This window comes from Schistocerca cancellata, chromosome 4, assembly GCF_023864275.1.
Source record: "Schistocerca cancellata isolate TAMUIC-IGC-003103 chromosome 4, iqSchCanc2.1, whole genome shotgun sequence".
NCBI lineage: Eukaryota > Metazoa > Arthropoda > Insecta > Orthoptera > Acrididae > Schistocerca > Schistocerca cancellata.
Genome location: NC_064629.1, coordinates 617,819,464 through 617,963,642, shown reverse-complemented (window position 1 = coordinate 617,963,642; position 144,179 = coordinate 617,819,464). Strand labels below are relative to the sequence as shown.

Here is a 144,179-nt window from a genome sequence, read left to right as displayed (position 1 = left end):
CTTTCCCGGCGCCCTCTTCTTCCCATCAACCGGTCTGCAGCCGAGACGTGCACACTTCCCTCTTATTTTGTTTCTTTGTATTTCCAACATCGAATGTATCTCTCTACCGAAGAGAAACTCGACTAAAACCGCAAGTCCATTACTGCATTTAAAGCTGGGAATTGGTGCCAGCTCACTAGTTTTCCCCCTCATTAACTGACTGCGCTTCTGTTATTAGTAACAGGTAGTTCTTTTTGCTATTTCAGCTTTGAGTGATCTGCATATTTCGAAGGAAGTTATCTTGTTGTTTAATATTCTTTTATTGTGGAGATCATTATGGACTTCTTGCTTTCTCTTGATCTAAAAGGAAGAGAGCCTAATTTATGAAATGATTACGTAAATAAACATAGCATCACTTACTTTCTGAGTGCAGGAAGCATACATACGCTACAAAATTGTGAAACCATGAAGAAAAAGTGACCAAATATAGTCACACAATAAAGAATCCCGGAACATTTGCATCATTTACTTACAGTCATAGACATAAGTTATTAAGTGACTTGACGTTCCTGTACTTTCATAAATTTATTCAATATGAATCCGATCACTGAACAGTAAAATCTTTTCACCTGAAATATCTAGCTGGTAGTCGACTACACCGGAGACCACTAGACAAACAGAAATTAGAGCCTCATCGTGGACTGTCGTCCATAGACAAACAAGTAGTCGGCCGGTGTGGCCGTGCGGTTCTAGGCGCTTCAGTCTGGAACCGCGTGACCGCTACGGTCGCAGGTTCGAATCCTGCCTCGGGCATGGATGTGTGTGATGTCCTTAGGTTAGTTAGGTTTAATTAGTTCTAAGTTCTAGGCGACTGATGACCTCAGAAGTTAAGTCGCATAGTGTTCAGAGCCATTTGAACCATTTGAAAAACAAGTACTTATGAAGGGGAAGGAAGATTAGAGCTTCAAGCCCTGTCGACGTCGATGCATTACATGTGATATATTCAATCAGTTGTAGAAGGATGGTTGACAGCAGCGGCTTATGTGTTTCCTGGGAATTAGTCATCAAAACTTAGATAAAGCAGGTAACAGCCTAATTCTGATTCTGCTGATGATAATGATATTTAGGGCACTCCGTCTTCAGGCTACAAGTGACCCATCAGGACCATCCGACCGCCGTGTCATCCTAAGCTGAGGATGCGGGTAGGAGGGGCTCGTGGTCAGCACACCACTCTCCCGGTAGTTATGATGGTTTCCTAAGACCGGAGCCGCTACTATTCGATCGAGTAGCTCCTCTATTGGCATCACGAGGCTGAGTGCACCCCGAAAAATGGCAACAGAGCATGGCGGCTCGGATGGTCACCCATCCAAGAGCAGGCCACGCCTGACAGCCCTTATCTTCGGTGATCTGTCGGGAACCGGTGTATCCACTTTGGGAAGACCGTTGCTAATATTTAGGGCGCTCAGTTTTAAATCACTATGAATATAAAGGGATGAGAATACTCCCGAATACGGCTCTGCGGCATTAGAAGAATCGTCACCTTGCTCGATAAAAGCCAAAGAAAGAGATAAAGAGTGACTGATGTGGACAATATATTATTAATGAGTTACAGGATAAGTTACTTGCATTCTCAGACTCTCCAGAATGAATGTTTCACTCCGGAGCGCAGATTGAGCTTATCTGAATTTTGTGGCCGGTGACAACTGTTTACCTATAGTGCTGAACTTCTTCTTCGTTTCTAAGAGAGAAAGGGCGCTACACGCCATTGCTGGTAATTCATCTGCCATCTGCGAACGTTAAATCTCACATCAGCCTCGGCGCTCTTTGACACGGTCGTGCCATCTGTTGATACCAAATTGAAGCCTCTCTCAACCTGTCATTCTTCACTCACCCATGATAATATCAGAATGACAAATGCTCGTCTCATAGCAAAAGAAATGAGAATATGTCCTGGGCAAAATTAGGGACATAAAAAAAGGGAACTAGCTTTTCGACTTATCTGGCATCTTCGAAGATATGTAAATCAAGACATCTTGATATATTTGTGCTTTTTTACTTATTAGTATTAGTACCCATGTCATGTAATAAAATGTATCGTGCCAAGTAAGGTAACATGATACATGATACATGTTCTACTACATGACTTCATGTATCATGTTACTTTACTTGACACTGTGCATTATATTTTTGATTTACCTGGCAGCTTCAAAGACGTTTAAATCAAAACATCTTGACCTATTCGCGCTTTTTTACTTCTTATTATTAGTACCCATGTCATGTAATTTAATGCATCGAGTCAAGTAAAGTAACATGGTACATATCATGTCGTATATCATGACACATGTTATCGTGGTGTGCAACATAGGATTTGGGATGCTATGTAATATGTTTGACACAACGTGTCACTTAAGTTCAGAATGCATGCATCCACACCCTGGGATACTTCCTATTATAGATGCAACCCCCCTCTCGGGTACCTCCTATTGTAGAAGCATAACACTCTCTAGACGCACATAAATTTGTGTCCATTTGTGCTTCACCATGCATATAACTTGAGGTGGGTCTAAGAGAGTTCGCCGGCCGGGGTGGCCGAGCGGTTCTAGTCGCTACAGTCTGGAACCGCGCGACTGCTAAGGTCGCAGGTTCGAATCCTGCCTCAGGCATGGGTGTGTGTGATGTCCTTAGGTTAGTTAGGTTTAAGTAGTTCTAAGTTCTCGGGGACTGATGACCTCAGAAGTTAAGTCCCATAGTCCTCAGAGCCATTTGAAACATTTTTTTAAAGAGAATTCACTACGCTGGAAGTAGGGATAACTAGTAAACTGCCCAAATATGTCAAGATGTTTTGATTCGAATATCTTTGAAGCTGTGGAATGGGTTGAAAAGCTAGTTCTCTTCTTTTACATCCCAAACTCAGCCCAGGACATATTCGCCTTCTTTTTGTGGCGAGGTAGGAGCGTTTTTCATTCTGGTTCCCAACTTTTATTCTTCCATAATTTAGACATTATACCGCTATGTCTTGGCAACCAATGTAGATTTTTGTTGATTCGGGTGACGACTGATCAGATATAGATCTTTTCATTGTCTTTCGAAACATTTGGCTCATATCTTGGCAACGGATAAAGCTTTCAAATGGTTCAAATGGCTCTGAGCACTATGGGACTCAACATCTGAGGTCATCAGTCCCCTAGAACTCAGAACTACTTAAACCTAACTGACCTAAGGACATCACACACATCCATGCCCGAGGCAGGATTCGAACCTGCGATCGTAGCAGTCACGCGGTTCCGCACTGAAGTGCCTAGAACCGCACGGCCATCGCGGCCGGCATAAAGCTTTCACGAAAGCTCTCACGAAACATCAGGACCACTATTATTAGTTATACATGCAGTCCAAAGGAACATTGCATCGTAATTTGGATTAAGACAGGCCGTGCAATATTGTATTTATCCGCCGACAGCAGGCAAACGACTTTCAAGTAAACTGTCTCCTCTGTACGAGAATATACATACTGGATGTACGAGTACAGGTTGTAGACACATGGTTGACGACATATGGAGGTTTGGGTCTGGCCCTGAGCTGTGATCGGATAGCCTAATGATAAGGCGACCGCTCGCGATAAGCGGGAAATCCGGGTTCGAGTCCCGGTCCGGGACAAATTTTCATTGTCGTCAATCCATTACACGGTTGATGGTTGTCCATATTCGCAGTGTGAACACATTTCTTATATTCCACTGTCTGAACGTCCTCATCAATGGAAAACCTCCCTCCCCCCAGGTGTTCTTCAGCTTGTTGAAAATATGGGAACCGTGTGGGGCTATATCTGGACTTCCCAATCAGTATCACCGACGTCTGTGCGGCCTTAGTCGAATTGTTGCCCCCATTTCATTACGGCTCAACACGATATTGCATTTGGTTCATATACCACCAGAATTTCATGGTGAACCTGTGTGCAATTTAGACGTTTTGCTCACAGGAATCGTACTGTCCCGCATAATTCTACTTAGGAATACGTTTCCATTTGTCGCGCCATTTCATCGCACGCTGTGATGCACGTATCACCCGTGTCGCAGCAGAAATTTTTCTGCAGGAAACGCGGAATATTTACTCTCTTTGAGAATGTGCCTGTCCTGTTGCGCAATGGTCTTTGCGTGGGACAAGTACCTTCGTTTAAGGCAGCGCGGAATTACTGACTTTTTCCTTTAAACTAATGACTAGAGAATTTAGCAATATATGTTGCTACATGTGTACAATTGTGTTTTATAGTAAAGAAAATAAATGATAATTGCGCATTGACTATGGCATACATATTGGGGTACTTGTACAAAAGGAATAGCATTACTTTCATAGTAAGAAGTCAGTGTTAGCTACACATAAATAGTTCTTCAACAGTAATATTTGGAAGAACTGTAAAGCTGATGAGATTATTGTTTTGAGGTAAATTTCATAGTATTTCAAATGATACAAAGTCGCGATCTTCTTACGTCCAGATGCCTCAGTGATAGTTAAGAATGAAACAGCTGGATCAACCACCATCCATCAACAACTTTGGCGTCAAAGGTAGTCTCCCGTGTTACAAGCGTTCCTTTGCCGCAGGAAAGCTGCTTGCTCGGATGTGCAGGTTTGTGCCAGCAGCATGACGGTGCAAGAAACTCGCTTAGTAGACCGGTGATCGGCGACCTGCGGACTGGCTAACGCTAACGTCATCGGGAATCTGACGGCAATGGAAATGCGGGATGTCGCACTCCACTGTACTCTCAACAGCTTCCCAGAAATCGAAAGTCTCAACTCGGCACGAATTTCCTTGCGTCAAATCATCGAGACTGCGAAAAATTTCCCTCACGTTTTGCTGTCTCTGTATACGCTAGAACGCGATCAAATAATCAAAAACTATTCCGTGCCGCCTTCCTCCAACATACACATTTCTTCACCTTCGTCATAAATTAGATTTCGAACCTGTAACTAATGCGATTATATCAATATTTCATCTCAAGCCAGAGACAGGCGTGCTTACTAATGCATCAGATTATCAAAAATGTACGTTGCATCTCACAACACAACGCGTAGGTGTTATTTGACTGTGATGATCGATTTTAAATATCTCTGGTATAGATTAGCGACGAAAACAATAATTGAATGAAAGTCTCCAAATAATGATCGAAGATGAACGGAATATTACAAATCAGACGGAGAACTAAGTAATACAGATCAATAATGAAGACCAGAAAAAGTTGGAAATAGTAGTAATGATGACAATACGTGTTTAATTATCGGAGTACAGGATTTTAAATACTGCAGGGCAACGCTGTCTGCAACCATACTCAGCAAGAGATCAAAGGTTTTTGTTATTTGAAGTCGTTAATAAAAACACAAAAACCAAAACTTAAATATTAATTTCGTCATGTGGGGTGAAACGCTTGTTCTTTCAAACTGAAAACTTCTGCGAGTATAATAGATATGCATTGTAGTGGCACAAATTCAATATCCAACCCAGTACAGTCATTAAATAAACTGTTGGCTGTAAGAAACGTATTCTTTCGTGAGTAAAATGAAAATAAAAACAAGTTACACATTTTGATAAGAAATTTATCCAGAATTTGTTCTCAAAATTGTTGTTGTTGTGGTCTTCAGTCCTGAGACTGATTTGATGCAGCTCTCCATGCTACTCTATCCAGTGCAAGCTTCTTCATCTCCCAGTACCTACTGCAACCTACATCCTTCTGAATCGGCTTGGTGTATTCATCTCTTGGTCTCCCTCTACGATTTTTACCCTCCACGCTGCCCTCCAATACTAAATTGGTGATCCCTTGATGCCTCAGAACATGTCCTACCAACCGACCCATTCTTCCAGCCAAGTTGTGCCACAAACTTCACTTCTCCCCAATTCTATTCAATACCTCCTCATTAGTTATGTCATCTAGTCTTCAGCATTCTTCTGTAGCACCACATTTCGAAAGCTTCTGTTCTCTTCTTGTCTAAACTATTTATCGTCCATGTTTCACTTCCATACAAAGCTACACTCCATACAAATACTTTCAGAAACGACTTCCTGACACTTAAATCTATACTCGATGTTAACCGATTTCTCTTCTTCATAAACGCTTTCCTTCCCATTGCCAGTCTACATTTTACATCCTCTCTACTTCGACCATCATCAGTTATTTTGCTCCCCAAATAGCAAAACTCCTTTACTACTTTAAGTGTCTCATTTCCTAATCTAATGCCCTCAACATCACCCGACTTAATTCGACAACATTCAATTATCCTTGTTTTGCTTTTGTTGATGTTCATCTTATATCCTCCTTTCAAGACAGTATCCATTCCGTTCAACTGCTCTTCCAAGTCCTTTTCTGTCTCTGACAGAATTACAATGTCATCGGCGAACCTCAAAGTTTTTATTTCTTCTCCATGGATTTTAACACCTACTCCGAATTTTTCTTTTGTTTTCTTCACTGCTTGCTCAATATACAGATTGAATAACATCGGGGAGAGGCTACAACTCTGTCTCACTCCCTTCCCAACCACTGCTTCCCTTTCATGCCCCTCAACTCTTATAACTGCCATTTGGTTTCTATACAAATTGTAAATAGCCTTTCGCTCCATATATTTTACCCCTGCCACCTTCAGAATTTGAAAGAGAGTATTCCAGTCAACATTGTCAAAAGCTTTCTCTATGTCTACAAAAGCTAGAAACGTAGGTTTGCCTTTCCTTAATCTAGCTTCTAAGATAAGCCGTTGGGTCAGTATTGCCTCACGTGTTCCAATATTTCTACGGAATCCAAACAGATCTTGCCCAAGGTCGGCTTCTACTAGTTTTTCCATTCGTCTGTAAAGAATTCGCGTTAGTATTTTCCAGCCGTGACTTATTAATCTGATAGTTCGGTAATTTTCACATCTGTCAACACCTGCATTCTTCGGGATTGGAATTATTATATTCTTCTTGAAGTCTGAGGGTATTTCGCCTGTCTTATACATCTTGCTCACCAGATGGTAGAGTTTTGTCAGGACTGGCTCTCCCAAGGCCGTCAGTAGTTCTAATGGAATGTTGTATACTCCCGGGGCCTTGTTTCGACTCAGGTCTTTCAGTGCTCTGTCAAACTCTTCACGTAGTATCATATCTCCCATTTCATCTTCATCTACATCCTCTTCCATTTCCATAATATTGTCTTGTATAGACGACCCTCTATATACTCATTCCACCTTTCTGCTTTCCCTTCTTTGCTTAGAACTGGGTTTCCATCAGAGTTCTTGATATTCATACAAGTGGTTCTCTTTTCTCCAAAGGTCTCTTTAATTTTCCTGTAGGCAGTATCTGTCTTACCCTAGTGAGATAAGCCTCTACATCCTTACATTTATCCTCTAGCCATCCCTGCTTAGCCATTTTGCACTTCCTGTCGATCTCATTTTTGAGACGTTTGTATTCCTTTTTGCCTGCTTCATTTACTGCATTTTTATATTTTCTCCTTTCATCAATTAAACTCAATATTTCTTCTGTTACCCAAGGATTTCTACTAGCCCTCGTCTTTTTACCTACTTGATCCTCTGCTGCCTTCACTACTTCATCCCTCAAAGCTACCCATGCTTCTTCTACTGTACTTCTTTCCCCCGTTCCTGCCATTTGTTCCCTTACGCTCTCCCTGAAACTCTGTACACCCTCTGGTTTAGTCAGTTTATACAGGTCCCATCTCCTTAAATTCCCAACTTTTTGCAGTTTCTTCAGTTTTAATCTACAGTTCATAACCAATAGATTGTGGTGAGGGTCCACATCTGCCCCTGGAAATGTCTTAGAATTTAAAACCTGGTTCCTAAATCTCTGTCTTACCATTATATAATCTATCTGAAATCTGTCAGTATCTCTAGGCTTCTTCCATGTATACAACCTTCTTTTATGATTCTTGAACTAAGTGTTAGCTATGATTAAGCTGTGCTCTGTGCAAAATTCTACCAGGCGGCATCCTCTTTCATTTCTTATCCCCAATCCATATTCACCTACTACGTTTCCTTCTCTCCGTTTTCCAACTACCGAATTACAGTCACCCATGACTATTAAATTTTCGTCTCCCTCCACTATCTGAATAATTTATTTTATTTCATCATACATTTCTTCAATTTCTTCGTCATCTGCAGAGCTAGTTGGCATATAAACTTGTACTACTGTAGTAGGCGTGGGCTTCGTGTCTATCTTGGTCACAATAATGCGTTCACTATGCTGTTTGTAGTAGCTTACTCGCATTCCTATTTTTTATTCATTATTAAACCTACTCCTGCATTACCCCTATTTGACTTTGTATTTATAACCCTGTATGCGCCTGACCAAAAGTCTTGTTCCTCCTGCCACCGAACTTCACTAATTCCCGCTATATCTAACTTTAACCTATCCATTTCCCTTTTTAAATTTTCTAACTTAACTGCCCGATTGAGGGATCTGACATTCCACGCTCCGATCCGTAGAACGCCAGTTTTCTTTCTCCTGATAACGACGTCCTCTTGAGTAGCCCCCGTCCGGAAATCCGAATGGGGGACTATTTTACCTCCGGAATGTTTTACCCAAGAGGACGCCATCATCATTAACCATACAGTAAAGCTGCATGCCCTCGGGAAAAATTACGGCTGTAGTTTCCCCTTGCTTTCAACCGTTCGCAGTACCAGCACAGCAAGGCCGTTTTGGTTAGTGTTACAAGGCCAGATCAGTCAATCATCCAGACTGTTGCCCCTTCAACGACTGAAAAGGCTGCTGCCCCTCTTCAGGAACCACGCGTTTGTCTGGCCTCTCAACAGATACCCCACCGTTGTGGTTGCACCTACGGTACGGCTATCTGTATCGCTGAGGCAAAATATTAATACCAAAATGAAGACAATTAGTTAATTATCAACTATGTGTCTCTCATCACTCGGTGAAAGAATTACATTCCTGGCCACTAAAATTGCTACACCACGAAGATGACGTGCTACAGACGCGAAATTTAACCGACAGGAAGAAGATGCTGTGATATGCAAATGATTAGATTTTCAGAGCATTCACACAAGGCTGGCGCCGGTGGTGACACCGACGACGTGCTGACATGACGAAAGTTTCCAACCGATTTCTCATACACAAACAGCAGTTGACCGGCGTTGCCTGGTGAAACGTTGTTGTGATGCCTCTTGTAAGGAGGAGAAATGCGTACCATCACGCCGGGAATCGAACCCGGGAACCCGGGCGTGGGAAGCGAGAACGCTACTGCACGACCACGAGATGTGGGGTGAGTCAACAGATGGAGACGTTTGCATGACAACAATCATCTACACGAATAGTTCGACGACGTTTGTGGCAGCATGGACTATCAGCTCGGAGGCCATGGCTGCGGTTACCCTTGACGCTGCATCACAGACAGGAACGCCTGCGATGGTGTACTCGACGACGAACCTGGGTGCACGAATGGCAAAACGTCATTTTTTCGGATGAATCCAGGTTTTTTTACAGCATCATATATGTCGCATCCGTGTTTGGCGATATCGCGGTGAACGCACATTGGAAGCGTGTATTCGTCATCGCCATACTGGCATATCACCCGTCGTGATGGTATGGTCTGCCATTGGTTACACGTCTCGGTCACCTCTTGTTCGCACTGACGGCACTTTGAACAATGGAAGTTACATTTCAGATGTGTTACGATCCGTGGCTCTACCCTTCATTCGATCCCTGCTTTTTGCAGGTCCTGTACAGGCCTTTCTGGATACAGAAAATGCCCAGGCGTATCAAGGCCGTTATTAAGGCCAGAGGTGGTTGTTCTTGGTACTGATTTCTCAGGATCTGTGTACCCAAAATGCGTGAAAATGTAAGCACATGTCAATTCCAGTATAATATATTTGTCCAATGAATACCCGTTTATCATCTGCATTTCTTCTTGGTGCAGCATTTTTAATTTCCAGTAGTGTATTATCGACACCTCACTGCTGCTTTTGGGAAAATTACACAGAACACAGGAACCTGAAATATGTAAATTATGACGCATTAACTAGTGTCTGTGAAAAGCTGAGTAGCAACAAATATAATCGATGAGGAGTGAGGTGCAAACATGAAATTACGTGTAATTTCATAAGTCCTTTTTATAAACAATTACTCTCTTTCTACAGACTAAATGAGAAAAGATCCAGCCCCGAGACTGAAAGAAATTTATGAACTACATAAATGCTGCTTGTACGGCTTTTAAGATAAATTCAACTCCTGAAGTAAGTTGAAACTTGCATAATATGATCAATAGAGCTAAAGCTTGAGTTCTACACAACCTTCTATAATGACGAAGATGACGTTACAGTGCTAAGACTGAGATTTTTTTTCATGTGGCTTACTGAAATGATTTGATAGATGCTTGAGCAACAGTCTAAACTGTGCTGTCAATGGAACTGAAAAGCCGTTATGGAGCACTTTGGTTTAGAAATGAGGTAGATTGGAAGATTTGGTCTAACGTCCCGTCGACAATGTGATCAACAACGATAGAGAACCTGCTCGGATTAGGGAACAATGTGGAAGGAAATAGGCCATCTTCTTTTCAGAGAAATCATCGCGGCATGTACCTTAAGCGATATAGGGGAACCACTAAAAACCGAAATCTTGATGGGCATTTAGCAGCCGTCTTTCCGAATGAGAATCCACTGTTTTCACTACTGCATTGTTAGCCCCCGGTAGCTGAGTGATCAGCGCGACGGACTGTCATACCTAACGACCCGGGTTCGATTCCCAGCTGGGTCGGAGAGTTTCTCCGCTGAGGGTCTGGGTGTTGTCCTTATCATCATCATTTCATCCCCATCGACACGCAAGTCGCCGAAGTGGCGTCAACTCGAGAGACTTGCACCAGGCGAACAGTCTACCCGACGGGAGGCCCAAGTCAAACGGCATTTACTCACTACTGCATTACTTCCCCTTAGATGTCCAGTATGACTTGTCTTTCATTTCCAGCTATATACAGTGCGAATCATTATTAGTAGCGAAAATTGGTGCTGGTGAAAATATAGGTTGACGGAAGCAATAACATTACAGTAAGTATGGATCCACTACCGAGGCGTTTGCGAGGTAATCGGCGAGCCGCCACTGTCTTCAGTATGCCGTTTTACTCACTGCCCAAGGTTGGGCATGATGTCTGTCATGTTGCTGGTGATGTAAGACATCTAACGCGCCAGTATGATCCAAGATGAAGAGGTTGAGCAGACCTTTTATCTTGGTTTCCAAGATCACATGACATCAATCCTCTGGACTTTCCTGTCTGAGATCATATCATAAGTGAAGGGCACAGCAGTGCCTATGATAGGGTTGAATAACTGGAGCAGCGTACAGTACAATCTTATCAAGCTTTACTGGATGATCCAGGGGTGCCTGGAAGAATTCGTAGGCATAAAACATTCGCCCAACGTTAAATGCGGTGAAATCTTAGGTTATTTTAATACCGGGTGATCAAAAAGTCAGTATAAATCTGAAAACGTAATAAACCACGGAATAATGTAGATAGAGAGGTAAAAATTTACACACATGCTTGGAATGACATGAGGTTTTATTAGAACCAAAAAAAACAAAGGTCACAAAATGTCCGACAGATGGTGCTGGACAGCAAAACTGCTACCGTGACGGGTGAGAGGTACGCCGATACGTTACAGAGTCCAATCATCCTCAGCCTGGCTGATAATCACCTGCTGGAACGTACAATGTTTATGCACGATGGCGTTCCACCCCGTATTGCTAGACGCGTGAAAGATCTCTTGCGCGCGTCATTTGGTGATGATCGTGTGCTCAGCCGCCACTTTCGTCATGCTTGGCCTCCCAGGTCCCCAGACCTCGGTCCGTGCGATTATTGGCTTTGGGGTTACCTGAAGTCGCAAGTGTATCGTGATCGACCGACATCTCTAGGGATGCTGAAAGACAACATCCGACGCCAATGTCTCACCATAACTCCGGTCATGCTTTACAGTGCTGTTCACAACATTATTCCTCGACTACAGTTATTTTTGAGGAATGATGGTGGACATATTGAGTATTTCCTGTAAATAACATCATCTTTGGTTTGTCTTACTTTGTTATGCTAATTATTGTTATTCTGAATGAGATTTTCACTCTGCAGCGGAGTGTGCGCTGATATGAAACTTCCTGGCAGATTAAAACTGTGTGCCCGACCGAGACTCGAACTCGGGACCTTTGCCTTTCGCGGGCAAGTGCTCTACCAACTGAGCTACCGAAGCACGACTCACGCCCGGTACTCACAGCTTTACTTCTGCCAGTACCTCGTCTCCTCCCTTCCAAACTTTACAGAAGCTCTCCTGCGAACCTTGCAGAACTAGCACTCCTGAAAGAAAGGATATTGCGGAGACATGGCTTAGCCACAGCCTGGGGGATGTTTCCAGAATGAGATTTTCACTCTGCCAGGAAGTTTCATATCAGCGCACACTCCGCTGCAGAGTGAAAATCTCATTCTGGAAACATCCCCCAGGCTGTGGCTAAGCCATGTCTCCGCAATATCCTTTCTTTCAGGAGTGCTAGTTCTGCAAGGTTCGCAGGAGAGCTTCTGTAAAGTTTGGAAGGGAGGAGACGAGGTACTGGCAGAAGTAAAGCTGTGAGTACCGGGCGTGAGTCGTGCTTCGGTAGCTCAGTTGGTAGAGCACTTGCCCGCGAAAGGCAAAGGTCCCGAGTTCGAGTCTCGGTCGGGCACACAGTTTTAATCTGCCAGGAAGTTTCATTGTTATTCTGATCAGATGAAGCTCCATCTGTCGGACATTTTTTGATCTTTTGTATTTTTTTGGTTCTAATAAAACCCCATGTCATTTCAAGCATGTGTGTCAATTTGTACCTCTCTATCTACATTATTCCTTGATTTATTCAGTTTTCAAATTTATACTGACTTTTTGATCACCCGGTATATTGCTCAGGAGATAGCATGCCTCTCGTCCTTCTGGCGATACTTCACTGCTTTGGAAAATAAAAGAGTCGCTGTAATCATAGCTCTAAACCGCAATTAGGAAGAAATTACTCTCACCACATGCAGATAAACATTTTCCTGTGTCTATAATCTACCAATATTTCGAAACATGTGTCTGTCAGCAGAGAGACTCGTAGAATCATTGGCTCTGTCGCATCATCGTCACCTGTATCACGTAGCCCAACGCGACATAAGCAGTGGCAACCTTCGACGACTCGTGCTGTCCATGAATGCTTGGCCTTGACATTCACATAATTGACGACATAAGTACCACATGGTAGGCTTAATTGTTATCGCCAGAGATATCATACTGCTCTCTGACAACGAATAAGTCTTTTATCCTGTCACAGTTCCAGATAGGTATGTCATAAAATAGTATTTTATGTAACAGGCTGGCTTCTGCACCATTAGGAAAGGTAGAAGTTTACTATTCCTCTAATAAAACTGATAAGTATCACGTGTTCCACGCTGACGTCACGACAGAAGCTGTAATTAAAGCATGATGAAGTTCTTGAGATTTTTTCCTTTTATTTTTTTTTATTAAATTCAGACGTACAGACAGACAAACTGATGACTATGGCGAGTTTCAGTGTCACACTGTCGGGCATGGGGGTCCAGTGCTATCCTAAAAGTCGCGGGCTCGAATCCCCAAGAATGTATGTTGCATCTTACTATATAACGTGTAAGTGTTACTTGACTGTGGTGATCGATTTTAAATTTCTCTCGTTGCGATTACTGACGTGAACGAAAATTTAATAAAAGTCTCCAAATAATGATTAAAGATGAACAGAATATTACAAATTAGACGGAGAAATAAGTAATACAAATCAATAATGAAGAACAGAAAAAGTTGGAAATAACAGTAATGATTCCAGTAGGTGTTTAATTATTGGAATACAGGATTTTAAATACTGCAAGGCAGCGCAGGTTGCACCATTCTCAGCAAGAGATCCAGATTTTTTGTTATTTAAAGTCGTTAATAGAACCATAAAAACCTAAATTTAATTATTAATTTCTTCATGGCGGGAGGTAAATTGATTCTTTCAAATTGAAAACTTGTGCGAGTGTAACAGGTATGCATTGCAGTGACAGAAAATTCAGCATCTAATTCAACGCAGTCATTGAATAAACTGTTGGTTATAAGAAACAAGTTCTTTGGTGAATAAAATGAAAATAAAAACAAGTTTCACATTTTGATAAGAAATTTATCCAGAATTTTTTCTCAAAATATTAACACCAAAATTAAGTGAGTTAGTTACTTATCAACTGTGTGCCTCTCATCACTCGGCAAAAGAATTATTATCGACATCTTATTGCTGCTTTTGGAAAAAATTACACAGAATACCGTACAGGGATCTGAAATATGTAAATTATGATGCATTAGCTAATGGCTGTGAGAATCTGAGTAGAAACAAATATAATCAATGAGGAGTGAGGTGCAAGCATGAGGCCACGTGTAATTTCATAACTCCCTGTTATGAACAATTACTCCATTTTACAAAGTGAGAAAAGGTCCAGCCCAGAGGCTCAAAGCAATTTATGAACTACATAAATGCTGCTCAAAGGGCTTTTAAGATAAATTCAACACCTGAAGTATGTTGAAACTTGCATAATATGGTCAACATGGCTAAAGCTTGAGTTAAACTCAACCTTCGATACCGCCAAATTTGACGTTATAGTGCTAAGAGCGAGAGTTTTTTTCATGTGACTTACTGAAATGATTTGATAGCAAACTTACGTAGGTATTGGGCTATGGCAACTCCAACAGTAGGGTTGATAGTTTAAAAACGCTGTCTCGTGAAGCTAATAGGCATTTTATGTTGAAATTGTATAGTACTTAGTATTAGACATTCTCTGTTTTGGCCTCTTCTTGTGAGTCTGAAGTTGTCAGGAATTTTCCATCTTTGTCAAGACCATGGTATCTCAAGACAAAATAAACGAGAGGGTACGCAATGCTAGAGAACTATTTGTATTGACATTATTGTGCGAATGATTTTCGAAATAAAACTCTGTCCTTAGGCTGTAATAAGTTTCTTAAAGACCGACAAATTCAGTGACATTGGATGAATAGTTTAGTGATGACGGCGCTAGGTAGAGAGAGGTCGTAAGTAAGGACTAACGCGAAAGAACGAGACCGAACTGTAAATTTTTGTTCTGAGAAAACATATGGCCGCCATCAAAGTAAGATCCAAAATTCATTTTTTTCACTGCTCAAAAATTTCCACATTTTGTTTACCGTATAACTGCGTAGGGGCTCCACGATTTTTGCCTTTCGACGGTGTACAAGAATACTTCTGCAATAGTCTGCTCGTCCAGGGCCGTTCAGATGCTCAATGTAAATGAAACTTGTCACAGATTAAGAACATGGTACGAGTCGAAAAATAGTCATGTAGTAATATGCTAGGAGTAATAGTTTGCCGTGCAAGATGGCCCAGTGCTTAGCACACTGGACTCGCGTTTGGGAGGACGACGGTTCAAACTCTCGTCCGGCCATCCTGATTTAGGTTTTTCGTGAATTCCCTAAATCGTTTCATGCAAATGCCGGGATGGTTCCTTTGAAAGGACACGGACGACTTCCTTCCCCACATTCCCTAACCCGATGGGACCGATGACCTCGCTGTTTGGTCCTCTCCGCCAAACCAACCAATCAATAATAGTTCGTTAGTAATGCACCAAACTCCATTCTACTGTCTTGCAGTGCTACAATTAACACTTAGATATATCGCAGGATTGACGTTAAGGAAAGTGGCTTACTGGAAAATCCTGACTTACGCTTCTTTGATCTACAGTAGTACGTACTGTATACAACGTGAAAAAAGTATGTGAGAGTACGTACATTTTTAATTATTTACCATACCTTCCATGAATGGAGCATAGGAGGGCTGATTGGTTTTTGCAAGTCGTTACACTGTGCAACACTATTTTTGACGTTTGCGTAATCTTCCCTGTTCCTGAACTACTTTACTACGCTAACGTCAGATCTGTTATTAGTTTTTTTTGTCACGTACAGTTTTTTAGCAAGTCAAGTAAACTCATTTTTCCTTTAACCCAAGTGGCAGAGAAAAAACTTTTAGTGCAAGTAAGAGGAATTTTATTTGAGTAAGATCGAGTAGTTGGCCACATTTGCGACACCCAACTGTCTGTTGGGGGGATCTTTAGGTCATTGTTGATATGAGTTAAGTATAGTTTTGCAGCTTCTTAGAAATGAGTTCCCGCAAGTGTTTGAATATCTCAAACGTATTGTGTTATGTTTGCGATAGCTACGTAATTGCTATGCAAAGACAGGGCATACGTTGGTATAAGACTTGGTCATCAAGACGAAAGTTGGCACAGCACAAGACATGCCATGCCTGTGTTGAAGAAATGACATTGTGGAAAAATGGAAAGAGAAAACTAACGCGTTTTCAATTCCCGTGGTTTGGAGGAAGCCGCAAAACCGTGCATGTTACTGTTATTTTTATATAGATAACGCTGAAGGTCATAAGACAAAAAATAAGTAGAATATAATATATCTTAGCATTCCTTCGGCCTTACGACCATTTACCTATTCCAATTCCACCTACCATTCTTGAAGATTTCAAGCAAGGGAGAAGCTCAGAAAACGATTGCGATAATGATGATGATGATTACAAGCCGGAACCAAATTCTGCAGCAGAATTATGTAGTCAAAACGAGCTAAGTGATTTAACTCATAACTTGAATCGGACAAAGGATACCGCATGGGTTAAGACTGCTACTCAGAGTATAATTCTCTTGGTACAGGAACTGAGAAAAGGAATTCATAAAATTATTTAAAGAGGAAGACCACATTGTTTATTGAATTTCACTTACAATCGAAGTCGGTGGAAGTTTTTCATAGACTCTTCATAATCTAGCCTGAAAGGTGTACTTTTATATATTGTAAATTTGTTTGGTTCAATAACCGTTGCCCATTCAGTACACCATAACGACATATATGATAACCTCTAATCCGTTTTGAAATACGTGAACTATAAAAAAATTCTTGGACAGTATGTGGTGATTTGAAAGTAATTGGCGTTTCACGTGGTCAACAAACCCGGCTATACAAAAATGCCGTGTTTCATTCTTCAGTGAGACAGCCGAACCAAAGACAAACATTGAAAGGAAACCAACTGGCAAGAAAGAAAAACCCTCAATCCCAGTTTACAGAATATAGTAAATGAGCCAATCGTTCAACCAAGCAAGATATCGTACTATTACTTCCTCTTCACATCAATCTTGGAGTAATGAAACAGTCCACTAAAGCACTTCCTAAACATGCTGACTGCTTCTTGTGCTTGGTAACAAGACTCACAAAAATATTATCTGAGAAACTTAAAGAAGGAATCTTTCTGGGACCGCAGATCAGAAATTTAATGAAACACAATTTGTTTGAATGAAAAATGACTCCAGTGGAAAAAATGGTTCAGGTTTCGCTTAAAGGCGTAGCGGCCAATTTTTTGGGCAACAACAAACATTCAATTTATAAAAAATGGCGAAAACAGTGTTGAAAAATTCCATGAAATTAGGATGGAACGTGAGTGTGAAGCTGAGATGTCAGTGAATAAGAAGGAGAACAGTTCCACTACGGCGGCAAGGAGATGGAAAAGAGATACGACGGAAGGAGAAATGTAAACACGGTGGCTGGCTACCGTTTTATGCAGAAGAGAGATGGCGCTGCTGAAAAGAAACTATCGTGGAAGAGAAGTTTCGTTCAGTGTCAGAGAGAACTTGAAATCAGCGAAGAGTAGTTAAGTTGGCGTACATGTGTTGTATTTATCTAGTAATTATTAGCAGTTTTAAGTGAAAATATGCCGTTGTCTACTTTAATGCAGTGTGTAGTGATTCTACACAAGGTTGAAAAATAATTAATTTTTAATGCAATTAAAAATTTCCGTGTTCCAAAAAAATGTGATTTGTACAAGAAACTGACGTGATACGAGAAAACCAAGATCTGATTTGAAATCACGTCGTTCAAAATGTTTTAAAATGCAACACATTGTTATTAGTTCAATTTTGTCTTCACCATCTGTACGGAATAAGTACATCGTAGGCTACAGAATATTCATAGTTTTTGTACTGAAAACTACACCACGCAATTAGATTCTGCATTTACATCTACATAATTACTCTGCAACACATTTAAGTGCTTGGCAGAGGGTTCATCGAACCACAATCATACTATCTCTCTACCATTCCACTCCCGAACAGCGCGCGGGAAAAACGAACACCTAAACCTTTCTGTTCGAGCTCTGATTTCTCTTATTTTAGTTTGATGATAATTCCTACCTATATAGGTTGGGCTCAACAAAATATTTTCGCATTCGGAAGAGAAAGTTGGTGACTGAAATTTCGTAAATAGGTCTCGCCGCGACGAAAAACGTCTTTGCTTTAATGACTTCCATCCCAACTCGCGTATCATATCTGCCACACTCTCTCCCCTATTACGTGATAATACAAAACGAGCTGCCCTTTTTTGCACCCTTTCGATGTCCTCCGTCAATCCCACCTGGTAAGGATCCCACACCGCGCAGCAATATTCTAACAGAGGACGAACGAGTGTAGTGTAAGCTGTCTCTTTAGTGGACTTGTTGCATCTTCTAAGTGTCCTGCCAATGAAACGCAACATTTGGCTCGCCTTCCCCACAATATTATCTATGTGGTCTTTCCAACTGAAGTTGTTCGTAATTTTTACACCCAGGTACTTAGTTCAATTGACAGCCTTGAGAATTGTACTATTTATCGAGTAATCGAATTCCAACGGACTTCTCTTGGAACTCATGTGGTTCACCTCACACGTTTCGTTATTTAGCGTCAACTGCCACCTGCCACACCATACAGCAATCTTTTCTAAATCGCTTTTCAACTGATACTGGTCTTCGGATGACCTTACTAGACAGTAAATTACAGCATCATCTGCGAATAACCTAAGAGAACTGCTCAGATTATCACCCAGGTCATTTATATAGATCAGGAACAGCAGAGGTCCCAGGACGCTTCCCTGGGGAACACCTGATATCACTTCAGTTTTACTCCATGATTTGCCGTGTGTTACTACGAACTGCGACCTTCCTGACAGGAAATCACGAATCCAGTCGCACAACTGAGACGATACCCCATAGGCCCGCAGCTTGATTAGAAGTCGCTTGTGAGGAACGGTGTCAAAAGCCCTCCGGAAATCCAGAAACACGGAATCAACTTGAGATCCCCTGTCGATAGCGGCCATTACTTCGTGCGAATAAAGAGCTAGCTGCGTTGCACAAGGACGATGTTTTCTGAAACCATGCTGATTACGTATCAATAGATCGTTCCCTTCGAGGTGATTCATAATGTTTGAATACAGTATATGCTCCAAAACCCTACTACAAACCGACGTAAATGATATAGGTCTGTAGTTCGATGGATTACTCCTACTACCCTTCCTAAACACTGGTGCGACCCGCGCAATTTTCCAATCTGTAGGTACAGATCTATCGGTGAGCGAGCGGTTGTATATGATTGCTAAGTAGGGAGCTATTGTATCAGCGTAATCTGAAAGGAACCTAATCGGTATACAATCTGGACCCGAAGACTTGCCCGTATCAAGCGATTTGCGTTGCTTCGCAACCCCTAAGGTATCTACTTCTAAGAAACTCATGCTAGCAGCTGTTCGTGTTTCAAATTCTTGAATATTCCATTCGTCTTCCCTGGTGAAGGAATTTCGGAAAACTGCGTTCAATAACTCCGCTTTAGCGGCGCAGTCGTCGGTAACAGTACCATCGGCACTGCGCAGCGAAGGTGTTGACTGCGTCTTGCCGCTTGTGTACTTTACATAAGACCAGAATTTTTTCGGATTTTCTACCAAATTTCGAGACAATGTTTCGTTGTGGAACCTATTAAAGGCATCTCGCATTGAAGTCCGTGCCAAATTTCGCGCGTCTGTAAATTTTAGCCAATCTTCGGGATTTCGCGTTCTTCTGAACTTCGCATGTTTTCTCCGTTGCCTCTGCAACAGCGTTCGGACCTGTTTTGTGTACCACGGGGGATCAGTTCCATCTCTTACCAATTTATGAGGTATGAATCTCTCAATTGCTGTTGCTACTATATCTTTGAATTTGAGCCATATCTTGTCTACATTTGGATACTCAGTTCGGAAGGAATGGAGATTGTCTCTTAGGAAGGCCTCTAGTGACACTTTATCCGCTTTTTTAAATAAAATTAGTTTGCGTTTGTTTCTGATGGATTTGGAAGAAACGGTATTGAGCCTAGCTACAACGACCTTGTGATCACTAATCCCTGTATCAGTCATGATGCTCTCTATCAGCCCAGGATTTTTTGTGGCTAAGAGGTCAAGTGTGTTTTCGCAACCATTTGCAATTCGCGTGGGTTCGTGGACTAACTGCTAGAAACAATTTTCGGAGAAAGCATTTAGGACAATCTCGGAAGATGTTTTCTGCTTATCACCGGTTTTGAACAAGTATTTTTGCCAACATATCGAGGGAAGGTTGAAGTCCCCACCAACTATAACCGTATGAGTGGGGTATTTATTTGTTACGAGACTCAAATTTTCTCTGAACTGTTCAGCAACTATATCATCGGAGGCTGGGGGTCGGTAGAAGGAGCCAATTATTAACTTAAAGGATACTTTTTCGAAACCTCGTAATTGTTTACCATTTCGAGGCATAAGTTCGAAATTCAGGCGCTAGAGCAGCCCCGAGTGTGAATGTGTGTCGAAGTGTTGGACATAAATTTTTAACGTTCTCAACAAAGGTGTGTGGGTGGCACTGAGGGTGTTGCCAAACGGGGGTCTTGGAGGGACTCTTTACAGTCTTATTCACCCACAGCCTAATGTTGAACCCCCGCGTGATCACACCAAAGGAGGGCGCGAAAAAGGAAGGATGGAAAAGTATAAAAACTCTTCTCTGCTTTGGACTACGTTCAGATTTCGTCGAATAGTTTTGAACTGTCAATAGCGGTTCTACCCTTTATCCAGGAACAAAAATATCGGCTGCACTGCAATCCAAAGGGGTCAGATCACGCTTAATGTGACTGCAACCCCACGATGTCCTTAGAGTAGGGCTGAAACACCCCTAGGTTGGTAGAAGTGTCGAATGTTATCAAGAACGTCGTCCTGTTAGTCGTCGCACTGCGAGCTGTAGTTCCACATCGCTTAATGAATGGATATCAACGCAACAAGGGAAGGTGGTCTCATTGACGTCCTTCATGTCGCTGCCTGAAGCCTTTTCATGTCGATTCTGAGAGATGATGTGTCTAAAATATTGTCCTCGATCACCCATAAGGAAACCGTGTGATTTCACCCTTAGTGTCGCGGTTCTGACCTCAATCATTGAGGCGTCAAAAGACGCATGCACTGTGGCGGTGGGCAGAATTGTAAAATTTGGTGTTAATGTGACATCATTAACCCACCTTACAGCTCACATGAACTTTTGAGCTGTGGATTTCTTTGCGCATGTGTCGACTTTCAGTCGCCGAGCCACTGAGTGACGTCGCAGGGCGCCACGCTTTCCCACCGTTACAGAGGAAGGTTGTTGTCACCTTTATGACAAATTTCAAACTTATGCGTCTTAATGGGAGACAATTACGGTATTTCGGTAAAGTGATTCTTAATTTTTTTGTGCATTGTAGTTTTCAGTATTTTCTAATTAGACTCTTGTGCGGTATGAAATGTCTTTCTTTACATATTTGCCGACTGAAACTTCCAGTTCTTTCCTTACACTTTCACTCCAGTTAGACAAGGCTGTTACCATTCGCGCTGTCCGTTTTTGAATATGTTCGACATTCCCAATTAGCCAATTTAGTAGGGATGTTGAGCAGTTTTCCAGTGCGGACCATGGAGGTCTTTTAAAAGATGGCTCAAATGGCTCTGAGCACTATGGGACTCAACTGCTGTGGTCATCAGTCCCCTAGAACGTAGAACTACTTAAACCTAACTAACCTAAGGATATCACATACACCCATGCCCGAGGCAGGATTCGAACCTGCGACCGTAGCAGCAGCGCGGCTCCGGACTGGAGTGCCTAGAACCGCACGGCCACCGCGGCCGGCCCTTTTAAAAGATCCTTTTTCTCAGACTATATTTTTCAAGAAACTTACCAAATTTTCTAAAACTGAAACTGCTTTACGTACGCTCGAACTTTGCAACTGTTCCTCTTCACATATCTACGTATTTTGCTTGTTCAAATGTGTGTGAAATCTTATGGGACTTAACTGCTAAGGTCATCAGTCCCTAAGCTTACACACTACTTAAACTAAATTACCCTAAGGACAAACACACACACACCCATGCCCGAGGGAGGACTCGAACCTCCGCCGGGACCAGCCGCACAGTCCATGACTGCAGCGCCTTAGACCGCTCGGCTAATCCTGCGCGGCACGTATTTTGCCTTCTACAACGTTGCATGACGAAAGTAACACAGTTAATGAGAGTTAGCTTGTGTTAAGTTAATTTCTTTACGTTGGTAGCACGTTGCCAGTCTTTGAAAGAAACATAAAAGAGACTAGGGTTTAACCTAGCGTCAACCATGAGGTCATCAGACACAGATCACAGCCTCTAGTTGGAGAGGTATGGAAATATCGGCAGCGTCGTCTTCAAAGGAATCACGCCGGCATTTGCCTTAAGCGATTTAAGGAAACCAGGAGAAAACTAGATCTGGATAACTAAACGAATATTTGAAGCGCCATCCATCCGCATATGAGCTCTCCTCGCTCGGTGCTAGTCCTTGCATCAATCTCACATATTGCCGAGATGTGACGGTATTAGCTTTTTTTAAATGTTACATATACGAAGAGTCTGACGTTTTAAGTAATACTAGCTGCAGGGTCTTAAGCATGTAACATGAACAGTACTGGTGGTGTGAGGCATTCCCGTGACGAATCAGCTTCCAGTTGTTCAAGCGCCCTTCATGCAGAATAACGTGTTGCGTACAGCATATCGAGAAGTATTTAGTCAGTTGCAAACTTTGCTAGATATGCCATACTCACATATTTTCACCCAAAGCCTTAACTGTAGTTATATTAGTTTAAGAACACGTTTACGGAAATGAGCATTCATTACGTTTGTTCAACGAACATTTCCTTTACCACTAGTTAATCAAATTGTATGGACAAAAACTCATGATAAAAGGGAAAAATAAATTTGCCTGCATCATTACACTAACACAAAAGAAATGGAGCATCTAAATCTTTTAAGTTTCAACCATGTTTACACAGTGTCTGGATTTCTCATTGAAGAAGACCTTCCGTCTTGTTAGGTCGCCGGATCCAAACAGAGCGCAAATTATTGTTGTGAGCTGCTAAGAAACATGTCTTTTGATAAAACTAAGTCCCGTTCCTTAGAAAGTCTGAACTCTGTGACATAAGTGTGTCCGTGTCCAGCTTTAGACTTGATTTCGAAAAACAGTCAAGTGTAGAAAGAGCGTTTTGTTCGAAATACATGTACTGTGAGGCAGAGCTCGATTACGATATCCTGACTGTTCCGAAAAAACAGTCGCCATTTTGATCCAGCAGCCATTATGAATTAAGACACAAAGGAATTGCAGACATTGGCTGCGAGCGGGCATCGATTGAAATCAAAGCTGAAAATTTGTGCATATATACACTCCTGGAAATTGAAATAAGAACACCGTGAATTCATTGTCCCAGGAAGGGGAAACTTTATTGACACATTCCTGGGGTCAGATACATCACATGATCACACTGACAGAACCACAGGCACATAGACACAGGCAACAGAGCATGCACAATGTCGGCACTAGTACAGTGTATATCCACCTTTCGCAGCAATGCAGGCTGCTATTCTCCCATGGAGACGATCGTAGAGATGCTGGATGTATTCCTGTGGAACGGCTTGCCATGCCATTTCCACCTGGCGCCTCAGTTGGACCAGCGTTCGTGCTGGACGTGCAGACCGCGTGAGACGACGCTTCATCCAGTCCCAAACATGCTCAATGGGGGACAGATCCGGAGATCTTGCTGGCCAGGGTAGTTGACTTACACCTTCTAGAGCACGTTGGGTGGCACGGGATACATGCGGACGTGCATTGTCCTGTTGGAACAGCAAGTTCCCTTGCCGGTCTAGGAATGGTAGAACGATGGGTTCGATGACGGTTTGGATGTACCGTGCACTATTCAGTGTCCCCTCGACGATCACCAGTGGTGTACGGCCAGTGTAGGAGATCGCTCCCCACACCATGATGCCGGGTGTTGGCCCTGTGTGCCTCGGTCGTATGCAGTCCTGATTGTGGCGCTCACCTGCACGGCGCCAAACACGCATACGACCATCATTGGCACCAAGGCAGAAGCGACTCTCATCGCTGAAGACGACACGTCTCCATTCGTCCCTCCATTCACGCCTGTCGCGACACCACTGGAGGCGGGCTGCACGATGTTGGGGCGTGAGCGGAAGACGGCCTAACGGTGTGCGGGACCGTAGCCCAGCTTCATGGAGACGGTTGCGAATGGTCCTCGCCGATACCCCAGGAGCAACAGTGTCCCTAATTTGCTGGGAAGTGGCGGTGTGGTCCCCTACGGCACTGCGTAGGACCCTACGGTCACGTCCACGCTGTCGCGGCATGCTACCAGTGTTAAAGACTGCGATGGAGCTCCGTATGCCACGGCAAACTGGCTGACACTGACGGCGGCGGTGCACAAATGCTGCGCAGCTAGCGCCATTCGACGGCCAACACCGCGGTTCCTGGTGTGTCCGCTGTGCCGTGCGTGTGATCATTGCTTGTACAGCCCTCTCGCAGTGTCCGGAGCAAGTATGGTGGGTCTGACACACCGGTGTCAATGTGTTCTTTTTTCCATTTCCAGGAGTGTAGTTGCAATGACCACTCTGTCCGATTAGCTGAGTGGTCTGCCGGCACGGTAACTCATTGTGTTTATTCAGAGCGCTGGTCTGCTGGCACGGTAACTCATTGTGTTCGTTCAGAGGGCTGGTGGCTCTGTAATGAAAAAATTGAGTACAAGAATCAATGATGAACTTGAAAGGTTGTCATGTGACGTCCGTCCAGACCGAACGCAACAAACAACGAACAAAATGGGAAAAAAGTGGAATGGTCAGAGCATCTGCCTAGTAAACGAAAGACCATAGTTCTAATACCGTTCCGGGACAAATATTCAACTTTCGTCATTGATCTCAGTCAATGCCCCCTCCTTGGTGTTTTAGTTGATTTGTACTGGTGTGCGTAGGACTCGAAACAACACTGCATTCAGGTATGGATTTTGTGTCCTGGAGAGTTTACCATTGTGAATAAATGTGAAGTGACAGAACGTTATTTTCTAAATAGAGTTAAGTCAGTTATTCCGAAAAGCAAGATACGATACATCTCCATAATTAAAACGGAAGAAAACAACGGAAAAATACCACTGAAGCTATTGGCGTTTATGCAGCTGTTGAATCACTCAGTGCATATTTTAGAGATACCGAGTATACGATTTCTCCTAGTAGCAGACCGATATAGTACATTTGTACACTTAGTAATGTAAATTTTACGATGTATAATTGCAGTGATACAAAATACCCCAATTGCAGAGTCGGAAGTACGTTTGTAAAAAGTGATTTCCTTTCGAAACCGTAAATCGTTTCATCAGGAGTTATCTTGTGGCTAGTAGATGGAAATGTAAACGAAACTGCAAATATTTATGTAACATTTTCTTTCCCTCTTTACCTCATTACGTTTCATTGGTTTATTTATATGTTCTTATTCACAGGATGAGATATTCTCCCTTAAAAACGACAAATATGGAGGCTCGCATGTGAGTTCAGTGCTCTGAAAACGTTTGGGTGTGTTGTTTCTGAGTTAGTGGTGTTCGATCCTTGTTTCTACGGTATACGCTACTGTGTTCTCCATTTTCTTAGATGTACTCCATACAAAGTGTTTGAAGAAGAAACTGGCACACATGAAGAGATGATGAGATGGACTATTCTAAAGTGAAAACATAGCACAAACAATACCCTGTTTCTATGGATCCCGAGATACGTCTATTTGAAACTTACGGAAATGCTGTTGATAATTCACGTTGAGAAAGTTACTTTGTTTTAAAGACACTATTTCTTTTAAGTTCAAATTCTAAAATATCACTTCCGATTCAACTTATTTTGCGCCTTGTGTTGAGCGACAATGTGTTACTAATGGGAAATGGGACCGACAGCTCCCATCAGCAACACAGCAGCTATCTACACATTACATTTGCGACATTGTGCCTTTCATCTTTATTAATGAACGAACAAATGTGTGTGTGTGTGTAATCTTATGGGACTTAACTGCTAAGGTCATCAGTCCCTAGAACGAACAAATATTTGTTCTTTGCCACATGGATGTAAAAAAATTATAGAAATATTTACCGCAAATATAGGCAACTGTTATGGCTTTGTTGGTTGAATTCTCACCTCTTCATTTTGACCACTAATACGTAATGTCCCAGATATAATAGTGCTTTATCAAAAGAAAAAGTTTTCAGTCTCCACATAAATCTCGTAACGAAATCAAACTACCTAATATACCAGGCAGATAGATTCTTATATAAACTCCCACTCCAGATACAATGAAAGTGAATTTTAGTTTGGTTGCTTGTAACGTTATTAACTACCGTGAAACAAGAACAAAAACGAAAACGAACTGCTCAGCACAACAACCACCGAGTTTACAGTACCTGATAATCACAGATATTTCCTTACAAGAGAGCTAGCTTGTACAAATTACTAAAATTTACATTACGCAGACTACAATAAAATGATGTCCCCACCCTGTTGCAAATCAAATGAAGAAAAAGGATCGTAAATTCCCTGCCTTCATTGGCGAAACGCTCTAAGGTTACAAGTCTTCGTCCGTTTTACATTAAAGGTACCGAGTCACTTTTTGAACGTGAGTTATAAAGAGAAATAGGCATCAAAACACGAATATTAACGTCTATTAATTTACAATCAGCTATTGCTTTTCATTTCTTATAGTATCTAATAACTGCATCTTAGAAACAACTAAGATTTGAGGATGTATGTGTCCGATTTTTCCTTTTAAGATGATCAATAATATTCCTCTCGCGTCCGTACTAAAACTCTTAAATAAAATATGGAAAGTAATAAAATTGTCAAGGTGATAGTATGCATATGGCATATTTTACCTCAAACCTTTCTTTAGGACATTCGTTATTCATGCATTTGACCGCAATGACACATGTTATTTTGCTTTTGATTGAAAAGTACTTTAAAAGACGCTTAGATGGTTTGAACTAACGTCTATAAAACTTGATGCGCTTAGAACGAAAAAGTCACAGAGAAAGTGTAAGATGAGCTTTTTTTCCTTCAGATTTCTCTTATCGGTAATCGTCTGCTAGCGAGTAGGAATTCCCTTGCCCTGCAAATCAAGTGTAGCGCGGCCTGCGGCTCTGCAGAGGCAACTGACCGAGATTCCGTGTAAAAGGTGTGCTGGCCACTGGGAAGAACTGGTGTGACGTCAGCAGCAACGGCGCACGCTATATGTGCGGGCACAAGGACCGCTGCTGTCAGTTGGCGTTGCGAAGCTGCAGATGATGGTGAGTACCTCAGCGCTGCCTACAAATTCACTGTCACCGCACTCACCTCGCAGTCCTTTTCCGCACGTGCTCAAGAACATTCGCCGCAATGTTCTATACACACCAGCTTTTGGACGATAGAGTTGACCTTCTTGTTAGTTATTTAAATATATGTCTCACATGTGGTCCACACTAAAAAACAGCGCACACCTGAGAGGAGAAACATGGACAGGTTGTGTTCTTAGCAAAATTTCGTTGTACCGCCTTCATTTACTAAACGTAATATATCGAACCAAACAAAACTTCTACGATTCCATTCAACGACGTAACTTAGCACCGATATTTCAGAATAGGCTGCGAAACTACTCGTAGTTCGGCTGTTGAATAAGATCTCCGTTGTGAACGTGTATTAGACTGTCAAAATCTCGATGAAAAATATTTATTTTCATACAGAAGTTACGTTATTCTTTAGCCGAATTAAGTTTCGAATTATTTAGAACAAAGAGGAAAAAATGTAACAGACGTGAACTCAAAACCAGAATGAAAAATATCTGACCCATTCATTTCTTCATTTTTCCATCTTACACGTATTACTCCAGTGTACATCCTATGGAATAACGGATTGTAAACATTGTTCTAATAACAGATTGTTGTGTGCGTGTTGAAGAATGAAATACATATCACGTCTTTGACGTCAACGTATTGATCAAAGGACACAAATACACAGCTTCACGAGTTTTCATTGTCACGAGAGATAAAAATAGGGTCCCGAACTCATAATTTCTTTATACAGATTGTGACATGCGGAACCAATGTCAGTACATCTCATTTGACTTCGCAGGACGTACGTGATCTAATTGTCGTTGTAGCCGATCTTTCTCATCGATATAATTACATAAGTAAAAATGACAATAAAGTCTAGTCTGCAATCCGTCTTTGTACACTGATGCTTAACATTAGTGGTGGATAGGCTAGCATGACCTTACAGGACGAAAGCTACCAGTCACAGTTGTCAAAGCGAAGTGTTTGATGTTGGGCGAAAGCCTTGTAGGAGAATAGCGCCTACTTTGATAGTTAGATTTCTGAGGATAAGCAACCCAACACCACTAGAGCCGGCCACTGGGGCGAAGGAAACGCGGAAGTAGACTGGAGGCCGCGTATGACGCACAACCAGCCAAGGCACAGCGCTATTTTGTACACTGTCACACAAAACACGAAGCTTATGAAATCAATATCAGCTCTCGCTCACTGTACGTAAATCAATATGACATGCAACTATATTTCTCATGCTCATTGGTTTCCGATGATGTGTGGTTTTCTCTTTTTTTTAATTTTATGAATCTTAACTTCTTAAACTCATTGAGAAGCTGTAACAGTGTGCTGAACCAGGAACAACACCCGGATTTTTGTTTTTGTCCGCGCAAGACAAAGAATCGGATTTAGCTCCTGGTTACACAGTTAGAATGTCCAAGGCCGTTTCATAACGGTGCACACTCCAATGCCGAATGAAATATTTATTGTGAGATGTATATAGTTGTCCCACACTGTAAACATACCCATGTTATTTTTGTAACTAGCATACAGAATGGTAATTCTGAATATTAGTGTCTGGTGGTTCTTTTAATGGTGGTCCCAGAACAATGAAGGTTACAAACTGACGCTGGATCATTTGGAGATCTGGTAATAAACACGTATAGTAAAAAAGTGGCTCATTAATCCGTATTAATTTGTAACTTCATAGTTTTTGGGATATCATATTGCCTTTTAGTGCAACGGAAATAGGAAGCAACCTTAATGTTAGGTTATTATTTATTGCTGTCAGATAAGCAATCCCTTACATGCGTCCACCTCGGGAAACAAAACTGAAAGAATAGCATTCGCACAATATTATTTTTCTAGAAAACTGATTTTCAACTTCTTATACAAAAAGTCTTGTTTTAGTGGTTTCAAGTGAATATTGAGACTGACTTAGGTTAAAAGTGCAGATATTTGGGAAATATGAACATATATTTCACATGGAATGAATAATGAATATTTGAAGCATTAGGTCCGCAAGAAGCTCATTTTACTCTCGTCTGATAACTCTGTTCTACAATAAAGTTTCTGGAAATAATATGGCACATGAGTTAAACACTCGAAGCTGTGACGGCATCTTTTTCACATAAAAAACGCTGAACTGTTTCTGGCGTCGTATCGTGATCGTACTTGCTTTAAATGGACGCCATTAATATTTCGAAAAATGTTTGCTCATCTGTTAACTAGGCCACATATTGTGTTGACTATACTATATTTGTTCATCGATGTGTAATGCAAACTAGGAGTACTGAGGAATTTTTCTAGTTCGGTAAACATGCAAATCTGATTGAAGCCCCTGGAAAAAAATCATTGTTTAGGACTATGGATATATCTGGAGGCCGCGGTATCGACAGCTGGGCCTAGCAGTATGTTCGTGTGAAGCATCCTTGAGACAATTTAAATTCCTGCTAAAATTGTGATTAAGAGAACGATATGCTGAACTTCAGTGATCGCTTGTCCACCAATGACAGGCCCCACCGCAAGCAATTTTAGACGATCTGCTCAATATCATGGACAACTGTGGCACATCCTGTAGTGATATGAGAGGGCATCACAATTCAGATATTCTCTATGTCACTAGCGGAGCGACGTCACACACCGTAACTGTCACTTACAATACGTAACTGGTTTTTCTTACACCTTGTACTTGTATTACTGAGACACATATCAAAGATGTGACAAGGCAGCTTTTATACTGTGCCTGGATTACTTTGTGCCTCTTAAATATGCCTTAACTTAAATATGTAAGTATACTTTGATGTGCTACAAACCATACTGACAGTGCTCAGGACTTAATTCATACACCTACGATTCTTTGCGCCCTGAATCTTACATCAACATGCTGCAAGCCGGCCGGAGTGGCCGAGCGGTTCTAGGCGCTACAGGCTGGAACCGCGTGACCGCTACGGTCGCAGGTTCGAATCCTGCCTCGGGCATGGATGTGTGTGACGTCCTTAGGTTAGTTAGGGTCCTGGAAGCAAATTATCTAAGGAGTGCCACAGGGGTCAGTCCTGGGCCCGCTATTGTTCTCCTTTATGTCAATGACATGTCGTCGGGTCCGCGCGCCTGTAAATGTGATTGCAGTCCCGATGACCTCAATTGTTTCTTAAGCGTCAGACCTGAAAACATTTATACTGTCATCGTCCAGATGGCTCACAAGTCGTGTTCAGTTTGCCGCATAACTTGGGATTTAAATTGAAGGGGGAGAAGTCTGAAGAATTTTAATACGTCATCAGAAGTTAATTAGTCCTGTTTTTCGTGAATTATTATCCTCTATATCATATCAGAAAACTGTGAATAATTTAGATTAAACGTAACGTCAACTAGACATAAAATGCTGTCGTTAAGTGTGTACCTCTTTGCCCTCCAGAAGTTTCGGAATACATTTCCACAGAATGTGAAACAACTCGTGCAGTCACTCGTTCTACAGAAATTCCACTTTTGCGAAGCACTCCAAGACGGCACCACTAGTAAAATCCCTAGATTAATGTTTTGTAAGTGCCACGACCTGGTTACTGAGAAAACGGAGAGAGTTCGAAAGAACCGAGTGGTCGACGACAGAAACCGTAAACACATTCGAAAGGACAAACTGACGGAGGGAGGAAGATCATGTTTTTACGTCCAATCAACAGGAAAAACCGAGAGTAAACCAAAATGTTAAAGCCACAATAGGAAACCGAGGGAAAAACCAAGAGCAAGAATGTAATTGTGTACGACAGTAATGTCAGTGGTCCGAAACCTTCGGGAACATCATCAAAAATGAACGACACGAGCGGGCATACTTCGGTCCCACCTTACGCCGCCAGGTTTCGCGAACTGACGCGAGCTCCTAGCCGCCTGCAATTCAATCGCGAAACGAAATAACTCTGGATGCTTGTGCATCTACACTACTGGCCATTAAAATTGCTGCACCAAGAAGAAATGCAGATGATAAACGGGTATTCATTGGACAAATATATTATACTAGAACTGATATGTGATTATATTTTCATGCAATTTGGGTGCATAGATCCTGATAAATCAGCACCCAGAACAACCACCTGTGGCCGTAATAACGGCCTTGATGCGCCTGGGCATTGATTCAAACAGAGCTTGGATGGCGTGTACAGGTACAGCTGCCCATGCAGCTTCAACACGGTACCACAGTTCATCAAAAGTAGTGACTGGCGTTTTGTGACGACCCATTTGCTCGGCCACCATTGACCAGACGTTTTCAGTTGGCGAGAGATCTGGAGAATGTGCTGGCCAGGGCAGCAGTCGAACATTTTCTGTATCCAGAAAGGCCCGTACAGGACCTGCAACATGCGGTCGTGCATTATCCTGCTGAAATGTAGGGTTTCGCAGGGATCGAATGAAGGGTAGAGCCACGGGTCGTAACACATCTGAAATGTAACGTCCACTGTTCAAAGTGCTGTCAATGCGAACATGAGGTGACCGAGACGTGTAACCAATGGTACCCCAAACCATCACGCCGGGTGATACGCCAGTATGGCGATGACGAATACACGCTCCCAATGAGCGTTCACCGCGATGTCACCAAACACGGATGCGACCATCATGATGCTGTAAAAAGAACCTGGATTCATCCGAAAAAATGACGTTTTGCCATTCGTGCACCCAGGTTCGTCGTTGAGTACATCATCGCAGGCGCTCCTGTCTGTGATGCAGCGTCAAGGGTAACGGAAGCCATGGTCTCCGAGCTGATAGTCCATGCTGCTGCAAACGTCGTCGAACTGTTCGTGCAGATGGCTCTGAGCACTATGGGACTTAACATCTATGGTCATCAGTCCCCTAGAACTTAGAACTACTTAAACCTAACTAACCTAAGGACATCACACAACACCCAGTCATCACGAGGCAGAGAAAATCCCTGACCCCGCCGGGAATCGAACCCGGGTACCCGGGCGTGGGAAGCGAGAACGCTACCGCACGACCACGAGCTGCGGACGTTCGTGCAGATGGTTGTTGTCTTGTCCCCATCTGTTGACTCAGGGATCGACAGGGGCTGCACGATCCGTTACAGTCATGCGGATAAGATGCCTGTCATTTCGACTGCTAGTGATATGAGGCCACTGGGATCCAGAACGGCGTTCCGTATTACCCTCCTGAACCCACCGATTCCGTATTCTGCTAACAGTCATTGGATCTCGACTAACGCGAGCAGCAATGTCGCGATACGATAAACCGCAATCGCGACAGGCTACAATCCGACCTTTATCAAAGTCGGAAACGTGATGGTACGCATTTCTCCTCCTTACACGAGGCATCACAACAACGTTTCACCGGGCAACGTCGGTCAACTGCTGTTTGTGTATGAGAAATCGGTTGGAAACTTTCGTCATGTCAGGACGTCGTAGGTGTCGCCACCGGCGCCAACCTTGTGTGAATACTCTGGAAAGCTAATCATTTGCATATCACAGCATCGTCTTCCTGTCGGTTAAATTTCGCGTCTGTAGCACGTCATCTTCGTGATGTAGCAATTTTAATGGCCAGTAGTGTATCTCGTTCTCGATGTCCTAGTCTGTTTCAGATTCTAAAGAAAATTTGTGTACGTTGCATCTGCAACATTCGTGTGTCTTAGTTGTGATGAAAATGCTTGGTTGTATGAATGTGGACCACGAAACTTTTCTTTCCTGATGTTTGTCGAGAGATGCCTTGGAGCACCACCGTATACTCCAGGAGTTCACCAATAACTAAGACAACAGATGATGAAAAGCTTCATTGTATTTGTCTGTGTGACCGTTTATTTAATTGCTTCGTACGCAAAGCATGGATTACTGGGACCATATAAGCTACGTGACTACCATATACTATGTACACTTTATCAGTATCTCAGTGAGCACGCACCGCAGCATTTTACATGACAGATCAAAGGCCTGTCGCCTCATCATAATCCCATCATAAGGTCTGAGTTATTTTCTGTGGTCACCGATTGTCAGTCTTTTTCTCCATTTGCACAGTCGGCCCTGAGAGCAGTGCTAGTGCTGTCGCTGGTGGGAGCGGCGATGTCGCAGTACAAACCGTCGTACGCGGGCAGTGGGTGGTCGTACCCCGGCCCTCTGCCGCAGTTCACGACTGACGTCGGGCTCGACAACCGCGTGGGTCTGGAGTCCACCAGCAGCACACTCTCACCTGAAGAGGACGTCGCATCGCTCGTCTCTGCCTGGCCGGCTGACCGTCAGCCCTTCTGGTTCGTCAACAGGTATGTAGCTCCAACTCTCGGTTCATCTTACACTTGCTGGGCGTACTGAAAAGTACTCCACTGCAGTGCTATATTTGCGACATAGTATGCTGCTCCTGGCTTCCTTCGTACGTCGGTAAGGCAATGGGAGCTATAATGAACAACCTATTGTTACTGTGGAATTATTTTCTGTTTCCAAACTACTCAGACAAGCTACTCAACCATCTAAAGTGATGGAATGGATCTGAAGTTAACAAGAAACATAAAAGCAGACCAAGATGGCGAGACGAAAAAACTTGGTATTAACTACTGAAAAAAAAAGAGAGCAAGAATTCCTCTACAACCTTTACTGACTACAAAGTGACAGTTATCTCTTCCTCCATCGGAAGTTCTTTCGTGACCAACGTTATAAGGTGGATGAAAACTACAAGGACCAAGTGAACACATTTTTATGTGTAGAAAACTAGTTTATGGTGCATAGAAAGCAATGATAATTAACAGTGGGAAATATTTACTTTCTGTAACTTGGTTTCCCGAGATGTCTCATATAACGTGCAGTACACTATACACCCCATGATGCAAAGTATCAGGACATATCTATGTAATGCGGTATTGACAACTACACGTCACGAGAGGCGGACATACCAATATAACAGGAGGTGAGGATTGTTGTGCTGTCAGTAGAGAAACAGTAACAGCAGAATGAGTTGGTCGGGAGAGTTCAGTTGACTTCTAACGTGGACTAGTCATTGAATGTCATCTGACTAACAAATCAGTCAGGAAAATTTCAACCATTATGAAGCTACCCAATTCGACTGTTGGTGATGTGACTTTGAAGTGGAAACGTGAAGTAACTACCACAACTACACCAAGACCAGGTAGATCTCACGTATTGTTGAACAGGTACTGTCGAACATTGCAGAGGGTAGCTGTAAAAATCGCATGAAATCAGCTGTAGGAATCATTCAAGAGTTCCAAAGTGCTACCAGCAGTCCAGATAGCGCAATGAGTGTGCTTGCTAAGTTCAAAGGAATACGGTACAGCGGTCGGACATCTCATCATAAACCATACATTTCTGTAGTCAGCGCTAAGCCAAGTTTAAGGTGGAGCAAACAGCGACGCCACTGGACAGTGGATGAATGGAAAAGAGTTTGGAAATTACTCTAAACCCTGCGGCAAGCCAGTGGAAGGGTTTGGATTCGACGAAAGCCTCTAGAAAGTTAACTGCCATCATGTGTAATGCCAACAGTAAAGTACGGACGAGGTGGCGTTACGGTATGAGTCCTTTTTCCGCGGTTAAGGTGTGATCCACTTATTTCGATTAAGAAACACTAAATACGGAAGGATACTAATACATTCTACAACATTGTGTACTAACTACAGCAGAGAATGATTTCAGAAACGATCATTTTTTTGTATCGATATGACTAAGCACTCTATAATAAAGAATTATCCATGGGACAACGGTTTATAGAAAATAACTTTCCTGAAATGGACTGGCTTAATCAGAGTCCTAACTAGAACCCAACGAAACACATTCGGGATAACTTACACTTTGACTCCGTTCCAGACCCCAGCTTCCAACATATCTACCTTCTCTGGTTTCTGCTCTTGAGAAAGAATGGGCCACTATTCCTCAACAGACATTCAGACACCTCACTGAAAGTGTCCTCAGCAGCGTTCAAGACGTCATGAAGGCGAAAGGTGGACACAGGACGTATTAATGTTCAGTAATTGGTGTCCTGATTCTTTTTGTCAGAAAGTCTATTTATTTATGATTTTTCATTTTTACTCATGAAAGCCAGTACTTTAGGACACACTCGCTGTGAGGTTTTTGGAGAGAGAGTAGGAACTACTTTTGAAGTTCGCCATTTCTTCTCTAAATACTTTCTTCGTATATCTTTATTGCTTTTCATTTGTGATTTTCAAATGTCCTCTTTTAGATATTCCGTATTTTAGCCCTTACTTCTCTCTCTTCTTGCACCAATACAAGACGTTGTAGCTCTCATTTCTTTTTTTGTCTTCCAAAAAATGTGGTGATGTGCTTTCCAGTTCCTTACTCTCATTTTTGCGCTGTCTGACATTTTTACAGCACAACCAATATTCCAGCACTGAACCTTTCACAGGGTTCTCAATTTTTTCTCAAACATTGCACGGGCTATTTCCGTTGTAAAGAAAGGAAGCAACAAAGACGGTTGGAGCTAATATATCGTCGACGACGAAGTCATTAGAGACGGAGTGCAATGTCGGATTGGACAATGGTGGGGAAAGAAATCTGCTGTATTCTTTCTTTACAAAGAATCTCTCTCGATATTCACCTTAAGCAATTTTGGTTAACAATAGGAAACGTAAATTAATATGTCCAGAAGGCTATTTACCTCCCGCTTCTTCTGAATGCGAATCCTGTGTCTCAGTCTTTGGGCCGTAAGGGTCGTCACTCACGTCTTGGCGGCTCCGTAGATTGTGTCAAACGTAGTGTGTATACTCCTATTCTACTTTTGTATTTCTAATTCATAAGTTTTAGAGGTACTCTTTCAGTGTCATCTCTTGACAGATGTTCATTTCACTTCAAACTATTCTGGTTTGTTATTTCACTGAGGACGCATACATGTAGTTTGTTTTTAGTGGTCGATAATCCTGTATGCACTCGTACAACCTTTTCCTCTTGTAAGAAATCCCTTTTGTTGCCTGTGTATTCCACTTCCTTATTTATTCGTAAGGACTTCACACAACAGATTGTGACAACCAAATTCTTATGGAATTTCATTACCGTCCATGAAATTTATATATTTTTTTTAACCATATTGCCTATAGTCGTTAGCTGTTGCACATGCCCTATACCGGATACTTTTAGTTGATTTATTGTTTCATTTAACGGTAATCTTTTGTCCTTTTATTCAGGACTTTTTGTTCCGGCGGTATTTTTTGATTATTATTTGCATTCTATCGTAAAGGTGCGAATATTTCAATAGTGACTGATTGCAGTGACAAAGGCCATTCTGGTTTTCAAGACAAACTGCGGGCACGATTCTTTAAATTTTCTTGGCTTAAGGAGTATTCCATGAAGTTTCAGGATTTCAGCCGGATGACAACCATTCATCCATCTTCAGGTGAGTGTTTGCACTGGAGATCGCTAGTTCAAATCGCTAACTTCATACAAAAAACTGGCCTGGAGAGACATGCGCAAAGGCAGCTGCCGCGTGAATGACGTCTGTCGGGTTTCGCGCCATTTGTAATTCAGATGTTGAATTAATCATCTGAATTTTAGCTCGGCAGCCCTGATTTCGACAGAGAGCCCGTACGTAGTATCACTATTGCGCATGCATCTGCGTACCATTGAGGGAGCAATATTCAAAGACGGCGCTAAACTCTAAAGAGGTCATTCATATACCGGCTGCCTTTGCGCACCAATTTTTTTTGTAAAGTTAGCGATGTGAACTAGCAATCTCCAGTACAAAACACCCACCTGAAGATGGCTGAATGGTTGTCAGTCGAATTATCGTGGCAATCCCGAAACGTCGTGAAATAAACTGCGGGTAAATAGATGTTTTAGCTAACTTTGGGGACGCATGCTGTGCAGGGACCAGATCCAGGAGCACATCGGACGACCGCAGCCTCAGGCCGGGTCTCAACCGCAGACGCAGCGTCCTCAGACGCAGACGCAGCAGCCCGAGCAGCCGCAGGCGCAGACGCAGACGCAGCAGTCTGTGCAGACACAGACGCAGAAGCCTGAGCAGACGCAGCCTCAGAGACGCACTTTCCCCCAGGCAGCTTCCAGTCGGCAGTAGCCTCTATTCTCACATATCATACATACTGCAAATGTGATGTTACTAGACATCTGATACTCATAAACAGTTTTATAATAAAACTGTAAAATTGTTTACTTGCTTCCTCTAAGGTGCCAAAACATGTAATCACATTTTATTTTTTACTAAAATAACGATTCGTTTCTCTTTAAGACTGACAATAAAACAGTTTTGTAATTTAATTCGTGTTACTTTTATTTTTGTGTTTAGATTATAAACAGAACAATGAAAATACTTTAACAAGACACGTACAAATTATTTCCATTAACGACGGAACATCATTAGGACAGATTTAGCAGAAATGTGTAGTTACATCGGTATTTTCTAGGGTTCCCTACCTCAATCAGCAAAATCGGAACTCTCTTAGGAACACTTCGTTGTCCATCTGATTAATACCCCTTTTTCTCACGAATGGGTAGAAAAATCTTGTCGAAATTCATGCCAAATTACACCCTTGGCGGTGTAAAAAATTTAATTTTTGAGTCAATGAAACCAAAAGATACGGCCATTTACGTACCAAATTTTGATACTCGCAAACACACTCATCAAAATCTGTAGATGAACTAACTGTATACATAATTAAGTTTGTGCGAAACTCTCAGAGCGCGAGACCTGTTCACAAATGGTTCAAATGGCTCTAAGCACTATGGCACTTAACATCTGAGGTCATCAGTCCCCTAGACTTAGAACTACTTAAACCTAACTAATTTAGGGACATCACACACAGCCATGCCCGAGGCAGGATTCAAACCTGCGACCGTAGCAGCAGCGCGGTTCCGGACTGAAGCGCCTAGAACCGCTCGGCCACAACGGCCGGCGACCTGTTCACACTTGTCCGATTTTCCTTTATTTTATTTTCACCATAGCATCACGAATACTTCTAAGATCTTTTATGGCGGTCTGAACCGGCTGTCGACTCCATCTACATACAGGGTGTTTCAAAAATGACCGGTATATTTGAAACGGCAATAAAAACTAAACGAGCAGCGATAGAAATACACCGTTTGTTGCAATATGCTTGGGACAACAGTACATTTTCAGGCAGACAAACTTTCGAAATTATAGTAGTTACAATTTTCAACAACAGATGGCGCTGCGGTCTGGGAAACTCTATAGTACGATATTTTCCACATATCCACCATGCGTAGCAATAATATGGCGTAGTCTCTGAATGAAATTACCCGAAACCTTTGACAACGTGTCTGGCGGAATGGCTTCACATGCAGATGAGATGTACTGCTTCAGCTGTTCAATTGTTTCTGGATTCTGGCGGTACACCTGGTCTTTCAAGTGTCCCCACAGAAAGAAGTCACAGGGGTTCATGTCTGGCGAATAGGGAGGCCAATCCACGCCGCCTCCTGTATGTTTCGGATAGCCCAAAGCAATCACACGATCATCGAAATATTCATTCAGGAAATTAAAGACGTCGGCCGTGCGATGTCGCCGGGCACCATCTTGCATAAACCACGAGGTGTTCGCAGTGTCGTCTAAGGCCGTTTGTACCGCCACAAATTCACGAAGAATGTCCAGATAGCGTGATGCAGTAATCGTTTCGGATCTGAAAAATGGGCCAATGATTCCTTTGGAAGAAATGGCGGCCCAGACCAGTACTTTTTGAGGATGCAGGGACGATGGGACTGCAACATGGGGCTTTTCGGTTCCCCATATGCGCCAGTTCTGTTTATTGACGAAGCCGTCCAGGTAAAAATAAGCTTCGTCAGTAAACCAAATGCTGCCCACATGCATATCGCCGTCATCAATCCTGTGCACTATATCGTTAGCGAATGTCTCTCGTGCAGCAATGGTAGCGGCGCTGAGGGGTTGCCGCGTTTGAATTTTGTATGGATAGAGGTGTAAACTCTGGCGCATGAGACGATACGTGGACGTTGGCGTCATTTGGACCGCAGCTGCAATACGGCGAACGGAAACCCGAGGCCGCTGTTGGATCACCTGCTGCACTAGCTGCGCGTTGCCCTCTGTGGTTGCCGTACGCGGCCGCCCTACCTTTCCAGTACGTTCATCCGTCACGTTCCCAGTCCGTTGAAATTTTTCAAACAGATCCTTTATTGTATCGCTTTTCGGTCCTTTGGTTACATTAAACCTCCGTTGAAAACTTCGTCTTGTTGTAACAACACTGTGTTCTAGGCGGTGGAATTCCAACACCAGAAAAATCGTCTGTTCTAAGGAATAAACCATGTTGTCTACAGCACACTTGCACGTTGTGAACAGTACACGCTTACAGCAGAAAGACGACGTACAGAATGGCGCACCCACAGACTGCGTTGTCTTCTATATCTTTCACATCACTTGCAGCGCCATCTGTTGTTGAAAATTGTAACTACTTTAATTTCGAAAGTGTGTCCGCCTGAAAATGTACTGTTGTCCCAAGCATATTGCAACAAACGGTGTATTTCTATCGCAGCTCGTTTAGTTTTTATTGCCGTTTCAAATACACCGGTCATTTTTGAAACACCCTATAGTTACTCTGCAATTCACACCTATGTGCCTGGCTGTAGCTCATGCCATAGCAAAGCAGCTATCTATTACATATCGAATAAGAAATCGACTTTACCCTCTTCACAGCCACATACATACATACATACATACATACATTAATCCTTGTTCCATAGATCATGAATACGACATTTCGTAATGATGTGGAACGTGTCACTTTAACATAAGTTTTCTTCATACAAAATAATTAATTAATTAATTCTTTTTTTTACAGTTACTACTTTATCTGTAAGAATTCATCTATTGAGTAAAAGGAGTTGTCATTCGGAAATTCTTTTAATTTGCTTTTAAACGTTTGTTGGCTATCTGTCAGACTTTTAATACCATTTGGCAAATGACCAAAGATTTTTGTGGCAGCATAATTCACCCCTTTCTCTGCCAAAGTGATATTTAATCCAGAATAGTGAATATCATCATTTCTTCTAGTGCTATACACTAAGTGGTCAAAAGCCGATGGCTGTCCATTATCATTCATTCCACAGGTGCCAGCCATGCAACTTCTTGTGTGTGACAGTTACTGTTGTTACTAGTATTGTGTTTAATCTCCGGTATTTTTACTACGTTTAGGTATGATAAAGTCGGAATTTCAATGCGGTTGATCTCAGATACCAGTGGGGATCAGAATGTGGCATTAAGCAGGTCATTTCAGAAATTCTATCTGACTTTCGTCGAGTTTCAATGTAAAGATCCTTGAGTTGCGGTAGGACATTGACATCTTCGCACAGAGATAATCTGATTCTAAAGGTTTCTCATAGCTTGAGAACGGAAGGTGGGGCCGCATTTTTGACAATTTATTTATAAATACAGCAACTTCCTCAACGCCATTGACCCAAGTTACCGATTGAAGCCCGAAAGGGGAGACATGGCTGCAAGTTCTCTCTATTAACTGACTTGGATGACTATTCTTTCGCACGCTATGCTTTAGAGTATGGCGGACACTGTCAATTACTTTCTTAGGCCAAGTAGAGCAATGACTGGAGTCAGTGCCTCTCTGGCGCTTCCAGTTAACAACAGCGTCCTTCGCAAAGGGCGTGGACACATGTAAAATCTCTCTGATACAGTACACAGACTTAAAGATCTCTACAATTACACCTGGTTCAAATTACTACAGTTTGTTGCGTTGACTATATTTTGACAGAAATTACATCTATGATATTCATGAAATACAGTGGTGAAAAAATATGGACAAAACAAAACCGTGCCTAATCCGGTGTAAGAAACCTCTGGCGTATAAAAGTTTCCAGCCCTCTCTGAATGGATAAATACGGCTTCTGCATAGTTTCAAGATAATCTTATACCATTGTTACCCCCGAACTAGTGACTCTGTCCAAAGCAGACCACAAAAGGTTACTGTGGAGGCTAGGGGAGGGGCAACAATTCAACCTTGAGTTCACAAAGCTAGTCCTGAACGACGCGAGATGAATTAACAGGGGCCATGTCGTCTTGCAACACAGCAACACCATTGGGAATCAAACATTGTGGATGGGATAGACCTGATCATCAAAAATGGTCACTTACTTCTTGGCTGTAATGCGACCCTGCACAGTAACCATGGGGCACATAGAATACTACGATATGGAAGCCAAAATCATCAACGAACACCGCTATGTTTCAGTCTTGGAACGGCAACTCGGTCAGAAGTTGGAAACAGTGTGAAACAGGACTCATCCGACCAGATGATTTTCTTCAGTTGCTCCATAGTCCAGGTTTCATGGCTTCGGCACAACGTTTTCCTATTACGAGCACTTGCATTACTGATGAATGGTTTTGGAATTCCAGCTCGCTCTGTAATTACCTGGTTGTGGAAGTCCATTCGTGCTTTTTTGGTGCTGACGTGTTTCGTGAGTTCGACATTCAGTTCTGCAGCGACTTTTGCAGTTGTCGTGCTCTTATTATTTCGCCACAATCCTCTGCAATGACCGTTTGTCACTGTTACTCAACACACACTTTCGTCCGCTTTCCGACTTAGTGGATGATGTTTTCCCTCTTTCTCTGTACAGTATATAAATCTTCGAGATTGTGCCTCTTGAAACACTAACCACTTCGGCTACCTTGGTTACGAAAGTATCCACTGTACTAGCACCAAGCATTTGCCCACGTTCAAAGTTACTTAACTCCGACATAACGCACTCACAACTACAGACAACACTGTTCTGATCACGATTGACACTTGCAACGTATTGAGGACACTGCAAAAGTGTCGTTCGTGGTCAAATACAACAGCGCAAACTACAGTCTTAGTTCGCATCTACATTTATGTTCAAGCATGCTTTCCTCGCGGTGTTTTCCGACCTCTGTGACCGAGCGGTTCTAGGCGCTTCAGTCTGGAGCCTTGCGACCGCTACGGTCGCAGGTTTGAATCCTGCCTCGGGCAGGTTAGTTAGGTTTAAGTAGTTCTAAGTTATAGGGAATTGATGACCTCAGATGTTAAGTCCCATAGTGTTCAGAGCCATTTGAACCATTTGCACCTCGCGGTGTTTCCACATTTTTGTCCAACCTCTGTATGTTTGCATTTATATACAAATCAAGTGAATAACCCTTTTTTCATACCCCACTCGCTAATGGCCTGTTTGTCGACGCGACGTTGAGTCCTTTCTTTCTTCCTTTCGTCACATAGACTGTGTCCAGGATGGTGTCCCAAGACATTTGGGCACTAGTTTCCATGCTGCCAAATGTGCAACATAGGGAAATAATCTCGCGCTAGAGAAAGGGTTGGGTTTGGGTTGTTTGGGGAAGGAGACCAGACACCGAGGTCATCGGTCTCATCGGATTAGGGAAGGATGGGGAAGGAAGTCGGCCGTGCCCTTTCAAAGGAACCATCCTGACAATTGCCTGGAGCGATTTAGGGAAATCACGGAAAACCTAAATCAGGATGGCCGGACGCGGGATTGAACCGTCGTCCTCCCGAATGGGAGTCCAGTGTGCGCTAGAGAGAACAAGGTTCAATATTTTAGTTTCCTTGTAGTGCTCTCACGACTGTGAACAAGTACCTGTTCAAGCTACACCAAGAGAATCGTACTGAAGGACAGAGTTAGTTATGACTGATTTCCTAAAGTTGCGTGCTCTTAAAAGTCAGTGGACTTTTCGAATCATTTAAAAGTTAGATGTCTCTATCGACATTTATAGCTAATTTTCGAATATACCTATACAGGGTGTTTCCGTAAATGTGTGCAAAAATGTAGCAAGACATAGAGAATGCTCCAGTGAACAATTTGAGGTAGGGAACCTGGGATCGGAGAAGTCAGCTTAAGGAGAGATGGAAGTAAGCTTGTCTACCACTTTGTCTAGCTTTACTGTTTTCCAGATTATTTATAAGTAACATGCGTACAAGTTTATACGTTCTGTGCTATTTATTTACATGTACATTCTTTGCCGGCCGGGGTGACCGAACGGTTCTAGGTGCTACAGTCTGGAACCGCTCGACCGATTCGGTCGCAGGTTCGAATCCTGCCTCGGGCATGGATGTGTGTGATGTCCTTAGGGTAGTTAGGTTTAAATAGTTCTAAGTTCTAGGGGACTGATGTCCTCAGAAGTTAAGTCCCATAGTGCTCAGAGCCATTTTTTTGTACATTCTTTACTTCCTACAAGGAAATGAGGAGGACAAGCCTGATTTCTAGGAAGTCATGCTGCAGGTTTTATTTACTTTACTTGTCCATGGTGGCTCTGTTATATCGTGTTTATATTGTTCCTTGATAGATCGTACTATGAATCAACGACAGACCCACTCATTACTCAGTGCTATTCAGAGACGTAAAGTACAATACGATGGAGTAGTAACGGTACAGTTTCGCAGAACTCACTGACGCGCACCTTGTGAATGGGGAAGTACGTTGCAATGATGTAGCTGCTGAAAGGCTGTATAGGGAACGATTTCCTAACAGGTATCATCCGCCACGAAAGGTGTTTTTTTCTTTCGATCCAAGAATGCAGGAGACCGGTTCATTGGAAATAAGAAGTTAGGAACGTGGCAACGTGAGGACCACTTGCACACCCGATTTGGCAGTGGAGATGCTGGAACGTGTTGCACCGGATCCCACCGCAAGTATTCGTCGTATTGCTCGTGAAATTGCCGCTGCACGTACTAGCGTGCGGCGAGTACTCCACGAGTAACGATTACACCCACATCACCCACGAGTCCATGCAATGCTTGTGACTTTGCACCAAGGGTTGCATTATGTGTGGTTGATCCAACAACGGATTGATCGAGCAGATTTCCTCCAAATCATGCTGTTTACTGACAAGGCCTCATTTGATCGTGGTGGTATTTTGAACAGCAGGAATAGCCATGTGTGGGATGAGGAAAACCCTAAAGCTGTAGTAGAGTCACACCATCAAGTACGTTTTGCTGTGAATATCTGGGCCAGTATTGTAGGTGACAGTCTCAGTAGGTCATATCTTCTGCCTGGCCGTCTGAGTGGCCACTTGTACTTGAGGTTCGTACAAAGACTTCTACCTCGGTTGTTGGAGAACGTACCTTTGGCTGCTCGTGCGATGATGTGGATACAACGAGACGGTGCACCGCCTCACTTTAGTGTGGATGTCCGCAGCCATCTCAGTGCTGCATTTCCTGGCCGCTGGTTTGGAAGGGGAGGTCATATTCCACGGCCTGCGAGGGCACCTGACCTAAAACCCCTTAATTATTTCCTATGGAGATATCTAAAGTCACTTGTGGATACGGAAATGGAATTGTAGCTGCCTGTGATGAGAATCGAAACACACCAGGGATATTCGTCGGGGTGCGTCAAAATCTTGTTCGCCGATGTCACTCTTTATTGAGGCTGATGGCTATCAGTTTTAGCACATTTTGTGAGATGCAGTACAAATGGTAGGTTCATTGTGTCACTGGTGGTATTTGCAGTCAACTGTGACTAATGTAAGTAAAACAATGCACAGTAATATGATTTTATTCCTATTATCTACTTAAGCAGGCTTGTTCCACCCCAGGTTCCCTACTTCAAATTGTTCAGTGGAGCATTCTATATGTCCTGTTAAATTTTTGCACGCTCTTACGAAAGCAGCCTGTAGATGAATTACGTTTTACGACCGTATGCCTTCCCCTTCTACATACAGTTCCAGCACAGTCACCTCCTGCTTCTGTAACACCGTGACTGCAGCTATGATTAAATGTTTCAGTCAGTATTAGGTTCAATATATAGAGGGAATAGGTGGACGCTATGATACCAATTAATGCGACACAGTTCCAACGAAATTTTCACTGTATTCGTATGTAGTCCCTTCCCACGCCTGAATTGTTCACATGCTGCTTTTACACATGGATCTTGGCCAGTTTCATGTCTGCTGATCGTCTATTTGCGAGCACAATTAGTATGTTACTGGTTTCGTCCACGTGGCGCGGCAGATGTACCTGGATGTGAGTTTATATCAACGCACGATTTGGCTTAACTTCTACATTGAACGCACCGTCGGCGTCATTACGCAACACACATGAGTAAACCCACCATCAAAAATTAATTTTAACACCAAATTCAACCTTTCTGGCATCGCATTGCGCTCCTTGGTTCTGACCAGCGAGACAGCCAATTACACTCTCAGTGAAGCCCCACTCATCTTTACGCGCTAACCACCACGGCTTGAGCTCCAAAATAAATGCAGCGCTAACAGCGCTAACACGACTGTCAATACCAACGATAAAATATATAGCTTGCAATACTTAGCGTACATTCATATACAATTCGAATGGAATCTGTATAAGCAGTTAAATGACTTGGCTACTTCATTCTTCATAGTGCACTCTTGCCACAAAATTTCGTGAATGACTTTGAAAAATCCACTGACTTTTAAAGCTAGGCTCCTATTGTTGCCTAATTACGTCTTGTAGTTCGAGTCTCCCAGCTGTATCTAGCATAGATAAGTAGTGAGAGCATTAAAAGAAGCCTTAACGTAAGTATTATATACTGCTTCAAATATGCAGATTATATATTGTCTATTTGGATTAAAGTGACAAGACATTTAAACACATTGTTTGATCACTTCAACAGTCAACAACGAAACATTGTTTCATACTATATGTTATGGGCCATTGTTTAGTACCTACAAATAAAAACATCAGCCATTTGGACTGCGAGTAGTACCACGTTTCTTCAGGATACAGTTACTGTCAGAAATAACTCTATCAAGCAAGCAACTGTGTAGTCTAAGTGGGTTACAGGAAGATATGCCACTTAGCAAGTAACCAGTTAGGGAGTTACCAGAGGAGATATCATCAATCTGATAACTCAGTCAAAGATGCGTAATGGATCCCTAACATTGAGGCGTAGTCCAAGGCCTAGGTTTGCGACTCGCTGTCCGCCGAGGGAAGAATTCGTCACATAGTTGCAGGTCAGTTCTGGTCAGGAGCCACTGCAGATGAGGGACCCCATAGTGGTCAACCCAATTGCCTGGCGTAACTCCTGGCGATGTCTGGCTTCTCGGAGTCCGTGCGCTGGCCTAATTACTGCTAAGGTGGAGGTATACAAAGTGGATTAATTTCAGGCATGTGACTTACGAAGAGGAATAGTCCCGCACTGACTGTGCCTCCCGTCGTCGGTTGGAACAGCGCCAGATGGCGACATAAGCGCCTCTAGCGCCTCTAGCTTACAACCTGGAAACTGCTGTGATCGTGACTGGCCTGCAAGCGCCAGTGCATGAAGTGGAAGACGCCTAAGGCTAAGTCATTCACGGGACGCGGATGTGCATGCAGTACGGTCGAAGGGCAGGCGTGAATATTACAGCCATCTTGCTCATAGTCGAAGATACTGCATTCCTTCCCCCTTGGGAAAAGAGACAATGAATCCATCGAGTCACTGCTGCAGAGACTGTACTTCCTTCCCATGGGGAGAGAAAGACGGCAGACCCTACCCAGTGCCAAAGAGTGCAGCGGTATCCGCATGGGTGCTGTGCTTAGCCTGGTAGACGTGGTGTGTCCGTTTATTCCTAGGCAACCTTAGGCGGCTGCAGCTCAGATTCTGGAACCGGTATACGAGGATGAGAGGCGTCGTGGTGTGAAACGGTCCTTTCGCGACGGCGAACATCAAAGTGGGCGAGAACGGGCACGACTGAATAAGAAAAAGATTATGAATAGGACGTCATGGAAGAGCTAATGGCACAAAGCCAGGAAATGTGCAGTAAGGAAGGCAAACAGAAGCAAAGGGCAGAGCACTGGAGGAGTACATTGAGCGAAAAACCATTGGAAGATCCGACACAGAGGAACACGGTAGGAAAAGGGTTGAGCACTGGAAAGATTGGTTCATTGAGCATCCACTACCAGTGTGTGTGTGTAGGAGCAGGGACAAGAAGAAGGCGGACTGTCAGAGGAAGTGGTCCGCTGAGCACTTGTTACTGCACTGTGTGTGAAAGGGAGGATCGCCGAAAGAATTGGTCCGTTGAGAGCTCACCGCCGCAGCGTGCACAGGAACACAGAATGAGAAACGGAGATGGGCCTTGGGTAAGGGATGATGAATGGAGGGCTCAGTAGAAAGCTGAGAAGGATACTGGAGCCTGGGAGGCCAGCAGAAAGAAGGCAGTGCACCAGAGGAATCCATTGAGGGTGAAACTGCCACAAGCCGGCGGAGGCGTCGACCTGGAGGGGGGTGATCTTCTGATCCCAAAAGATTGTTGACCCTTGTAGCTCTGGAGATGGCTGACTCTGGAGGACATCCTCGTCACCACCCTGGTGTGGCAGACGTGGCTTTGAGAGTTGGTCGAATCTTTATCCGCATCGAGAATTTGTTATGGAGTGGGTTCAGTAGATACAGATGAAACAGGAGTCAGGTAGACTAGAAGTAACAACATGTTTATTCTGAATACAGCTAGAGGAAGAAAAAACACTATCAATCAGCTGTATAGTCTAAGACATACCACTTAGCAGGTAACCACCGAGGGTGTTACTAGACGAGATTGGACTTGGTCAGGAATTACTCGTAATGAGGAACCGCAAAGCGGTCGATGCCGTTGCCTGGCGTAACTCCTGACAATGACTGGTTTCTCGGAGGCCGTGCGCCGGTCTGAGTACTGCTGAAGTGGAGGTATACAGTGCAGACTACTTTCAATCACGTGACTTGTGGAGAGAAATACTCTCGCACTGGCTGCGTTGTCACTAGACGGCGAGAGTAGCACCTGCAGTGGTGGCGTGCTGAGTTCCCGGCGATAAAAAGCCATATTGTTGTGCTAGCTTGATCCCCGGAAACTGTTGTGGTCGTAATTGGCCTGTAGACACCACTGTAGGAAGTGGACGGCACCTGAGGCTAGATCATCCGCGGGACGTGGGTGTGCATACAGCTGTTGTACACTCGTCATGTCGGTGTGTATCCTGTGCTATGAATGCTGATGAGGAATTAATAAACCTTACTCACATTGAAATCAGTATAAATACACATTGTTTCAAGATATTCTGAAAAAGTACTTGAGACGTAGTAGTACTTTATTGTCCTCCGCACTCAATGCTTAATAAACTATAGCTTTAAACTACATAATGGATCATCTCTCATCTGTTTCCACATAATAAAGAGAGTTGAACATCACAATATTTGTTATCTCCAGAAACGGATATAACTCTCTACTGATTGACTGCATTATAAATAACAGACAAAAACTGAAGATTGCCTTCCTATTGTGTACACCATCTGCATTTATATCCATTGGTTGTATGAATTGATGCGTTATCCAATACTTAGGACAAATTTCCCATTATATGACAAAAAGTATGAAACACAGCATTTATAAAACACTTACAGTATATGTTTCCATGGTCTTACTATTCGTGTATTGGAGTGTATCTGTAGGATTTTTACCATTTTTAATGCAGGTGCCTTTTTGAAGTTACTCTGTATCCTGGCCGTCAGGCTACCACGTGATCCTCAGTCTAGGATTATTGATTCGGAGCTGTGTTAAAACATTAGATCTTATTTTCCTGACTTTAATGAGTATCCACACTTCTGCGTGATTTGGAATTGTTGCACCGATACTGATTTTATGGAAGGTTTACTATGTTATTGCACTCAGCCAACCACATAGTTCTCAGTCCAAAATCATCCATCCGTGGCTACGTTAAAACGTGAGATCTCCTTCTACTGAGTTTAATAAGCGCCCATAAAAATGTGTAATTCTGACATATGCCGCGTTTTCTGAATTTATCGAAGACAGACTGCAGTTTGATCATCAATCAACCACATGATCTGATTACGGACATTACCGTAGTGCAACATGAATAGTCCCTTGTACTTATTCCAGAGAATATAAGATGGTAACTTATATTTTTGGAAAGTTCCATCCAGGTTTAATGATTTTTGTCTTTGGGCCCTTACAGGTGTTGGTCATCGACTCCTCCATTCCATCTAAACTTACCCCCCGCCCAATACTCACCAGTGCATTCTAGGATTCTAGGTTTTGGTATTTACACATTTAGATTAGAACTGATGAGATCCTGCACGCAGAAATATATAAGTGACTCGAACGTGCAGCACCCCTTCTGGTTCGTACTTGATCCTCCGATCCCCACATAGTGGACTGTATTTGATTATTTCACATTTATATATTTCGATATTTTAGATGAATCTTGTTCATGAGGGATCGTTTCCAATGGAATGTGTTAAGTGACTTTCACAAATCTTGGTGCGAAGTTGTACCCTGTAAGAATATTAATTTTGATTCATACGAATAATCCAGTAGATTTTAAGGTGACTAATTATAGTCCCACAGTTTATAATCGCCTTCCCATCTAGTCACTTCCAACGCCCCCCCCCCCTCCCAGCAATTTTAAACTGAATAAAACATTTCGAGTATACCTGGAACTGGAAGGAAACTGGCCTCTGTGTAAGTTAAATTACTGAAATCACAGAGAGCATTCAACTGCTCGCGACGTTATGTTCCCCATCTCTTCTATGGACACCGAGGTAATCAGTATATCGTTGTAATCACATGACTTTTGTCATCTCAGTGCAAGTTGTGTAATAAATTTCTTTTACCCCCAAAGTTCAATTCAATATCTCCTTATTAGTTAAACTCTCTACCCATCTAATGTTCAGCATTCTTCGGTAGTACCACATTTCAAAAGCTTCTGTTCGCTTCTTGTTCACTTTTAGCTTCCATACAGGACTAAACTCCAGACAAATACCTTCAAAAAAGACTTCCTAACTCTTATATTTATATTCGATATTGACAGTTTTGTGTTTTTAAGAAATATTTTTCTTATTATTGCCAGTCTACATTTTCGATCCTTTCTGCTTCGACCATCGTCTGTAATTTTGCTGACCAAACAACACACCTCATCTACCACTTTCAGTGTCCCATTTACTAATCTAAATTCCTCAGCATCGTTTTACTTAATTTGATTAGTTCCATTATCTTTGTTCTACTTTTCGTGATATTAATGTTATCATCTCGTTCCAAGACTCTATACATTTCGTTAAACTGATATTCCGAGCCGTTTGCAATCTCTGACAGAATTGCAGTGTCACTGATAAACAACAAAATTTTTATTTATTCTCCCTTAACTTAATACATTTTCTACACTTTTCCTGTTTCTTTCACAGCTAACTCTGTAAAGATTAAATAACGTTGGGGATAGGCTACAACCCTCTGGACGTGGTGGTATAGTAGGTAAAGAACTAGACTCCAGCCATTGAGATACTGTGTGGGTTCCATCCCGGATAAGGGGAGATTTATCTTCATTTAAGTCCCTCCAGACGCCCCAAGATCCACTCACCTTGCTATTAAATTAGTACCAGATATCTGGCGCCTAGCTCGCCACCCACCGCCTCCTAGTGCCGTGGCGAAGAAAGGCTGTACTTTACCTGCAATCAGGCCAACAGCCCATTCACAGGCTTGCGCCACCTTTACATTACAGGCTACCATCCTGTCTCATTTTCTTCTCATCTACTGTTCCCATTACTTATCTTTTGACTCATGATTGCACTCTAGTTCCCGTAAAAGTTGTAAATGACGTTCTGTTCTTTTTATTTTATTCCTGCTACCTTCAGAATTTTAAAGAGTGTATTGAAGTTAACATTATCAAACTTTCTAATACATCTACAAATGCAGTAAATGTACGTTTTGTCTTTCTTCGGTCTCTCATCTATGATATGTCATTGGGTATTGCCTCTTAAGTTCCTACGTTTCTCAGTAATCCATATAGATCTTCACCAAGGCAGATTTGTACCAATTTTTCCAATGTTCTGTAAATAATTCGTCTCACTATTTGTAATCATGACGCATTGAACTGATAATTCGGTAATATTCACACCTGTCAGTAATTATCATCTTCGAAACTGTCTTCTGGAGACTTAGGCCTTCCAGTGCTTCGTCAAATTCTGTCTCACAGTAACATATTTCTCATCTATTCTTTAGCTACGTTATCTTTCCTTTCCATGTAATTATCTAGTTCTGTTTCACTGCATGCGTCTTGTGTTGTAGTGTCGTTAGTTCAGTAGCGACCTGGGTTGTTCAAGACCATTACGGGTCTGGGGGCTGTGCGGTGGTGCGGGCGTAGTCGGGTGCTACACCCGGAGGCGTCAGTAGCACAGTGATATGTGGAATGACATTTTATTGCCATGATGATTATACAGAGTAATGCAGCCGCTTCGTAGGATCGTGCAGCTTGTGGATCTCATGGGAATGCTGGGGAGAACTGCTGGCACGTCTCATCAGCGAATCGTGATGCGCGTGCCGCAGGCCCGAGAGCGGCGGTTGTCTCAATGGCATGTGAGCTGCAGCGAGGAAGATGAGTAGGCGTTGACCATTACCGGACGTTTCGCACCACAAGACGGCTATATCTACATCTACATCTACATTTATACTCCGCAAGCCACCCAACGGTGTGTGGCGGAGGGCACTTTACGTGCCACTGTCATTACCTCCCTTTCCTGTTCCAGTCGCGTATGGTTCGCGGGAAAAACGACTGTCTGAAAGCCTCCGTGCGCGCTCTAATCTCTCTAATTTTACATTCGTGGTCTCCTCGGGAGGTATAAGTAGGGGGAAGCAATATATTCGATATCTCATCCAGAAACGCACCCTCTCGAAACCTGGCGAGCAAGCTACACCGCGATGCAGAGCGCCTCTCTTGCAGAGTCTGCCACTTGAGTTTGTTAAAGATCTCCGTAACGCTATCACGGTTACCAAATAACCCTGTGACGAAACGCGCCGCTCTTCTTTGGATCTTCTCTATCTCCTCCGTCAACCCGATCTGGTACGGATCCCACACTGATGAGCAATACTCAAGTATAGGTCGAACGAGTGTTTTGTAAGCCACCTCCTTTGTTGATGGACTACATTTTCTAAGGACTCTCCAAATGAATCTCAACCTGGTACCCACCTTACCAACAATTAATTTCATATGATCATTCCACTTCAAATCGTTCCGCACGCATACTCCCAGATATTTTACAGAAGTAACTGCTACCAGTGTTTGTTCCGCTATCATATAATCATACAATAAAGGATCCTTCTTTCTATGTATTCGCAATACATTACATTTGTCTATGTTAAGGGTCAGCTGCCACTCCCTGCACCAAGTGCCTATCCGCTGCAGATCTTCCTGTATTTCGCTACAATTTTCTAACGCTGCAACTTCTCTGTATATTACAGCATCTTCCGCGAAAAGCCGCATGGAACTTCCGACACTATCTACTAGGTCATTTATATATATTTATACACGTCAGCACTTTCATGGTTGGGTGATCGTGCACTTGGGTGAGTGTAGCCGACTGCGGGACCCAAGACGACGGTTGTTCTGAAGGACAGGCCCCGGTCTAACATCACGGGATGACCAAAACTGCAGCAGATGTTAATGGAGTGGCCAGGGGGCTGCTTGAAAGTGCCACACCCAGACAGTGTGGGACCGACAACTTCCACAAAAAAAAAGGTTCAAATGGCTCTAAGCACTATGGGACTTAACATCTGAGGTCATCAGCCCCCTAGACTTGGAACTACTTAAACCTAACTAACCTAAGGACATCACACACATCCATGCCCGAGGCAGGATTCGAACCTGCGATCGTAGCAGCAGCGCGGTTCCAGACCGAAGCGCCTAGAACCGCTCGACCACACCTGTCGGCGACAACTTGCAGATCATCCACAAACCGCCCTCAGTAGGTGGAGGGCTGGCAGCAAACCAATCTCCTCCTCTTGCGCGATGAGTAAGTAGGCTACAATGGCAGACCGTGGCTGTGACGCGCATCGTAATGGTTTCGTCTCGGCGTCGAAGTCAGCAAGCATGTAGCAGGCAGAGCAGTGTCGATAGCAGGCAGACCATCATCGACCAACTTCTTGTGGTTTCACTGCAAACTCATTAGGCCGTCATTCTCTCTGGTTTTGGTGACACGGGCAGAACAATGGAATAACTGAATGTGTCTGGGAGGTCCGGAAGCCTGGTTATGTAAACAGCAGAGCTCGGGTCTCTGATACTGTGGCCTTAGGTGGATGTCAGAATTTGCCCTGGGTTATTGCACTCGTCAGTGTTCCTTGCCTCTATTCTTGGTTGTCGATGTCTGGTCATGATGCAACGTTTGACTTTTACAGTGGCGCTCTGGTGTTCTGAGTTACAGAGCGTTGCTTCATACTGCCCTGTTACGATGTCTTTCGATGTTTGCTCATTTGCTTCCATCCCTCGGAGGTTGTGTGGCAACGCTCGACTGGTGCCTTGCCGTCTCCTAGATGGGCGATACGCCCATATTGACATACCGACTGACACACCGGTTCCGAGCTAGCGTGCTTTGCTCTGAGCTTGCCAAGTAAAAACTTCAAAAACTTAAACGGACCCCCTACAGCTCTTGGCGCCTCCCAGTGTGTGACGGTTGGAATTTTCCCTACAACTGGGTCTGCTATATGCGAAGGTGTGCCTATGATTAAAGGAATGTGGCTTCAGCTGTGGACGAATCATCTGCTCAGGTTGGAGGAGGCTTCACGACCCACAACCTTGACAATGCTCTTGGAATAATGTTTTCTGACAAATCTGATAATGAGCTGTATTGTTGAGTGGTACTTATGATAGGTAAATAAATTAGTGAAATCAATGTGAAGTGAAGTAGAAATTAGAAAATAAATGAAAAACTTAGTTTAGTTTACACACTGGCAAACAACGGGCAGAGTAGCAGTGGTAACGGCCGGCGCTTGCAAGTCAGCACGTTCAAGAGAAGCCATCGTCCTCCCCACACAAGTGGAAGCTGTCGATTCAGCCGTCAGGGCATCGCCCGACCGGCTCAGGTGTTTCTCAATTGTTACATGTGATCAAAGGACCTCGCCTACATTCCAAGAGCCAATGACCGACGTAAAGAAGATTCTTCAAGAAGCTTTTCAACGTGACAGAAGAGGCAATGACCGTGAAGTCGTTCACCTCCAGTGAACTGAAGTAAATAAATACGCGAGACGCAGTGGGTCCGACAGTAGTGTTCAGTTTCGGTTCGAGTTCAGTTCCAGTACAGTTCAGTCGGTGCTGAAGACCGTCATGCAGGAAGAGACTACATCGTACACAGAAGCACCAAGTCCGCCGCTGTAATGGAATAGCAAGCAGCAGGCTCGCCACCAGAAGACAGAAATTAGAAGGTATTTGAAGACTGATTTTTACGTACCCGGGTGACTCGTGAGGACGGAAAGGAGACGGCCTCACATCAGCAGTCACCTGTGAGCTGGTGATGAAGATCTTACAGCCAAAGACTGGCAAGCTGGAGTCCGTTGTTCGAGTCCGGTACACAGGCCTTCCCCCACCGCCCCGCTCCGCTGGCCGACGCACAACACTGACACACACGGCCCATAGAGAAGAGAAACACTGGGACGCCACATCCGAGGTATCACCATCCGATTGACGACTTCGTTCTCAATAAATAAACGGGCCACCTCACGATGCGTGTCTCCAGTCAACTGGGTGAAACAGCGATACGAGATACACACTGCCAGGTGTAATCAGGCGCCGCCGCCCACGCAGCAGAAGGCTTCGCAAACGACGCAGCTGCCGCTCTCCCAGCCAGAATAATCCAGTAAGGAAACCATTGTACAAATCTTTCAATAAAAGTTATCTTATGTAAAAATGCTGTTTCATTCTACCTCATACCCGCGCCAAGGAAAAACCCACCCTGCCCACATGTTGTTAAGAGAGAAAAAGTAATTCAGTTAGTGTTTTTCACCGTGACATAATGCTTTAGAATCAAATGCCCTTTGCAGTAATGCTCATCCTGACAATTGACTATCATCAAAAAAGGTTACCCAGTTACAGTATTCCACAGACATTTTGTAACCTCCCCCTCACTTATCGACCTTAATGACAGTGAAAAATTAAACCGCATGTACCTAATGGAAATTTGGGAAAAGCAATCGTCACCGAAGTTAATTTGTCGGTAAAGAGGGAGGAAAGGGTTACATCTAAATGAAAGGAAAACTGCAAATGAAACTGGTGGAAATTAAGTTTGAAAAGGGGTAAAGTTAATAGAGAAAGTAAATGTGCGGCCGTTACGTTAACAATTAACTAGCGGTAATTAGATATTTGAAATTTGGGGGAAATTACAGTCGCCAGTCCTAAGGACAATTACTATAGTAACTGAAAAAGAAAGGTTATTACACATATAATTAGCACTAGAAGCGTGGCAACTGAAGGTTGACACGTGTAGTGTGAAAACTGAAAGTTTGTCAGAAGTAATAAATTTCGCTACACTCTGACTTAATTTAGCAAAAGAATTAATAAAACCGAAAAATCCAAAGTTAATTTAGTGACTGAAGTTAATAGTGAGCTTTCTTTCTGAAGCACATCGAAATTCAGTAAAATACGGTTAGTCTTGGACTACCTCAACAATCATTTCAAAAGCTACTTGAATCTACGCAATTTAGAAATAAGAGATTTAACTTTGAACTTCAATTAAATGATTCTGAACAATTAACAATATTAAAATTTAGTACGTACCAAGCTGAGGCTAAAATACGGTAACAAAACTCGCACTCTTAATTTGTGCTTGTGTAATCTAAATATTGTAGCCAGCTATGAATACCTTAACTGAACTTTGAAATTAAAGCAGTCAAATCGAATGATGCTGGCGTTTGAATTTCAACGACACTCGGGTTCATTCCGGAAAAGGAAGGGACCCTGCTTGGTAATGCAATTGGGACAATGAGCAGCAAATGTTCATGCTACGTTGCTGTAATTTTGTGATTTGAACAGTTTGAAAAGCTGAGGTCTGCCATACAGTTCTAAAACTTTACGTGCTTCCAGTCTTCCTTGTTGGTTGATTGAAGGTTTAAAGCCGTCGATAGAGGAGGTGGCGACAGTCACTCATTGTCGGCCGTCGCTGTTGCAGAAGCTGGATGTTGGCGCGCCTTCTTCTCGACACGGTCACCAGGCGAAACGGGCTCTTGAGGTGCGCCAGCTAATGCTTTCCGTCCGCGACACCGTGTCAGAAACTATCATAGCAAGTCGAGCGCAATTACATACTGCCCAACCCCGAAAGCGCGGTAACTTGCGGGATCGTCACACAACACACCTGCTCCACTGCACTACCCCAGCCAGACTCCCTCTGCTCTGCCAGCGCTCCACGCGGCAGAGTTAACACTCTCAAAGATCGTAAACACTTTGGTTCTCCACACGACCTATCGATGTAATGGTTCGATAGCATAGTTTTCCCTAGGCCAGACCCAGCGCAAAAATACAAATAATCTTTACACAACAAACCAATTATACATCGACATAATGCATATATATAAACAAATAGTAAAACAATTAGAATATACAAACACACAGAAATGTTATATCTTCAGGTAACAAAATAAGGAAAAAAATTTGCAGTGCAATAGATGGAAATAGGAGGATATGCATTTCCGGCGTTACAATTTTCCTACTATGAATAACGCACTGTGTTCCAAGTGCGTTATTACACTACTTTCTGATTGGATGATCCGCTTAGAGCAGTCCTCCAAAAGTCGTCATACCAGCTATTACATACCCGTTTCACAAGAATATTATTTTAATTTGTTTTATTGTGTCAGATCTTAGTGCATTGTAAATACTCGTTGCTCACTATGAAGTAATGACGTCTTGCCCTATCTAGTGAAAGTGTATGACTATTACACAGCCTTGTTGAAGTCATGACAAGCTACTGATAACCACTTTACTCAGTGGAAGCTTTTGACACCTACACCATCTCGTATTCGCTTTAAATATCGTACTATTTTAGCAGGATTACTTACATGTGTTTCTATGAACCCTTGTGTAAGACAGATTTCGTATTCGCCTTGCAGTTCTCCTGTTGTAGCTCCTAACCTGGTCACCTAATTGTGTGCAGTTGATAGGGTGATATGGTTAGTGCGGTAGGTTATCCTGTCTAAGGTGTGGCTTAGATGGTCGAAGATGATTGTAATATCGTAACGTGTTCTTATATGAGTTCTAGGAGCTGCTGATAATCGCTCACTGCTGCACAGTAGCAGGTGTTTTTTCAATCTTGTACTTCATCTAACATCTTTTCCATATCTCCCGTGAAATTTAATACTCCGAACGTTCTTGTAGGATTTGGATTTTTATGTATGTGGGTGTAGTGAGTTCCATTTATGCCAGTTTACGGGTACTTGCAGAATGACATGCAGTGGCTATAAATGTAGGTAAGACCCCTTTTGCTTAAATATATTTATGGCTACTTGTACTATGGTGTGCGTTTATTCCTCCAATTATTGGTAGTCTCCTAAAGAGGTAGATTACAAATCCAGCTAATCAACTAGAGGAAAACTGTACAGGAGTTAAGACACTGGACAAGCATTCAAGAGAAGGAGTGATGGAATCCCTTTCCAGCTAATCAGCTATAGGTTTCCTGTGTTTCCCTTAAGTTACTTAAGGTGAATGCCCAGAAGATTCCTTTCAAAAGGACATGGTCGACATCCCTAGATATCGTTATCCAATCTGAACTTGCGCTGTATCTCTAATGACATCGTTTTCCACGGTACAATGAATTCTAATCATTCTTCCTCTATTTTACAAGTAGTTCGACTAGTTTGTCCACTCCCCACATTGGCCTAACACAGTCCTGCTGTAGTAGCAGATCTTGCTATACGGTCTGTGTGTGTGTGTGTGTGTGTGTTTCGAACCGGGGACCTAGATACGATGGAGAGGCTTTGTCCCGCCGTAGCCCTCAGTGGTTCACAACCCCACAACAGGTCACAGCAGTCCACTCACCCCACTGCCACCTCTCAGCGAACCTAGGGTTATTGTGCGGTTGGGCCCCCAGTGGACCCCCGCCGGGAACGTCTCATAACAGAAGAGTGTAATACCAAATGTTTGCGTGGTAGAGAAATTACAGTGTACGCGCACGTGGAGACATAATGTAACTGCGGGGGAATACAGGGAACCAGCCCGCATTCCCGAAGCAGATGGAAAACTGCCTTAAAAACCGTCCAGATGCTGGCCGGCACACCAGACCGCGACACTAATCCGCCGGGCTTCCCGCTCGGGAAGCAGCGCGTAAGACCGCGCGGCTAGTCGGGCGGACTTGCTATACGGTAGTCCACTGGAGGGTTTGTTTTGCTTTCTAGCAGTTGGTATTAACAGTAATTTTTGTGTTACGTTTGCCAGATGTCGAGATCACATCTTTCTTTTTGCTCCACGAGCCATATTACGGGGCATGGAGAAGGATAATATTCGCTCATTTAGTGCGTATTATGGATGTTTTTACCATTGGCTATCTGACTTTAGAATACTATCTTCCCAGATATTTTTGTCATTTAGTAGAACTATTGCGCCTGACAGTGAAATTTTATGGTTCAAAACGTGGTCGTAAAAGCCTTCGTTCCAAATATCAAACTCTGATTGTACCTACTTCTGAACTGATGCAACTGTTGCCGTCGAGCCTTCAGCTCCAGAAAATAAACTTCTGAATTCTATCGTAGTATTTCTAGATGTTCAGTTTATACTTTTAGTGTTATACGTTCGTTACCAATTTATCCATAAAATAACTCATAAGGAGGATGCTTTGTTGCATTTCGTGACTTGGTGTGCTATTCAAAAGTGTCGTATGGCCCCCAGCAGTTCCTGATCTTTCTCGACACATGGTCGTAACTACTCTGTTCAGGTGCTGTGTGTCTTTTCTAAGGAACCATTTGTCTGCAGCCAGTGAATACTTTTCTGGATGTTGTCAATCTAGAGGAGTTTATCCACCCTGTCGTGATCAGCACACTAATTGCCGAGGATATTAGTATGTATTCCATAGCACAGTATTATCCTTTCTACTAATATGACGATGACAGTCTGCATCTTGCTGTCGTATTTCATCAGAGCATCCTAGAATTTAAGAATTTAGCGATTTAACCATTCACTATCGAGAAGGGTCTTACGATATCGATATTCCATCGTCAAAGATGCGTTTCGGTATCTTGGTGAGTTCGAGTAGCATCTTTATGCTAGTAGTTTGTTCAATTGGTTTACTGGAAAAGGAAGGAACATTAGTGTGTAACGTCCCATCGACAATGGGGATTTTAGAAATGAATTACAAGCTCGGATCACGAAAGGATGGTGAAGGACATCGGCTGTGCCCTTTTCAAGGGCACATCCCGGCATTTACGAAAAGCCTAAATCTGGATGGCCGGATGGGGATTTAAACCGTCGTCCGCCCGAGTGAGGGTCTAGTGTGTTAACCACTGTTATTCACAGGTGATGACCTATCTGGTCTCAAGATACATCTTTTTAATGTCGATGTTTTTGATGCTGACTGAGCGATTTGTCTAGACGCTTACGACGAAAAATCTAGATGACCAAGCTCCTTCGACACTCTTACTCTGTTGCACTACTCAATTCCTGCACAATGAGTCAGCTACTTTCAGTATGCGAGTTGATACTTGTACTTTTTCTGTTTAAATGTGTTTCATAAGCCAGAACGAATGATTAATAACGTTATGGAGTCACTAAAGGGACTCTTGGTCAGTTCTCATCATGAACTTCCATACGAATACGAAAAATTCTAAGTACTTAGTGGCGCAGTGAGTTGTAACTCTCTTTCTGTGCAATTACACGGTCCATTCACATTAACGTGACCACCACGTATGTTCGACGTCAACGTGCAGTAACCACCACAGACGGCAGGCAGCAGCACTAGCAGTGAAGGGTATATAAAGCACGTCGGCTGGCGCGGGTGGGGGTGGGGCGGGGGGGAGGGGGAGGACGCTGAACACAGTGCTGTCGCTGTTGTAATGCGAAAACGGAGCGATTTATCTGACGTCCAAAAGGGCATTATCATTGGCTTCCGGGCCAAGGGAGATTTCCGGAACGGCTAAGTTTATAAATTGCCGGTCTCGGAAACTGACATACGGCCAGGAGAGCGGTGTGCTGACCACATGCCCCTCCATATCTGCATCCAGTGACGCCTGTGGGTTGCGGATGACACGGCGGCCGGTCGGTACCGTTGGGCTTTCATGGCCTGTTCGGGAGGGGTTTTTCTAAGTTTATAAATTATATGCGTGCTGTAGTGGTTGAAGTATACCATGCATGGCGAAATGGCGCTATCCACAACCGTCGCCGAGGCAAGTGTTTGCACCCCGAGGCATAGATGTCAGGGGTGAAAGCCGGAAGCGGGGATGTGTACGGACGAATAGACAAGGAACTGTTGAGCAACTGACCACCCAGATGAGTCAAGGAACTACTAACAGAATCTGCTCGACGACCGCTCAGCGAACTTTGCTGCGTATGGGTCTCCGCAGGAGGCGTCTGGTTCATGCACCTATGCTGACTGCTGTTCATCGGTGACGTACGCTGGAATTTGCACGCCAGTACCGTAACTGGACGTCCACTGACTGGCAACAGGTGGCCTTTTCAAATGACAGGTGACCTTTGGCGTGTTCGGCGTGAAACGTTTCAAAGCAAACAATCGCCGGAAAGGTCCAGGTCGGAGGAAGGAGCGTTATGGTGTGGGGAATGATTTCGTGGAATTCCCTGGTTGATCTTGGCATTCTGGAAGGCATAGTGGATCAGTACAAGTATGTATCTATCCTTGGAAACCCTGTCCGACCCTACATGCAGTTAATTTTTCTTTCGGCACGATAGCATCCACCAGCAGGACAATACAACGTGTCGACAACATGGCGGATAACGCAGTGCGCCTGTGTAAAATACGTGACAAAAAGTGTTTGTGCTGTTACAAAAAAGAATAAAGGCCAAGAAAAAAAACAAGGAGAGGAGAATGCCAGCAGCAGCATCCAAACTACTGTCGATATTTTACCACTGTAGAAACTGAAGATATATGTAATTTGCCAGCTGAAGATGGATGCAAACCCGAAATGCATATTGGCATAAATAAAACGCATTAAAAAAAGTGGCTGGTCACTGTATTTTTATAATAAAATATCACTAATAGATCAGTTACCGAATGATCAAATGAAACACTTTTCAGTAGATGACATTTCACATTAATGGTCAGGACAGTGAAAAAGGAGCCTGTCGTGCATCAAAAAAGGATCGAAAATTTTCATTTTACTTTCAAATAGTGGTGCTTCGTAAATTAATAGAGCTAGATTGTTGGTATTATCAAATAAGACCGTCAGCGACATCAACAGTGATGTTCACATTGTTATCCAATTGGCTCATACCTTCTCATGAATGATGATCCAAGTGTAAAAGTGCTCAAGACACTGAACTTGTATTTGAGAGGAGCCAGGCTATTCTCCATTAGTGTCAACACGGTTCCCCTAACAGTAATGGTTCCCTCAGGAAGGCTACAACCGATTTTCTGTCACATCCTGTTCTAATTTAACTACTGCTGCGTCGCTAGTAACCTCGCCGTCAATGGGACTTTAGATCATTATATTCCAACTTTCCTCTAAAATTTATTCTTTCTGTGCCTGAAGACGATCAGTGAGTCATACTGTGAAATCCACCACAATATATTTTAATATTCTTGTGACTATTTTATAGTTCTTCAGAAACAAAAGTATTACAAATCTTATACCGTCGTCTATTTAGGAAAACCCTTGGCATTCGCCTGTCCGGACAGTACTTGGGAATGGTTTAAACTGCGACTATGTACCATGCACTCTTCATCATACGGTGCACTGTGACTTCAGATGTATAAATACTGATGAGGATGATATATAGGATGATTTAGATAAACTGTTAACCTCGGATATTTGCTGAACCGTTTAAGATATCGAAATTCTGTTTTCACACAAACGAATTGCAAAACAGTCCTCCATAAATGTACAGTCTCTTTTCATAGCTATTTTAATTACAGAGATGTAGGACTAAACTTTGGTTTTTCCACTGCTAGTATTGTAGTTCTAGAGAAGACGAATTTAAAGGCATTTTACTCTTTTGAACCTGATTACTAGTTTTGGAGTAATTACATTATTTAGAACTTAGAATTTATCCGTTTTTGATCTTGAAACCGATTGCTGCAGAAAGTTCGTGATTTCATATCCAAATAAGGATATATTTGTAAGTCATGTCGAATAAAGAGGAAACAGAGCATTGCACCGCCACGGTACCGGTATGAATGAGTTGCGGTACAGAAGAATTGTAGCCTTAATCTAAAATTGTTTTCATTTCGAAATAAATTCGTTTTCTGGAATTTCCGCTTATCGCCTCCACGACCGATCCAGACTTCCATATGTCATGCAATCACAACCGTTACATTCGCACAAACCGTGATTCCCGCACATTGAGACAAACATTATATTGTCATTTTAGCCTATCAAGGCATGTCTACATCGCTGAAGGTTATTGTGTCTATTGCGCAGATATAGACATTGTATAAACACAGACACTGCAACCATCAAGAAACTGGTTATGTTGATAATAAACTTGTGAAAGTGGTGTATCATTGGTATGATACTGCCTAACTGTCAAGGAAGTGTAATACGAGCGCATGCTGAAAAGTGATGCCTCAGAATTTTTTATGTCAAAACTATTAAATATTTTTAAATAAATCAAACGTTATTAACGTTGTATATCTTTATTCCTCACGTCTGCCTGTTTGCAACATTCTGCCGCTAGAGAACTACGAATTGTAGCACGTAACTGGACGGTGTGTAACGTAATGTCAGTGTGTCAGAGACAGCGTGCTCTAATCGTGTTTCGAATTCGAAGAGTTCGCAAATGGAGCAGCCGCTCCTTCAACATGAGAATGCCACACCACAGACGAGCGCTGCGACATCTGCAACAATTCGACACCTTGGGTTCACTATCAGCGATCATCCTACATGCCTACGACTCTGCCTCATCCGATACTCATATGTTTCCAAAACTTAAAAAACACCTTCGTGGACTTCACTTTGATAGTAATGAAGCAGAGAAAGCGTAAGTGAGGTTGTGGCTCCGTCAAAAAAGTCAAAGATTCAACGATGACGGCACCAACAAACTGGCCTCTCATTGGGAGAAATGTGTTCGTCGCCAGGGTGACTAAGTTGAGAAACATGTAGGCATGAGGAATAATGATGCAGAATGTTAATAGTTTTTACCCAAAAATTCGGAGGCAATACTTTTCAGCACGCCCTCCTAGTTAAGGTACTTGGCTCGTAATCCGAAGAACGGTGTTCAAACCACAGTTCGACTTGGTCTCAAGTCTCTTGTAATCTCAGAGTCTACAGGACATTAAACTTTGACATCTTTTCATGTTTCGTGGTTCAAATGGCTCTGAGCACTATGGGACTTAACTTCTGAGGTTATCAGTCGCCTAGAACTTAGAACTACTTAAACCTAACTAACCTAAGGACATCACACACATCCATGCCCGAGGCAGGATTCGAACCTGCGACCGTAGCGGTCGCGCGGTTCCAGACTGTAGCGCCTATAACCGCTCGGCCACTCCGGCCGGCTTTCATGTTGAATACTAGTACTTCCTACAGATCGTGATCAGGACAATATACATTTTATATGCGAATTCCATTGTCCACTGTACATCCCTGTGAAACTAGAGGCAGTAAATATAACAATGGAATCATAATAGAGTTAAGGGTTTGTAGGATTTCCACTTACGGTAAACGGAACCACATCCGGGAAATAAATTGATGATTTCACGACTCATCCGCCAGAGGGAGTAACATTATCGGGTGTGCGTTGTAAGCTATCTCGATTCTGCTGAACACGCCCGCAACAGTCCCGGGAAGAGTGGTCGTGACGTCAACCGCGTGCCGCTATATCTGCAGCGGGGATAGCCCTGTCTGCACAGTCTGCGTGTCGGCGTGCTACTGCCATGGTGAGTCGCTGCAACCGCAGCCACTAACTTCCTTCGTCTGACTTTGTCTTATTCGCAAGACTGTATACTTCTGAATGCATTCTTTGAGAGTGGAGCGTTGTTTGCTGATCTGTCGATAGTGTATATCTCTTTCATTTAATTTTTACAATGGGCCTTCGTAGAACTAAATTCAACTTTGTGTGGAGTAATTGCCAAACAGTCCCATTAATAGGAAATGGATTGGAGACGTCAATTGTCTTTGAATTTAGGATACAATACCGCGTGTCATTTTATGTATTGCTTATATAAACAGCAAAATAATCGATTTTGTAACTAAGAGTGTCCAGTAGTAGATGGAGATCTTGATGGAAAAGTGTGAAAGAATAGAAGGCAAAGATTGGCAAGGCTACCTCCGTAAGCACTGGTATACAATCTTTTCCTTAGCTTTGTTGCTAGAGGTGTGGACGCTGCATCAAATATATGTCAATCTAAGCCGCTACTGTGACATACTGAAATTGCTTATCTAAGCGTTGTGCTGTGTCTGGAATGAACTTTCGTATCAAATAAAACTGTTTGGGGCTTACACATCCCTAGTTATCAAGAACAGCTGTTTTCTTTTGGAAAGATAATTGTGTTTCAGTGCCAGTCCATCATGTCGGTATAGCTTGTCATTGTTGTTGGATGCAGGAACTGAACCACTACCGTTTAATAAACAATTTTCTCGAAATATTCCCAAATTATGGCTAAGTTATTATCTATGATTTCCGTCAGGGATAGACGGTTTGCATACCGAGCCACAGAATCTCTGTGAACGATGAAGAAGAAGATGAGAGGAGCTGAAATTTGAAGCTTGGATCATGGTTCAACACGTAGCTTAATTTGTGTTTCATATGGTAGGGCATTATCACAGTGACTCAGCACCAGTACCGATATAAAACACACGAAAGTAGTTCCCTTTCTGTATGAGTACAGTACGCCGTGCAAACAAAGGGATGCAAAAATATATACAAGAAGACATTTCGAAACTCCCAGGAGTGTATAGTTTGCTGCAGAAAGACAGAGCAAGCTGTGCCTTCTAATATTACAGTTCCACAATGATTATTGTTTTGGTCTGAAATACCGCAAGGAAGACTTAAACATTTGTTAACAAAATATGTTTATTTTCAAGGCCATATTCTTTCTTTCGTTTAGTGTCAGTGCTTCCTTTCTTCAGCTGTCTAACAACCTACCAAAACAGTACAATATAAAATAACAATTTAAAATTTCATGGACAAATTCTGTTTCGAGACGTTGTAGTGTTATCGCTGATCTCTGTAGGTCATAGGGGTATCTTGTACTGTGCCAATAGCACTTGCAGTTCGTCGTTTTAGCGTACCTTCGTTACAAATATGATATTCCATCATTTACCTAGAATGCTGTTTCTTGTAAGAATGAGTCAAACCCCTACATTGGTTTCTGCGAATGCTGAAAAGACGATGTTCTCCGCATCTACTTATAAAATACTTATTGTAGTTTGATATCTGCTGATTTGAGCTAACATGCCATTTTCAAGTGAGTATGTCGTAGCATGTTACTGCGTCGTATATGGCTATCTTAGATCTTATATGGTACAGGCTCTACCAGTCTATTGTCTCCAGTTAAACGTCCAAGGTCATAATACAGTCAAACTGCGCAGTCGAAAATGTACGTTTGCAGACAGTATTCTGCCACCTGTGAGACTGCTTGCAGGCATTATTACTGATATGGTTTAGACTACGTATTGTCTGCCATACGCATCACCACAAACAATACGTCAACACATTACAAACTGCTCAGTTGAAAACTACATGTTAATCGAAATCGGTTAATCGCACACTGTAATAAACATTTTACAGCCCTAAATCTTCTTTTAAGCAATTATGAGGGCTACGGAACTAAATCTCGAGAAATAGTTTTTATTTTTATGAGTTCCCAATGAGAATTTTACTTCATGATGATAGCTTCCAAGTCAATGACCAGACACTGTACGTTCGTTTCTCAGTTCGCCGTCAGATTTGTAAGTGGAGTCAGTTACTTTGAGATTGCCTTTCTTAGAAACTTCAATACCTCGAATATTACAAAAGAGATTAATAAATACTGCTAATAATTACCTGGAAACGTTAAATGACGCCAGAAATGGATGAAGAAGAGTACTTGACGTTAAATTTAGCGGAGCTATACGATAAACATCGCAACAGTGCTGTGGCGTGTAATTGAAGGCCAAGTAGGATGCGCTCTCAGGCGAGAAATGACGCAGCACCTTGCCCTTTGTGTGCGATAGCAAGAAGGAGACGTGCTTCCTGAAAGCGAGCCCGGTTCTCTGCAGCCAGTTTCAGTCTACAAAGCACTGCCAGTGTATAGGTGCTAATGAAACTGTGGTACAAAACTCTAACGACAAAATACACAGCCTTGAATCATTCGTGCGTAACAAGTTGGTGACACAGAATTTATGTGATAATTATATGTTATATGTTTATGGTCTTATATCATCTGTAGAAATACTTTTACGTTATTTTCTTGCTTATCATTAATGGTCCACCTCCGTAGCTGAGTGGTGTTCGTTGATGACAGCCATACGGAGGACCAAGGTTCGAATCCTTGTACTGCCGGACGCTTCTCCTTGGTGGGAGGACTGGGAAGGGGTGCCATTTGTAGAATTACTTGACCGAGAAGTAGTCGGACCAGGTCTGCTAACTCGTCAACAACCGGGAGAGCGGTGTGGTGACTCCCATCCATCCATACCGTATCCACATGACGCCATTCATTGATGGATGGCACGGCAGTCGGTCGCGCCCTGTTACCCTGTCTGTGGCCAGAACGGCAGTGTTACTCTACTACTTAGTAGAAGATTATTCGTGCCAACGGCCTCGCCGAAGTCGTAACACCGGTTCCCGTCAGGCCACTGAAGTTAATCGCTGTTCAGCGTGGATGGGTGACCGTCCGGTCTGCCGAGCACTGTTGGCAAGCGGTGTCTACTCAGCCCTTGTGAGTCAAATTGAGGAGCTTCTTGATGGAGAAGTGGCGACTCCGGTCACGAAAACTGACAACGGCAGGGAGAGCGGTGTGCTGACCACATGCCCCTCCATATCGGCATCCAGGACGCCAGTGGTTGAGGATGGCACGGCGGCCGGTCAGTACCGTTGGGCTTTCCGAGGCCTGTTCGGACGGAGTAGATTATTTGATTCTTTTAACATCCTCAGTAAATAGAAATTACCGAAATGCACCGTAGAAAGTGTGTTCAGAACGGTACTACACAGGTCTAAAGAATATCTGGGAGACGATAGTTAAATGCCAGTCACTCTTATGAAATGTGGAGTATTTGGTGTAGATGGGGCGAATTTGCTGCTATTTGGCATGATATCCATTAGTGGAGATGTGCTCTGGGCGTGTGTGTGTGTGTGTGTGTGTGTGTGTGTGTGTGTGTGTGTGTGTATGACTTTGTGTGGTAGAGGAAGGGGGGGAGAGGAGGCCCGTTGTTTTGCCTATACTATTATCCAAAGGTTTTTCTCAGTTGCCTTAGTCCTTATTCATAATTCTACACCAAACAACTTTGAAACGACTCCGCAAATTAAGAAAGTTGTTTAATTTAAGGTTATAAGATCATGTATTGTTTCAGACACAAAGCGGAACATAACCCTAAACACGTCGTTGGTTTGCAAGCAAAATCGTGACTGTCAGTGCCTTATTACAGAGAAATCTATCATTACTAATATTATGTAGTCATGGAATGAAATTAGTCAACATCGCCGCAATCAGAGTGTATTTCAAAAAAGGAAAATGAGGAAACCGATAAACAAGTCGACCATGAACGCCCCAAACAGCGATACAGGATTGACATCGGACATCGGATATGAACCAACTCCACTTATGTCTCTATCCGTTGTTCTCAGAGAGAATACTGGAAGTCTTGTAGTGTCCAAGGAAGGGACGTACGGCCGTCCATGCGTGGACCGTTTATCATGTGTGACACGGTTATGCGTGGAGATCTTTTTGCCTTCTCGCATCTTCGGGTGGAGTAGTGTTCTATATGTTACAAGTGATCTGTTTAGTCTGGTAGTGCTATCTCGAAAACTGATTCCCACAGTCGGTATTGTAGTAATCCTCAAACATGATTGTTTATGATTTCCTCCCTATGTCTATTTGCAGTTACTGTATCACAGGTGAGTGTGTTGCACAGTCAGCACCTTGAACTACTAAATCTTAACTTGATATCAGAAGCTTTCATTATTTTGGTTGGATTATAACGTGTCTAGGTCCCAATCTGGTCAGGCCGTGTTGAAAACCCATGCAATATGAAGAAAAGAAATGGCTTTCGTCTGTGAAGCGGATCGTTGTAAATCCCGCCTAATGTGATTCAGGTGACTAGTCTCTATCTACTGATGACCTGCAACATAAAGCGGTTTCAAAAAGTAAATTAAGAACCACATTTGCCTATAGTGGTCATCAAAATGACAACCAAAACGGTTTTCAGAATTCGGTTTGCTAGACTAAATCGATTGCTAGAGGACCAATTCACGAACAATAGTCATCAAAAGTGAGTCTTACCTCCCTCATCCTCTATTGCAAATTCTCGAATCGTCCCCCATCAACCGAAGCATCTTCTGCAGATTGTTACCGTAAGTGAACTATGTAACCAATAGGCACATATACCAACACAAATCATGGATCCAATATTGTCCAGTACTAATTACGACTGATTTCACTCACCTGTTCACTACAAAGTCTAACTAAAGCGTAGAGTAATTACGCTGTACCGTCTACAGATTCTTGCTTGCTTTCGTTAACCAGAACTTAAATCTAGGTATTGGCGTCTAATAGAGGACTGTGTGTTGATCGACACAACAGTACAGTTGTGCTCTCTGCCGAAAAATTATGACGTTTCAATGTGGGAAAATAAGATGATCTTCATTCTAATGGTCAGTGGTAATCATATGGTAGAGTAAAAGTGATTTTCCTAGCATACAATGCAAGAACTCTCTCCCCACTATCCCCTCTCCCGTCTCTCTCGCCCTGCCTCCCCCCCCCCCCACCTCTCTCTCTCTCTCTCTCTCTCTCTCTCTCTCTCTCTCTCTCTCTCTCTTCCCCCCATATATGAAGACCCCTTAGAAAGCGGACCAGTTGAGAGAAAAATGTCAAAGATTGTCAAGGTTGGATGGCATGTTTATTGATTTGTCTCCACTGTAAATGGAATAGTGACTTTTACAGCAATGTGAGCGAACTGTACTGTTGGGTCTTGCTAGACCTGTTTCATATGCCTCTGATTTTTCGCAGTTGAAACTGAAAGCGGTGCTATTGCTGACGCTGGTGGGAGTGGCAATGTCGCAGTACCAGTCGTTCTACGCAGGGAACGGGTGGCCACCCCAGCCGGCGGCCTCTGACGACGGCATCGGCAACCGTGTTGGTGAAGCTCCCGGAAAAGCTCAATCGCCCGACGATCTGATAGCGTCTCGAGTTGGCGCATGGCCAGAGGAGCGACAGCCATTTTGGAAACTTAACTGGTAAGCGTCACTTTCCTCATTCTACATTAGCATCACTTCGCTGCAACAGTTATCTAAATTTCTTCATATACATAGACATCTGTATTCCGGTGTTGGCGTGGGGCACTTACTGCTACTCAAATATAACAGAATAATTTTCCTGTAGTATTTACGAAAGGTAAGGGCGAAGAAAGATCGTCGACATACTTTCGTACATACCGGAATGTCTGCAATTTGAACCTCGAGATCAATACGTGAAATATGAGTTGGAGAAAGTGGTATTGAAAATATGCGCTTTTGGGATTTTGGAGTTAAGCTGTAGGCAATGCACATCGCTTTTCTAATAATGTCTCCCAGTGGTTTTCCTGAGCATTTGTGTGATACGCACGCACTGACCAAGCCAGTGTCCAATGGCACAATTAATCTCTCAATTTTCTCTATCTGCTCCAGTAATCCAATAGTGAACAGTAAGTCTTATCATATGTCCTTAAAGTATTCTAGACGCTGATATTGCTTCCTCATTAGGAACAACATTATGAGCTCTATTAGCTAGGAGGAATTTGTTCAATTATCAACTGATATGTGTAGGGAGATTAATATGTTCGGTCTACGTTAGTATCCTGGCATACTCTCCATTTTATGACGAGAAATGCCATCATCAAATTGCCGTCAGAGGTCGTGCACTGGGTATGAGGTCAAAGCCTATTTTCGGAGTTAGTGGAAAGTTCCACTAATGAACCAAACACGGCACCATTATATGCATGCTTTATACATTGCTGAAATAGACTTATTAGGTCTACTCTGTAATACTCGCACCTTCCGATAGTTTGTTTACACTGCTATATAGTACATTGAGTCAATTTACCTGAGTACGACAAAAGAGAGATGTTGCGTTGTGTTGCAGCCCTAACAAAGGCACTAAGTCAGACCTTCTGTATTCATGTCTCATAGGGGCTCATGTACGCCCTGTTGCCTTATGAGACGCAGGAGTAATAGTTCCAGCATTAAATGCAATGGTCACTATATCTTTTCAGTTGCTTTCGATACTCGTTGCTAGTTGTCACTGTTTGCGGACAAAGATTTTGTCTACCATTATAACGCTTTCAACTGTGAATTCTAATATTTTCAATCCATTATTTTCCACTCAGACGAGGCACCATGGATCAGTGTATGTTGAGCGTCAGCACAGCTTTGGAAGCAGAATGCTTTATCCGCTTACCACCAACAATTGCACAGAAATCATATTAAGTTTGGACTGGGACAGTACAGTGACGAGTAACTGCATTATAGATAGCTCCTATGTTGGAACGAGAGCTCTCTGTCACTATGGTGACCGGAAGAGTTGGTCGAGTCATACGACTGCGATGTCATCATACCTAGTTGTTGCTCGATATTGGCGCATTCTCTTGCGACCAGGTAGCATGTACCCCACCCTTGAGGTCGTGCAGAGATTGGGATTTCACGTGCCACGGCAGAGTACTGCCACAGCCAGTTAGCTGCTGTGGGTTACATCTTGTATAATTGTAACAGCTATAGTGCAGAAAATCGCTCGACGGTTCATTGCAGGAATCAGTGTCATTACAGTTCATATTTATGCATCCATCCAGTATGTAACCTTCCTAAATCATGATCTTTGGCCAACGTGAGCCTGTCACCTGTTTCTAATGACCACATCGTAGACGGAACATTAAATTCCAGTTTTACTTTTGCGAGACACATTTCGCAAAAGTTAAGCATGCTAAATCATAGTTTCATTCCATCCTTTCTTCCTTCCTTTTTGCCTTCCATCCTACATGAAGAGAAACTGCTTCATTCAGAAAGGCTGTTGCGTTTCCAATTTCATTAATCTTGTTGAGATTCATCTACTGTTGTTAGCTGTTACATTAACGTGCATGTGTTTGCATGTTTCAGTGCATGAAATAAAACTCGCAATCGAACAATGGACTCTTGTAAGACAGAAAAATGCGTGAAGAGAAACTTTTGCATTTTTAGTTCCACAAATCTTGTTCAGATATTTTCATCCACTCTTGTTACCTATTGCATAAACGTGTATACGTTTGCATGTAAACTTATAACACACAGTCCTGCTGAGAACGCTACCAGGCAGTTGATCGACTTGGAACTTATATTGACACTTACTAAGTTATTTAGTTTCCGTATTAACGTTTTTAACTTTGCTGGAAAGGCGCAACATCAGACAAACATATAAAGTCTCCACGAAAACTAATTTTGTATCTCTTGTCTTAACGAAGTAGCTTATTTCTGAAATAATTTTAAATTAATTTTTGTTGTCTGAAACAATTAATGTTGTAGAGAATTCAAATCTCCGGTAGGCTTTTCAACCGAACGCAAGAAACGTTTACTCAGACATGCAGTGGTTGATTCTCCTCGCTCTTCCTTGTGCATATCAGCTCTTAATCTGTCTCTAATGACATGTATGTTGAACGGTCATTACACATTAAAACTCGTCCTTTCTATTTTGTTTGCAGCTGCATTAAAATCATTGCACATTGTACAATGGTCCAAGATAGTTGCTGCTTCACCCATCTATCTTGGACGATATTGACGTTAGATGTCGTCTTACATCAGCGATACGCCATCATGCATATATCACATTCCCCATCCATGGACAATAGATAAATTCTGAGGCCAATTAGATGGGGACACAGTTGTATTAACTTTCTAACTATTTCCTTCTAACTGAGCTGCGTCTCCTAACCACACATTCGAAATTACCTACCAAACTGCTTGTTTTCGGACCCCTGTTTACTGGAACGTTTTTTCTTCTATTCTTGTATATTTTTAAGCTTTTATGACATCCCCTTGTGTATTTGTTGGTAATTCTGCAGCCTTGTCCAAGTCATGGACTATCTGGATCACAAAATCCTACTTAGAAAACTAAACTGTTATGGCATTAATGGCATCACTCCTGCACAGATAGAAACTTATCACATAACAGGAAGCAGAGAGTCTCTTTAACAAGCTGTTTTTTAGGTCTGAAATAACCACATAATGGGAAAACGTAACATGTGCAGTGCCATAGGTATCGGTACTGGGCCCACTCTTCTTTCTAACCTACATAAATGATCTTCTGCGGACATTAAAGGTCAGTTAAAAACTATGATGACACAAGCATACGAATCGAGGATACAAATTCAAACCTAAGAGACACAGCTCAGATGATAACTGAACAAACCTATATCTTTTTCACAGCTAATAGTATGTCTTAATCTCACAAAGACTCGTATTATGCAATTTCAAACAAGCAATAAGGACCTTTAAGCAACGGAAGAAGACATTAATGGCTATACACTGAATGACCAGAGTGTGAAAAAATCCTTGGGGTCCAGCTGGATAACAAGTTAAAATGGAGTCAACACATGGATAAATTAGTCAAGAGTTCCTCAGTTTCATCTGAACTATGATATACACAGTTACAACGCAAAAGTGAAAAATAATTTTGATGCAGGCTTTGTCTCCTTGTCCACGGTTCAGAATAGATTTATTTGATCTAGTGATAAAATAATCAACACGCTTCCGTCTAACGTAAAGCAAGACGTTGGAAATCCATACCATTTCGGAAGAAAGTTGAAAAAATACGTCATTAGCCATTCTTTTCCACAAATTATCCGGATACCTACATTCAGGAATTGAAAAGTTCTGTTAGGTACATGGCAAGTAGCAACGTTTGTTATAAGGCCGATATGTACTATAGACAGGTCTTAGTATCTGTAGATGAAACAAAGTATTTTATTTGAAAAATGACACTGTAATCAGGTAAATATCATGCTACTAATAGCAGATAAACAGCGGCTATATAGTAAAATTGAGCAGGCAGCAGCTTTTATGAAAGTCATTATGAATAAATCCGCTCCAGCTGTAATTGAAAAATCCTATATTTGGATAAAATCATACATACGACCCGGGTTTCAGGTGCTACAAATAAGCAAGGGAATCTAAGTGGGACACTAAATAAAATTAATTAATATTAAAAGGGTCCATGCAAATGTGAACATCAGGCAGCCGTGTTGTTTCCTATGATTTCTTCGGTTGTCCCTCCCGCCCTCGGAATTAGCTCTGGCGGTGGCCACTGTATGAGGTGTATGTGAACTGAAGCGTCTCATTGCGGTTCACACAGCAGTTTGTTGACCGGCCTTGCTGGGCGTCCACGACTTTTGGCGGGCTTGCAACTTGTTTAGTAAACTACTTTAGAAGTTCAAAAATTGGCATCCTACGGCATTTATGCCTTCATTTTACTTAAGGGGGGTACGACGTCAAACGGGTCGACTTGGAGCAGGAGAGGCATCACAGGACATTTTAATTTCCCGTGTCTATACTTCTACAAATAAATTCATAAAACTTCGTCAGCATCTTCAGGAAGGATTCACGACTCACACTCATTGCAGTGGAAGTTCAAAAACATAAAAAAATTATTTTTTTTACGTGCGAAATTTCATCATTTTTTTCACTTACTAATGGCTGCATTTGTTGCTATAGGTACACTTTTCTTCATAAGTTAGAGAGATTCTTCTATGGATTTTGCACAGCATACATACCACACTCAGAGGTGTATGAAACTCTAGAATTTATTTAATTTATGAAAAAAAGGAATGAACTGTAATATTTTAAACTTCATGTTTAGAAAAAAACACAAATTTTTTAATTAATTACCTCAATTTTTACCACAGGTTTTAATAGACCTGGAAAATTGTAGAGATTCATACACCTTTGAGTATGGTTTGTATGCTGTGCAAAGTTCATCGAATAATCTCTCTTTCTTATGAAGAAAAGTGTACCTATAGCAACAAATGCAGCCATTAGTAAGTGAAAAAATGATGAAATTTCAAATGTAAAAAAAAATTATGTCGTTATGTTTTCGAACTTCCACTGCTATGCGGGTGAATTCTGAATCCTTCCTGGCCATGCTGACAAAGTTTTATGAATTTATTTGTAAAAGTATAGACAGTGGAAACTAAAATGTTCTGTGGTGCCTCTCCTGCTCCAAGTCGGCCCGTTTGACGTCCTACCTCCCTTAAGCCCATGCCACATGTCTAGCCGTTCGCAGTTGATTCGTAGGTTACATTCGTTTGGGAGGTTTATTTGTTGATTCACTCCTGTTTCTCCCGATTAGGCCCCGTTTACCCGGTGTGGTACAGCTTGACTCTGGTCTCATCATGTCTCACACGCACGGGGTCTCGCATGCTACTTGATAAATTTGCTGGATTTTTTACGTGACTGACACGATTTTCTCATACGCAACCAGGGCATGACCTAATGTTCACATCTGAATGAACTCTTTTAACTTTAATTAATTTTATATGGTATCCGTCTTAGTTTCCCCTGTTTTTATAGCACCTGAAGATGGGATTCACATCCTAAAACCTGGGCCGTGTGTACGATTTTATGCAAATAAAGGCTTTATCAATTACAACTGAAATGATTTCGTTCATCACGAAAAATTATACCATTAGTTGTGGATGTATTTTCTCAAAATGGCAGCTGTCTTACTGTTGTTGTTGTTGTTGTTGTTGTTGTTGTGGTCTTCAGTCCTGACACTGGTTTGATGCAGTTCTCCGTGCTACTCTATCCTGTGCAAGCTGCTTCATCTCCCAGTACGTACTGCAGCCTACAGCCTTCTGAATCTGCCTAGTGTATTCATCTCTTGGTATCCCTCTACGATTTTTACCCTCCACGCTGCCCTCCAATGCTAAATTTGTGATCCCTTGATGCCTCAGAACATGTGCTACCAACTGGTCCCTTCTTCTTGTCAAGTTGTGCCACAAACTCCTCTTCTCCCCAGTTCTATTCAATACCTCCTGATTAGTTATGTGATCTACCCATCTAATCTTCAGCATTCTTCTGTAGCACCACATTTCGAAAGCTTCTATTCTCTTCTTGTCCAAACTATTTATCGTCCATGTTTCACTTCCATACATGGCTACACACCATACAAATACTTTCAGAAACGACTTCCTGACACTTAAATCAATACTTGATGTTAACAAATTTCTCTTCTTCAGAAACGCTTTCCTTGCCATTGCCAGTCTACATTTTATATCCTCTCTACTTCGACCATCATCAGTTATTTTGCTCCCCAAATAGCAAAACTCCTTTACTACTTTAAGTGTCTCATTTCCTAATGTAATTCCCTCAGCATCACCCGACTTAATTCGACTACATTCCATTATCCTCCTCTTGCTTTTGTTGATGTTCATCTTCTATCCTCCTTTCAAGACACTCTCCATTCCGTTCAACTGCTCTTCCAAGTCCTTTGCTGTCTCTGACAGAATTACTATGTCATCGGCGAACCTTAAAGTATTTATTTCTTTTCCATGGATTTTAATACCTACTCCGAATTCTTCTTTTGTTTCCTTTATTGCTTGCTCAATATACAGATTGAATAACATCGGGGAGAGGCTACAACCCTGTCTCACTCCGTTCCCAACCACTGCTTCCCTTTCATGTCCCTCGACTCGTATAACTGCCATCTGGTTTCTGTACAAATTGGAAATAGCCTTTCGCTCCCTGTATTTTACCCCTGCTACCTTCAGAATTTGAAAGAGGGTATTCCAGTCAACACTGTCAAAAGCTTTCTCTAAGTCTACAAATGCTAGAAATGTAGGTTTGCCGTTTCTTAATCTATCTTCTAAGATAAGTTGTAGGGGCTGTCTTACTAATTTACTCGATTAAATTTAGGTGGAATAAGTGTGAACAGCGTTAAGCAGTACTGCATAATGATAGTTTATTGTTAATACAGAATACAGATTGTTTTCTTATGTTAGGGTATACCTTTATTCATTCCACATCCCTGAAGCTTTCCCTTCTTAATGGAGTCTACGGATCACGCTGAATGAATGAACTCTTTGAGAATATAAAAGATTTTTGTGATATTAATAGTTAACCTGTTTGAGAGTAAACGATATATGTGCCTGCTTAACTGTATTTGGGTTTCTTGTTCAGGCTTTTGGCACTAGGTGAAGGGAAGAAGGTTTCGCATATAAAAGAAATCTGTTGTGAACGCCTATGAGTTTAATGTTTTAATTTCACTTTTTTCATGTGTTGTCGCAGGGATCAGATCCAGAAGCACATCGGGCGACCGCAGCCAGAGCCGCAGCGCAAGTCCGCGGCTCCGGCGCAGCAGCAGGTCGGCCGTCCCTGAGTCCTCACTCGCCAGTAGCACTCAGCATTCCACAGCATGCGCCCATTTCCCATACCGAATAAACGGCGTCGGGCTCTAACAATCTTATTCATCCATATAGACTGTTTACCAAAGTTTAACTCAATCACTTCATGCAAATGTCAGGTTGGCACCATTATATACGCCAGGGCCAACATTCTTCAACTTTTTTGTATCTAACTTGCGTTGTGATCCATCTCTAAAGACTTCCCTGTCGACGAGACATTGAATTGTCATCTCTCCTCATTAACTCGTTCCCCATTATACATTATTTACACGCAGTATTATATTTGCAATGTAGAGCTCGTTTGCTTTACACCAGGTTGTGCTTAAAATGTTTTGTTATTTCATGGAGAATGTCAATAAAAGTGGTGTTGTAATTTGTCTATTACTTTCATTGTACGATTACCTCGGTGTTGATATCCTGCAGCTGATAGCTGAATTGCGAGATAAAATGCGTTGTGGGAGGCTCATGCCTCGTCCTCTCGCATTCATCAAAATTAAGTACATGACGCTGCGAAAAGGAGAAGAGAAGCAATGTACACACTTAGCTACATATTACATTCCAGTCTGTAAATGAGAAACATTTACTTTAGAGATAGCCGGCCGTTGTGGCCGAGCGGTTCTAGGCGCTTCAGTCTGGAACCGCGCGACCACTACGGTCGCAGGTTCGAATCCTGCCTCGGGCATGCATGTGTGTGATGTCCTTAGGTTAGTTAGGTTTAAGTAGTTCTAAGTTCTAGGGGACTGATGACCTCACATGTTAAGTCCCATAGTGCTCAGAGCCATTTGAACCATTTTACTTTAGAGATACATAAATTCTTTTAATTCATGACACTTAATGAAGCTGTCACGATATTTCTACTGGCTGTCGTCAGAGATTACACATATTAACAATTTAAACAGTTTTAATACTTTCTGTATTTGTCAACAAACAAAAGAGTTTAATGTACTCTTAGGTTCTGCACATTCTCTTTACGCTCTATTAAAACAATCATTACCCATTCCAATCACACTACAATCTTCCATGTTCAGTGTCACTTTTACTTAGGTTTAAAAATAAAATCCTAAGTTTTATAACGATTGCTTTTGTCAGTCACTGTAACTTCGAAGAAAGAGCCACGCTACGATGGGTCATACACAGTGGCTCATGGAAGTACTGAAACCATGCAACAAAAAGGGAAGGGAGGAAGAAACATTTACTCAGTTAAGACATCTATAAAAACGTGTCGTAATAAAGTTCGTCTTCTCAATAAAAAAATCTTTACAGAAAAATATAGTTTTAATTATCTTTCGAATGTTCCTTTGCTACCTGTCAGACACTGGATATACATAAGCAGACAAAAGTTTCAGTAGGAACATGGTTAATCAATTTTTTAGCTAAACAGCTTTTGTGAAAAATATGAAAGTTTGTGTATTTATGAACTTTATTGTTTGCTTCAAGCTGATTTCAAGTACTGATAACGAAGTTATTGAATTCATCAGTGCCTTGTAAAGGTGATGTAATGCGTAACTAGCATACAGAGATACTTGCAAATAATGTTGAATGGACCAAAATTATAATTCTTCCCATGTCAACAGATTATTCTATCGCTACATAGTGAAGAAATTTAATACCCGACGCCGAAAATTACAATTTGTAAATGTTCTGCTTGTATTTGTTTTATTCTGTTTACCGGTTTTCGGTTATCGAAATATTTAGCTCTCTTGCTGTCTGTTACGCTGACATTTATTTGCGACTACATTCGTCAGAAATTTGCGTGGTTCCCATTTCCCTACATCTGAATGCATCCGAATGTATTTTGTCTGCTATTTAATATTTAGTTACCACGACAGTATTCATCCTTATGTTCTACCTACAAAGTCTGATACCATATAGAATGTTGTGTGAATGCGTAATCAATTCCTTAATAGTTTATTGTGTTAAACATTTGTATGGCCAGTTTATAGTTATTTACGTCTTTTTTGATACAACATCTCATTCTATTTTCAGGAACAATGCTATGAGGCTCCTGTCTACGAGTTTCGTTTAGTTCGGAAAAGTGGTGAGAAAGGAAAACATATTAGGAACACAAAAATCAATCAACACAGAAGCAGAGTATGTTGTTAGAATAGTAGTATTGTACAAAACACCACACACTGTTCTACAGTCTTCTTGCCTCATCTTAATATAGGAAATTGAGCGGTAACTTATCTCTGAAACGATTAGTGTGTCGGCTCTTTCTCGTGCCCGCGCTTTGCCGCGGTACAGTTGCCCGCGATCGCTTATTTAGGCGCGCGGAACGATTCAAACAGGTCGGTTTCCAGCAGGATTGGAGAGAGTTACGAGCTCGTCCGGGAGAGGGCAATACTCTCCTGTACCGAGGTACTGTGGTTATCTAAAGAGATAATCCAAAATCTGATTAGCCATAATCAATTTTCACCTCTTTGTCTGAAAGTTGTTCTATGTGGATCACGATACGAGCTGTGTATTTACCGAAATAATTCATTCTTCTGATAGGTTAATTCAGTGTTTGCTATCTTAAATTAGTGCTGCGTAAAAGGCTCACGGCTTCACAAGAGTCAAAACGCGTGGCTGTAATTTTATTGGTTTTTCCATTCGTTGTAGGGTGCAGCTTGTCTGTGTTCTGTTCGAGGCTGCCTTAGGTACTGCCGCAGTCAGTGAGGCCTACTCTCCCTCAAGGGTGCTCTAGTACAATAACACACTATTGATGTGAAAGTGCTCTCTTAAAAAAACTATTTTTAGTTGCAAGAGGAAGTAGCGGTTACTGATTCTACTGGGCCCTTCATGTTGCAGAATAGATAAACTAAAATTGCTGTTTGAAGAAATTATTCTATTTTCCTCTAAAATAAGTATGTTTCAATGCTGTACAATTGTGTATTGCTCAAAGTCCCCTTTACAAGGGATTGGTTGGATTTTTTATGGAGTTGCGATATTTGAAACTGAAGTTTAAATTCAGTTGAGATATAATTTTACCAGCTGTGCCTAGAATTGATTTTGTTTCACATTGAGGCATTCATAGACAACCATTCTATTTTTTGTTAATAGTTTACGTTTTTAGTTATGGTGTGCGTTATATTTCGGGCACTAATCGCCGATGGCTCTAATATATAAATTCAATACATTGTCAGTTTTATTTTTCCATCTTATTGTTACTTTTTATCTAAATAAAGTTTCCCGGCAAAGAACCGGTTACTGTAGTGTGAATATCTATGCTGATACCAGTCTGCCGTGCTATTACGTTGTGGTAAATAAACTTTGTCGCTGAGAATCGTCTATGGGCTTAGTCCTTTCACTCTCGGCAGGCTTGAGACCTGCTAACAAAATATCAGAAACATCTACTTCTTTCACAATGGAAAAGAACTTCGTGTTGTGAAACATTTGGAATAACCAATGTGGTCACATGTCGTCGAAGCATCATTTACGGAACGAACGAACTGCGATTGAGAGTAATTGACGAACTGGAAGTAAACCATACTCATACAGATGTGGCCAGGTGACGGTGTGGCCGTGCGGTTCTAGGCGCTTCAGTCTGGAACCGCGTGACCGCTACGGTCGCAGGTTCGAATCCTGCCTCGGGCATGGATGTGTGTGATGTCCTTAGGTTAGTTAGGTTTAAGTAGTTCTAAGTTCTAGGGGACTGATGACCACAGATGTTAAGTCCCATAGTGCTCAGAGCCATTTGAACCATTTTGAGGCCAGGTGATTGAATGTTTGTTCTTATGTTGTTCATTTACTGTGACAACAATTCCCCCGTCACGTTTCGCATTTAGAGTGCTCATCCAAAGACAATGAAGGGTTAAAACGCACGCTAATGACTGAAATTGGCTATAACGACTCGAAGGAAATGCTCCGTGACCCTTCCCCAGTGATGGCCTTCCACTACCGCAGCCACTGAACCGCTAATGCGATCGAGGATTGCGGGAAAGGCTTCTTGAAGATGGTATTTCGACCAACTACGGGTTAATGGTTGTGAGAAGAAGCAGTGTTTGGAGCGAACACGCCAACATGTACACTCAACTGCGAATTAATGGACGAGCGTTTTCTTCATTTACGGGTACCAGATTCACTTGCCAAATAACATCAGTGGTTCTGAACTTTGCGTGGAAGTTTTAACGACATACTGCCTATCACAATTCGGTGAGAGGAAAGTCTTCGAAGGAGACAGTATCTCTGTGTCAGCTGATATATCGTTTAAAAGGTGCGCCGACGTACAGGGCTTGAACAAAAACACGGTAACACCGCGAGAAATGCATTATTTAACAAGAAAACATTATGTCAAGTGCTGCACATATAATTTCCCAAGTTTTCACATAGCATGTAAACCTCACCTGAATTATGTAAAATGACGCCATGCTCATAAATTATATTGCCTGTAGTACATTATTTAAAAACATACGTAGGCTTCACCCTAGTTGGATAAACGCGCTATTCGAGACACACACACACAACTGCGACGCGTGTGTTCTCACAGGCACGCAAACATGCATACGCAAACCCCTATATTTAATCTCTGCTTTCATACTCTCTCTCCCTCTATTATACTTCACCAGAAACTGTTTATGTCAAATTACAACTCTCGCTCTCTCTCTCTCTCTCACTCTCTTTTTCTCTTTAATGTTTGCTTGCATGAAGCGTAAACAATATAATACACTCCTGGAAATTGAAATAAGAACACCGTGAATTCATTGTCCCAGGAAGGGGAAACTTTATTGACACATTCCTGGGGTCAGATACATCACATGATCACACTGACAGAACCACAGGCACATAGACACAGGCAACAGAGCATGCACAGTGTCGGCACTAGTACAGTGTATATCCATCTTTCGCAGCAATGCAGGCTGCTATTCTCCCGTGGAGACGATCGTAGAGAAGCTGGATGTAGTCCTGTGGAACGGCTTGCCATGCCATTTCCACCTGGCGCCTCAGTTGGACCAGTGTTCGTGCTGGACGTGCAGACCGCGTGAGACGACGCTTCATCCAGTCCCAAACATGCTCAATGGGGGACAGATCCGGAGATCTTGCTGGCCAGGGTAGTTGACTTACACCTTCTAGAGCACGTTGGGTGGCACGGGATACATGCGGACGTGCATTGTCCTGTTGGAACAGCAAGTTCTCTTGCCGGTCTAGGAATGGTAGAACGATGGGTTCGATGACGGTTTGGATGTACCGTGCACTATTCAGTGTCCCCTCGACGATCACCAGTGGTGTACGGCCAGTGTAGGAGATCGCTCCCCACACCATGATGCCGGGTGTTGGCCCTGTGTGCCTCGGTCGTATGCAGTCCTGATTGTGGCGCTCACCTGCACGGCGCCAAACACGCATACGACCATCATTGGCACCAAGGCAGAAGTGACTCTCATCGCTGAAGACGACACGTCTCCATTCGTCCCTCCATTCACGCCTGTCGCGACACCACTGGAGGCGAGCTGCACGATGTTGGGGCGTGAGCGGAAGACGGCCTAACGGTGTGCGGGACCGTAGCCCAGCTTCATGGAGACGGTTGCGAATGGTCCTCGCCGATACCCCAGGAGCAACAGTGTCCCTAATTTGCTGGGAAGTGGCGGTGCGGTCCCCTACGGCACTGCGTAGGATCCTACGGTCTTGGCGTTCATCCGTGCGTCGCTGCGGTCCGGTCCCAGGTCGACGGGCACGTGCACCTTCCGCCGACCACTGGCGACAACATCGATGTACTGTGGAGACCTCACGCCCCACGTGTTGAGCAATTCGGCGGTACGTCCACCCGGCCTCCCGCATGCCCACTATACGCCCTCGCTCAAAGTCCGTCAACTGCACATACGGTTCACGTCCACGCTGTCGCGGCATGCTACCAGTGTTAAAGACTGCGATGGAGCTCCGTATGCCACGGCAAACTGGCTGACACTGACGGCGGCGGTGCACAAATGCTGCGCAGCTAGCGCCATTCGACGGCCATCACCGTGGTTCCTGGTGTGTCCGCTGTGCCGTGCGTGTGATCATTGCTTGTACAGCCCTCTCGCAGTGTCCGGAGCAAGTATGGTGGGTCTGACGCACCGGCGTCAATGTGTTCTTTTTTCCATTTCCAGGAGTGTATGTCACAGAAGACATGGGAAAACCAAACAAACATAGACTAGATATAAATTTTATTATAAAAAGATAACATTTCACAGATAAGAAACCAAACAAACATAGACTAGATATAAATTTTATTATAAAAAGATAACATTTCAAAGATAAGTTAGATGCACACTTGGTTGAATGCGTCAAGCTTAAGCCAGTCATGATCCGGCACATGTATGTACAATCTAGCTAACACGGGGAATATTTAGTGTTTGAACTGTACGATGCTTTTTAATTTCCACACATGTAGTAAATTCAGATACAAATCACATTCCATGTCCTTATGTTTTACCGTTTTACACACTCACACACACACACACACACACACACACACAATAAAATCAGTCTCATTTCAGGTGGTAGTAACATCAGCTACGAATCAAATTCAATGTTTTTTACATTTTCACACAGGAACAATAAAATCGAGCACTTCCGTAGCCGAATGGTGTGTTTCGCTGTCTCTGGTTCGTTTCCTGATATGTTCTCAGATTTTTCTGGGGTACAGAGTTCGTTAATGGGGTAGTGGCCCCAGGCTGTCTTTATAAACCTATGCTGATAAACCTAACTTGTGTTGTTTAACATACATGTGCATACATCATGTCAGAAAGTGTTTTAATGGAATGAAAAGACACTGTAACATGTAAATTTGTTTTTATGTTACGGTAGGCTACTGCTAAATCAACTGTTGCACTCACAGCAATGACCCCACGCAACAGTGCTCACTTTATCATTTAGTATGACGTGATTATCATCGATAGCCAAACTAACTTACATACATTGTTATATAGTCAAAAGCTTGTGCAACTTAGATCGAATTGTACGTTCCACAACAATTTTTTGAATAATGTTTAGCACATACTACTGGTAAATACCGGTTCTTAGTCTTTTTTGCTGATGACCGTTTCACACTTTTCGCTCTACGCATTATGCGTTGTGTGTTTGTTTCAAGAGCTTACGTTTTTGCTCTCAGTCTTATGAATTCTGTAATTATCTCTCCCGATAATTCATCTTCCATTGAACCCACAGTCTTTTTATTGACTCATGGGACATTATAAATATTGTTATCAGGATAAGCTGATATCTCAAATTATGTATGCATATCACTTTTAATATAAGTATTTGAGGTGGTTACATGATATAGTAGGCTCCCTGTGTCTGTGTAACACAGGCTCAGATTTCTTCAATATATATATATATATATATATATATATATATATATATATATATATATATATATATATATATATATATATATATAAAATGATAATCCACTAGCAGAATCTTAGAAATATGTAAAAGAGGCGTTCTTACAGCTACAGATTAATCAGAAACTATCTTAAGTCTACTCGACTCAATTGAAACCAAATATTCATTAAATACCACACTGTGATTGAAATTCGGTCTTGCAATGAGAGCAACAGATCTATATCTATCTTCCCAACTCATTACTAGTTTCACATCACTTACTTTTCGTTCATTTTCCATAGATTTGCCAAAAACACTATTCAAAATCGTTTTATGCATTCATTTTCCTCAGCATTGATATTAATATACCGTTGTATTCAGAACGCCTGATGAAATGACGATATCAGGCGAAATTTTCTTCGAATAAGATTTTACAAAATTCCTCAGTGAGTGTTTTAATCTCTAAGGTGAATCACATATTTTTTATCGTATAATGTAGAAATCAGTTCCTTTATACTTCTGGCTTTTTGATCCTAGGTAGTGTACAATTTTCTCTCGACGGAAAGGTAGATCAGACTGATGTTCACGAAAAGTTTATGGATATTCAAGATCCATATTTAAAATGTAGACTATGTCTGAATTTTCAGGTATATTCATTAGATCAAAACCATACACAGACCTCAATGCAAAATCAGATAGTGTTCGGTACTGCAACACTGTCCAGTTTGTTGACACTGTAGGAAAAAAAAAAATATATATATATATATATATATATATATATATATATATATATATATAATTCGTCCTGATTTTCATTATAATCACTCATGAACTTATTGTTTGTAACTACATGTCTATGTGGAAACAAATTGTAATTGTTCTATGTCTGTAATAAGTAGCAGTTTTAGGTTAGTAATTTTCAGTAGTGCATCCCGCGCCAAGCGAGTTGAAGCTACATAAGAGGATGTACATTTTTCGTATGTTTCAAGACAGAGTGCGTGGAAATTTTGAAAAACGTCAGCCAAGAGCAAAACATTTCTTTTAAAATTTTTGTTGGAACAGTCTCCTTACATCTTGCATTCATATAAGCTCTGCACTTCGTACACTATGCGATAATCCAATTCTTTGATTGTTGTTTCACCAATTAGCAAGCTTTTTAACACTTCTGTCAGCACTGATTTGTTAGTTACATGCTCATACAGGAACATATATAGCTTATTGATCAAATTAAACTGCTCACTGTCAAGGATATACCCCTGTTATTTGCAACTCATCAGGTTTCAAATTTGAGGCATATGTTTCTAGAGAGCATGCGAGAAAGTTGAAGGAATCTATAAAACAAAATTATGTGTTGGTTACGATAGTCCACTGCAATAGATTTCGTTGACGTTTCAAATTTTTCCATGTTTGTCGCAATTACACAAACATGTCCTGTATTTATTTTAGTCTTTTCTACCACTCATTTGCATAGGTTCATAATGATAAAATGTGCATTGTGAATAACTGTGAAACACAAGACGCAGATTAAAATTACGTCCATAATTTAAATTACACCTATCATATGCAGCACCACGAAATCTGCCTGTAAAATGACGGTAATTTCTGCGTTTCACATAAGTCCGCTTGAAGTGCTCATTGCAAATGTGGCGAATTTCTGCTGTTCAAAACACTTCTTCTTCTTCTCACTAATAACCCCTGTTTTGCAACAGGCAAATTTTTATGTGCTGTGCCATCCATGTACTCAGCATATCCGCAAATTTGAAACTATGAATAGTCGTCATTATAACTGCACTGTGCATAGAATGAAATACTGTGTGGTTTGTGCACAAGAATTTTGTTACAAAGGCTCAGTTGCAACGAACATTCGATGACAAATGGTATCTTTAATTGTTTGTTATAGGAATTAAATGTGTTCAATTGTATCTCTACTTTGGATAGGATAATAGCGACTGATTTGTAGTGCAAACAATCTACTAAATGTGCAGCCATCTTCTCTAAAAACGAAAGCAGCATAAACAGCGTTCAATACTTCATTTAAAGTTGATCATCATTAATGCAATTACTTGCTAGACTCAAAAGGTTTTTATGTAACAGACATTTATGTGTATATGACAGGTAGTACTAACAGATTCTCATATTTCTCACGATTATGATGTTTTGAGGCATATAATGGAACCACCTGAAACTTTACTATCTCCTGTCTCTTCTACAATCATCCACTGATACTCAAAGTACTGAATACCATTCACATTAACAGACATATTTAAACAGTTTTTCTAAAATATTTCCATATTGTTCACTTAGTTCAATGCATTTGATAAAGGAGGATAACTTGACATGTGGTTCACATTGTTGCTAGGTGCAAACCAGCTATAACTGACCACATGAAGCAATAACTGTCATTTTTTGAATCAACATCTATCACAGCACTTTTATTTACAATAACTTTTGGAATTTTACTGTGCATTTCCACATAAAATCCTTTGTTTATATTAATGTTAATCGAATGTTTCATAATTTCTTTTAATGTCCAACTAGAAACACGACTTGGAAAGTTTCTGATCAGTTTAAACCTGGATCTGTGATATTGGCTGAATACCATTCATGACGTCTTCAAACAGCAGCAGAGGCACGTTCTTGGTATCATATACACTTCATTAACCTCACTTGGGCAATAGCAATTTGCAGACAAGTGAGACATAAATATTAACTGGCGAATTCAGCTTGCGCGCTTTGTTACTGAAATCCGGGAGACATAAAGCAAGAAATTATTTGGGATCTTTAAAGCCATCATGACTGGCTATTTCACATACATAATCGATTTTTAAAAGCCGCATCCACACAAACCAATTCTAGCCAACCGTCACTGATTATAACACTCTTTGCAGATGACTCACCCATTCTTCATAATCATATGAAACACTATTTTGTTAGTCTCAAAGTCGACAACGTTCATAATCTTCAGCCTACCGGGGGACTCTGAAGAGGCGTTAGATGAGAGCTATTCCACGACGCAGGCACAGAACGACAGCTGGTGCACTTTCTACAACACTAAAAGAGAAAAGGATCACTGGGCTACAGTACGTAATGAATAGGTGAAAGATGTAAGACTGTTTCCTTTTTTCTATCTTACACACACAGTGCTGTAGGAGAAAATTAAGAAGCAGATCTCCTCCATTGTCATCGAATATGTCAGTACAAGAAATTAAGATCTGAAAAGTTAGTAATTTATCAAATAAATTCACATGAACCTTATGCAGATTACAAGATGCTCAGTATATATCACCATAATCAACAATATAACATAGGAATCTGCTTAACTTTTTCGCAGAAATCCCCCAACAGAATAGAAACAGTGAGCCATGAGGCATTTTTTTTCTTTAGACTTGAAAGTTCGAGGTTTACTGCTAAGATTTTTTAATTCTTATCATAGCTTACTGAAAATGGATGCATCAGAATGCTGCACTTCTTTTTGCGCAATAGTCAAGGTGCTGGGATCCGAGTCTAGACGGATTTCCACCTAGTATTAAGTGAGAGATAGCTGCAAATTCTTGTGAATAAACTTATATTGTTAGCAAAAAATGACATTAAAGAACCTTTATACTGAGAGGCCAATACCAGAAGTCCAACACACCAGAATGGGAGTCGACAAGAGATTCACTAACTTACACCACATTTTGCTGGAACTGCCCATTTCTGAGTCACAAATACTCTTTGCGAATGGGAAGATTTACCCCAGAAAAGTATGTCTTAGACTATAAGGCAAGCAAATGAAAATGAGCAAACTAGAATAATTTTCGAGTTGGACTATTACTTATTGCAGATATTATTCTAATGGTAAATGTGGTGGTATTTAGTTTTAAAACAAGATCCTGTACGTGGGCTTTTCAAAACAGTTAACCATTATCTAGACATCTAGGAATTTTGACTGATAAGGCCTACTAATCACGCAACCATTTTGTTTAATAAAATGTCAGTGTTAGTTTAATTGTGTGTCAGAAAGTATAAAAACTGTGTGTGCTGTGATTTAGCATCAGTTTTTCCACAAGTCATGGAATTCTATCTCTCTCTCTCTCTCTCTCTCTCTCTCTCTCTCTCTCTCTCTCTCTCTCACTGAGAAGTCAGTGCTGGGACTGCTACTGTTTATTGTATATGGTCCCACTTTTGCGGAAATATTTTATGATCAACACAATCAAGTGCTTTAGTTAAATCAAAGAAGACATCTAGTTTTTGTAAGCTTTCCCTTAATCCGTCCATTGTCTCACAGAGAAAAGAGAATATAGCATTTTCACTTGTTAAATCAATTCTAAAACTATACTGTACGTTTCACTGTAAATTATTTGAACTGATCTAATGAATTATCCTTATACATACTGTCTTTTCTGTAAATTTTGCAAACATCGATGGGATAGAAATTGGGGTATTATCCCTTTTTCCTTTTCTATAAAGTAGTTGCGTTACTGAGTACTTTAACTGTTCAGAAAACTGACCATTCCTAAAGGAAAAATTAGAAATGAGGCCGAGAACTCAGATAACTTATGCAGCACAGTGCTTTAATATCCTCCTAGCTACCCCATCATATCCTTCAGAGTTTTTAGTCTTAAGCGATTTAATTACTGACTCAATCTCTTCCCTGTCAGAAACCTATGAAAGTGATATTATTCCCCACAGGAACTAGTTTTTTATTTAATTCATGCGTTATATTCAGAAAGTGATTGTTAACTACTATGTACTTATATATATGAAGACTGGTTGTAAACAATGATAAGAGACAACTTCGTTAATTTGAGAAATTACACAGTGAAATCTCATGAACAGGATATTGCAAGTACATCCATGGTAATTTTTTTTATTAAGGTAAGTCATTGTTTTCAAACATTTCTATGGTAACGATATATTTTTACAATTGTAAATTCTATTCCAAATTTTATTCTTAAAAACATGTCAGTGGATACTTCACACTCTTGACTTGCAATCTGATTGTACTTAACGTGAGTTACTTCAGACTTATCACTGTTTACTTTCTGGGCGATTTAACGATGCATTACTGTGAAACCTTTCGAAAATAGAAATTTAAAAGCTGCTAATTGTTGCAGTTTACAATGTTAAGGTTTTTATCACCAAGTCTTGAAATAATGAAGTGTAACAACCTCAAATATCAATCTATGATTCAGCACAACAAAATTAATTTAATGTTACGTTACTACAGCACATAAAGTTAAGGGTGACCCTTAAAATTTCTGACATCAAGCTGTCACGTAAATTCACCAAAAAAATGGTAAAGGACACAACACTATTTACTTGCTTAGAGAATTATCGATATTTACTTGTATAGCAAAAACTTTTACAACAAATTTACGTTTTTCAGGAACGTATTTAGGATCTTTATCTTAGTCGTAGTGATCAACATCGTACTTGGATTTGTACAGATCGTCCCTGAAGAGCATTTTCAGAGCACGAAGCGGCTCACGTTATTATTACTAGCAGCTATATTTTTGGCACTAGCCACTGTCAACATGCGCACGTCCTGACACACTTGCTATTAGTAAGAATTTGAAATTAAAGAGACAGAGAGCTGTCATTTCTAGGTTTATCGCGGAACTGTCAACTAATGTGAATAAAAGACATTGCATATTACGTTTTACATCCAATAACTACGCTGACGAAACAGTAATCACAACACCAAACAATAATGTAGTGCAATGAAATTTCGGGAATACATTTGTCTAGGTAACATATTTAAGTGATGAACATTGCAAAATCACAGATTAATGTAAGCAGGAGATAAATCATTGCAAATGTGAAATACTGGTACATTAATATCCAGTGTAATCGACAGAATGTTGAATGCAAGCATACAAAAGTGTATGCATTGTGTTGTACAGGTGCCGGACGTCAGTTTGTGGGATGCAGTTCCATGCCTGTTGCACTTGGTCGGTCAATATATGGACGGTTAACGCTGTTTGTGGATGACGCTGGAGTTATCGTCCGATAATGTCCCGTATGTACTCGTTTGGAGACAGTTCAGGTGCCGGCCGGAGTGGCCGAGCGGTTCTAGGCGCTACAGTCTGGAACCGCGCGACTGTTACGGTCGCAGGTTCGAATCCTGCTTCGGGTATGGATGTGTGTGATGTCCTTAGGTTAGTTAGGTTTAAGTAGTTCTAAGTTCTAGGGGACTGATGCCCTCAGAAGTTAAGTCCCATAGTGCTCAGAGCCATTTGAACCATTTGAACAGATCTGGTGGTCGAGCAGGCCAAAGCAACATGTCGACGGTCTGAAAGCGTGCTGGGTTACAACAGCGGTAGGTGGGCAAACGTTATCCTGTTGGAAAACATCCCCTAGAATGCCGTTCATGAATGGCAGCACAACAGGTCGAATCACCAGATTGTCGGTTGTCGGACAAAATTTGCAGTCAGTGTGCGTGCAATAACCACGAGAATGGTTCTGCTGTCATACGAAATCGTACCCCAGATCAAAACTCCAGGTGTACGTCCAGTGTGTCTAGTACGCCGACAGATTAGTTGCAGGCCCTCAACTGGTCTCCTAACCAACACCCAGCCATCATCTGCACCAAGATAGAACCATCTTTCATCACGAAACACAACAGACCTTCACCTGCAATCCAATGAGCTCTCGCTTGACACCACTGAAGTCGCAAATGACGGTGGTTTGCGGTCAGTGGAATGCATGCTACAGGGAACATGGCGCGGATATGTCCTTGAAGTAACCAATTTGTAACAGTTCATTGTGTCTCTGTGATGGCAACTGCTGCTGACATTACTGTTGTAAATGCGGTACGATGCGCCAGTCATATGCCGAAGACGATGGTCCTCCCTCTCGTTAGTGCTATGTGGTCGTCCGGAGCCCGGTCTTCCTGCGACCGTACATTCTCGTTACCAGCGCTGCCGTCAGTCACGAACATTGCCTACATCCCCACCATGCCTTTCAGCAGTACTGCAGCAGGAACATCCAGCTTCTCGTAGCCCTATTACACTACCTCGTTCAAACTCAGTGAGGTGTTGATAATGGCTTCTCTTTCGCCTTAAAGGCATTTTTGACTGATATCAACTTTCCATATCAAGTCTTAAAGATAACTAACGCTTCGACCGTTGCAGCGTGTATTGAAAGCAAACCTGATTTGCATCCTCATAGTGGCGCTACTGTCGCCACTCTTACGGGACTGGCGCAAAATTTGAATAGACTTCTTTCAGATGTAGCAACACGCCCACCAACTTTTTTTTCCCATAAGTGTATTTCTCATCGACTGTCACTTACCATTGATTAGAGCTGAGGTATTGATTTCTAATTTGTCAGTAACAAACAGTTTTACTACATAATGACGTCATATTCTTGACCTTGTGCTGAGGGCCGGACACTTCTTTCACAAATAAGCGTATGGTTTTAATTTTATCATGAGAATTAGCCATTCTGTTTGCATACGACATGCCTTTTGCCATCCCAATCACATTTTAAACACCTTGAAGTGCTATTTGTTATGGACTACCCGAGATCGATTGTGACTATTTTTAAAGTTGTGTTGTAATTCCAGTTTGTTCTCCTTGATATCCTCATACCATTAGTCGTCCCAAGATTTTATTCGTTAATGACAGCGATAGTACCTTGTTTTAAACGTTCTAATTGAAAACAAATTTCAAAGACCGCTAGGACTGGATTGAGAAATCATTATATTTATCGTCTTTTCTCAGCAACATCCTGCCACTCTTGTACTTTAACGAGGTTTAAAAATGTCTGTTTCCACTAGATTAACATTTCATAATAGTTTCGTTATTTTATTTAACATGGGTATGCGCACAAAGCCTCTTAAGCGTTAAAATTTTGGCATCGTTGTCTGAGAGACCATTTGTCCTTTTACTAACGGAATGCCTTTGGTAACGAAGAATGAACAAAAATGTTGTCTTTAGTTGAGATATTGTTACCCTGCACTCTGGTTGGAAAGAATACAGTCTGCATCAGACGATATGCATTTAGGAGATCTAGCAGCAACCTTCTTCTTGAACAATCACTTTTAAAATTAATATTAAAGTCATCACATACAACAAATTTTTGGCATTTTCTATACAGTGAACTAAGTACTCTCTCTAGCTTGAACATAAATGTCCTGAAATCAGAGTTAGGAGTCCTGTGGTTAAATATAATTAATAGTTTAATTTTACTAAATTCAGCTGCTCTTGCAGAACATTCAATGACCTGTTCAGTGCAGTACTTTGATACATCAATAGATTCGAGTGGAATATTGTGTTTCACGTACATGGACACTCCCACTCTGCAAAGAGAGCCTTGAAAAATAGCCAACCAACATGCATCAATGTATAGGAAGCCTGTGAATTGTCACCTTGGTTACGCACTACTCTGATACACCAATAATATGAGAGTCAACATCTATAAGCAGTTCACTAACTTTAACTCTAATACCTATTATGATTTTCTGAGCTCTGAAATATAGTAAATCTATCATTATCCAATATTTTTCAATATTTTTTAAAGAAATGCAGCCTAAATATTGTAGAAACTACTTTTGGTCCCACAGATCACAATTTCCTCCTTAGAAATGACAATTTAGGTTGCCCGGCGGTCGCAGCTGAAGGCAGCTGTTACCTTATCTGGTGGACCTCTAATGGTCACATCAAAGTCTACACAACACATTTGCACCAGGTCTGCTTTAAGTACGTGGTTCCCAACTCGCCGTCAAGCGAATTCGTAGCTCAGCATATCTCCTATGCCTGGGAATGCTGTAGGAAGAATTTTGAGCAGAGAGTGACCCATTCCAGCAAGGAAGAAGTATCAACACTCAGCTCTGCCACGCCAAACCCATACCGGCGGCAATTGTCGTTATAATGTATTAATGTATATCAGAAAAGGCTAAGAACCTTTCTTCGCGGCCACACACAAAGGGAGACGAGCACACTTCGGATGGTTATGCGATGCTCTCGTAAATCTGTCATGCGGGATTGGCCGATTGTCCCCACCACATGAGAAAGTGAAGAACAGAGATCCTAGCCGATAAAATCCCAATGCTTTTTTGAACACAGTTCACATGGCATCAGTCACACAGGCGCCGAACCAGTGATGGTCGATCTCCGACCAGTGACGTAGATCTTTGCATTTTCCCGTCGCGCCTATCTTCAGTTAGCAATGGTACGTTTCGGAAGACTTCAATCTCTTTGTTCAGTCTCTCTGCACCAACCACGTGCATGTTGTATAGTTGCTCAAGGACAGAAAATACACAATTATTGAACTTCATTGTTCGTGTCTTGGGATTTTCTTTCTCTGGAAGCTCCTTTGATATCCGAGTCCAGTACGGGTGTACCTAACATAAGTCACGTAACTGCACCAGTTTTCAGTTTTAATCTTACAGCAAATAGGTAATGACCGTCGCAACGTTTAAAGGTGACGCACAAACTGCCTGATCACAGCAGAATAACTCAAGATAAGTTGTGACGATGTGGGGTGGTTCTGCTGTTGAGCTGTTCACTGTAGCTCCTTTTTTGAACTTTCAGATCCAATGGGCCCGGAGTTAGAGTACAACTGATGGCTTGAAGTCCTGTTATCCTTAAACGGCACTTGTGTTACCGAGAAGTCCACAAAGGAGATATGAATGCGAGAGAAGAGAGAAGCCGATGACCTGGGCCAAAACACCGGAGTCAGATACCAGCTGCTACGTGGAGCCTGACAACACCAGTAGAACTTGACACTATCTCATGTTGGTGCCAACACCACTTCCATCCGCTACCACCGAAACTCGTTGCTGCCCCGACCACACTGTTGCCACTGCCGCCACCACCTCCACTGCTCTTTCTGCCACCGTTGCCACTGCTGCCACCACTGCAGATCTCTGCAATAGATCACCACGAATAAAAAAAATGTCACAAATGAAGCAGGTATCGACAACATAGGGGAACCAAAATAGTATACCGCTATTAGAGAAGCCCTTAAGCTAATTTACCAAACTTTCGATGACAGTAAGGATAAATCAAATGAGTTCCTGGACAATTCTGATACAGCATTCAAATTAGTTTTAGAATCAGCGTTCGATGTCCTGAAATATATTAAAATTAACGTAGTTCGCTCAGCCCAAAGTAAATTACTTAATTACTTGGCTTGATATCAGAAGCACATTCTTGGAAAATCACTCTAGCAAAAGAACTTAGGATTAATTGGCAAGTAAGATGTTTTCAAGCAGGCGGGAGAAATAATGAATGTATGGCAGAGTGGAGCTCTCATGCAAATGCATTGCAACATTGGTTCAGAAAGGCAAATCGCGTGGTGATGCAACCGTCAGAGCTTGAAGGAAGCTTAGAGCTCGACTGGAAGTTTCGATTGAAAGGGTATACGAAGAGAGAATCAAGGCTATAATGTGAGTTGAGGGCGAACAAATTACGCTAAGGAAGCAATAAAGTTACAACTCTCTGAAGGATCGGCAAATGTATAACAAAGGAAAAAGAACTCAGGCTACATAAGGGGAGGTACGCAAAGTCCGAGCGTAACAAGGGAGTCAGGGCATGCTGCGAAAGACTGCCAAAGAACCAACAGATGCGCGAAGTTTGGCAGAGGTAACCACAGCACACGAGACTGTAGACGTGAGAAACGGGTACGCACGATCGCTTCAATGCCACCCCACAAACGTTCTCAGAGGCAATATAAAGAAACGTTCAAGTGAACAGTTGTCTTAGGGGCAGAAAAAAAATTCAAAAAGTTGTGAGAATAAAAATAAATTTATTGAGTTAGTGTGTCCACAAAGTAATACAAAAAGACTGCGTTTTCTCAGAGACAGTGGACCAAAAAATAGCCTTATGCACAAGTAATGCTAGAAGGATCAGTTGCGACACAAACCAAAAGGGACTACCTGAGCTGAAAGCATAGCACGTCAAGTGATGGCCACTTACGGAACAGTGCATTTAAGGTTAAAAATTATTGGTGGTCTATAACTGACTCACGAATTTCACGTCGTGACGGAACAGCTACATCTCCCATGCTGTGGATTAATAGGCAGAGAGTTCTTTAAGAAACACAAAGCTGTCCTTAACTACGCAAATGAGAGTCTGTGAACCAAAAACAGATGTTTCAAGTTAAATACTAAAGTACAGCCGAAATTGGAAACCCAACGAGAAAAGACAAACAGGTTGCCGAGAGGAGAACAGTTAATGAGCAAAATAATCAAGGGTTGGATTCAAGTGGAAACAAATAAGTTTTAGCAACGGAACCTCTGGGACGCAGCGGAGAGAGACGAAGAAGGTATGGACAAGAAACTGGTGAGTTTCAGAACAATGACAAGATGATGTATTTCTTCCAGAGGCAATTGTAACCACAGAAAACGGTACATCTGCAACCACAGTATTAGACACGAGCACTCAATAGGTCGTAATAAAATGTTTAACAATTAGGGTGGAAACAGCAGCAAGGGAAATTGTGCACAAGAAATGGTGTATTCAAAAGAAAAAAGAAAAAAAGTGAGGGTTCAATATCTGACTTCCAAGGAAAAACAGTCGGTCATAGAATTGAGCGCCGCTTACAGCAACGCATTTCATTTAATGGGATATCATTTAACCCATACAAATAGCATCAACCATGAGATAAAGTTATTACCGGACTGACGTGTAATCTATTCTCGTCCGCACAGGATACCGCAAGCATAGAATCAAGCGTTGCAGCAAGAGACAGAAAAAAATTTCGAAGGCGATGTAATAGTTCCAAGTACTAGCGAATGGAACTTCCCTCTTATAATGACCCCTATGAAAATGGACGAGAGTGGTAAGAGGAAATGACAGATAGCAGCTGATTCTCGCCACTTAAATGATTGCTGTGTCAACACTGTTTTCCTTCTTCCACTCACAGATGAAATTCTAGATAGCTTGAGGAAGATAAAGTGTTTCTCGACATTAGATTTGGCGAAAGAAGACAACCAAATCTTACTCGACGAGAAGGACCCACAAAAACCAGCTTTCAGTACACCTTACAAGCATTATGAGTACAACCAAAAGACTACACCCAGTACGCTTAAAAATGGATGAGTGACGATGGTTTGCAAAGTTGATAAATTGTTTAGACGATGTAGTCTTTTCGGATCGTACCTACAGGAGCATAATTCCACTCTGACGCAAGCATTTGAAAGATATAGGCTGCATAGTTTGAAATTACAGATTGAAGAATGCGATTTTTACGCAAGGAAGTCACTTATTTGTAACATTTGTTGTCTGTAGATGGTTCAGTACCAGACCTGATAAAGATTAGTGCTGTAAAATAGTACCAATACTCACGTGGTCCAAAATGGTTGAAATTCTTTCCTGAGTTAATAATATATTAAACAAATATTTATAATTATTTATAAATTATTTCATCAGGAGAATTAGACCACTGCATGAAACCTTAAAGGATGCAGAAAAATTTAAGTCTGGCAACAAACAGGAGAAAACATTACGGTCGTTAAAAGAAACGATAACACATCCATACATACTGCAGTATCCGTATCTTACGGAGCGGTTCATTACAACCACCAACGCAAGCCAATTCACAGCTAAACTGTCATCTTACAACGTAACCTAGACCTGGAGCTAAGCTACAGATCAGTTAGACAGCACAACCATCTTTTTTGCTTTCACATTCGTTCTCTCTGCCAACTAACAACAAAACTGTGAATATTCACACCAACAGGTGACGTCAGACAGCCATTAAAATTATGTCAGCGGTCAAAGAAGACCACTTGTATCGGATGTTCTTCTTGATACAAATTGTGTATATGTCGCAGTACGACTGGCTGTTGGGCAGGATTGCAAGCTCTGACACATAAAGAGACTTCTCATGCTGTTTGCACACACGCTGTTTTATTCACCAAAAAGCACTGGCATCAAAAACATGAGCCCTGTCCTTCAGGAAGTTCTTAAATCAAGATCGACAATTGGCCACTGAATTCGAGATGTTTTCAACAAATGTGTGTCGAAAGTTCCTAGCAGATTAAAACTGCGTGCCGGACCGTGACTCGAACCCGGGTCGTGAATCGTTCTTGTGTAGTTCAACAGGTGTGTGTGTGATTTCAGTAATGAACTTTACTTTTATCTCGTTCAAAAAAAAAAAAGTTTGAGGTCCGAGAAGTTCGTGGACAGTGACTGTTTTGAAGCTGGCGTATATTTGAAAAACTAAGTTCATTGAAAGTGTCACTTCATTGTAGTAAGATCAAAATTCTGCAGCTGCCAGTCTAAATTTCAGCCTTCAGAAAGAAACTGCTATTGCGGAAGAAAACTTTGGCTGCTAAAGATATACGAGGGCCATGTTTCTTTCAAAGTCAGATCGCTCACGAAATGCAAACTACGAAGAAAATTAAAAAAAAAAGTGTTACTTGCAGCATTTAGCTACACCTTACAGCTATTTCTCTACATAATCGCTGTTCAGACTTTGACATTTGTCGAAATGTTGCACCAACTTTCCAATACCCTCGTCACAAAAAGCGATTTCTGCCTATTCTCTATGCTGGCCTGCAGCTCGTTGTTTGTGCCAAAATGCTGCTTCATAGCCCTTCATGAGAGCAAAGAGATGAAAATCAGAGGAATCTAAACGCGGGCTACTTGGTGGGGGATCAAAAACCTCCCATCGAAAACGCTGCAGGAGCGTCCTTGTTACAGCTGCAGTGTGCCTCCGAGCATTGCCATGACGGTGGAAAATGCCTGATGACATCATTCCTCTTCGCTTATTCTGAATTGCACTTCGTAGACGGCTTTCTCAAATTGTCAGTCACTGAACAAGATCATCGACTGGCACTCGCTTCCTTCCCTAACCGCCTGCATCATGAACATCTGTACGTTTCGCTTTGAAGTTCCTCCACCATTTCCTCACTTTGCTGTCACGCAAGACAGAAACGTTATGTGGGCAGCATGGAAATCAAGCGAGAACCATCAACGTGAAGAAATTGAATGACAGCAAGCATTTCACATTTGGCATGGGACTCTATTGTTCCAAGCATCTGTAGATGGGCCGGCCGCGGTGGTCTAGCGGTTCTGGCGCTGCAGTCCGGAACCGCGGGACTGCTACGGTCGCAGGTTCGAATCCTGCCTCGGGCATGGGTGTGTGTGCTGTCCTTAGGTTAGTTAGGTTTAAGTAGTTCTAAGTTCTAGGGGACTTATGACCTAAGATGTTGAGTCCCATAGTGCTCAGAGCCATTTGAACCATCTGTAGATGCTCGCTGTACCCTCAGAACGACGTGACGTGACGTGGTCGACTAGAGACACTGCGCAACACATCTGCACAAAGCTTTATTGGATTTTCCCTGTGGCTTTACTCTGATGAGCCAAAACATTACGACCACCTACTTAATAGCTTGTTTGTCCGTCTTTGGAATGAAATATATCACTGATTCTGCGTATCAGGGATCCGAAAGTTTGTTGGTAGGTTTATAGAGGTACGTGTCATTAAATGTCCACGCACAGGTCATCCAATTTGCGTAAATGACGGGCCGCTGATTTGAGTACGCTGTGATGGCGCCAGATAACGACCCTGATGGGTTCAATAGAATTTATACCAGGTGAATTTGATCGACGAGACATCAATGTTAGTTCGCTATAATGCTCCTCAAACCACTGTAACACGTTTCTGGCTCTGAGACACGGACCATTATACGCTGAAAGATGACATCATCGGCGAGGAAGATATGAAGCATGAAAGGATACAGGTGATTCGCAGCTGTCAACATGTTTTCGATTACTACCACAGGTCCCACGCAAGCGCACGAGATTGTATCCCGTGACATAATACTGCCCCCATCAGTATGCGTTCATGGCGCGCTCCACGTTTCGAACCGCCGTTCACCTTGATGATGGCGTTCGTGAAGACGAACATCGACCTAGTGTAGCCAACATGTGATTCACTCGAAGAGCCAACACGTTTCCATTGATCGACGGTCGAATCCTGATGGTCCCGAGCTCACTGCAGTCGTAATGGATTATGTCGTTGGGTGAACATGTGATCACGTAATGGTGGTCTGTTGCGGAGCGCCATGTTCAACAATGAACGATGAACCGTGTGCTCCGAAATACTTGTGCGTCCACCAGCATTGTGTTCTTTCGGCAGAGATGCCACAGATCACTATCTATCCTACTTTACAGGGCAGACAAACCTTCAAACCACACGGCCTGTGAATGGTCGTGGACGTCCAACTATTTTGCGCCTATTGGTAGTTTTACTGTCCCTCTGCCGGCCGCGGTGGTCACGCGGCTAAGGCGCTCAGTCCGGAACCGCGCGACTGCTACGGTCGCAGGTTCGAATCCTGCCTCGGGCATGGATGTGTGTGATGTCCTTAGGTTAGTTAGGTTTAAGTAGTTCTAAGTTCTAGGGGACTGATGACCACAGATGTTAAGTCCCATAGTGCTCAGAGCCATTTGAACCACTTTTTTTTACTGTCCCTCTACCCCTTTCTGTAGATGCTGTCGAGAGTAGGACGTGAACATTCGACCAGTTTCGCCGTTTTAGAGATACTCGTTCACAGGCTCTGCTTAATAATAATCCGCCCTTTATCAAAGTCGGTTATCTCAATGGATTACCGAGCGAGGTGGCGCAGTGGCTAGCACACTGGACTCGCATTCGGGAGGACGACGGTTCAATACCTCGTCCGGCCATCCTGATTTAGATTTTCCGTGATTTCCCTAAGTCGCTCCAGGCAAATACCGGGATGGTTCCTTTGAGACGGCACGGCCTACTTCTTTCCCCGTCCTTCCCTAATCCGATGAGACCGATGACCTCGCTGTCTGATCTCCTCCCCCAAACAGCCCCCTCCCCTCTCAATGGACTTCCCGATTTGCATCCCATATCTTCACTAGGGTGATCAATCGTCCGCGTCTGCTCCGATTACATACTTTTGTTACCGCTTCACGTGCCCACAACGCCACCAGGCGGCAGCCAACGTCGCAGTGGGTAGTGCTCATAATGTTTCGGTTTGTCAGTGTAAATTCACGATTTTCTCTGCTCTTCACACAGCTTCAGAAGACAATTTAAGCGTCTCCATATTAGCCCCTTCATAATGTTTCAATAAAATTTTACGTCATTTCAAATGCCCTTTAGCACATTCTTTCCGTGCATTCAAGAATCAACAGCTGAGTATGCTCCAGTCAGCCACAACTGCATACATTCGCTGAATTCATATTTGGTTTTTGTATTTTATATCCATGTATTGTTTTATTACGTATCTGTACTTCATATACCTTCCCCACACTTAATTATGTATTTCTATTGTACCTTCTTTCCCATTTCTACCGTCTTAGAATGACAGACTGACGTATGTATATCTAGTATGTATATTTAATTTTCATAACGTCTGGTCGTGGGTAAACTTCTCGCTGCTACTGTGCCTGCCATATTAGGAAAATTATTCAGTATCTCCCATGCGTTTTCTACTTGCACCTGAAGGACACAGATCTTATGCTCCTGCTCCTCTATTAACTTATTTCTGCAATATAAGCGCCCCAGGACACCCGCTGGCTCCTAACCAACCTAAAAACAAAATACTCCTAATAACTATAGTTATTAGTCTGTAAATAAAGTAAATACTGATGTAATGTTGTTCAGTACACGATCCTCAGCCACCAATAAAAATATCAGATTTTATACCTGTCGCATCATGTATAATGTGTTGTTTAAAATTAAACACCAAAAGAGTTTCACAACACAAGATCTTCAAAACTGTAGTAAAATTCTAGAGACTGCCAAGTCTCCAAAGTAAAACTATCTCTCCTACAGACCATTAGATCTATACACAGCCTATAAATATACGCATATTGTTACATTTGCATTAGATAAAGGTTGTGAATCATTATTGAGAAATAATGACATGCATATCAGTATAGGGAGAATGAAAATGCGCTCGACAGTTGTGATTGGGAGACAGTCTCCAAAGAATGATCAGCGCATGTGTATACTATTCAGTGGAATAATCTGAATGAATTGGTGAAATGATTAGTTTTCCTAATAGCTTAGGAAACGGCCGGCAGTAATTCACATATAATGAAATAATACCTGTTGATGAGGAATTTCCCAAAACATTGATTATTGCTTGAAGTTAACTATGGATGTCGAAAATTATAAGGTGAAAGACATAATAGCAGAATGAGAAGTTGCAAATGAGAACGTTCTATCAGTTGAAAGACACCCACAAAGGGCACATGTCGCAGGTTTGGAAACATTTCAGGTAATTACTGAGTGGGATTTCGCATATCGAATAGCACACGCTGGGTGCTTCGAACAGGCAGCAAGGAACCATATTCAGTTTCAGAGGAGAACTGAATATACGGGCAAAATTATGTCACGGATATAAGCAAAGATAATGAAGAAAGACCGAAACTGTAATCTGGTGGCTTTATTAAAGCATCCAACAACAAAAATCGACACCCGTCAAAATTTTTTTGTAGTCTTTGCTTCATATAATTCCAAGCGAAAGTTTATTAGCACAAAAACTCGAAAACTGCACTCCAACACCAAGCCTATGGACATATTGTAAAATTGAACCCTTATATCAAATTCATTGCTCATAACTTTAACCCCCAAGCTATTTCTTGTAATAGCATAGAATTTTGGCTTTGAGGGTATTTTTCCATCGCGGATATGACGTCTTAATCAAAATGGTGGGTCATCATAGTATGTAATTTTTCAGCACTAAGGCTGATGCATTCTTTCTCTCTGCAAAGCCGTGGCAGACCCTACAGCGGGAGGCATGCCTTATCATGAGTTGCCTCTGTAGCGGGAGCATGAAACCATACGTTCCACTACTGAGTTGACCAGGTCGCTTTCCCACAGATGTCAGTTAGCTGTACCACTGGACTTCTCTCTTGGTCATCCAGCCAGTAGCTGGAAATATTGGCATAATGTGTTCCTGAGATGTAAGATGTGTGAGCGTGTGTGTGTGGTTGTGTGGTGTGTGTGTGTGTGTGTGTGTGTGTGTGTGTGTGTGTGAGAGAGAGAGAGAGAGAGAGAGAGAGAGAGAGTGAGAGAGAGAGGGAGAGAGAGAGAGAGAGAGAGAGAGAGAGAGATTTTGGAAATACTGTAATATTTACAAAATTTTTTTGAAGATGACGCCAATTTTGCACAGTTTAGGTGACACTTGTGCTTGTGATGTGTGTGTAAATGTAATATAAGTACAGCAACTGATAAAAACCTTTTTGTTAGGTAATGCAGAGGTTGAAGTACTGTATTGTCACTCATTTTGGAATCTGACATAAAAATTCAGATTCTTCTGAATAATTTGTTAACCTGCTGCATAACATTTTCATACTTTTCAACATACCAACTACAGTGTGACTAGATGTTTCATTTCATAGTCTGCTAAAACACTAGGCTGTGTTTTTCTGTTTCGTTTTAATGGTAGGTAAATTACTACGCTCTCGTGGGAGGAGAGGGCAGAACAGTGAGGTAAGGGCGTGGGGAGGGGGGAAATGGGAGAATTTGGACCTTACCTAAGAAGTGGGCGTGGATTACCGCCATCTTGCATTGTGACATCACGTACAAAGAAGGCTGGTTCAAATGGCTCTGAGCACGATGGGACTCAACTGCTGAGGTCATTAGTCCCCTAGAACTTAGAACTAGTTAAACCTAACTAACCTAAGGACATCACAAACATCCATGCCCGAGGCAGGATTCGAACCTGCGACCGTAGCGGTCTTGCGGTTCCAGACTGCAGCGCCTTTAACCGCACGGCCACTTCGGCCGGCACAAAGAAGGGCAACACACATTTCACACGCTGCGACTGTTTTTGATACAGAATCTACATTTTATTCTTACTAATGCAGCTAAACGATAGTAGTTTTCCGGCTGTTTGTTTGTACAGAGAGACATTTGCCAGTCGTTACAATGAGCGTGAATCCTCTGCAAGTGTTCTTACACTTTGCAACAAGTTTTTCTTCACCTTTATAGGTGAACCACTCATTCCTAAAATTCTCCCAATAAACCGAAGTCGACCATTTGCCTTCCCTACCACAGTTCTCACATGCTCGTTCCAACTCATATCGCTTTGCAACGCTATGCCCAGGTATTTAAACGACTTGACTGTGTCAAGCAGGACTCTAGTAATACTGTATCCAAACATCACAAGTTTGATCTTCCTACTCATCCGCATGAACTTCCATTTTTCTACATTTAGGGCTAGCCGCCATTCATCACACCTACTGGAAATTTTGTCTTGTACCTTTCTATAGTCACTCAATTTCGACATCTTACCGTACACCATGACATCATCAGCAAACAGTCGCTGATTGCTGCCCAGTTTGTCTGCCAAATAATTTATGTATATAGAGAACAACATCGGTCCTATCACACATCCCTGGGGCACTCCTGACGATACCCTTGTCTCTGATGAACACTCGCCGTCGAGGACAACATACTGGGTTCTATTATTTAAGATGTCTTCGAGCCACTCACATATCTATGAACTTATTTCATATGCTCATACCTTCGTCAACAGACTGCAATGGGGCACCGTGTACATAAACAATGCTATAACACCTATCTTAGGCATGCGAAAAGCTGCATTTCCATCTTACTAATTCCTGGGTTGAGAATTATGTCCAAAGTTTTACTTTCTAGTAAGTCTTGTATTCAAGCACAAAGCTGGTCTGATATACAGTAAGCTTGTACTTTTTGCACTAGGCGACAGTATGCCACTGTATGTAAAGCATTCTGAAAATCAAAGAACACAGCATCAACCTGGGTACGACAAACAAGTTACTGTGACACAAGTGCCTTCTACACTTGGTAGTTCTTCCATCACGCCAAATACTTGAGGGGTATTGGCTCTAATGAGAGCCACACTCTTTTCCATGCTGTAAGACCTGATTTTGACTATATAAATACTCACGTGACTACTAATTGATATTATTTTTAATTTATTAGTTACTTGCATTTTCTCGTTGGGGGACAAGCAGACAGTAGCCATTTTGCCGCTGGCCCTACCTGAACCCAATGGAACACCTTTGGGATGAGTCGACTTCGCCCCATACCCAACCATCCAACATCACTAGCTTCTCCAGTTTTGGTTCTTGAGGAAGAATGGGCTGCTGTTCTTCCACAGACAGGAGATGTGGTCTCCGAGTAAGTGTTATATCACGAAACGTGTAAGGTACAAAAAAAAAAAAAAAAAATAAATAAATAAATAAAAAAAAAAAAAACAAGCTGCATTCTGATTGGGAGATGATGGACGAAATCTTATCGTGTGAAGAAAAAGCTGCTTCTTTTGCGTCACAGGTCACTCAAAATGGCCCTCATACAAGGTATGTTTTTTTCGCTGCGGAACTGCCGAAAAATCACTGCAAAAAAAGTAACAAGAAAAGTTCCACCGTTCCGGACTCAGACCGCCCAGTCTTGACCGACCGACAGACCGCCGTATCATCTTCATCCAGTGGTGTCATTTGAAAGCGGTATGGAGGGGCACGCCACCCTCCCGTGGTATAGGTAGCAGGAACGACGTGAGGCAGTCGAAAGCCTCACAACTAAGAAGAAACACAGCTTAATGTAGGCAAAACAGTGTAAGGCTATTAGCCCTTCGAATCATGAAACATGAAAACCAAACCTGCAACATGGTTCTCAAGCCTAATGCGAACGACAATGACGACGACGGCGACAACCGTCTGTTGTCGGCTTTGTAGACCTAGGAGCCGCTAACTCTCATTGACGTAGCCCATCAGTTGGCATCACGAAGCTGACTGGATCCATTTCCATTCCTCTCACTAAGGAAAAATCCCTGTTGGTATCGGTAACTGAAAACGGTTCCTCTACATCGTAATCAGCAACAGTGACCGCTCAGTTACGGAGGCGGACCTAACCAGTCTATACTATGTGATCGGTCTCACTGAAAGCATTCTCGGTATACTGCCGTGTCATCTTAAAAAATACTTAAAATACTGAAGTACCACAAATAGTCAACCATATAACCATTCCTCCTCTCTTTATACCCACCGATGTTACTTTAGGGCCAATAGAATCTAATAAATGTTACGTAAGTGGTCTAGTAACAGAATCAGGAAAGCGATATATTAATGCAACCACACCTCAGATAACATCTCTTTGCACTGAGGGAGGCAGCTGATGCTCGGCCAAAACGTCGCTACATTTTAATATTTAAATTTTTATCTTAGATGGCGCGTCAACATAACCAGAATGCCTTTGATGAGATTCACACCGGCCGCGGAAGCCTACGCATTTGTATAACTGATCGATTTCAGTCCATGACGTGTAGTTTAATGCGTATAGTATAGACGATGATCCCATGATGGTGTTACAAACTTTCAGGGATGAAGGGTAAATGTATCGATTTGAGCTAAGGGATCCTGGTTCGGAAACGATTGAGTCGAAAGCTATAATCGGATATCGTTCTCATACCTCTGACGGTGGATTACGTGTACTGGTATTGCTTTTGCCTAGAGTGCTAATACAGCTTTCAGAGGTGGTAGCGTGGACGTAAACAAGGTAAAAGATTCCTAGTAAACATGAGCTCTAAAATACTAAACGTAAGAGCTCGATTACTTGTTCATCTTCAATACTGTGAGAGACATCTCTCTAACTGCAAGTTCTTTCAATTATATATTTTTTGAGGAGGTAGTATCAACCACAACAAGAAAAATACGTCCAGTAGAAATGGGCTCTAAAATGCATGCTCTAAGAGCTATGAGTACTTGTTCACCTTCGCCTCTGTGAAAAACATCTCTTCTACTGGACAAGTGCCCACATCTCTTAAGGTACGCATTTTGGACCCCATATTTACTGGACATATTTTCTTGTTTTGGTCGATATTACTTCCTGCAAAAATGTGAAAACCGAAGAACTTCCAGCTGAAGTGCCTACTCTACAGTCTTGGCAACAACAATACCGGTACATGTATTCCACTGTCAGGGGTATCAGAACGGTTTTCGATTATAACTTTTTACTCGGTCGCTTCCGGATCGGTATACTTTATCTCAAATTGATACATTTACCCTTCTCCATCGTCGCTGAAAGTCGGCAACATCATCACGGAATCACCCTGCATTATTTTAGGAGGGTGACAGCAGAAATGTATCACATCGAAAGGTACAATATCTACTGGTGTGTAAGTCTACCTATGGACTGACAACAACGTTATTTTTTATATCTCTAGTTACTCACTCTATTAAAGATCAGGTCGTTGGTCTGGCAATGACAACTGCTTTTCGCGTTACATAACCAGGAAAAACTGTTCGCGGCAGAGGTCACCCGGCGGAGGCAACCAGCGCAGTTGAAGATCAGGATTTTCGGGCGCCGTCCCTTTCTCCGCAGGAAGCCGCAACCGCTGATTCGCCGGGAAGTACCGCTATGACGTCAGTAGGCTGTGCTGGAAGCTATATGCGCGGAACCAGTGCTCCTGTATTCAGTTCAGTCTGTGACGCCGCTGTCGAAATGGTAAGCTGCCCAGCCTTGCTTATTATATTTGGTATGGACTTACTTCGTGTTTATGCATTGACAGACATTCTTCCAACGTCTAACTCCACAGTCTCCAAGCCTGGCTACTACGACTATCGTATTAAAAATTGATCACATTGACTTCCAGCCGCGTCATTTCAGACTTCATAGCAGATCAGTCTTAAGACACTCCTTAGACGTCATGAGTTGACTTTTTCTTAAGAAGTGTGGGAATGGAAGGAGCAAACGACTTTTCGCAATCCAAAATAAACAAGAGGATGATCATCTGAAATTCAAATTGAATAGGCTGTCGGAGGAAGGGAGGGAGGGATGGTATGAGGCATGGCCTACTTGTAAATAGGTGCCATTATTAGTCAGAGTCAAGTGGGTGGGACTGGGGACATACACGTTTAGATTCCCCTTGTGTTGGGGAGGACAATTAGATATTTATATCAGTGAACTTTACTAAGAAGTATCTGCTTATGTCAAGTGAACTTAATCAAAAAATCACGCAGTGGTTAAAAATAAGTACCTTACAGAATACTGCAGATATTTTAGCAAAATAAATGGCGACATCATCTTCAGAGCGAAGAAATAGTGTGACTCTCCTTGTAGGATACACTGTATCCAATTACCTATCCAGCTGTTCTGTATGGTTGGAAGGTCCTGCCATTTATGCCGAAGATAACCTTCTATTCGCATAGGTTGCTGGGTGGTAATGTTTCGATTTACAGGTACACATTTCAAAAATTTGGTTATTTGCAGATTGTCCAGTGCCAAGGTTGCTTATACACGTGGGCAAGTGTGGTCGCCCCCTCCCCTCTCCCCCCCACCCCTCTTCACACTAGTTCGCATGCAATGAGAAAAATGTAGTGTAATCAGGTGCTTTTCTTTCAAGAAAACGATTAAAATTCATTATTACACAAGTCTGTAACAGTGCCGTAAAAGGATCTTTTTTATGGCTGCTTACAAGTCATCTCTGTCTTTCAAAATATAAAATATTAAAAATACACCATACCCTAATTCGAGATCTCCTCGCCTCCTCCCCCTCCCCCATGTACAAATTATCACATGAAAGCCCTTTTGCCCGCATCTCGTGGTCGTGCGGTAGCGTTCTCGCTTCCCACGCCCGAGTTCCACGTTCGATTCCCGGCGGGGTCAGGGATTTTCTCTGCCTCGTGATGGCTGGGTGTTGTGTGCTGTCCTTAGGTTAGTTAGGTTTAAGTAGTTCTAAGTTTTAGGGGACTTATGACCTCAGCAGTTGAGTCCCATAGTGCTCAGAGCCATTTGAACCATTTGAAAGCCCTTTTCCAGTGCTAACTTAAGGATTTTTCTAAGCAAACTGGAGACTGTTTTAACTTTTATACAATGTAAATACTAGTTTCATACTACATAAGAACTTCAGTGCTGAACTTATAGACAATATGGAAGTAGAATGCCTCGTACTATACTTTCGACTCTGACTTTTGCAGTAAGAACACAGGAAAACTAGTATACAGCAGTCTATAGCATTTTAATTAATGTCACAATATTAAATAGTTCAAGTGTGTAAATGTTTAGTAATGGGATCTCAGGCAATGAAGCTGTATTACGAAACAACTGAGGAGCACACAGATATGCAAGAAATTTAGAGCCATTAACATACTTGCCGTACAATAACTTATTCAGTTGTTGAAGCACTGTCGGTGGCAGGAAGTGTATAATGTAAACACTTAGAATAATAAACACAATGCATTCATATAGACTCTTCTTAAATTTTACGAAAGCTACTTCCCACTAAAGTACAAAATACAAAACCCCAGTTGTGGCAAGTAGTGGCAGGCAGACAGTTTGGAAAATACAGAACATCAGGATCTCTTGTATAAATAAGCAGTAAGTCTATCAGAGTTAGTGGCACAATTAATATCTACTTGCAGTAGCTTGTTACATGAAATCCTGCAAGATCTCAAGAAATTTTGCAAGAGAGCCTATGATTATGTGTTTCACAAGGAGGATACGTAAATCTCAGCATAATATTAAAAAAGAAAAATATGGAGTGTAGTGACGTCAGTGCCAAAGACGCAGGCCAAAGTTTCAGTTGTCAGTTTGGTGAAATGGGAGAATAAAGACGTTACTGGAATTACTGAGTTCTTGAAGGATCATTTATTATCTATTTTGGGTAAACTGATTCAAAACTTTTTGCTCAACGCAAGTCACATAGATGTGTTACAGATTGCTTTTTCGGGAGAACAAGAGATGAGGCAGCTAGACCTTAATACAAGGCGAACTGAGTCAATAATTAAGCCGATGAAGTGTTATATTAAGTGGGTACAGTCATATAACAAGTAGGATATTGAAGATTTGTGCACTACACTTTGGCAATGTCCTTAGTCACTCATGCATCACGTCTTTCCATGTTAGTATTTTCCCAGAGGGGTTTCTACATAGTAAAATGGAAAGGATACTTTTGACAACTATAGGCCTATATCATTGTCACATGTATCGTCACAAACTGAGTGAAAGGTGTTTTGCAATAGAGCAGTCGCATATTTCTCGGGGCCACATATAGACGGATACACCGTTCGATCTGTGTTGGCTGCTTAGTTTGCAGGCAGCTACATTCCTTCTTGCAGTACACAGAGAACCGTATTGAATAAAAACTGTCGTCATTGGATATATGCTTTTACTCCACAATAACACTGAATGTCCCAATAATGGTAGTAACAACCTTATTGACACTGTGGACCAAAACTGCGAAACTACGGTATTTATAAGGCTTGAATCTCAGTCTAAGCAATAGGAAGCAGAAGTTTGCATTACTGGGTTTCTTCTGTTGTACAGATAACTGTCAGTTTTTTTCTTTTTATTTTTTTGCGACTAATATAAACATAATTGTTACAGATGCGATGAAGAACTCATTAATAAAACAAAATCATGACATAAAGAGACACAACTTTCGTTTCACACTCTTAACTGCAATAAAATACATTTTATTCAATTTCTAACATACAATCCTGTTCGTGCTGATTTTCAACTCTTCCGTGGGAAAGAGAGGCACCAGTTTTCGAGGTCTGAGCAAATTATAAGGTTTCGTGGAAGACACCTATGCAGGATCTTCCATAGAAGCTACATGCAACTACCTTTACTTTATGGTCTATAGTCCACTACCAGTACCACTGATTCAGTGAGACACATTTACTTTACACATTTCCATTCCTTGAGTTCATATGTGATAATATTTTGGGGACAGTCCGTTCAGGCAGAAAGAATACGTTTTAGCCAAAAAGCGAGCGACCTGGATCATATATTGAAACAATCAACGGCGCTTAAGTAGGTCTCTATGTGATAAGCTGAGGATTATTACGCAATTGAACTTGTTTAAAAGTGATAGCAGCATTCGTCCGGTGAATTCCAGACACAATAATGATCTTTATGTGCGAGTAAATCCTTGACTACTGTTCGGACACAGGTGTTGCACTTTTCAATAGGCTCCCACAAAAACTGAAGACCATGAGTGACACACCACACGTTTTCACAATCAAGCTGAAGGATTTTCTCCGTCGAACGTTTCCTTTTTCTTGAAGTATTAACCTAAGTCCATTTCTTTTCAAGAAATGTAATTTGGCTTGATTAATGGGTTATTACAATTGTAAGTCATTAAAATGCAGTAGAAAGTTCGAACACAGGTCACTTAATGAAGATAAACTTTTTCGATCCGATACAGCCATCCTTATTTGGACTTTCCTTGATTTTGCCAAGTCGATACAAGAGAGAGTATCATGCCTAGTTGAATAAAAAGTAAATAAATTAATTACATAGATACATAAAATTCAGTCACTTCGCTACCTTAGCCACATAATCGGAGTAGCTCTACCGTCTGGGAATCCAGATTTAGGCTTTCTAAATTGTTCCAGGGCAGTGCTGGGATGGTTCCTTTGAAAAGGGCACGCTCGATTCCCTTTCCCATCCCTTCATAACAGAAGCCAGTCTTCCGTCTCTAAGGCGCCTTGCCACGGTCCTTGCGGCTCCACCCGTCGGAGGTTCGAGTCCTCCCTCGGGTTTGGGTGTGTGTGTTGTCCTTAGCGTAAATTAGTTTAAGGTAGATTATGTAGTGTGTAAGCTTAGGGACCGATGACCTCAGCAGTTTGGTCCCATAAGACCTTACCACAAATTTCCAAATTTTTTTCCGTCTGTAATGACCTCGCTGTCGACGGGACGTTAAACTCTGATCTTCCTTCCTTCATTCCTTCCTTCTGAGTAGCCGAAGAGGCTTTAGCCAACAAAACGTATGTATTTCCGACACGTTCCTTTCTCCGTGGAATTTTCAGTGGCAATGTTCTCGCTAGAAGTATCTTAATAATTATATTCCACTTACAATAATAACATCACGAGTTCTTTGTTTTATAATTTCTGAGGAGACCATATCCTGAAACAAAGGTTTGGGCAGGATATGTTTCTCACGAAGAAGAAAAACCATCGTCACGTTCCAATACTGCAGTACCACATTAGTTCATAAACCCGTTTGTAATGCAACTGATTAGATCCAACAGAGTTATATGAATGCTAAGTACTTAACTCCTTATTCACTACAAATATTACATGCTGTGTCATCATAACCACTGTTTATGTAGTTTAAAATAAGTCAGATACTAGTTTTTAAAAGGCATCAAACTTTATGAGTGGAAGCCTTAAATCCTCAAGAAAAAATTTCTAAGTTGAAGAAATACATTTTTTATTTCATCTATTTACCTTTGGTATACGAGGGGGAGAGCGGTGTGCTGACCACATACTCCTCCATATCCGCATCCAGTGACGCCTACGGGTTGAGGATGACACGGCGAGCGGTCGGTACCGTTGGGCCTTCATGGCCTGTTCGGGAGGAGTTTAGTTTTATTTGCCTTTGGTACCCATATATAAGTGTATACTGCTGCAGTGAGATACCAACGGAACCAAATGCTTTCGAGAAAGGTTACATGTAATTTCACAGCTTTAGATCTGCCAACACTCTGACAGCGGATAGTGACTCGTGTTTGAATAGCTCAGTCGGTAGCACATTTGCCCACGAAAGGCACAGGTTCCAGATTCGAGTCCCGGTCCGGGACACAGATTTATTCTGCTAGGAAGTTGCAAATCAGCGTACACTCCAATGCAGAGGGGAAACTCATTCTGGGAAGATTATATGTAGTTGTGACGCGGCCATCAGAGGTCAGTGCCCAGACACGTCATCTCGAACGCCTGAAGCAATGAAATTACTGAGACTAGGTTCAAATACTTCCACTTTATCGTTGGTCACTGGTGAATAAAAAATCTGATTTCGTCCATCACTAGTTTCATAAACCGATATTTGCACTTTTGCGTAGTATTATTATCATATGAAAAAAATATTTTCCGATACTGATATTATTTTTAATTCATAAGTGCTAAAACATACAACGACCAAGTGCCTGATATCTGCGTCTGACACAGGAAATATACACAGACAAAATTGACAAAAGTCTTCAAATATCTGAAACTACCTTTCTACTTTTGTCTCGAAAAGTAATTGTAACGTTTAAAAAGATACCTTGCTGTGAGTCTCCTACCCATATCTTATACGGAATTGAAGAAAACCTAACAGCGGTTAGGAAAATCATTTCACCGACGACAAAGAACATATAAGATAGGCGAAGAGAATTTCCAACACTAACAGTGAAACGCTAAAACTAGCTCAGACAGAAATTTCAAGACCGATATGTACTATCTTTCGCCTCTTTCAATGAACAGAATGGCGAGAAAAGTGAACTAGACGAAAATAATTTAGGGTAGAGAAGTAAAGTTAACATATTCTGATCATTATCTATGCTAGGCTCAAAACTTATGGTACTCCAGCTGTAGTTCCTTGTGACAGTCTTTGCTGTACTTCCACTTCTGTTTGTAACAAATATACGTTTAATTTGAAAGCAATAAATGATTCGAACACATGCTGCTATCAAATACTTTTTTTAACTCATTGCATTTTAAGGAGAACTCGCTGTTAATCAGAAGTAATAATGAAATTCAGCTTATAACAGGATCTACAACACGAATGTCTATTTTTAAAGCGCGAACATTTACTTATATTTAGTTATCATTGTTTAGCGAATACATCTGTTATTACGTTAAATTTTGAACTAACAGTGGAGCTAATTATGTATATGCACGTCGGGGTCATTAGAGATGAACCGTTACATCATTTGAAAAATGAATCCGATATGCCCAAATTAATAAATCATACCAAATTCCCACTAGCTAAGGCCCAAGTAGCCCAAATTAGGACAATATGTCGGATATTTGAGCATAGCTTCTCTCGAATACCACACCAGTGTTTAAATTACTATGCAATCTCTCGCTGATCTTTCAAGAATACTACGCTGAATTCACAGCTAGCACTGTTGCTGAATTTCCGTGGCAGAATTAAGCAGCTTCTAAAAAGCACTTATGCAACTTCCTCTAGCATAAAATAGGGGCTGTCGAACCAGCTCATCTCGTCCTTTTGGAAGGATCTCAGCGGAAGAAATTGTCCCCCGTGATGGCAATGCCTATCAGTACCCGTGTTTCTAGAAACTAAGATGGTGATTAGAATAATGAATGGATGTTATGCCACATCTGTGTCGTACATAAAAGTTTGTGTCAATACATTGAGGCGAACGTACCGTACCAATATTTACATCTGGCAGGAATTAAGATTTTCTTTGTTTAATTCTTCCCAAGTGACACAAATTAAGGAGGAACAGGAAATACAGGGAGAATCTGAAGATCATAGAAAAAATTTAGGAGTTCGTTTCCAGATAGTTTCTGACTCTTTTCGTGTAATGGACCTATTGTCTCCAGTGTCTCGATATAGATTAGTTGCATGTCATCTGATATTTTATTTCTTAGCCCCATTTATATTTTTATCTGGATTGCACTGAAAAATCTGAACAACAGTGCAAGTGCCCTGTGTGTCGTGCTCGGAAACGAACTTGTTCCATTCACCGACAGTACTTGTTGACAACTGTAATGCCCACTTATTCTTCGCCGTCAGCATTGCACTGATTACAGCTCGGTTCTGTCTCAGATTTTTTTCCCGGCGGTGTTAGTTGTAGGTTAAGAGTGATATACAGCATTAACATTTGAACCACTGAATAGCTGGTCGATATGCACGTGTGCATTGGGTCACTGAATGCATTCGAGAAGCTATTTAACGATCCTATTCTCAACTGTTCGGCTACGACGGCAGTCACATCACAGTACATTCGAATCTCTAAGGAGTTGTTGGGTTACTCTGTCTTTTACGTTCTGGTGATTGCATACTACAGGCTTTTTCATTGTTGTTAGGGTGTTTTCACAGAAACAAAAGTAAATTGGATAACAAACCGAATAAATCATAATTTCATTATTACGCATTAAAGGGCCATTGCAGGCCACGTGTTCCTTGTACCAAAATATTCTTCAGCATCCTCCGAAACTTTGTCCTTAGAATTCAGGTCCACCCTGTATATCACGAGGTGAAAGTGACAAAAATTTAGAATAAAAACTTTCACACTGTAACATGTCCTATTTTCTGTTACGACCCTCGTGTAAATGCATGAAGCAAACCATACAGGATAGTCAAGGAGAAAGGTACATGCTTTAAGAGGTGTTAATATTAGTGATTCTGACATAGAAAGTTATACGAACGTATGTCGTGCTTTAAGAGGTTCGAGGAAACTAATGACCAAATGGGGAACAGTACAAATCCAGATAATAGTAAGTGAAATATTGTGATCTAATGTTTTGTTTAATTGTGTACATTTCTTCAAAAAGATGTTTAAAACGTCCGCCGTCAACTGCAATGCATTTTGCAGCTCTTGTAGACAGCTGCTGTGTTCCTGATCTGATCTCACTCCTACGATCCTTTACTTGAGAACAAGCATGTAAAATACGAGATGGAAGTTCCTCCTTTGTGTCCACTCTGTGCGTCTAGACTTCGCTCTTACGCCAACCACACAAACAGTAATCTAATGGAGGAAGGCAGGGTGACCTCGACGGCTAAGAAATGACTACACTTCGACTGACCGAACGCCCAGCATATATTTTAGTGAGGTGCTGTGTCACCGTACGCAGAGTGAAGACGGAGGAGAAGAAAGAAAAAGGAAGGGAACAGTGGTGATAGCTGCAGCGGTACATTATGCGGAATCATTGGCGACAAGCGGAAATGTGTACCAGACCGGTATTCTAACCTGGGTCCTCCTAGTTACTAGGCAGGTTCGTTAACCACTGAACTACCTCGAACACATTTTCAAGGAAATCAAGACAATGTACCCCATTAACACGGTTATCGAAAACTACTGGACGGATGAGCTGGTGGTCAATAATGCTGTACTACACTTCCACTGGATAACGTCGTTGAAAATTTGTTTCAACAGTGACGTGCATATTTTCATCTGCCCACACGTGAGAGTTGCGTGTGTTATTGATGCCATTGCTGGTAGATGTTGACTCGTTAGTGAACAGAATTAGTGGAATACAGCGTTCATTGGCAATGATCCATTGACAGAATTCCTTTTGTTTGGCATAATCTCCTGCACGCAGGTGTTGCACACTGCCGATGACACGGATGCAGGTGGCCGGTAGTTGGACTGCGTTCTACCACCTCAAGAATGTTCTCAACTTTAGTGATATCTCATGTTGGACGGAACGTTCAGATACATGTACGCTGGGAAGCGTACCACGCTCACGCAATCTGTCAAACACCCTGTTAAATATCCGTGTCCAGAACTCCGTGATTAGGAAATGGCCGTTCGTATTCGCGAACAGCGGCTCTGGAATTACTATTGCAGAACCCGTAGACAATGATCATGTCACCATACTCTGCCTCTGTGAAGACCTGTGGCATTTTCACTACAGTGACTCGTACTGCTTTGATTGTACCAGTGTAGTACACTGGTGTAACCACTGCGAGGTAAACAACGTGTAAACTCACAGGACTCGTCACCCCACCATGTGCAAGTGAAGTGTGTATTAGAATGGTCAGTAAAGACTACACTATGTAGCGTAATGTCGCTTTGGTTGTATCCGCGTGCGAGTGCTGGTGAAGACTGACATGCGACTGACGCCTGTTATTTCCAAACAGCTGTATGTTGGATACAGTTAAGAAATTGCTAATTTTCATTTGAAGTTTTTGTTCAAAATCACCAATACTATCACCCCTCAAAGCATGTGCCTTTATTCCTGACTCGCCCTGTATAAACATGTTTTAAGATTCATGGATTGATTAGTGATACATTAAATGATTACGAACAACAGAATAATTTCGAGAATTTAAATACTAAAACTTAAATCAGCAGTACGAATGCACGTTAAGGCATTTTTCACAAGAGCAAGTGTAAACACTTTTGTTAAAAAAAAATCAAATGTGTGTGAAATCTTATGGGACTTAACTGTGAAGGTCATCAGTCCCTAAGCTTACACACTACTTAACCTAAATTATCCTAAGGACAAACACACACACCCATGCCCGAGGGAGGAGTCGAACCTCCGCCGGGACCAGCCGCACAGTCCATGGCTGCAGCGCCTAAGACCGCTCGGCTAATCCCGCGCAGCGAATATTTTTGTGTTTTGTTTACATTCCTTTGGAAAGCAGTAATGATCACAATATGAAAGAACATTTCGTCTCACATTTTTATTTCCGTGATGCTTATTTTTAAATTCTACACAGAGATAACCGATATTTTGCGTCTTATTTTCTTTTATCAGAAATATCTTTCTCTAAATTCTTCTGATGACCAGTAATTACTGTTAGAGCCTGCATTCGGGAGGACGACGGGTCAGTCCCACGCCCGGTCATTCTGATTTAGGTTGTCCGTGATTTCCCTAAATCGCTCCAGGCAAATGCCGGGATAGTTCCTTTGAAAGGGCTCGGCCAACTTCCTTCCCCGTCCTTCCCTAATCCGATGAGACCGATGACCTCGCTGTTTGGTCTCCTCCCCCAAAAACAACCCAACAACTGTCAGAGCCATCTGAGTGACTGAGGTAAAAGTAAGCCTTTATTTTCAGTGCAGCGCAGATTCAGTATACTGTTCCGTCTGTCAATATCCCTCCAAAGGATCAAATCAAGGTTAGACTGCGAGAGCACTGTCACTTCACGACAAGAAGAGTGACAGCATAAGCCATAGCCTGCCGAACTGGCATATGTCGTTCAAGCATTCGACCGCTATCGTGAGAAAAAGAACTGAAGATCAACCTCCTTGAGGTCGCTTGCCTGACATCACCATCTGATGATCGCTACCAGAACTCATTTCGCGTAGGCATCCCAAGTTGAATGCTACAGCACTGTGCGCTGCCGTTTTGGAGGCAATTGGGAGGGCTGTGTCAAAGCAGACAGTACCCAACCATCTCCACACCTCTAGGTCTCCATTACGAACAATAGTACGAACCCCTTGCTCCTCCGTGGGCGAACACAGTGGACAAGGAAACATCTGAAGTGGAATCTGGATATAAGTCGTTGTATTCTCTTCATCGTCGAGTGTAGGATTTGCCTGACGCCTGGTGATCGTAGTGGGAGAGTGTGAAGACGGTCAGATATTAAATCAGGTTTCTGTTAGACTTAATTAAGATAAAGTTTTACCCCAGCATAAGAGTGATGGGCACAAAACAAGACCAGTGAGTGACGCATTACGCTATCATCGTTCTGCGTCAAATAATTTGCCGATCTGTGATTCCACGTAAAGACATACCACTCCACGCGCAATCACTCCGTTTGGAAGGAATTACTTTCACAGTTAAGAGTTGGATGATGTCGTATTTCGGCTTCTGGACAACTTAAAGCATGTATTCCCTGGCAGCACTTGAGTAAAAATTTTGGATACTAAAATTATGGTTCGAAATTAATGGTGTACTTTCGATGAAATCAGCAATTCGACTGGAACCCGAAAGCACATCATTAATAAATCACACCGAGGCAGTTGAGTCACTGATTTATATGCTGCTTCTTTGTGCAGTACTACTGTTAAAATAACGTATAAGTTTCGTATTGACTGCTTTATGTTTTTCTGAATTATTGTTGTTTCTGTAATTTTTTGTTAAGTCGTAGAATAAACTTGAGTATAACACACTAAAAAAGATGCATGTCCACTGATGAACAAAACATTATGACCACCTGTTTAATAGCTTGTTTGACCTTCTTTGGAACGAAATACATCATTGATTCTGGGTATCAGGAATCCTACAGTTTGTTGGTAGGTGTGTGGTGGTATGTGGCATTAGATGTCTACGCACAGGTCATGTAATTCGCGTAAATAACGGGCCGCTGATATGCGTACGCGGTGATGGGGCCCGATAGCAACGCAGGTGGGTTACATAGGATTTCCATCAGGTGAATTTGGTCGCCGAGACGTCAACATGAGTTCTCTATAATGCTTCTCAAACCACTGTAGCACTGTCCTGGTTCCGAGACAGGGACAATTATACTGCTGGAAGATAACATCACCGTTGGAGAAGATATCAAGCACGAAGGGATCCAGGTGATTCGCAGCTGTCAGTGTTTTAGATAACTACCACAGGTCCCATGCAAGCGCAGGAGAATGTCTCTCGAAGTACGAGTACAATACTGCTCCAACCAGCCTGCGTCCGTGGCGGGCTGGACGTTTCGAGCCACCGTTCACCTCGATTACGGCGTTTGCGGAGACGACCATCGACGTAGTGTATCAAAAATTTGGTTCACCCGAAGAACCGACACGTTTCCATTGATCGACGATCGAATCCCTATTGTCCCGCGCCCACTGCAATCTTAACTGACAATGTCGTTGAGTCAATGTGTGAACACATAGGGGTGGTCTGTTGCGGAGTTCCATGTTCAACAATGTACGATGAATGATGTGCTCCGAAACACTTATGCGTGCACCAGCATTGTGATCTTTCGGCAGATGTGCCACAGATCACCATTTGCTCTAATTTACAGAGCAAACAAGCCTCCGAACCCCATGTTCTATGAGGAGCCTTCAACGTCCAACCATTTAGCGTCTAGTGGTAATTGCACTGTTTTTCTACCTCTTTCCGTAGATACTCACGACAGTAGCATGTGAACATTCGACCAGTTTCGCCGTTTTCTTGATCTTATTCACACGTTGTGTGTAGTAAGAATCTCCCCTTTGTCAAAGTCGCTTAGCTCAATGGATTTCGCCGTTTTCAGCCCATATTTTTGTTAGGGTGATCCCACGTCCGTGTCTGCTCCTCTTACATCCTTTTGTTACAGCGTCACGTGCCCGCGTAGACACCAGGTGACATCCAACGTCGCGGTGGGCAGTGGTCATAATGTTTTGGCTCATCGGTGTATATTGCTCAGGTTGTCAAATGGAGTCTACGAAACAGTACCTGAAGGAAAAATCAGAATTATGGTTTATCGCCCAGTCGATAACAAGGGCTTTATGGATAGAGTACACGCTGAAATTGGGGAACGATGGGGAAAGAAATCTGCTGTCCTTTTTCAAGGAAACTTCTAGGTATCTACCTTAAGAGAATCAGGGAAACCATAGTAAACCTAAACCTGTGTGGACAGACCGGGATTTGCACCGTCATCCTCCCGAATGCAAGCTCAGTGTCTTTACACAGCGCCTCCTCGCTCAGTAAAAATGTCCTGCTGAACGCCAGGAAGTTTCACACCTATTACTTTTTCACAAAGAGGAAATAGTAAGCAAGATAGTTTCTTTTATAAACTATGCTGCGTGTCAAAAAAAAGTGAAGAACTCACAAGGGGAAGAGGAAACGAAATTAAAGTTCACGAGTTAAGAAGGCATATGATATTATGTCGTTTCGGAGATTACAAACTTGAGCCAAATTTACAAAGATTTTGACAATATGAGCCCACTTATAATTATGACGTTGCACAACTTCTCACCTCAATGTACACATTGATTCAGTTGGAAGTGTTGTCATAAAGTCGTTGTATCCTCTCCTAACACAAGGTGACGTACAACTGTTGTAACTGATCGTTGAAACCCAGGATGCTGGATGGAGATATCGTGAAGCTGCTCCCACACGTTTTCTATCGGTAATGATTTGGGGATCTTGCTAGCCACCGGAGTACCTCAACATCAAGTAGACAGTTCGCAGACACACACGTGCCATGAGTGAACGAGTATTGTTCTGTTGAAAAATGGCACTGCTGTACTGTCGCATGAGAGAGAACGCATGAGCACACATGAGGTACCGTTGTGCTTTCAGAGTTCCTTCCATCTCCACCAACCATAACGTGAAGGCATACCTGATGGCTCTCCGCCTCATGACGTCAGGAGCAGTCGCGCTCTGCCTCTCCAAAAGTGTCTCCCCAAGTTCCAATCATAGTCGCCGAAGACGGTCATGCAGGAAACCACGATTCATCGCTGAACGCAATGCGGTGTCATTCATCAGCAATCTATACTCCACGGTCGAGTCACCACGCCAAACTCAGCTGTTAGGAGGTGCATGTGGTACTGTAGTTATTCTGGAGTTCGGCTGCCGCTGGGCATGGTCGACCGGAACTTTGACGACGAGTATACCTGTCTTCACGCTCCCATGCAGTCCAATTCGACCCACTGTCGCGTCTGAATGCCTCATAATGCTGGATATTGCACGATTCGACCAGCCATCCTAATGAAAACCCGCAATGAGGCTCCTTTCAAACTCCGTTAGGTGCTGATAACGCTGTCTCCGTGTCCGCAGTGATCACTCAACATCTGATGTTGTTCACCCCCGTTATTTAACCTACCAAGCACTCTGGTGGCCGTTCCATCTGTCACAGAGAACCGCACCTCTGATCATGTACATATGCGACGATGGTGTGTACATGTACGTAATTACACTGACATTAGACCATGTCTCTTGTGTGCTTCATGTTTTTGTGAGGCAATGTATACAAGATGGCGCCAACTGCACTAATGCCCTATAGCCTCAGCAACATGTATTGATCAGGAGGGCCTCAGGAATATTTATTAGCCGCAAAAACCTCGGCCTCACAAATTATAAGTTTTCGGAAATTCCTGACGCAGATTTCATGTAGAGACTGCAGGAACGACAGAAATTTTAATAGATACCCAAGTCCGGAGGTCTATTGTACCTACGATACAGCATCAAACACATGGAACAGACTGTTTCTCTTTCCTCGTCTACAGTGGGAAAAAGAGAAAAATAATTTACAGTGAATCTGCTAATTACCACATAGGCAACTGACTAGCAAACCGCTATCGCATTCATGTAAGAGAATGAGGACTAGGACAAAAAAGGTAACGAGTGAATAATATGAAACCTGAACGCTTTACACTTTGTTGCATTCCATGGCAATGAGCATTGTAACCGCTTTAGTTAGCTGGTTACAAAAGCAGTAACTTGCAGATTTACGGCAAATTCTTGTCGCTTTTTTTAACATCAGACGCTTATTCCCGAATCACGACGTCTCTGGACATGGATTCATGTGCAAACAATTACCCATCCAGTTTTCTCTGCATGCCCAGAGAGACATTATGCGGATTTTCCAAATATCCTGTTCACTTCATACTGCATGTGCCTGGAAGGTTTTGTAGTGGCAGTTTCATATCAATTAAAATAACCATGTGATTGATAGTAGCAGGAAGCGGGTAATGGGGAACAGCTATCATGTTATTCATCATTCATCTTAAACACCACTGGTTTTCTGCATTTCCTAATCCACATAAACATGCGTGACTTTCAGATCGTAACAGCTTTTTCTCCTGCACGTACCTGCACAGTCCTAATTCTCAAGGTTTTTTAAATAAATTTATGAAATATGCAACAACAGAAACAAATACCCAACTTCTCGACGAATGTCGGTGCAACACAGTCGGATTCCGCATTAAAGGCAAGGATCAACAATAATCCCGTCTACAAGCAGAGTAACAGATATAACCCACAAAACTATTGTGCAAACTCATTCACATCCATCTATGGCAGAATCTTAGAATATATTCTGAGATCAAATTTCATGAGCTATCTTGAACACAATGACCTCCTCCTTGCGAGAAAGCACGGATTCAGAAAACAGCGGTCGTGCGAAATCCAACATGCACTGAAAGCCAGGGCAGTCAGGTCTGACTCAGTACCACACACTTGTTAACGGAAGTATCATCATATACGATATCAAATGAAATTTCGACTAGATTGATGATTTCTTGGTACGGATTTACATTGGAAGCATTGATTGAGAGTGATCAGATAATGGAGAGTCATCAACAGGTGTAGAAGTAACTTCTGGCAAGCCCAAGGGACGTGTGTTGTAACCCCTGCTGCTCATGTTGTATGTCAATAACATGATAGTTACAATTAATAGTGACCTCAGAATTCAGAAATTTCAGGGGTGATGCAGTTATCTGTAATGAAGTATTATCTGAAAAAATCTACACAAATATGATTAGGGCCTTTGGTAGGATATTGAGGAAATGCTTTTAGTCTACAGAGAAGGCTACTTAAAAATCATCAGTGGGACTGATCCCATAACATTGGTAAGATGTGTGGGGCCAGTATCAAACACATATAACGGGGAATATTGAACTTATACTAAGAGGGCAATACGATTAGTCACAGGGCTGTATGACACCCCGGAAAGTGTCACAAATATGTTGACAAATCTGAACTGACAGACTCTTTAAGAGAGATACCAGCTGTCCTGCGAAAGGCTATTTAAGATACTCTAACAACCAACATTAAATGCGAAATCTAGGAATATATTAAAACCCCACGCGCATCGCTTCTACCGGGTCAAGATAAGATTAGACTACCTTGAACAATCGGGTCCTCTGCCGGTTGTTCGTGTCGTTCTAGAACGATGTTTCGACGTCGTGTCTCACTGTCTTCTTCACGTGGCTAGGGGACCACCTGAAGAATACAGCGAATCACGCTGTCAAAATATAGTGCAAGAACGACGCGAACATCCGGCAGAAGATCTGATTATTCAACATGTCAACATATCACCTGGAAAAACTGAAGAATTACATAAGATAGACTAATTAGCACGCACACGAAGGCATTTAAGTAGTCACAACTACTGCGTTATATGCGTGAATGGATAAGAAAGAAACTTAATACGTGGTATTATGGGGAGTATCCTCTATCATACACACCGAGCGAGGTGACGCAGTGGTTAGCACACTGAACTCGCATTCAGGGGACCGACGTTTCAGATCTGACCAGCCATACAGATTTAGGTTTTATTTGTATTTCCCGTGATTTCTCTGAGTCGTCCCAGATATGCCTTCCCCATCCCTGAAAAAGTCCGAGCTTGTCCTCCATCTCTAATGACCTCGATGTCGACGCGACGTTTTCCTGATGTAGATAGAATTCATCATAGTTTGAACTCGGCATCAGAAGTGGACGACACATCTTAACGTAGCGATTTGCAGTAATTTTTTGCCTAACAGCTGGGGATGAAAGCGGCGTTGGTGGCGGTGCTGACGCTCGTGGGAACGGCGATGTCGCAGTACCAATCGTTCTACGCAGGCGGTGGCTGGTCGTACCCGGGCCCGCTGCCGCAGTTCGCCGCGGCCAACTCTGAGGAAGGCCTTGAGAACCGTGTTGGTGCAACGACTACTACCACGCAGTCGCCTGAACAGTTCATCTCTTCGCAAGTCGGTGCCTGGCCAGAGGACCGTCAACCATTCTGGTTCGTTAACAGGTACGCAGATACTGCCACAGCACCACTAATGTTTGTTCGCAATGTGTCCTTGTGTCACTGTATCACTGTGGAGCTGTTGATACTTCTTCATCAATGATTCCAGCTTTGAACGAAGTCTGCGCGTGTTTTATCTTCCTACAGTACAATATCTAGCAGGAAGGAACATCCATTGGGAAACTAGAGACACTGGACATTTAAGACAATGTGATACTGCACTACTGGCCATTAAAGTTGCTACATCAAGAAGAAATGCAGATGACAAACGGGTATTCATTGGACAAATATACTATACTAGAACTGACGTGTGATTACATTTTCACGCAATCTGGGTGCATAGATCCTGAGAAATCAGTATCCAGAACAACCATTTCTGGCCGTAATGACGGCCTTGTTACGCCTGGGCATTGAGTCACACAGAGCTTGGATGGCGTGTACAGGTACAGCTGCCCATGCAGCTTCAACACGATACCACAGTTCATCAAGCGCAGAGACTGGCGTATTGCAAGGAGCCAGTTGCTCGGCCACCATTGACCAGACGTTTTCAGTTGGTGAGAGATCTGGAGAATGTGCTGGCCAGGGCAGCAGTCGAACATTTTCTGTATCCAGAAAGGCCCGTACAGGACCTGCAACATGCGGTCGTGCAGTATCCTGCTGAAATATAGGGTTTCGCAGGGATCGAATAAAGGGTAGAGCCACGGGTCGTAACACATCTGAAATGTAACGTCCACTGTTCAAAGTGCCGTCAATGTGAACAAGAGGTGACCGGGACGTGTAACCAATGCCACCCCATACCACCACGCTTCCAATGTGCGTTCACCGCGATGTCGTAAAACACGGCTGCGACCTTCATGATGCTGTAAACAGAACCTGGATTCATCCGAAAAAATGACGTTTTGCCATTCGTGCACCCAGGTTCCTCGCGAGTACACCATCGCAGGTGCTCCTGTCTGTGATGCAGCATCAAGGGTAACCGCAACCATGGTCTCCGAGCTGATAGTCCATGCTGCTGCAAACGGCGTCGAACTGTTCGTGCAGATGGTTGTTGTCTTGCAAACGTCCCCATCTGTTGATTCAGGGATCGAGACGTGGCTGCACGATCCGTTACAGCCATGCGGATAAGATGCCTGCCATCTCGACTGCAAGTGATACAAGGCCGTTGAGATCCAGCATTACCCTCCTGAACCCACCGATTCCATATTCTGCTAACAGTCATTGGATCTCGACCAACGCGAGCAGCAGTGTCGCGATACGATAAAACGCAATCGCAATAGGCTACAATCCGACCTTTATCAAAGTCGGAAACATGATGGTACGCATTTCTCCTCCTTACCCGAGTCATCACAACAACGTTTCACCAGGCAACGCCGGTCGACTGCTGTTTGTGTATGAGAAATCGGTTGGAAACTTTCCTTACGTCAGCACGTTGTAGGTGTCGCCACCGGCGCCAACCTTGTGTGAATGCTTGAAAAGCTAATCATTTGCATATCACAGCATCTTCTACCTGTCGGTTAAATTTCGCGTCTGTAGCACGTCATCTTTGTGATGTAGCAATTTTAATGGCCAGTAGTGTACCTTATTACTAGCGAAACTTTGAGATTTTCCCCGCTTATAAATTTTCCAACAAATTTCGAGAATGAAGTCGTCTGACGTCTTCGACAACCGCCGACATTACGGCAGTTGCACATGCCATCATTTTCAAGGCGCAAATTCAACGAGAGAGTGCTTTGGAAGAAAATTTAGAAGTTCTGTATGGAGGGCATGTGCCGTGAAAGACAACACACACACACACACACACACACACACACACACTCACACAGTAAACATAAGTGTCACCACACAACCAAAGATAGTCTACATCAGATGTTATCAATACAAACACACACACACACACCTTTCGAACAGGCCTTGAAGGCTCAACGGTACCGACCGGCCACTGTGTCATCCTCAGCCCCTAGGCGTCACTGGATGTGAATACAGAGGGGCATGCGGTCAGCACACCGCTCTCCTGACTGTTGTCAGTTTGGGTGGCGGGTGCCGCTACTTCTCAGTCAAGTAGCCCCTCAGTTGGCCTCAAGGCCTGAATGCACCCCGCTTGCAAACAGCATTCGGCAGACCCGGACGGTGAACCATCCAGGTGCTACCCAAGCCTGACAGTTCTTAACATGCATGATCTGACGGGAACCGATGTTACCACTGCGGCAAGGCCGTTGGCGCCAGATGTTATCAGTAGTGAATATTAAGTACCAGCAACTGAGGTAACGTTAAGTCTGGCCCTCTACTGTTTGACTAGGGAGAGAGCAAGATACCAAACAGAACTTAAACAAAAACCTCCACTCTTCTTTGCAATATCGCTCGCTAATTTAATCTCAGCTGCTTCCTTAATAACACCATCCCAATAGCTGGAATAGCTGGAAGTGCGTGCCAGAATCTCCGTGTGTTTATATTCCATAGGATGAACGCTACCGAGGAAATGTTATCCAACAGTTGATTTTCTCAGGTGTTTTAAGCGTGTGGGCCACTTACACTCAGTACACGAGTTCTCTACAGTCCAGATGGTCTGATAAGTGTAACATGCCACAGCTGCAAGAGATATGGTAGACACCCGCCTTACGTAAACCAAGATCATTCTTAGCAGACCCTCCAGGTCCCTAATCTTAGATCAGGGTCGGCTATGGCGTGCCAAAGTTCATGCGTACCGCGTGTGCGGTCCACTGGCGAGTCGAGACCCGGCCTGGTACGCGGCTTTGCTCTCTCCTTTTCGGAAGAACCTGGAACAGCGCCACATTTCATTTTACATTGCAGTGCAGCATTTCGCGATCGTCACAATTCTCTGAGTTCGGCGGAATCGTGGTGTCAGCTCTGTTTACCTTTGCTATTTGTCCGCGGTATGAAGGACGTTCACAGCTCCAATGGCTGATTGCACAAAAGAGGCAGTCTAGCGATCTATCGTCACAATCCTTTAAAATGGAAGGGAATTACAGATCAGAGGGATGAGAATTCTCAATTCACATAAGCGACGGGTCTTGCTTATTTGCTATGAAACGACATTATAGTACCATCCCGAAAGAATTTAAACCTTTACAAGACAATGAAAGAAAACAAAATTTCAAAGATCAATGGATGGGATTCATTGTTCTGTACATCAAGAAGCACTTTGTGGCAATTTTGCAAGCATGGAGCGCTTGAAGAAATTGGTAATACGAATAGTAAAATTTCTGAAGTTGCACCCGTTATTCCAATTCAGTTGCAATAGTTTTCAATGGAAATGAACGAAGAGTATAGAAACGTCATGTATTACTTTGGCTAAGTCAAGGGGCATGATTAGAACGATTTTTCGATTAAAATATCTCTATTGTTGAATTTATGAAGGAAAATAGAATGCAGGAATGAAAATTAGAACGTCCAGAATGGACTGCAAACTTCGCATTTTAAGTAGACTTGACTACACGCTGCTCAAAGTAAGGCATTGCAAGGTATCTTCTTTGTGGTTTATGGGGATTCATTTAAAAAGGAAATCGCGTTGTAGAAGGGACACATTCTGACGAAGACAATCCAGTTTCCTAAGCTCACATGCGTTAAAGAAAGCCCGAGGTTTGAAGAATTTATTGTGGCCTTGCAAGAACTACAACGATAGTTTTATAAAAGTTTTGAGAACACTGTTAACCTTAGTCCGCAGCTCGTGGTCGTGCGGTAGCGTTCTCGCTTCCCACGCCCGGGTTCCCGGGTTCGATTCCCGGCGGAATCAGGGATTTTCTCTGCCTCGTGATGACTGGGTGTTGTGTGCTGTCCTTAGGTTAGTTAGGTTTAAGTAGTTCTAAGTTGTAGGGGACTGATGACCATAGATGTTAAGTCCCATAGTGCTCAGAGCCATTTTTGTTAATCTTACATCTGTTTTCGTGTCTGTTTGCCGTTTCTGTTGAATGCGCCCCTGTGCATGTGCAGATGTAACTGATTGACTTCAAGGTAATTCCAGTTTCAGTTACAAATCTTTTACGTGAAAACTGTCCAGGACGTCTACATTGTTTCTCTCAGTTAGATTTTCCAAGTCTCCATAATAAGGCCGCAAAAGTGCTATAATATTTCGATCGGCATACTGATGTGAAAGACCTTTTTTCGAATATGAAACTACATAAGTCACGTTTACGTGGCAACTTGAGAGCGAAATTCTCCGAAATTGTCAGCCTCTGTCCGTATGCCGACAGTCTGTACCTGATAGAAATTACATTGTATTTTCAGCACGACAAATATAATTAATTAATACTGAAAGCTTGTTTTGTTTGTGATGTATATTGTTGAGAAATGTGAAATATAAAATCAGGTCATACGCGGTACGGCTGCACTGCCATTTAAATTCGGCGCGTTCGCTGTTTTATCCTCTTCTCCCTCCACGCGCTCAGACAGCGCGACGTGCTGGAGGCGGAAATACGAAGCGAGGCTGAGCACGTCAGCACTCGGTCCCGGGCATGGCCCGCGTGCCGAAATCTTGGCCATCCCTGTCTTAGATGACGGTCCAAAGAAATTTCACATCTCGTTTTCGCAGAAAATGACCAAACCTGTTAGTGCCACCTCCATATTATCATCACTCACTCGGTCCACGGCTGGTTGATAATGAATGCGATGTGTGTCTCACCTGTATTTCACTAGAACCATTCTGGTTAAAGGTGACTGCGAGATGGACTAACTCAGCGTATAGGGTATCAGAGTCTGAGGTGAAGTAGGACCTATGAACCAAGGTACGAATTACCCTTTCATGCTGAGCCCAATGGTGACGACGACCTGTCTGAAGATACAAGGGTTTCCTGTTTGCGTATTGTCAGTAACACTGGTACTCCGACATACCGTGTAGCGAAACCTCATGTTACTCTGATGATACCTCCAGTAGAGCGGTGTGTGCATTACATTAAGAGCTCGAATGAATTCTTATATCGGTTAGAGGGATTAAGTTTGAATGCCACTGATATTTTAGTAAGTTTCGATGTAGTCTCTTTCTCCACTCGCATTCCACTATCTCGTCCGTTATGTTTAACTGAGGTTAGCTTTGTTGTTGAATTAACAAACCTATTTCGAATGTGTTGTCTTACTTTTTGTTCGATGACCAGTTTTAAGCACAGACAGGAAGAGTAGTGATGGGGATGTTTTTGTCACCTATTGTTGCCAGTCTAAAACGTTTTCGATTATGTTGAGTCACAGTAATGCAGTACTGTTTAAAAAAGTAAACCATCATTTGACTATGTATTACTATATTTATCCTTTGTACTACCTAGATTTCGGCTTTTATGCCCTTCTAAAATACAATGCTAAAAGTTATTGGACCATTATCATGTCTTATCTATTAAGGCAGTCCAGAGTAGACTTGTTTATCTGCTTTGGACTGCTTTAACAGATACGACATAATAATGGTCCAACAACTTTTAGCACTGTACTTGAGAATGGCATAAAAACCAAAATCTAGATAGTACAAAAGATAAAAATAGTAATGCACAGTCAAATTGCGATTTACTCTTCTAAACAGTATTGTCAGTCTGTTTATGGAAGATTTCCAGGAATGTGCCTTAGAGTCGGCGGCACTGAAACCTGCGTCTTTTTCAGATACGTAGGCGATAATTTTGTTGTTTGGCCTCATACAAATAAAAATTTAAATGACTTTTTGGATTACCTGAATTCAATTCACCCGTATATTCGCTTCATGATGGAAGTAGGAAAGGATGGCTGCCTTCCCTTCCTTGGTATATTGGTCGTGAGGAAGGTTAATGGTACGTTCGGACATGCCGTTTATTGGAAGCCACCTCACACTGATTTATATTTTCAAACTGATTATTGTCACCACCCGGCTCAGCATGACGGGGAATTGACTATCTTGGGTTCTAGTACCCACGCCATCTCAGAACCTGAAAGTTTGTCAGCTGAGTTATCTCACTTCACAGTCTCATTTTGTCTGAATGGTTAAAGTGAAAGGCAGATGAGACACACGTGAATTGGCTGAGTGTTAAAAATAACAAGGTAGCATGAAAGTCTATGGTGTTTTTACGTTACACATATAGCATTTCCAACAGGATTGGTCATATTTTACGAAAACATGACCACCATTTAAGATTGGGATCTTTTTAGTGTCCGTAAACTATAATCTCGGTTTGCGTAAGGTTGAGCCGGCCGCTGTAGCCGAGCGGCTCTAGGCGCTTGAGTCCGGAACCGTGCTGATGCTACGGTCGCAGGTTCGAATCCTGCGTCGGGCATGGATGTGCGTGATGTCCTTAGGTTAGTTAGGTTTAAGTAGTTCTATGTCTAGGGGACTGATGACCTCAGATGTTAAGTCCCATAGTGCTCAGAGCCATTTGAACCCTTTTTTTGCGTAAGGCTGGTGTGTGCCACATACCTTGCATTTGTGGCACGTTGTACATTGGTCAGACCATCAGGACCGTGAAGGATTGGTATATTGAGCATGAGTTGAAACACGACAGTAGTCTGCAACAGATGTGTTAGAATGGGAATGGCATGCGAACGTGTATTTTATCTCGTCGCTTATGCGCTTTGCCCTGTAATGAACATTTCTGACTGCGAGAATGTTAATTGTCAATAACTTTAAACCTAACCAAAACTGCATGAATTTACGTAGCACAAAAACTGAATCTGATGCAACACTATTGATTGGGAATGGCCCCGGTAATAAAACAAAACTTGATCAGTTTGAAAATAATGTTCCCTGTGCTTAATGAATGATATCCGTGAAATAATAAAATTTCTTACCTTTATCTGCGCAATGGTAACGCTCATCCCACTGTTCTCTGTTAGTATATTAAATTGTATAGTTTGCATACAGATATTGTGTAACGATGTTGCTTATCATACATTTTAATTAAATCGAATATGGCTGAGATAATAAATTCTTGAGCAAAATAGTTTATCAAAAATGACATGGATATGGTAACTGGTATTGATTTGTGGTAAGTAACAATATGGCAATAACTTTAAAACTTGAATTTTGACTCTGAAAATTAATAACGCTCACAATTAACACACAATAAACTATTATACAGTAACAGTTAGCTTTAGAGAGTCATTGGATGTGAGTGCCATACATTGTCTCAGTAATCCCTTACGATTACGTGCATTGTATTGGTAACAGAACAACTTTCTTTACCTTAATTATTTCCAGTATGGTATCTTGGAAATAAAAAATCATTCCTGCCCACAGAGAGTACATATATATATCTAGCACACATCAGCTACAACACGCCTTTACGCTTGAGAGTCCTCCATACATCTCGCTATCTAAAGTTACTCTACACATTACCCATAACACCTTGAACCAGCGATCGCTGTTGAACAGCGACGCTACTATACAATCGATACTACATTTGACCGTCTCTGGTTCAATATAAAGTTTTCTTATAAAATTTTATCCTGTGTATGTACCTTTCAAAGTGTCACGCACGATTATAACAGCTCAGCAAATCTACTGCTGCAAAACATTGTCTTGGTACTGGTCATCCTATGGAAAATGGCAACGCAGAGAATCTGGCATGCACGTCCAGCTATTGGTACAATGTAATCAAAGATTTAAATTCTGCTTGGAATCTTGCTTTCTTCCTGTTCAAATAACAGAGGGACAGAGTTAACGCTACCTCACCTGTTGGTAATTAATATTCACTTTCGATAACATCTGCCGTTGGTCATCTTTGGTTGTGCTACGGCACCAGTGTTCACGGTGTGTGTATGTGTGTGTGTGTGTGTGTGTGTGTGTGTGTGTGTGTGTGTGTTCTCTTTCGGCATATGCCCCATGTACCGAGATTTTAAATTTGCTTGCACACGGCTCTCATATTGCATTTGAGCCTTGAAAATGACGGGTTGTGTACCTGCCGAAATGTCGATGGTTGTCGAAGCTACTACCCTAGGCTAAATCCTCGTCAAGGTGGTTTATCGTTGCATTCCTCAGACCTGTTATGAAGTGGAGTGTCAAGTGCGTATCTGTATCGTGTAGATTGATATAGTGAGTACTTGTGCAACGTAATATTGCTTGAGTATGGAGTAGGTGGCTGTCGCGAGTACTTGTGCAGTGTAATATTGCTTGAATGTGGAGTGAAAGGAAGGGAGAGAATGAAACTCGGAGCAGGCATATGCTACAGAAGAGATGATACATGTCTATAATAACACCAAGTATACCGATGAAGTCATCGTCTCATTTCGACAAATGGATCATTCACTCAGCCACATAACCCAACTCACAGGAGACTGCGAACGCGTTTTTAAGTACTTTGGCGCACTGACGCAGATTTAAACGCTGACCCTCTCCTCATCTTCCCAAACAAAGTCCGATAATAGACATTTATTTTGTCACACCAGCTAATTTTGGGTCGTCCATCACCACTCTAGAATGTGTTTGCCATATCGACACTACAATCGGCTTCTACACAACAATAAAGCAAGTAATTGCTCTGTAAACTGCTCTGTATTTTAAATATAAAACTCTCATCTACATTAGGGTTCCAGATGCCCCAATGATCATCAAATGACTGTTCTTCATAGTGAAGATTAGAATTAAACACCGCTTTCAGTCACAATTATATTTTTCAAAGTTTTTATGTACAATGAATCGACATGCCATTTACTGCAACTACAGGTACTACACCAGTTACGTGCTGCGATTGCACTGATTATACATTGATGATTAATGTCGAGTACGCCGACTGTATTCTCAATTTCACCATTTAACATTTGAAACTGGCACTCTATTTTATCTGTGATCTTTCATGAGTACATGGGATGCATAAAACTTTAAGTTGGTTTGAAAATAACATTGTTATGGAATTCATATAAGTATAGGCGCCGTCAATCCGGAGGTTGTTGGGAGCATTATAGTGCTGTACCAGATGTATCTCTATTGGTGGTGGTATGATTTGCCTCCCTTCGATCTTCGAAAAGACTTGTCTAACCAGTTAAACGAACACTTAAAGTTTAACGCGAGTATCGAAGTACGGTGCAAGTCAGTGTTTCTCACACAAAAATCACTTCCTGAGATGAGAAAAGGATAAACGACAAAAAAAAAAAACCTAGGATTGACAAGTCACTGAACAGCAGACTTTTGAATAGATAGTCGAACTAGGTAGGCACACGGAACACAGTTATCTACTAGAAATAGCATGTATTTCTTACCCAAAGAATCAGCCATTAGTGAGACACCAACAATAATTTAACGCGGAACATGAACACCGGCACGACTTCGCTTATTCACATTCATAGAGCATTATCGGAGGTGAAACCCGTGTTTAAAGCCAGCTGGAACATGAACTGAAACTTTAATCTGTGAGTTTTACATGTGTATTCTAAGTACAAGTAGGAACAGCCAGACATTGTTTATTAAAATGACACCGTTACTGTATACAAAGTGTTAGGTCCATCTTCAGACGGTTGTTAATATTTAACTCGATCCATTTAAATAGTTCTGACCATATAACGTCTATTTTCAGTTGTGGTGAAATTGTGTTAGGTTAGTGATGCCCTACAGCAACACAAGATATTGTAAGAGGACTATTTTATTTTCATTTCCACAAAACAACATAATTAGCTTTGTAACTGCTACGTGCGGCCGGCCGTTGTGGCCGAGCGGTTCTAGGCGCTTCAGTCTGGAACCGCGCGATCGCTACGGTCGCAGGTTCGAACCCTGTCTCGGGCATGGATGTGTGTGATGTCCTTAGGTTAGTTAGATTTAAGTAGTTCTAAGTGCAAGGGGACTGATGACCTCAGATGTTAGGTCCCATAGTGCCTAGAGCCACTTTTTTTGCTACGTGCATAAAAAATCCTGCTTTGTTTTTGTGGACCCGATATTTGCTGTTGGTGAGCTTCACATAACGCGGAAAAATAAGCTCATTTCATATTTCAGACTTCCATTCAGCGTAAAGCACCGTACACACACCTCAATTCTGATGAAATTTGACAGACAGAAAATAGTGCCATAGAATACGTATATTGGAGATGTTACAACATCGATATAATTTTTATAGAAATTTGTTATCCGTGACAGGATTTACAATAAAATAAAATAAGTAATTCCTGGATCGCTGAAGAAACTTACTGCGACTATGCTGCAACTCGTGAATTGACATAAGTATCGCCACAAGGAGTTGTTGTTATATAAACCTTCTTTAAGCAGTTTGCGTTGAAGTAACTTTTCTTGATAATACAAATATTTGACAGTGTTTGGTTGTTGGTATTACTAACAGTAAGAATTAACCTGTATTTTCCACAGCTATGGCCCCATTATGTCAGTTTTGGAAAAAATCATCTTTGAAGTCTTAATCTTCACTACCGAGCCTCACGTTCCGTACGATATCTGATCAAGTTATATGTATACAACGCTAGAAGGACGTTGCAGGCGCGATGATGTTGCACGCATAGTGTTCTCTCTCGCAAGCTAGCAGGAGAGAAAAGCTCAGGAGTCTGTAACACGATCAGGTGAGGTATACTAAGCGTAAAAAGTCAACCTGGAGGACTACAGATCGCCAAAGCGTCACTCGTTAATTTCTGGGATCTAATAGTGTAGTACAGGCGCTCACAACCAATAAGTGAGAACTGAACATGTTAAGTTTCAAAAACCGTAGGCAGAAGGGTAGGGTGGAGGGAATCGATCCGCGAAGCCAGCAGCCATCAGACGGTACTCTCACCGTGATTTCCTTATTGTGGCAATAACTCCACTGAAGACCTTGACGGTTCGTTGCGAAGTACGGTAACCTGGTTTTCGTGCTGGCATTTTGTCAGTCACACATCACACAGACATTGTAATGGTCAAATTGCATCTTTTTCCAGATCGTGTTCCTTGTCACTTTCATACTACTGTAATCCAAAATACAGTGTCGAAAACAAAATGAAACACCCTTAAAGACAAGGTCATTTTATTGACAAGTTATGTGACAGAAAGCTCATCATTGTAGGAGCAGTATATGATAACAAACTCAGACCGAATGAAACTCTCATGTCACAATGAGGGGAGCTCGAACTGTCGCATCAGTACACAGATATCCCACTCAGGCGGCAACGCAGACGTATATTCTCACAATGACAAAGGTGTCGAATAGCATCTTGCGATAGATTGTCCCAAGTTTTTTGCACCTTTAGTTCCATTTATGCAGTGGTTCCTGTAGGCTATGGTGAACGAATAAGTTCCAGCTTCACCTATACGTGTTCAATAGTAGAGAGATCTGGTTATCTTGCTGGCTAGGCAGTAGTTGTGTAGTACGAAAAGCATATAGCGTCACAGCATCCGTATTTGGACGTGCGTTGTCCAGCTGAAAAAGCGCAGCACCATCACATCGAAGAAATGGCAGGAGCAAGGTGATAACCTGTGCAGTGTAATGGTCCTGCAGAAACATCAAATGTTACCACGCGTTCTAAATGATAGCCCCCATAACATGAAGCCCAGGGCGAGACCTGTCTGTCGTGGGTGAATGCATTCTGAAATAGACCGCTCACAAGGTTTACGTCGTACTCGTGTACGTCCATCATCCGCATACAGACAAAACTTACTCCCATCACTCTAGTCGACAGAGCGCCATTCCACACTCTAGTCGGCTCTTTGACGACACCAGAGTAGGTATGCTTGGCAGTGTCGTGATGTCAGTTGTTGCCTGGCCAGAAGCACGCGTGCCGGCCGGAGTGGCCGAGCGGTTCTAGGCGCTACAGTCTGGAACCGCGCGACCGCTGCGCTCGCAGGTTCGAATCCTGTCCCGGCATGGGTGTTTGTGATGCCCTTAGGTTAGTTAGGTTTAAGTAGTTCCAAGTTCTAGGGGACTGATGACCACAGCAGTTAAGTCCCATAGTGCTCAGAGCCATTTGAACCATTTGTACCAGAAGCACGCGTGATCTTAGTCTTGGTGCCAGCACACCATCTCCGATGGTGAGATCGGAGGTCGTGCGCTGGCACCAAGACTAAGATCACGCGTGCTTCTGGCCAGGCAACAACTGACATCACGACACTGCCAAGCATGACACAGCAGGTGCAACATGTGCCCAGATCCCACCACGTGACGTTAAACTGTACCTTAGGGTTTCATAACTTACCTATCACGACTAGTACCTGTGAAAAAATGTATTATATATGTGAAAAAAAGTTCCACTGTCGCTTTCACTGTGAACAATACAGGCGTTATTTACACTACTGGCCATTAAAATTGCTACACCACAAAGATGACGTGCTACAGACGCGAAATTTAACAGACAGGAAGATGATGCTGTGATATGCAAATGGTTAGCTTCTGAGAGCATTCACACAAGGTTGGCGCCGGTGGCGACACCTACAACGTGCTGACATGAGGAAAGTTTCCAACAGATTTCTCATACACGAACGGCAGTTGACCGATGTTGCGTGGTGAAACATTGTTGTGATGCCTCGTGTAAGGAGCAGAAATACGTACGATCACGTTTCCGATTTTGATAAAGGTCGGATTGTAGCCTGTCGCGATTACGGTTTATCGTATCGCGACATTGCTGCTCGCGTTGGTCGAAATTCGGTGACTGTTAGCAGAATACGGAATCGGTGGGTTCAGGAGGGTAAAACGAAACGCTGTGGTGGATCCCAACAGCCTCGTATCATTAGTAGTCGAGATGGCAGGCATCTTATCCGCATGGCTGTAACGGATCGTGCAGCTACGTCTCGATCCCTGAGTCAACAGATTGGGACGTTTACAAGACAACAACCATGTGCACGAACAGTTAGACGACGATTGCAGCAGCACGGACCATCAGCTCGGAGACCGTGATTGCGGTTACCCTTGACGCTGCATCACAAACAGGACCGCCTGCTATGGTGTACTCGACGACGAGCCTGGGTGCACGAATGGCAAAACGTCATTTTTTCGCATGAATCCAGGTTCTGTTTACAGCATCATGATGGTCGCATCCGTGTTTGGCGACATCGTTGTGAACGCACATTGGAAGCGTGTATTCGTCATCGCCATACTGGCGTATCACCGGGCGTGATGGTATGGGGTGGCATTGGTTACACGTCTCAGTCACCTGTTGTTCGCACTGATGGCACTTTGAGCAGTGGACGTTTCATTTCAAATGTCTTACGACCCGTGGCTCCACCCTTCATTCGATCCTTGTGAAACCCTACATTTCAACAGGATAATGCACGACCGCATGTTGCAGGTCCTGTACGGGCCTTTCTGGATACAGAAAATGTTCGACTGCTGCCTTGGCCAGCACATTCTCCAGATCTCTCACCAATTAAAAACGTCTGGTCAATGGTGGCCGAGCAACTGGCTCATCACAATACGCCAGTCACTACTCTTGATGAACTGTGGTATTGTGTTGAAGCTGCATGGGCAGCTGTACCTGTACGCGCCATCCAAACTGTGTTTGACTCAATGCCCAGGCGTATCAAGGCCGTTATTACGGCCAGAGGTGGTTGTTCTGGGTACTGATTTCTCAGGATCTATGCACCCAAATTGCGTGAAAATGTAGTCGCATGTCAGTTCTAGTATAATATATTTGTTCAATGAATACCCGTTTATCATCTGTATTTCTTCTTGGTGTAGCAATTTTAATGACCAGTAGTGTAGTTTATTATAATGCTTCATTCAAAATTAAAAAACCTCATTGAATGACTTGAAGTTATTGCATTTGCAGTCCTCGACGTACTGTCGGAGGAATGATTTAATACAGAAATAAAACGGACATGAGGAAAGAGCAATTCACGATGAGAAAATGCGTGGAAACACATGTGGGTAAAATTCAAGGGGTCTGATGTGTAATAAAAGCGATCTGCCATATTTTGTTATACAATATTAACTCCATAAAAACACCCATTATTTTCTTTCAGGGAGCACATTCAGCAACACCTCGGACGTCCACAGCCTCAAGGATTTCCGCAGGGGCAAGGGACACAGCGGCAGCCACAGAATCAGCCGAATACGCAGACACAAAGGCCAGATACTCAGCGTCAACCACAGAACCAGCCGGATTCACGAACGCAGCCTCAGTCGCAACCCCAAGATCTGCCGAACGCACGTTCGCGGACACCAGTCACCCAGACCGAAATCCGAAAACAACCTGAAATAGGGTCACAGGCAGAAGACAGTCAGTCGCAAGTGCAGAACCAGCTGGAAGCTGATCGGCAGTACCAGTTGTGGCTACAGAACCAGTTCTTTGCTCGACGTCCGCAGCAGTGGTCGGCACAGAATCAGCCCGGCATACAGACACAAATTGCTCAGGAGCCACTCCGGTGGCGGGGTCGGCCTGGTACCAAGACCATTTACAGGCGACAATAGGGACTGGCACTATGCACTTTCCTTATTTTATTCCACATTATTGAAACACAAGTCCTACCGGAACGAGTAAGAATCTTGACAGCAGTATAAAATGCTTTATTTACTTTCTGTACCAAAAAGTTAGAAACGCGCCATTATTGTGAAAATGTTGACAATTCACCCTAATATAGTTGGTAATAAAGATACTAATAGAATTAGATTTGTGTTTACAGTTTCCCTAAATTACCTGATGTGAACTTGAGGATGGTTACTGAAGTATGACATCCCCACCCTTGGCCAATGTGACTTTGTGCTGTAACACGTGTAATAAATATGTCAACGGTATATGAAACTCCAGTCTTTCTTCTCACTCTTACACTGACTTCGTCAGTAAGCTTATGATGGACAGATCATTAAACAGTCACCATAACTGTACACGATTGAATCTGAGAGAGTGTTACAGACCTGATTTTTATACCTCTAAAGTATCTTGGCCTTTCTTCTTTGGTCGTCCTCCTGCGACTGTTGGATTTGCTGGACAGCTGTTAAATAACACACACAAATCTACACACATTGTCTATCTCCTCATATTATTTGTCAGCTGGTAAAATTTCGATGTTCAGTTTGTATTCAGGAATTTTGACAGTAAGTGTATCACAGGTCACTACTTCACACCATCTAAAAACGGATTAAAAGATTTTTTTTTCACTTTAACTACCGACAACTGACTGATAACACAGTGGGTATGCTTAACGCATGGTCTGCACTGATTGAATGTTTATTTGTCACTGACTAACTTAGTAGCTTTACATTATGATAGCTGAATACCATTTGACTAATAACATAATGACTATACTGTCTGACTAGCAAATTGCATCATGTTCACTCCCGGGCTCTGACTGATTATGGCTCGGCAAGTTTTATTTACAGGCGCACGTACTACAGAAAATTATGGACTGTCAAAATACTGGACTATTACGTTTTAGTTATTGACATAAAACACGTATAACTAGCAAAAAAATGGCTCTAAGCACTATTGGACTTAACGTCTGAGGTCATCAGTCCCCTAGACTTAGAACTATCTAAACCTAACTAACCTAAGGAGATCACACACATCCATGCCCGAGGCAGGATTCGAACCTGCGAGCGTAGGAGCCGCGTGGTTCCGGAGTGAAGGGCCTAGAACCGCTCGGCCACCGCGGCCGGCTATAACTAGCAAATGACAAAATTATCATCACTAGAGTATTACGTTTTAGTTATTAACATAAAACACGTATAACTAGCAAATAACAAAATTATCAGTACCATTTTATGGTACAGCCATTTAATGTGGAGGGCGCCTCCCAAAAGTCCTACGCCAACCCTAGAAGTCCGCACAGAAACTCCGTTTTTGGAGTAAACTATGAATATGTTTGATGAAACGACAATTTTTTTGTTATACTGTAGATCATCTGTGACAGTCCACAGTGATTGACAAATTCGAAAGCAGCCGTCAGGCCTATAAAAGCTACTCCTCTAATTTTCCGTCTTTCAAAGTCATCCTCAATAAGTTATGTGAGATTGAGGACCTGAGACGTACTGCATTTTCCCGGTCTGAAACATGTTTGTTCTTGTATTAGAACTGGCACTATAACATGAATCAAGCGATTTAGCACCATTCACTTGTGGGGCGGCGGGTGGAATAATTGTTAATGTTCCTATTATTTATTTAATGCTGTTGTTTGCCGTTCTCAACACTGGCTCTCTAACTACAATATTGGCAACCAGAAAGTGATTAGCAAAACGTGAATCCTGTAATTAGAATTCCTAGTGCCCACTTCATCTGAGAAATACATTTATAGCTACTGCTTATAGCTCTGAGGAATTAGGAGATTGTCTGGGATTCATAATCAAAAACCATTCTCTCTAAAATGTTCACTATATTCTGAAAGTCACAGACCAAAAAGAATCCACACAATCCAACTACCAGAGCAGTTCAGAGTCTAATGCGCTGATGCAACTATAACTGTTCAAATTAAATGTTTAAGTGAATGCTCGCCATAATTTTATGATCATGATCATCAAACACCACGCTAATAATGGTAGAATGTCTGTCCTGCGGCGGCACGTGAAAATACGACATATGCAAACTAAAGATAGATCATTAATGTCATCCCAAAATTAACACTTCACTCGAAAACGATTTCATGGTTACGCGTATCGCGAGTAACTTATTACTGCATCCGAGGCTCTTTATATCAATGACACCGACGCGACGAGACTCCCGGCACAGGTGGTGCGCTAATCAGCGTCTGGAGAGAACTGGAGCCTTCTTTCTTTTCACGCAGTTTTCTTACATACAGTATAAAGCCGCGGTGCGGATGGCTAAGGGAACGCCTGATCAAATCTGCTCTCCCGACTAGCCGCTGGGCTAGTAATGCACCACTTTAAGTTATCGAATAAATCATTGCTTCCTATGCTGATGGCCGATGAAGCTCACAATTTAAATGTGCAATCAGCACACAGGTAAGTAATCATAATAAAAGTCTGACGTGGCTAAGTCAAATATTTTGGGTGAGATAATTAATTTAATTACACTACATGCAGTAGACGAGCTCTGAACTTGCCCTTTGGAGATACGCTATCGCTATAGTTTTATAGTTATTCAGTTGAAACTTCTCACATTTTTATGATTATAGCGGATCTCCCTTCTACTTAAACATTCTAGCTTTATTTATTCGCCTACTTAATCTATCTTGCTTCCTTAATTTCTAAGACAAAAACCAGAAAATCATGAATTTCAACTAAAATTTTAATTTGTGAGATCCAGAATACTGTTTCTACTAAATTATTATGCAAAAGGAATCTAAATATAAATTTTTAAGTTTCTAGCTCTTTTCTGTTGCGCCAATGATTTTTACAGAAAAACATCAAAATTTCGAAAATGGTTAAAGTTATTGAACAGATATCCAACACATATTGATTTTGTATTACTCCTGACATGCTAGAAACGTTTCAGGTTATTTACTTCATTTTAAAGTATTGCGCAATATTTATGACGTCAGAGCTAGTTACAGCGGACTAGGCTGGCACACAATGGAAAGACTGATGTGAATTTTATAAGGCGTGAGTATGCTGCTTCCCTACACACTCAAAGGTACTGAGCAGATGGCACAAGAAGGATATTGGCCTGTAGGTTTATGGCTCAGATGACAGTTTTCCAAGATTTAAGATACGGATTACACAAGATTCTCTCCAGATTTTGGGGAAATTATAGGCTATTATACAGTTGTTGAAAAGTGCCAAAATCCACTCTCTCGCTTGACCACCAAATTGTTTGATCTGCTCCATTCTGATGCCATATACCTCTGCTGATTTGCCGGATTTACAGCTGTTTCTGGCTGCATTCAATTCTACTATGCAAAAAGGCTGTAAAAGTTTGCTAGTCTACTTCTTCTGCTGGTACAAGTTTGCAATCTGACTTACGTATTCGATACTCCATTTTACCGCTGTTTGCAGATTGGCGAGCAATTTGTTTAGCTGTTACATTTGCATGTTCCTTTGTAGTTGTTGAGTCACAGCTCAGACCTTTAAGAAGCCTCCAGGCTTTGTTACTACTCTTGCTCAGATATATGTCCTCCATCAATGTATATCAAGCATTTTCTTTGTTCTTGGACATTGCTGTTAATAACTCTCCTCCGGCCTGCAAGGTGTCGTCTCTAAAAGGACCATTACTGAAGAGATCAAGATAGTTTTCCAAACTTTGCTGAGTTTCTGAAGGAGTGAAGCTGATTGCTGCACATGATACAACTACATAGGTTCCTAGTTTAGAAATTCAGTTACTGACCCGAACATCAGCACTCCAGAAGAAAGTCTATTGTCTAGCAATTAAGCTACCCTTTAAGTCATCAAATACTGAAATCTGTAGCAGGTCGCTTCAGCTCTTTTAGAAAAAAATCCACTCGTAGTGTTCACTCAGACAGAATTTGGCAACGTAAATAAAGAGACGGTCAATCGTATAGTCTCCTGGTTGAAAATCTCGAGAAACTTATGTGACGTTGCTACTTTCACTTTAAAAATTATGATTCCAAACATTATATCAAAATCATCAAAACGTCACGTCATAGTGCGCTTAATCAAAATGTGTGTGTGAATTCCTAAGGGACCAAACTGCTAAGGTAATCGGTCCCTAGTCTTACACGCTACTTATACTAACCTATGCTAAGAACGACACACACACCCAGGCCCGGGGGAGGACTCGAACCTCCGGCCGGAAGGGCCACGCAGTTCGTGGCATGGCGCCTCAAACCGCGCGGCCACTCCTCGCGGCTGCTCTTAATCCCAGATCATAAGTACACATGCAAACTAAAAAGTTGCCAAATATTTCTTTGGTTGGAGCGCGATCGTTTCGGAACAATACGAGAATTGATAAGAACCTCATAAGTCATCTTGCGAAGAATTTGAGGTATCACGAGGCAGCACGTCGACTGCTCTTTAAAAGTGATGGATGAACTGAAATTGGCTGTGAACAAGCAACAGGTTACTACTATGTGTTTTTTTATACTTCAGCAAAGCTTTCGACTTTGTCAGCTTTGGCATTCCACTTGCGAAACTCACAAGCTAAAAATTTTATTCAGATACGCTACAATGTTTCTGCTTGTACCTTACATCCCACCATCAAAGTGTAATAATCGGAGGAACAGGGTGACAATGGAAGGATGAAGTATGAGGGGTCCAGCATGGGTCAGTGCAGGGTCCATTACTTTTCTCGTGGTGTGTTACTGATGTATCAACTACTCTCTCCCACTGAAAATATCACTTCTATGCTGATGACCTCCTGTTACAGCATGTGCAAGTCCAGGTAAACACTGACTTGATTTATCACAGTGGGAATAGATTATAGGTTTGAAACTTAATCCATCTAAAACGTGAGCAATTTTAGTCGCTCACAAAAGGCTTACTACCTTTCAGTTCAGAGAATTACTTCCACACCTAGTCCTAAACGGTACAGAAATAACATTTCTTCCTCTTCAAAGAGCTTGCAGATAATACTGCACTATTACTTACATTGAGATTTTTGGACCATATCACTCCTGTCTACGAATAAACAACATTGTTTCGTGCAGATAATCGTAGAGACCATCAAATCCTCTGTTGGCTCTACCGTTTTCTCAACAATTGCATTTCCAGTTACTCTTCTACGACTATAACACTTCTAACAAAACAAAATTTCAGAAATACTGGTTCTCAACAGGATAAAATTCTCTTTATACCACTATGTCAGTCATGTCGTGAAAATCATTTTCTGTAATAGGATCACAACTTTGGAACGATTTTCACCAAAATCTCAGAGAAACTACAATCATTTCCAGCATCAAAAGACGGTTAACGTCTTCTATTACAATAGCCATCTCTTCCACATACTGGTCTGCAGCTCACTTCAGATCAGCAACCCACCCTCACCTGCTCTTCCCCTTGTGTCAGTATTGAAAGAGTCAGCTTTATCATAACTTTTGCTATAACTGACATTTCAATATTCTCCGTTGTAATATCGCTCCTGTTTCTAATGGTAGTCAACACGGCTTCAGAAGTGCTAAGCTAATCAATAGAACCCCTAAATTCGACGGTGATCTAATTTTGTCTACCGAACTAAATTTTCACTGCCCGAGCGCCGCTACAAAATCAAACGTAGACAGGAAGGACCGAGCCTAGCGACCCAGAATTATTATTGAAATTACCACAGCGAGAAAAGGAGCCCTGACGGATCTGGTAAATGAGGACAAATGCGCTCACACATCCAGATCCACTACGTCATCTGTTAAATAGAGAGGCTTTTGCAGCTCAAGAACATAGTCCGTCGTTTTTTCATTCTGCCTGCGTCGCTAGAACCAGAGAGAATGACAGTCAACTGAGATTCAGTGAAACTGATCGACAGTGGCCAACCTGCTACTTGCTTGCTGACTCCAACACCGAGCGGCATCCAACAGGATGCATACCATTGCCATGGTCTACCACTACCGCCTACTGGGTCATCGCAGATAATCTGAAAGCTGCCATCTTCGCGCAGTCCGGGCAATGCGCCTCTATGCAGTCTCCTGGCTGACTCGTGAGCATTTGCTGCAGCCTTGGTCGATCCATGGTGATTGACCTTGGTCTAGTCTTCACGACAACCAGCATCCTGAACCATAGTCGGCTGTGTCCACCTTAGTACACGACGGCGTATCTTCGAGAGTGCTGTGGTGGTAGCCGTATTCGGTCGTTGCAAAACGTCTTGGCACGCAATGCCGTCCTCGGCTTGCCTCAGTCGGCAGCATAGCACGTGGCTGTGGCAGTAATCTGATGCAGCATCACAACTCGCTGACGTACTGCAGCGACGTCTCAACTCTCTGGCGAGGCGTCAGCACTCCGTGGCACATGCGTTCACACCCTGCTGCCGACCGCAGCTCTGACGACATATACACCTTTATAAACTTTGCTCAGGCAATAAATGTTATTACGGATAACGCTGTATCACTGACGCATACGTGCTTGCACTGGACCACATGCATTCACTCTACACTCGACGTCCTGATCACAACGCGACCTCAGCGCTCTGACGACGCAACGTTGGTGCCAGAGAGTGGCTGGGTCCCAGCTGCAAAGTGACTGGCGCCACTGAGGTTGGAATGTACGCAACATATAAACGAAGAGAGTAAACAAATATTAAAATCTGCTCTGCAGTGTTTTCGCTATATATAAACTTAAGTGTTTCAACTAAAGAACACACAGAAAATTAACATTTGTGGCTTTCTATTGGAGTCTCTGCCAACTCACATACGAGATGATTCCCTTCGATGTGCTACTGCAGGGACGCAAGCTACC

The 144,179-nt window shown here is 42.3% G+C and overlaps 2 protein-coding genes across 4 annotated transcripts; both read left to right on the top strand.

Annotated features, from left to right (window-relative positions):
- The first annotated feature begins 27,326 nt into the window (after positions 1–27,326).
- LOC126183311 (activating signal cointegrator 1 complex subunit 2 homolog) lies at positions 27,327–137,557 on the top strand. Of its 3 annotated transcripts, none has more exons than XM_049925161.1 (3): positions 27,327–27,452; positions 33,467–33,708; positions 136,913–137,557. In XM_049925161.1, the coding sequence occupies exons 1-3, from the start codon at positions 27,447–27,449 to the stop codon at positions 137,358–137,360; spliced, it is 696 nt and encodes a 231-aa protein (XP_049781118.1). In that variant the 5' UTR covers positions 27,327–27,446; the 3' UTR covers positions 137,361–137,557. The 3 variants fall into 3 exon arrangements, with proteins under 3 accessions (XP_049781118.1, XP_049781119.1, XP_049781117.1); XM_049925162.1 differs by lacking the exon at positions 136,913–137,557 and adding an exon at positions 37,268–37,675; XM_049925160.1 differs by lacking the exons at positions 27,327–27,452; positions 33,467–33,708 and adding exons at positions 106,364–106,481; positions 122,846–123,099.
- LOC126183312 (uncharacterized) lies at positions 64,038–77,179 on the top strand. Its single transcript, XM_049925163.1, has 3 exons — positions 64,038–64,144; positions 69,413–69,639; positions 76,687–77,179. Exons 1-3 carry the CDS (start codon positions 64,142–64,144, stop codon positions 76,775–76,777), a joined length of 321 nt encoding a protein of 106 aa, XP_049781120.1. The 5' UTR covers positions 64,038–64,141; the 3' UTR covers positions 76,778–77,179.
- Positions 137,558–144,179: the final 6,622 nt, after the last annotated feature.

Excerpts from the sequence above, each read along its gene's own strand:
- LOC126183312 (XM_049925163.1), top strand. Across the intron at positions 69,640-76,686 it reads CCATTTTGGAAACTTAACTG|GGATCAGATCCAGAAGCACA; the intron begins GTAAGCGTCACT and ends GTGTTGTCGCAG.
- LOC126183311 (XM_049925160.1), top strand. The coding sequence starts at position 106,395 with ATGACGTCAGTAGGCTGTGCTGGAAGCTATATGCGCGGAACCAGTGCT. Across the intron at positions 106,482-122,845 it reads GTGACGCCGCTGTCGAAATG|CTGGGGATGAAAGCGGCGTT; the intron begins GTAAGCTGCCCA and ends TTTGCCTAACAG. Across the intron at positions 123,100-136,912 it reads CCATTCTGGTTCGTTAACAG|GGAGCACATTCAGCAACACC; the intron begins GTACGCAGATAC and ends ATTTTCTTTCAG.